At 43.2% G+C, this 144,179-nt stretch overlaps 7 protein-coding genes across 8 annotated transcripts in view; 5 read left to right on the top strand and 2 right to left on the bottom strand.

Annotated features, from left to right (window-relative positions):
• LOC120034537 (cathepsin D-like) overlaps positions 1 to 4,590 on the bottom strand; it is an 8,019-nt gene extending 3,429 nt beyond the window's left edge. The window contains exons 1-3 of the mRNA XM_038981137.1: positions 4,389 to 4,590; positions 3,771 to 3,951; positions 3,329 to 3,452 (exon numbers count right to left, since the gene is read on the bottom strand). Coding sequence (XP_038837065.1) covers positions 3,329 to 3,452; positions 3,771 to 3,951; positions 4,389 to 4,480 — 397 coding nt within the window. The 5' untranslated portion in view covers positions 4,481 to 4,590. The remainder of the gene's footprint in view (positions 1 to 3,328; positions 3,453 to 3,770; positions 3,952 to 4,388) is intronic.
• A 29,656-nt stretch (positions 4,591 to 34,246) lies between these two features.
• atf4b (activating transcription factor 4b) lies at positions 34,247 to 37,201 on the top strand. Of its 2 annotated transcripts, none has more exons than XM_038981126.1 (3): positions 34,247 to 34,409; positions 35,224 to 35,637; positions 35,840 to 37,201. In XM_038981126.1, exons 2-3 carry the CDS (start codon positions 35,334 to 35,336, stop codon positions 36,808 to 36,810), a joined length of 1,275 nt encoding a protein of 424 aa, XP_038837054.1. In that variant the 5' UTR covers positions 34,247 to 34,409; positions 35,224 to 35,333; the 3' UTR covers positions 36,811 to 37,201. The 2 variants fall into 2 exon arrangements, with proteins under 2 accessions (XP_038837054.1, XP_038837045.1); XM_038981117.1 differs by having other exon boundaries at positions 35,837 to 37,201.
• An 8,890-nt stretch (positions 37,202 to 46,091) lies between these two features.
• On the bottom strand, positions 46,092 to 52,337 carry si:dkey-110g7.8 (GTPase IMAP family member 8). The gene is made up of 3 exons (XM_038981106.1): positions 51,092 to 52,337; positions 50,149 to 50,733; positions 46,092 to 48,144 (listed from the first exon to the last, which is right to left on the bottom strand). The coding sequence occupies exons 1-3, from the start codon at positions 51,888 to 51,890 to the stop codon at positions 48,068 to 48,070; spliced, it is 1,461 nt and encodes a 486-aa protein (XP_038837034.1). The 5' UTR covers positions 51,891 to 52,337; the 3' UTR covers positions 46,092 to 48,067.
• Positions 52,338 to 61,412: 9,075 nt separating this feature from the next.
• On the top strand, positions 61,413 to 79,431 carry adsl (adenylosuccinate lyase). Its single transcript, XM_038981094.1, has 11 exons — positions 61,413 to 61,640; positions 64,602 to 64,805; positions 64,938 to 64,982; positions 65,140 to 65,219; positions 68,927 to 69,145; positions 69,292 to 69,382; positions 70,968 to 71,037; positions 71,415 to 71,653; positions 76,200 to 76,289; positions 78,700 to 78,876; positions 79,152 to 79,431. Exons 1-11 carry the CDS (start codon positions 61,506 to 61,508, stop codon positions 79,236 to 79,238), a joined length of 1,437 nt encoding a protein of 478 aa, XP_038837022.1. The 5' UTR covers positions 61,413 to 61,505; the 3' UTR covers positions 79,239 to 79,431.
• Positions 79,432 to 83,340: 3,909 nt separating this feature from the next.
• LOC120044465 (modulator of macroautophagy TMEM150B-like) lies at positions 83,341 to 90,761 on the top strand. The gene is made up of 6 exons (XM_038989117.1): positions 83,341 to 83,405; positions 85,100 to 85,159; positions 89,222 to 89,289; positions 89,456 to 89,583; positions 90,075 to 90,252; positions 90,565 to 90,761. Exons 1-6 carry the CDS (start codon positions 83,341 to 83,343, stop codon positions 90,759 to 90,761), a joined length of 696 nt encoding a protein of 231 aa, XP_038845045.1.
• A 2,215-nt stretch (positions 90,762 to 92,976) lies between these two features.
• On the top strand, positions 92,977 to 95,146 carry LOC120044464 (modulator of macroautophagy TMEM150B-like). The gene is made up of 7 exons (XM_038989116.1): positions 92,977 to 93,100; positions 93,222 to 93,305; positions 93,470 to 93,529; positions 93,783 to 93,850; positions 94,029 to 94,156; positions 94,347 to 94,524; positions 94,817 to 95,146. The coding sequence occupies exons 2-7, from the start codon at positions 93,241 to 93,243 to the stop codon at positions 95,041 to 95,043; spliced, it is 726 nt and encodes a 241-aa protein (XP_038845044.1). The 5' UTR covers positions 92,977 to 93,100; positions 93,222 to 93,240; the 3' UTR covers positions 95,044 to 95,146.
• A 33,717-nt stretch (positions 95,147 to 128,863) lies between these two features.
• On the top strand, positions 128,864 to 141,118 carry pdgfbb (platelet-derived growth factor beta polypeptide b). The gene is made up of 7 exons (XM_038981086.1): positions 128,864 to 129,738; positions 134,627 to 134,723; positions 135,672 to 135,749; positions 136,279 to 136,472; positions 136,658 to 137,708; positions 137,864 to 138,029; positions 138,264 to 141,118. Exons 1-6 carry the CDS (start codon positions 129,670 to 129,672, stop codon positions 138,007 to 138,009), a joined length of 1,635 nt encoding a protein of 544 aa, XP_038837014.1. The 5' UTR covers positions 128,864 to 129,669; the 3' UTR covers positions 138,010 to 138,029; positions 138,264 to 141,118.
• The last annotated feature ends 3,061 nt before the right edge of the window (positions 141,119 to 144,179 follow it).

The following is a 144,179-nucleotide window of genomic DNA, read 5'->3' as shown; positions in this document are numbered from 1 at the left end:
AGCCATGCGCAATCAACTCAGCCATGTCACAAACCACTTGATGTCTCAATCTACTCAAATACCGTATTGTGCATTTGTGATGGAAAGTCTACAGGTACAAACCTAAATGACCAGCCAATGTACAACGCAGTAATATTAATTTACATTAAGTTTGTAAGGGTGGTAATTAATACTGCACAAAAAGTGGTTGTTTTCCATGTTATTTGATCAAGAATATATATTTTTAAATTGCTGGATGTCTTGAGTCTTTGCCCCTTTTGATGTAAATGTTTAAGGAGAGGGTTTTGATTTTTTCTGGATTCCGTTAGAATGATCGCAGAGAAAAAGGGACAGGGCAACACCTCTTACAATTCCAACTATTGAACACCACACGATACTGTTCTTAATTATACAACTACCTTTTTGCCAAAGCTGAGATGCTGAAAAAAATGTTTTGCCCACGCTACAGATGTCTAGATTGGTCCACTAATACAGGACTACTAAAGGCCCAGTGCACTACTTGTGATAAAAATAAAAATAAATATTCCACAAAATATACAGTACCAGTCAAAAGCTTGGACACACCTAATCATTCATTTTTAGTGAAGACATTAAAAACAAATGAAATAACACGTATGGAATCATGTAACCAAAAAATATTTTGATTCCTTAAAGTCGCCACAATGACAGCTTTGCACACTCTTGGAAATCTCTCAACCAGCTTCGCCTGGAATGCTTTTCCAACAGTCTTGAAGGAGTTCCCACATATGCTGAGCACTTGTTGGTTGCTTTTCCTTCACTCTGCGGTCCAACTCATCCCAAACATCTCAATTGGGTTGAGGTCAGGTGATTGTGGAGGCCAGGTCATCTGATGAACTCCATCACTCTCCTTTTTGGTCAAATAGCCCTTACACAGCCTGGAAGTGTCGGGTCATTGTCCTGTTGAAAAACAAACGAGTCCCACTAAGCGCAAACCAGATGGAATGGCGTATCACTGCAGAATGCTGTGGTAGCCATGCTGGTTAAGTGTGCCTTGAATTATAAATCAATCAATCACCGACAGTGTCACCAGCAAAGCACCCCCACGATTCACGGTGGGAACCACACATGCAGAGATCATCCGTTCACCTACTCTGCATCTCACAAAGACACGGCAGTTAGAACCAAAAATCTCAAATTTTGACTTTTCCACCGGACTAATGTCCATTGCTCATGTTTCTTAGCCCAAGCAAGTCTCTTCTTATTATTGGGGTCCTTAAGTAGTGGTTTCTTAGCAAAAATTCTACTATGAAGGCCTGATGCACACAGTCTCCTCTGAACAGTTGATGTTGAGATGTGTCTGTTACTTGAACTCTTAAGCATTTATTTGGGCTGCAGTCTGAGGTGCAGTTACCTCTAATGAATTCATCCTCTGCAGCAGAGTTAACTCTGGGTCTTCCTTTCCTGTGCCAGTCCTCATGAGAGCCAGTTTTATCATAGCATTCAAAAGGTTTTTGCGACTACATTTTTTTTAACGGATTGACTGTCTTAAAGTAATGATGGATTGTCATTTCTCTTTGCTTATTTGAGCTGTTCTTGCCATCATATGGACTTGGTCTTTTACCAAATAGGGCTATATTTTGTATACCACCCCTACCTTGTCACAACACAACTGATTGACTCAAACGCATGAATTAAAGAAATTCCACAAATGTACTTTTAACAAGGCACACCTGTTAATTGAAATGCATTTTAGGTGACTACCTCATTAAGCTGGTTGAGAGAATGCCAAGAGTGTGCAAAGCTGTCATCAAATAAGATATTTTGGTTTGTTTAACACTTTTTTGGTTACTACATGATTCCATGTGTTATTTCATAGTTGATGTCTTCTCCAATGTAGAAAATAAAAATACAATTCTGGAATGAGTAGGTGTCCAAACTGATGACTTGTACTGTATATACACTGAACAAAAATATAAATGCAACATGTAAAATGTTGGTCCCATGTTTTATGAGCTGAAATAAAAAGATCCCATACGCTCAAAGTTTGATTTTGGGCACACATTTGTTTACATCCCTGTTAGTGAGCATTTCTCCTTTGCCAAGATAATCCATCCACCTGACAAGTGTGGCATATAAAGAAGCTTTATGTGTTGGGGACAATAAATGGCACTAAAATCTGCAGTTGTGTCAAGTTGAGGGAGCGTGCAATTGGCATGTTGACTGCAGGAATTAATGTTAATTTCTCTACCATAAGCCGCCTTCAACGTCCTTTTAGAGAATTTGGCAGTACGTCCAATCGGCTTAACAAACGCATACCACGTGTAACCACGCCAGCCCAGGACCTCCACATCCAGCTTCTTCACCTGCGGGACCGTCTGAGACCAGCCACCCAGACAACTGATGAAACGTAATTTTCACAAAGAATTTGTGCACAAATTGTCAGAAACAGTCTCTGGGAAGATCCGTGTGCTCGCCATCCTCACAAGGGTCTTGACCTGACTGCAGTTCGGCGTTGTAACCGACTTCAGTGGGCAAATGTTCACCTTCGATGGCCACTGGCATGCTGGAGAAGTGTGCTCTTCACAGATGAATCCCAGTTTCAACTGTACTGGGCAGATGGCAGATAGTGTGTTCGGCATTGTGTGGGTGAGTGGTTTGCGGGTGTCAATGTTGTGAACAGAGTGAACAGAGTGCCCCATGGTGACGGTGGGGTTATGGTCTGGGCAGGCATAAGCTACGGACAATGAACACAATTGAATTTTATCGAAGGCAGTTTGAATGCACAGTATACTGTGACAAGATCCTGAAGCCCATTGTCGTGCCATTCATCCACCGACATCACTTCATGTTTGAGCATGATAATGCACAGCCCCATGTCCCAAGGATCTGTTCACAATTCCTGGAAGTTTAAAATATCCCACTTCTTCCATGGCCTGCATACTCAGACATGTCACCCATTGAGCATGTTTGGGATGTTCTGGATCGACATGCATGACAGTGTTCCAGTTCCCGCCAACATATTTGCACACCCATTGAAGAGGAGTGTGACAACGTGCCAAAATCAATAGCCTGATCAACTCGATGCGAAGGAGATGTTTGCATGAGGCAAATTGTGGTCACACCAAATACTGACTGGTTTTCTGATCCACGCCCCTACCTTAAGGTATCGGTGACCAACAGATGCATATCTATAATCCCAGTAATGTGAAATCCATAGATTAGGGCCAAATTATTTTATTTCAATTGACTTTTATGAACTGTAACTAAACTCGTAACAATTGTTGCATCTTTTTTTTTTGCACCCTCTGCACCCCTACTTCCCGTGGCTATGGTGAAGTGCAGCAAAGGCAATAATAGACTGACTCACAGCATGCAACATCCAGGAAGGAGCAGTGAATGGAGGGCACCCACAGGTTGGAGGAGCCGGTGTCAAACAGCACAGTAAAGTCCTGGGGTGGTGTGCCTATGCTGATCACCCCATAATACTGAGCCTGTAGAGAGATTTGACATAAACACCACATTCATACGATAAATAGGCATAAGTCTATATTACAGTTCTCTTTTCCTAACTCCCGGGGAGAGAGATACTGAATGTGCAAGCTTTATTAAACCAAATAAATAAATCACACACACATCTCATGATCTTCAATCTGGGCCATGATTAGCAGATTGGGCATGTTATGAAGGGTTGGAACAAAAGCCTGCACACCCAACTCCTGGAGAACCCTGGCTTTACTTATTATTGTTTTTTTTCAGTCAACCTAGAATAAGCTAGAATTAAACCAGGCCTAGTGACAATATCCACTTACATCCATGAAGTTAGTGAGTCTCTCAACTGGCACTTTCGGGCTCTGAGTGGTTGCTGGTACGGGTGTTGGTGTGTCAGTTCCTGCACCACCAACGGTCTTGGCCATGTTCTGGAGTTGTTCAAAACTCATCCCATTGTCGTTCATCAGGCGGCGCATACTGCGCGTCTTGTGGAGGGGAATTCTAAAGGCCCATTTATATGATAACGAAGAGAATTAGTTTATCGGTCGTAATTTGTTTAACAAATAATTCATAACTCGTGCGCTCTAACGTACTTCATGTTTTATACTGATGTTCCCATACATTTACGAGCAGCTTGGTTCTATTTTACAACTTAATTGCTTCGTTATTATGTACAATCTATGTTAACTTCAATTCAAACTTTAGGAGATAGATGTCATGAACATGCCAGCGTTATAGAAACGTTCTGTGGGTGTACCAAAATGCGACCCACATGTGCCTAAACAAATATGCATGTGAAATTGGCAATAATAATTGCCTAACGTCAGGAAATTAAACTACCCCAGACATAGCCTATTCTATACTCGTCACGGGATGGCGAAATAATAATTACTTGCGTTATTCAAAAGTTAACCAAGCAACTGACGAAAATATGTTACCTTATAATAGCAGAGCTGTGCGCTATCAACAGCGCGACGGTTATAGACAATATTTTAAGACACTTCATATTCTGTCTTTGATAACTCATCATCCAGTTGGTTTTTCTCTCACTTTAGACTATCTTGGCTGGCCAAACCGTCCGTTACATAGAAGACCGAACACTATCAAATCTACGCACTAAACCCAGTTATATCAGTATGCCTTTCGGTGGTTTCCGTACACACTCGCTTTTCTTCACTCGGTCCAATCCTGATTGGAGAGAGCGCATACATTAGACGGTCTTATTGGCTTGAATAATGTCCATCGTTTTAAATTGGTCACTGCAAGCTGGTATCCTTTGGACGTCTAGAGTGCACTTTTTTTTTTATTTCTTTAACACTACACAGTTGATTGAAATGATAAAAGATTGGTGATTATTTAAATCAGGTGTGTAGTTCTTGGGCAAAAACCAAAACGTGCACCACTTGGGGTACCGATTGTGGGGAATCGCGGATAGCACGGTTCATTTTAAATCAGACACCCTACTGCGCACTTGACAAGTCGCTGTCGCAGGATCACGAGAGATGGAGAATGGTCTGATTGCGGCCCGCTATTCGGGGCGTTACTGCATCTGCAGGAACCCCTCTTAAAGAGCGACTGCCTTTAAAAAGCAAAGCATCCTTTTGAAAAAAAAAACGTATGGGCATCGATATGAGTCGTAAAAAGTTATTCTAGTGTCAACATTTACTACAAAGTGTAAATAGGATAATTTTGGTCATAAAATCAGTCTCTCTAAAACTGAGGTTGGATCATCCATGTGTCACAACTGGTAAATTAAGGTTGGGTTTTGAAGATGTCCATTTTCCCACTAACATAATAATAATATGTTTTTTTAATTTGTAAAGAATAAATCAAATGTATATATTTTTTATCCAGAACACAGACAACAATCAAAGCTATAGGTGTCGCCAGATCCAGAGAACATGACAACAGAATTAGCAGAGGTCCTTGAAAGCTGTCAACTTTCAGTAAAAACCACACTTGAAGCAAATTTAAACATTGAATTAAACCAATTTAATCAAAGGGCAGTTGAATAAGAGTGAGCAAAGTTTAGTATGAGTGGGATAAAGTAGTTGATTAGGCAGCATGGTATTGGTGCCAACAGCAAAACAACTTACCCTAATGAGAGAGAGAGAGAGAGAGAGAGAGAGAGAGAGAGAGAGAGAGAGAGAGAGAGAGAGAGAGAGAGAGAGAGAGAGAGAGAGAGAGAGAGAGAGAGCGAGAGAGAGAGCGAGAGAGAGAGCGAGAGAGAGAGCGAGAGAGAGCGCGAGAGAGAGCGGGAGAGAGAGAGAGAGAGAGAGAGAGAGACTGGGGAAGTTCAGGGATCATTTAAATTCTGTGAGATGGTAAAGGTAAAATGTAAATTGCATAATGATGTGGACAACCATTCACAGGCAAACAATTTGAAAGTGTCTAGGGGTCAACTATAGGTACTACCACACAACATGAGAGAAATGGAGAGACACGCCTTTAGAGCATCATGCCTAACAGGAAGTGTAAAGAAGGGGTTTTCCTTGAAGGATGGGGAAGGAGAGGAGGTTCTCAGCTGAAATCCAAGAATTATGATATGTTCTGTCCAGTTGTCCCTCTAACAGGCCTGCAGGTGCCATCAACCAGCCTACATACCATCTGTGAATGATGTCATGACTGTCCTGTGAGGATCCAAATAAGTCAGATCAGGTTTGCAATGAATGACTTCAACCAGACCCCCTCTCACCTGCAGAGGGGAGAGGGAACTGGTGGGGGTTAACAACTCACGCCCTGTTGTAAATAAGCTCTCCCTCTCCAAATTCACCAAAGGAATGTGCCTTTGTTGTTTCAGGAGATCTTTTCAGCCGAAACTCTAACACGTTCAAAGGCAACTACTGGAACAATGTTTCTAACATAGAATGCAGGGAATGGTCAGAGGCGATCTAGAGAACATTAATGTCGTGTTGTTTGTTGTTTTGTGATGTCATTAAAAATGTCAAAGGAAATACTGTAACTTGGAAAGTATTCCCACTACGTGTACGAAGTTTCCATCCTATGCATTATGCATGAAATATGAAAGTGTTTTTGTTTAGAGAGGGACATGATTTTAGGAGCCATAAGAGATAATTGTTTTACATAAACTTTGCACAGTGACAAGTCACACCCCTGAGTGAGGTCAGAGAGCGTGTCAGCCTGACGGAACAACCCTTTTGAACAAACTGTATAAAATGATGAGTTAAGAATTAACATATCATACCAGAGAGACGTAGAGTTACAGCTCACGTTTGCACTCTGAATCTCAACACGAGGTAGAGATGATAAACTCACCTCCCGACCAATCACTGGTACGGCTGATTAGCTGTCCTAAGTAAAGTATCTAGAAAAGCGAATTCAAGTGGAACCATTCTATTACTTTGCTCAAACATCTTATTACACTACTCTCTTCACACCACTGGGTACCAGCGACACGGCTGGCTAGCCTATCTTCAACGAAGCATCTTCCAGAGCGAATGGAAGTAGTACTGCTCGTTCCGTGTGTGATTTCCTGCAAGACAGGAATGTCAGTGTTCTGCCATGGCCAGCGAAGAGCCCGGATCTCAATCCCATTGAGCATGTCTGGGACCTGTTGGATCGGAGGGTGAGGGCTAGAGCCGTTCCCCACAGAAATGTCCGGGAACTTGCAGGTGCCTTGGTGGAAGAGTGGGGTAATATCTCACAGCAAGAACTGGCAAATCTGGTGCAGTCCATGAGGAGGAGATGCACTGCAGTACCTAATGCAGCTGGTGGCCACACCAGATACTGACTGTTACTTTTGATTTTGACCCCCAATTTGATCATGGACACATTATTGCATTTCTGTTAGTCACATGTCTCTGGAACTTGTTCAGTTTATGTGGCCAAGTAATTTGGCCAAGTGCATCTGTGCTCTCTGTTCAGTGAGCTCTCTGCTTAGCAGCGGTCTCTGCTCAGTTTGGCAGCTGCGTGAGTGGGAGAGGGAGATGCCCGTGTGCTTCTCGGTTCACCAGATCTTTTTTTCTGCAGTTTTCTTGAAGATCACTCCGCGACACACGATGCAGCGCTGTCATTCAGCAGCAGATGATGCCCTGTCAGCCACTGACTTGTCATTCCCACTCACTGCTATCATGCTAGCCACAAGTTCTGTCTGAGCTCAATTGTCATGAAACGCAAATACAGGGATGAGTTTCTCTCTCTTTCATACAAACTTTGAGAAATAACGAGGAGCGCCCACAATGTGTTTTGTGCGGGGAAGTCATTAACGTTAGTAATGAGTCTCTCAAAACGAACAAATTAACAAAACGACACGTCCTGACCAAACATACAGCATGATGGTAAACCCAGGGAGTTCTTTCAGAACAGGGCAGAATGCTTCAGGAAACAGTGCTTCGACAGTTGAAAAGTAAGTCAGCTAGCAAGGCATTGTTGTAATTTTATAACAGACGATGTGATGATAAGCATAAATAAGGGAGTACTAACTCTCATAGTAGTAGATGTGAGTTTCGCTTTCAAACAATCCTGTGGCCTACACAGCTAATAGCTAAAATTAGCCAAAGCAAGCCAGCTACTTACTGATGGTGCAACCCTTAGTAACAGTACAGATGAAGATGACAAATTATCAGGCCTACTGTACATCTTACTGTAGAAATTATTGTTGAAAAGTAGTCTACGTTGGAAATGTTGCTGTTAAAATACAAGTAATAATTTGGTTTCTGAACTGGAATAAATTGATTGATGCAAGATGCTTTTTGAGCCAAAAACACAGTTCTGGGTTGCTCATCTACAGCAGGAAGCGGCCCCCTGCCTGACTGAGAAAGCAGTAGATGTTCTGATCCAGTTTGGTACCACATACCTATGCGAGTCATTGTTCTCAACTCTGACATACCTCTAACGAGTCACAACCCCGGATCCGGGATCCCCCCATCAAAAAAGCTGACTAGCATAGCCTAGCCTAAAGCGACAGGGATATCATATAATAAAATGTTCATGAAATCACAAGTCCAAGACACCAAATGAAAGATAAACATCTTGTGAATCCAGCCAATATATCCGATTTTTTAAGTGTTTTACAGCGAAAACGCAATATAGCATTATATTAGCTTACTACAATAGCCTACCACACAGCCCCATTCATTCAACATAACGTTAGCGTTAGCGAATAAACCAGCAAAAGATATTAATTTTTTCACTAACCTTCTCAAACTTCTTCAGATGACAGTCCTATAACATCATATTACACAATACATATAGAGTTTGTTCGAAAATGTGCATATTTAGCGGCACAAATCGTGGTTATACAATGTGAATAGTAGCCAAACTTCAAACAAAATGTCGGGAGAAATCTTGGGAGAGGCACCTAATCTAATCAATAACTAATCATAAACTTGACTAAAAAATACAGGTTGGACAGCAAATTAAAGATACATTAGTTCTTAATGCAACCGCTGTGTTAGATTTTTAAAATTAACTTTACTACGACATACAGCGTGCGTTACAGCGAGACCGTGCCGAAATTAATGGCGGAATTATAGTTTAACATTTTTCAACAGAAATACGAATTAACAGCATAAATAGTTCTTACCATTTGATGAGCTTCCATCAGAATCTTGTGCAAGTTGTCCTTTGTCCAGAATCATCGTTGCTCGGTTGTAGATTGTCGTCTTCAACTTTGGAATTAGCAGCAAACATTAGCTATGTGGCGCAGACGTGTCCAACTCTTCATAACGCAGCACAAAGAAAATTCCGAAAATCGCAATATACTGATATAAACTGATATAACTCGGTTTAAAATAACTACATTATGATGTTTTTAACACCTATATCGAATAAAATCAGAGCCGGATATATCTAACGCCTTTAACGAGAGCTTTTCAGAATGCCATCCTGAGGTCTGTCTCGCGTCATGACGAACGTTGAAAAGACTGCACCCCCCGTTCCAAGAGCTTTTATACGGCCTCAGATCTACCTAGCAACCCCATTCCAATTCTCACTGCTTACTGACATCTAGGGGAAATCGTATGCAGTGCATGTCGACCCATAGATTACATGCAAATTAATAAACTGACCCTGGAACAGAGTGCCCGATTTCAGATTTCTCACTTCCTGACAGGAAGTTTGCTGCAACTTGAGTTCTGTTTTACTCACAGATATAATTCAAACGGTTTTAGAAACTAGAGAGTGTTTTCTATCCAATAATAATAATAATATGCATATTGTACGAGCAAGAATTGAGTACGAGGCAGTTTAATTTGGGAACGAATTTTTACAAAGTGAAAACAGCGCCCCCATATTGACAAGAAGAACAAGTACAGAAACAGTCTCATTGCTGAGTATGACCTCAATGTTGCACTGTCAAAAACTGAGCCAAGAATAGACATGCTTGTTGAAAATTTCAACCAGCCACACACCTCTCATTAGGACTGTGTGTGTGTATTCTGGTCTACATCTGTCTGATGTGTTCAATCAGTTTATTCTAGTTCAGAATAAAAAATATGTATTGAATTTTAAACAGCAACAGTTCCAACCTAGATTTTCTTTTAACAATAATTTCTACAGTAAGAAGTACAGTAAGCCTGATAAATTTTCATCTGTACTGTTACTTAGGGTTGCACTATCAAAAAGCCTGTGTGTGGATTCTGTTACTAATCTGTGTGATGTGATCAATCAGTTTATTCCAGTTCAGAATTAAAATTATTTATTGTATTTTAACAGCAACAGTTCTAACCTAGACAGATATGTAAGAGTGTTTTTAATGGTGGAAAATAAACATGAATGAATATTTAATTTAATTGTTATTTGTTTTTGTCTATATTGCATTTGTTTTCAGCATAAGGGCAATGAAATGTACCTTAAACTGCAGAAATTGAGATAAACACCCTCCAAAATAAACCATCAGGCACAGGCCTTGTAAAGGTTCTCTCCAGTTTAGCCCTGAAGTATGGGCGCCAGCAGAGATTGACATTGGTTCAGTACCGCAGTAGAGACCCCAAAAAGGATACTGCTGGCCGAGGAACTGCGTTTGAGAACGGAACAATTACTCTTGAACAAAATCGTCTTCTACAGGAACTACTCAATTTAGCCAAAAATAAATAGGACACGATCAAGTTGGAACGACAAAACTCCTATGCAGCAGAATACCACCCTTAGATACAACCTGAAGGAACTCCAGAACAGTCATGCGCTACAGCGTGACTAACCAACAAAGAAACCAAGCTCGCAACCGGAGCTCGGTACACAAAAGAGTGAAGACGACAGAAGGTTTCAGACCTTGCCTATCTCAGGTGTCCTTCAGTCTTTTCCTCTTGGCCATGCGGCACAGAGTAATATGGCGCCTCCACGCCAACAAAGCCAAAGATTGGCTTCTCTTGGCCTTTCGGCCCAAAATCTCCCACAGGATGAATCCAACCCTCTTCACGCACTTGACACGAAACGCCTTGACAAAATCGTCAAATACTTCTGCACCTTTGACCCCTTTCCAGGGAAGCCAAACAACACAGACGTTCTTAGCAGACATAGAGGACGCATTGGATGGCTACCCTGACGCTATGGGTACTGACAGGCTTTACCTGTTGAAGCGAACGTCGAATAGACATGTGACAAGGTTAATCCGTCTACAACAGCAACACGTGCAAAACGACTCCGTGAAACTTGCCACGGCTTTGAAAATAGAATTCAGTGGTTCTGTGACTCGCAAACACGACAGCTCGCTGACTAACACTGTCAAACAAGCTCGGATTGAACACCCACAAGCATACTATCATAGGCTTTGTTCAGCTTACTTTGGCCTACTCACTGAAATAGGAATGGAAGAGCTATTACCATTCAAACAACATTTTTCTGTCGAACTTGTATCCCAACTTCATTGACTATTTGGGCCCTACGGCCCACTTTGGTTTGCCAATCTCAGAACTCAGAGAGCGTGCGAATACAGCTTTTGAGACATCAAAAGTGAGCCGCCCTAAGAGCCCTGACATCTTGGTTTTCAATATTGAACAGGAGCACTAACTCCAGTTAGATGGTGCTTTATCAGGGATAGGAGTGTTGAGAGATGACTGCACAACAACGGTATCTACCACAAAACCAATAACCATCGCGGTCCAAATAACTATAAAGAACGTCGCCAGCGAAACGACTACCGCTACAATCAACCTGATCGCTACGTTCCTGCACCCAACCCCCCACACAAAGTGTCAGGGCACAAGGGTAACAAAGGGTTCAATGATGATCAAAAACGTAGAATATCTTCTAAGAGAAGTACAAAAGCATCAAGAATTTGAGAAAGAGGAAAAAACTATGTCACCATGACTAGTCATGGAATTGCCTGAGAAAAAGTCAGATGAAATGAACACCATTAGCGAGGACGTAAAAAGATCAAATTACCCCTGCTCTCACTCAAAACCCTATCCAGGGCCCGCTCGATCAAGAAACAAGCCCATGGGCTTTGACTATAGACTCATAAAGAAATGTTGTGACACAAACAAGGCAAACAACATCGCAATAGCCAATTCCACTCAAACTCCGATAAGGCGATCTGTTTTCACCATGAACACAAATGACACATCACGCTGTTGCCAACAATTACTCCACTTTGTGGGGAATGTGACCACAGAGTGCAACTCTGAGGGTCGCTGCCTGGAAACAGTCCTGGAGGACTGCTTAAACTGTGATGTGGTAATTGATTCGGGCTCGACAAACTCGCTCATCTCTCAAACATTGTTCAATGATCTCAAAAGGGCTTTGAACCCAGCTAAATGTTGGTTAAAAATGGAACGATGCGACACTAAACCTCGAGGTTTCACTCAGACTACCTCGCCTCTCACAATGGGTCTCATGCTGAAACTACACTTCCAAGACGTATCGCTTGTTCACCCTGTGTATGTTACCAGCCTCGACACTGAACACCTGCTACTTGGAGCAGACTTGATGGATCGTTTGAACCCGCTAATGGATTGGAAAAACAACCAAGTATGGTCACAAGTAACTGTGCCGTCTCCACTTATCACACTGTCTTCTCCTAATGCTGGCTGTAAACACAGTCACCCACAAGGAGTATCTGTCGACAGGACCCCTTGGGGAAAATATGTTTCGACACCTCTTGGTGCGGAATTTGACTCAAGCAGATATTACGATATCTCGTCACATTCAATCAGCAAACCTAATAAACTCTTATTTTCATGATTTCGAACCAGCAGTCTCTGTGAGTGAGCCACTTCCCTCCTCCTTGGAGTCATGCGATGCTGTGGCTAAGATGAACTTCTCTTGTCCTTCAGGTCACAACAGCCACTGAGCATTTTGAAGCACGACCACCAGGACTTTTGTTAGAAAGGTTACAGCCAATCTACTAACTACGCGGCTACTGACAACTCGTACAAAGGGCACAAACTTTTCGTTTGGGGTGGGGCTACATGTAACACTGTATGAGGCCGTCCGATCAGGAAACATATCAAGTTGTAAACTTCCCCATGAAAACAGAGAGGAGCGGACAAGCCCCTCGACGAGGATAACCTTAGAATACATCTGAGATACCACAGTGGTCGTAAAAGAAGTCCAGTGGACTTTCCACCTCCCCAAAAAAATGTTAACAATAATCACTTCTTGCCATGTGTAGTCTCAACTACAATGCAACTAGTAAAATGCTCTAATCATGTGTTCCGGTAGGATAACATTTTGGGATAAATTGGTAGGGTAGCTGGCCCCCTTTGGTACCAGTACCAATGCCAGCAACAGTCAGTCCAGCCACAGTCCGTAAGAAGGTTAGAGACCTAACAATTTGAATTGCCCTTGATAACAGCGACAGATGAGGTAGTAGTCGCTCAGATTGCAACACGTGGAAGATAATTTCCAAAACACTCTTCTGATGGTTAACACACATGCCACTAATAAATAAAACCTTCCATTCAGGAGGAAAGTTATTAGAAGTCATGAACCATGATCAAACCGCGTACGACTGGCTCAGTGCTTATAGAGTACTTCCGTTGTGAGGTTAGCTCCTTAGTGGATAACATAGCTATGAAATAGACTCCTTCATACCTATCGCCACTACAATGGTGTAAGACACATTGACTTGTAGTAAAACCACTACAGGTCCCCTTGGCATATGGCTTGAGGTCGGCACCGATTCTTACTGATACACGGTCATTGACATGGACATTAAATGATGACATCAGACTCACTCTACCCAGGTTGCAGCCTACCATGATACTTGGTTTTCTTGCCCTTGGCATGTGTACTTGTGCAAGCAGAAACGCACATGCACAACAAAACAATTAGTCAGGACTTATACTAGGATCACTTAAGGGTCCGAGCAAAATACCAGTCTTGGTAAAGTTGAAAATAGACACTGAAGCCCCTTTGACTCTACAGCTACATTAATCACCAGTTTCTCCCCAGAGGTTCATAGATCATCCCTATAGACTGTCCGAAGCTAGTGCCTTGTAGCTGTAGACTTATCATGTAGTAATCAACTTAGGATAGTGCCCAAAGCAACACACCACTAAGTAGGATCGCCCCCTAGATATGACGAGACAAAATGTCATGATAGAGTAATTTAGACAAGACCGTGGACGTATATAGAATCGAGTCCAATTAGATTATTAAGGTGTGGTAACTATATTTTGTATATCTTTTTGTTCGTGTTTTTATTCTTAATTATTTTATTTTTTTGACACATAGGAAGTGATACTGTCACAAACAAGTTCCCCATACGACCACCAGTTGGTGCCACAACGACGCTCATTTGGGGAAGAAATGTAATGATGTATTGCGTGAGTGTTATTTGGGGTAATTCGCTTAATTAACATGTAAAATACATTAAAAAAATACGGTGAGATGCTTTTCAAATTATGGCATACAAACATAAAGAAATAAAACATTGTCCTAAATATAACCCATCCAATTAGTGAATATCATAGATAAGTTAAAGCTGTTTAATATGAACAGCATGAAATAATGCAGAAAATGCTAAATAATCTATTCCACTCAGTAGTGGCTACTGTATTATTCCTTATTATGTTATACAGTTTATTCCCCAATTGGTTTTGGGACATTGTGGAGAACAAAGCTCCAAGCTCTAAAAACAATTACAATAATCACCAAACCGTTTTTTAATGAGATTGTGAAACCCCTAAAACACATTTCCTACACATTTTTAATATTCAAACAAAACCCTTTGTAACATAACCTTTGTGTAACATTTGCGTATCATACTAAATACTAAAGGTAGAGTGGAATTCCACTCTGCATAAAAGTTATGAGAAGTTTATTAATTCAGGAGTTAAATTCACACTCTGCTATAAAATATGTAGTAAAACATTCTAACACTCAAAACCACACCGCCATCATTATCATATTTCTAGGCATGCTTTATTGCAGGTAGATTTTTAGAATTGTTTGTTTCAATATCTTTTTTTTTTTCATGCACATTGATTGATTAATCTAATTCTGATAAACACACTATATACTAAAGTATGTGGACAGCCCTTCAAATGAGTGGATTTGTCTATCTCGGGTGTATTAAATCGAGCACACAGCCATGCAGTCTCCGTAGACAAATATTGGCAGTGGAATGACCTTACTGAAGAGCTTAGTGACTTTCAACGTGTCACAGTCCTAGGATGCCACCTTTCCAATAAGCCAGTTCGTCAAATTTCTGCCTTGCTAGAGGAGTTGGAGTGGTGTAAAGCTTGCTGCCATTGGACTCTGGAGCAGTGGAAACATGTTTTCTGGAGTGATGAATCACGCTTCACTGTCTGGCATTCCAACAGACGAATCTGGGTTTGGCGGATGCCAGGAGAATGCTACCTGCCCAAATGCATAGTGTAAAGTTTGGTGGGGGAGGAATGGTGGTCTGGGGCTGTTTCTCATGGATCGGGCTTGGCTCCTTAGTTCCAGTGAAGGGAAATCCTAAATTTACAGCATACAATGACATTCTAGACGTTTCTGTGCTTCCAACTTTGTGGCAGCAGTTTGGGGAAGGCCCTTTCCTGTTTCAGCATGACAATGATCCCGAGCACAAAGGGAGGTCCATACAGAAATGGTTCATCGAGATCGGTGTGGAAGAACTTGACTGGTCTGTACAGAGCCCTGACCTCATCCCCATCGAACACCTTTGGGATAAATTGGAACGCCGACTGCGAGCCAGTTTTAATCGCCCAACATCCGTGCCCGACCTCACTAATACTCTTGTGGCTGAATGGAAGCAAGTCCCTGCAGCAATGTTGCAAAATCTAGTGGAAAGCCTTCCCAGAAGAGTGGAGGCTGTTATAGCAGCAAATGGGGGACCAATTCCATATTAATGCCCATGATTTTGGAATGAGATGTTCGACGAGCAGGTGTCCACATACTCTTGGTTATGTAGTGTAGATAAATAACATACAGAATACGTAATCTCAGCAGAACTTTTAGCAGCTTTGCTTTTGACTTGAAACCCTGACACCCTCTGGTGGCATTTTCTAAATGAGGCATTATATTTTATACTACCCTTTAAGTCATTTTTGGTTTCAAAACTGTAAGTCCTAAAACACATGCTTAGTACTGTTAGAAAGGTAAGAACTGTGGGATTCTGATAAAGGTATGTGTGTACTACAGAGCCTGAGATACAACAGGGGAGGGTTCCCCCAATTGTCCCCATGATAGGGAGAGATTTGAAAGGTTTCAAATAAAAAACTATGAAATAACACATATGGAATCATGTAGTAACCAAAAAAGTGTTAAACACATTTTGAGATTCTTCAAAGTAGCCACCCTTTGCCTTGATGACAGCTTTGCACACTCTTGGCATTCTCTCAACCAGCTTCATGAGGTACTCACCTGGAAGGCATTTCAATTAACAGTTGTGCCTTGTTAATTTGTGGAATTTATTTCCTTAATGCGTTTGAGTCAATCAGTTGTGTTGTGACAAGGTAGAGGTGGAATACAGAATATAGCCCTATTTGGTAAAAGGCTTTTAGAAATATTTCAAATAAAAACCTGAAATACGACATTTACATAAGTATTCAGACCCTTTACTCAGTACTTTGTTGAAGCACCTTTGGCAGCGATTACATCCTCGAGTCTTCTTGGGTATGACGCTACAAGCTTGGCACACCTGTATTTGGGGAGTTTCTCCCATTCTTCTCTGCAGATCCTATCAAGCTCTGTCAGATTGGAGGGGGAGCGTCACTGCACAGCTATTTTCAGGTCTCTCTAGAGATGTTAGATCGGTTTCAAGTCCGGGCTCTGGCTGGGCCTCTCAAGGATATTCAGAGACTTGCCCTGAAGCCACTCCTGTGTGCTTAGGTTCATTGTCCTGTTGTAAGGTGAACCTTCGCCCCAGTCTGAGGTCCTGAGCACTCTGGAGCAGGTTTTCATCACGGATCTCTCTGTACTTTGCTCCGTAAATTTTAGCCTCGATCCTGGCTAGTCTCCCAGTCCCTGCCGCTGAAAAACATCCCCACAGCATGATTCTGCCACCACCATGCTTCACCGTAGGGATGGTGCCAGGTTTCCTCCAGACGTGACGCTTGGCATTCAGGCCAAAGAGTTCAATCTTGGTTTCATCAGACCAGAAAATCTTGTGTCTCATGGTCAGAGAGTCTTTTAGGTGCCTTTTGGCAAACTCCAAGTGGGCTGTCATGTGCCTTTTACTGAGGAGTGGCTTTTGTCTGGCCACTCTACCATAAAGGCCTAATTGGTGGAGTGCTGCAGAGATGGTTGTCCTTCTGAAAGGTTCTCCCATCTCCACAGAGGAACTCTAGAGCTCTGTCAGAGTGGCCATCGGGTTCCTGGTCCCCTCCCTGACCAAGGCCCTTCTCTCCCGATTGCTCAGTTTGGCCGGGTGGCCAGCTCTAGGAAGAGTCTTGGTGGTTCCTGGCAGGCCCTGACCTTAGAGTTCCTTTTATTTCTCTATTTGGTTAGGTCAGGGTGTGATTAGGGTGGGCATTCTAGTTTTTCGTTTCTATGTTGGCCTGGTATGGTTCCCAATCAGAGGCAGCTGTCTATCGGTGTCTCTGATTGTGGATCATATTTAGGCAGCCTTTTCCCACCTGTTTGTGGGATCTTGTTTTTGTGTAGTGCCTGTGAGCACACCATTACTTCATGTTTCGTTTGTTTCTGTATTTGTTTTGGTGAGTTTCATTTATTAAAACATGTGGAACTCTACGCACTCTGCGCCTTGGTCCATTTCTAACAACGATCGTGACAGTTCCAAACTTCTTCCATTTAAGAATGATGGAGGCCACTGTGTTCTTGGGGACCTTCAATGCTGCAGACTTTTGTTGGTACACTTCCCCAGATCTGTGCCTTGACACAATCCTGTCTCGGATATCTACCTTTCCAAATCATGTCCAATCAATTGAATTTACAACAGGTGGACTCCAATCAAGTTGTAGAAACATCTCAAGGATGATCAATGGCAACAGGATGCACCTGAGCTCAATAATTTCGATTCTCATAGCAAAGGGTCTGAATACTTATGTTAAAAAAATATTGTGGTTTCTAATTTTTTATAAATTTGCAAAAATGTATAAAAACCTGTTTTCACTGTCATTATGGGGTATTGTGTGTAGACTGATGAGACATTTAAAAATATATATTTTAGAATGAGGCTGTAACGTAACAAACTGTGGAAAAAGTAAAGGCGTCTGAATACTTTCCGAATGCATTGTATCCATTGATGCAAATACATCCGCTGTCTGATTCTCAGTTTGTTCACTAGATAGCAGTAGGAGATCACATGATGTCTCTTGGGAAGTTCTTACTTGCAGGTGTCTGAGAGGATAGAACGGGGTCAGGTCAGTCGGTGTTGAGCAACTGGGAAAAGGCTGCAGACACAATGGGGGAACCACAGGAACTTCTGTCATGAGTGTGGGGATGCACTGACTAACTAAGCTGGGGGACACATCCTTCTGTTTTGAATGTGTGGAATGGAAGAGGAAAAAGAAGGTGTTGAAGAGGTTGAGTTTGAATTTGATGAAGATGGAGATAAAAAGAGAGATGAGGTGTCAAAGAAGACTGGTGGCAAGTATAGAGTAAGAAGTACCCCAAACCTAGTCCTGGAAATGAATGAGGGCGAATTAATGGAGATGGAAAGTGTGTCAAAGAGCTCTGAGTCTGAGCCTTGCATTGATGGACATGATAAAGAAGAATCTGGTCCAATAAGAGTCACATTTTCTTTTTTTATGGATTCTTGCCTTTTGGCAGATCCATTTATGGTTTCAGAATGGGTGGGTAAGGAGTTGGGTGCAGCTGAATCAGTGAGGGTAACTCGTAGTGGACTTGTGATATTTGTTTGTGTTTCTTCTGCCCAGAAGGAGCTGGCGCTCCATGTCACCTAAATTGGGTCAAGATCTGTTTCTTGCTTTGCTTTTTAGGAACAGAGTGCCAGTGAAAAGAGTGATCTCTGGGGTGGCGTTAAGTGCAGCGGTGGAGCAATTGAAGTTGAAGATTCCCTGTGTGTGTGACGCCCACCATTTGGTGCGACGCAGACCTGGTGGTGAGCATGGTGAAACAGAGGAGTCACTGTCAGGCCTTTTGAGTTTTGAGTCAGTCTTTACCTGACAAAGTCATGATAGGATATATCAGTTATCCTGTTAGAGCTTTTGTGTCGAACCCACTGCAGTGTTTCAGATGCCATGTTTATGGTCCTGTTGCAGTAGTGTGTAGGAGGGAGATTCCAAGATGTGGGAAGTGTGCAGGAGGGCATGGGACAGAGGAGTGTGTAGTGTAGTGGTCGCAGTAGCAGAGAAGTGCTTGGGTGTACAAAATGTGACTTCAGAAGAGTTACAGGGTGTGTTGAGTGGTGTTCTGTCCTTCCAGGCCGTAGGGTTAAATAGTGGAATGGGGTAGTGGGTTTTAAATGAGTGTATGGTTAGTCCCTTTTTCACATTTTGTATCAAAGTATGATGGATATATACCCCAGTCTAGTTGGTGGCGGTAATGCAACATATATTGGATGCCAACCGCCATTAAACCTCACCGAAGAAGACGTCTCTTGGCCACTTGAAACCAGTTGCATCTGGTTTGGACAGTGAGTCACAACGGATTTTCAAGCCTGGCATCTTAAATTGATCTTAGCAATCAAGTTATGGAGTACAAAATAAAAGACATAGACAGGTGAGGACACTTCAAACTCCCATTCACTTTTCCTATTGTAAATGATGAGCTAGATCAACGGCACATGTGGAGGATGCATACAAGGGAATGTGGATGGAGAAGGAAATGCTTGATTTACAATACAGTATACCTTTTCCATGCATGCTAAATGTTTGCACTTACATTGCATACTCTATGAAAATGACCATAGCATATGATGTATGGTCTTTATGGGGGGGGGGGGGTACATTTGTGCACAGACAAACAAGCTAACAAACACATTGTTGGCACGCAACGAACTGAACCTGAACTCTCCATCTTTATCAATCAAACTTCATGTTCATACTGTTTATTTAACCTGTGGGTATCTGTTTCTTGTGTTTATCTGTTATGCGTTTCAGACACAAAGAGAGGGCACTTACAGGCTATTGGGTGCATTCAAAGAGAAGGATTGTATGCAGCCACATTGTTTGTGAGGCCCTGCTGATACGGTTGAAATGCAAGGTCAAGCACACTTTCTGCGGATCATTGTGATGTGTTTCTAGGAGGATGGCTAAAAACAGAGGTTAACAAAGGTGCACATGGGTAACAGTGAGTAAGGTCATACAAGGGCAAATGGCACGCCATTCCCTATATAGTGCACTACTTTTGACCAGAGCCCTATGAGAAATAGAGTGCCATATGGGACACAGTACACAGCCTAAGACTGCAGAGTCATAAGAGGGGGAATACACAGGGGAAGGGCTAAAAAGGAATGAGGAAATTATTATCTGAGGAGAAACAGGATGCATCCCAAATGGCACACTTTTCCCTATATGGTGCACTACTTTTGACCAGAGTAGTGCACCAAATAGGGAGCCATTTGGGTCAAAGAAAAGTCTGTCTGAGAGAAGTGGTGCAAAGAGATCCATGTGTTTTCTGTTCCCAAGCAGCAGTGAGAGCACACCTATTTGACATCACAAAGGCATAGGTGACAGAGACAGAGGCACAGACATCATTATCATCCATGCCACAACAGGTGTAAGAGCATGAACATGCATGAGAGAGGTGTAAGGGGAGAGACTCAAAGAGAGGGAAAGACTGAAGGTGAGACGAGGCTGAAAGCATGACAACGGTAAGGTCCTACATTGACTTTGGGGAAAACATTCTGTTTTAATGGGGCAACATACAAATTAGCATTAAGGATACATCTAATTGAGGGTGCAATCCATAACATAACCCTAACTAGAGTGACCATTTTCTCTGGCCTTGTAAATAACAGTGGCTTTTAGAGGATAATATGAAATTAAAATCTAATGTAACAATAAAAGGATTGTAAAATCATGTAAAATGGTTTAGATTATGAAGACGTAAGCCACTACAATATGTCAACCTCATGTACAGCCAAAACCTGCAGTGCCAAAATACCTATGACTTACAGAGTTGCATAATCGAAATGCCATAGACACAAAAGAAGAGGATAGTCCCGTGAAGGCGAAAGAAAGAAACCGGTCAAACCAGTGATATTCTTACGCTCGTCGAAATGATCGGACCAAGGTGCAGCGTGGTAGGCGTACATTTTGTCTTTATTAAAAATGAACACCTAAAAACAACAAAAGGAAAACGAAAGTAACGTTCGGTTGGCTACATAGAGCTGTACAAAAACAACATCCCACAAAACTAAGCAAACTGGCAAAACAGGCTGCCTAAGTATGATTCCCAATCAGAGACAACGATAGACAGCTGTCCCTGATTGAGAACCATACCCGGCCAAAAATGGAAATAAAGAACATAGAGTTTCCCACCCGAGTCACACCCTGACCAACCAAACATAGAGAATAAAAAGATCTCTACCGTCAGTGCGTGACAGTACCCCCCCTAAAGGTGCGGACTCCGACCGCAAACCTGACACTATAGGGGAGGGTCCGGGTGGGCATCTATTCTGGTGGTGGCTCTGGTGCGGGACGCAGACCCCGCTCCACTTCTGGCTCCCCCCACTTTGGTGACGCCTCTGGTGCTGGGACCCTCGCCGCAGGCCCCGGACTGGGGACCCTCGCCGCAGGCCCCGGACTGGGGACCGTCGCCGGAGGCACCGGACTGGGGACCGTCGCCGGAGGCACCGGACTGGGGACCGTCGCCGGAGGCCCCAGACTGGAGACCGTGGGGGGAGCCAGAAGTGGAGCGGGGTCTGCGTCCCGCACCGGAGCCGCCACCAGAATAGATGCCCACCCGGACCCTCCCCTATAGTGTCAGGTTTGCGGTGGCCCCGGACTGGAGACCGTCGCCACAGGCTCCGGACTGGAGACCGTCGCCACAGGCTCCGGACTGACCCGTGGAGCAGGCACAGGATGAACCGGGCTGTGGGGGAGCACTGGAGATCTGGTGCTTCTCCTTGGCACCACTCTTCCAGTCTGAATGCCCACTTTAGCACGGCACCTCCAGAGCGCAGGCACAGCGAACCGGGCTGTGGGGGACCACTGGAGATCTGGTGCTTAGAATTTGCACCGCTCCTCGTGGCTGAAGGCCCACTTTAGCCCGGCACGTGCGGAGCACAGGCACAGGACACACTGAGCTGTCACAGCGCACCGGAGACACAGTGCGCAGAGCCAGCGCAGGATACCCTGGGCCGAAACGGCGCACAGGAGACCAAGAGCGCTGAGCTGGCACAATCCGCCCTGTCAACCTCATGTACAGCAAAAACCTGCAGTGCCAAAATACCTATGACTTACAGAGTTGCATAATCGAAATGCCATAGACACAAAAGAAGAGGATAGTCCCGTGAAGGCGAAAGAAAGAAACCGGTCAAACCAGTGATATTCTTACGCTCGTCGAAATGATCGGACCAAGGTGCAGCGTGGTAGGCGTACATTTTGTCTTTATTAAAAATGAACACCTAAAAACAACAAAAGGAAAATGAAAGTAACGTTCGGTTGGCTACATAGAGCTGTACAAAAACAACATCCCACAAAACTAAGCAAACTGGCAAAACAGGCTGCCTAAGTATGATTCCCAATCAGAGACAACGATAGACAGCTGTCCCAGCTGTCCCCGCTGAGCTGGCACAATCCGCCCTGGCTGGATGCCCACTCTAGCGTGGCACTTGCGGAGAGCTGGCTCCGAGAGCACCGGGCTGTGCACGCGCACTGGAGACATCGTGCGCTTTACCGCATAACACGGTGCCTGCCCGGTCACTCGCTCCGAGTGCGGGGAGTTGGCTCAGGCACGGGGAGTTGGCTCAGGCACGGAGAGTTGGCTCAGGTCTATAACCTGACTCCGCCAATCTCCCCGTGTGCCACCCCCCCCCCCCCCCCCCCCCCCCCTTTTTGGGGGCTGCCTCTCGTGCCTCTGTCGATCCTCCTCCTTCGTGCCTCTGTCGATCCTCTATCTCCCTCCTTGGACGGCGATATTCCCCAGCCTGCGTCCAGGGTCCTTTACCGTCCAGGATCTCTTCCCACGTCCACTCGTCCTGTCCACCCTGCTTGGTCCTTCTTTGGTGGGATGTTCTGTTACGCTCGTCGAAATGATCGGACCCAGGTGCAGTGTGGTAGGCGTACATTTTGTCTTTATTAAAAATGAACACCTAAAAACAACAAAAGGAAAACGAACGTCACGTTCGGTAGGCTACATAGAGCTGTACAAAAACAACATCCCACAAAACTAAGGTGGCAAAACAGGCTGCCTAAGTATGATTCCCAATCAGAGACAACGATAGACAGATGTCCCTGATTGAGAACCATACCCGACCAAAACATAGAAATAAAGAACATAGAGTTTCCCACCCGAGTCACACTCTGACCAACCAAACATAGAGAATAAAAAGATCTCTACGGTCAGGGCGTGAAAGATATATTCATTATCTGAACTTAGCACATGTCAAAGCAATTTGATGGCTTTGACATATTTGACAATTTGCACATTAAAAGCAGGCTTTTCAACATAATATGCAGTCAGAGAGACAGTAGTAGTTAGTTATGGAAAACAAACAATCTTTCTATCTAAAAGACCAGTCAGTAACATAAATGTTTAGCAAGGTTTGTTTTGGGTGTCATGTTACTGATAGTCTGACTGTCACGCCCTGGCCTTAGTTTTCTTTGTTTTCTGTATTATTTTAGTTAGGTCAGGGTGTGACATGGGGGATGTTTGTGTGTATTTGTCTCGTCTTGGGTGGTTGTATTGTATAGGGGGTTTTGTAGAGTGTATGGGGTTGTGTTCAGTGTAGGTGTTTAGGAAAGTCTATGGTTGCCTGGTTTGGTTCTCAATCAGAGACAGCTGTCTATTGATGTCTCTGATTGGGAGCCATATTTAAGGCAGCCATAGGCATTAGGCTGTTGTGGGTAATTGTCTATGTCTATGTTGCATGTTAGCACTTAGTCTGTATAGCTTCACGTGCGTCAGGTTGTTGTTGTGTTAGTTTGTATTAAGTGTTTCGTTTCGTGTTCATCTTCGTCAATAAATAAGATGTATCATTATCACTCTGCGCCTTGGTCCACTCTTTCACCTCAAGACGATCGTGACAGAATTACCCACCATAACGGGACCAAGCAGCGTGATAAGCGGCAGCAGGAGCAGCGCAAGGAGGAATGGCAAGGGGAGCAAAATCTGGACTACACTACGTGGGAGGAGATCGACAGGTGGGCGATCGACCCAGGGAGAATGCCGGAGCCCGCCTGGGATTCTCTGGCGCAGTGTGAGGAGGGATACCGGCGAATGGAGGCAGCACGACGACGCGGTAGGAAGCCTGTGAGTCAGCCCCAAAAAATTATTGGGGGGGGGCTACAACGGAGTGTGGCGAAGTCAGGTAGGAGACCTGCGCCAACTCTCCATGCTTACCGTGGGAAGCGAGAGTACGGGCAGACACCGTGTTATGCGGTAGAGCGCATGGTGTCTCCTGTACGTGTGCATAGCCCGGTGCGGGTTATTCCACCTCCCCGCACTGGCAGGGCTAGATTGAGCATTGAGCCAGGTGCCATGAAGCCGGCTCAACGCGTCTGGTCACCAGTGCGTCTCCTCGGGCCGGCATACATGGCACCAGCCTTACGCATGTTGTCCCCGGTTCGCCAACACAGCCCAGTGCGGGTTATTCCACCTCCCCGCACTGGTCGGGCTACGGGGAGCATTCAACCAGGTAAGGTTGGGCAGGCTCAGTGCTCAAGGGAGCCAGTACGCCTGCACGGTCCGGTATATCCGGCGCCACCTCCCCGCCCCAGCCCAGTACCACCAGTGCCTACACCACGCACTAGGCTTCCAGTGCGTCTCCAGAGCCCTGTTCCTCCTCCACGCACTCGCCCTATGGTGCGTGTCTCCAGCCCGGTACCACCAGTTCCGGCACCACGCACCAAGCCTCCTGTGCTCCTCCAGAGTCCTGTGCGTCCTGTTGCTGCTCCCCGCACTAGCCTTGAGGTGCGTGTCCTTAGCCCGGTACCACCAGTTCCGGCACCACGCACCAGGCCTACTGTGCGCCTCAGCCGGCCAGAGTCTGCCGTCTGCCCAGCGCCGTCTGCGCTGTCCGTCTGCCCAACGTCGCCTGCACTGCCCGTCTGCCCAACGCCGTCTGAGCTGTCCGTCTGCCAAGCGCCGCCTGCGCTGCCCGTCTGTCCTGAGCCTTCAAAGCCGCCCGTCTGTCCTGAGCCTTCAAAGCCGCCCGTCTGTCCTGAGCCTTCAGAGCCGCCCGTCTGTCCTGAGCCTTCAGAGCCGTCCGCCAGTCAGGAGCAGCCAGAGCCGTCCGCCAGTCAGGAGCAGCCAGAGCCGTCCGCCAGTCAGGAGCAGCCAGAGCCGTCCGCCAGTCAGGAGCAGCCAGAGCCGTCCGCCAGTCAGGAGCAGCCAGAGCCGTCCGCCAGTCAGGAGCAGCCAGAGCCGTCCACCAGTCAGGAGCAGCCAGAGCCGTCCGCCAGCCATGACCAGCCAGAGCCGTCCGCCAGCCATGACCAGCCAGAGCCGTCCGCCAGCCATGACCAGCCAGAGCCGTCCGCCAGCCATGACCAGCCAGAGCCGTCCGCCAGCCATGACCAGCCAGAGCCGTCCACCAGCCATGACCAGCCAGAGCCGTCCGCCAGCCATGACCAGCCAGAGCCGTCCGCCAGCCATGACCAGCCAGAGCCGTCCGCCAGCCATGACCAGCCAGAGCCGTCAGCCAGCCATGACCAGCCAGAGCCGTCAGCCAGCCAGAGCCGTCAGCCAGCCATGACCAGCCAGAGCCGTCAGCCAGCCATGACCAGCCAGAGCCGTCAGCCAGCCATGACCAGCCAGAGCCGCCCGCCAGCCAGCCACTCTTTCACCTCAAGACGATCGTGACACTGACAGTGGTGATGGCCAAAGTCAAGTGCTTTTGAGAGACATGAACTCTCAGGGCCGGTTTCCCAGACCCATAGAACTTGCTTTTAATATCCTTCTTAGTCCATGAGTAGGCTTAATGTGGGTCAGCCAGGAAAACAGCCCTCAGTTACTCTCGACAAACTATCTGCCAACAATAAAAATATATCGCCCTACCATTTCCAAAAAGGAATGTTGTGAAAATGATATGGTCGGATATCCTATTCATTGGTTGGCTGTTGTGTCATCATTAAAACAGCGCCAACTTTCAGTGTGAAACTAAAGCCTTAACCCAACACTATGGCTAAAGGTATTTGTCATTGCTCATAGTTACATGTATCTTGTATTTATGAGTCTTGGATGTTCCTCACACAGTAGACTTGATATCAGGGGGAAAGTGCAACATTTCAAAGCAAAGCTCTCACTGAAGATTTGTCATGTAAAAAGACAAGCGAGAGTTTGCAGTGATTTGATGTTGTGGTTTCCCATCATTCTGCCCCCAGCCTCCTATACCCCCCAGGAAGTCATTCTTGGTGAAGTCATCCACGGTCATCGGGTCCTATGACCTCCCATCCTTACAGGAGGATTCAGACAACCAAGAGGAAAACGCATCAACGGTAAGGATGATGCCAGAAGGAACGTTTTTCAAATGCTTCTTTGAGACAGTGTTACATTTTTGAATTGCGTTTGATAGAATTATACGGACAATGTAGGGCCCTGGGAATAGCCAGACACCAGGGGCTGCAAGGTCAAGAAGCCAATCTCCCTTTCGGCCAAACTTTGTGACTGCTAGATGTCAGAGCCCCAGATGAGCAGTAGCCAAGTGAGATCAAATACAGCACAGCACTAACCTTTTCCCCAGGCTAAATTGCTATGACAGCATTACAAAGGTATGATTCAAAGACATGAAGAAATGCACCTTATACTGTTGTATGCAGGAGACCTGGGTTTCAAAACTCTGGTTGGTCACAATAGCTACATTATCATTTCATTCATCCTAATTGGCTATAACAGTAAAGTACTTATTATTCATATAATAATAATAATACTTTTTGGGGGGTGCTTATATTTGTCCTGTTACCCAAAAGTACGTAATGGAAATGTTTAAACGTTTTTGTTGCATGTCCCAACTTCCTCTGAGACACCCGCAGGGAGTAGGGTCACCATTGTACAAAGCCCCTGCAGCAATTAGAGTTAAGGGCAGTACTACGGATTTAAAAAAAAAACCTTTCAGTTACTGGCCCAACGCTCTATGACACCACAACAGTCTATATACCGTTTAACTGCACATAATTATGACTTTGTGATTTGTATCTCAGCCAAGTCTAACAGGAAGAAGCCAATCTGTGTACAAAATCAAGACTCAGCCGGCATTACCCCGGTGTATGTCCCACTCAGAGCCCCTGGACAAGAGGCCTCTCCCCCAGCTATGGCAATGTGATGGATACCCAGCTGAGTCAACAACACTCTCTCTTCTCTTGTTTCATTATATCTAGGTTCTTCTCATCCGTTTTCCTGTCAGAACCAGCATAGGAGATGCACGCACTGCTGTGCAGCGGCCCGGGGACCTCTTCTTATTTTTCCCCTCTCATTCTACCCTTTCTAGTCTGGCTGTGTTTCACTGTGTTTCGCAGTTAATGTTCCAATTATTGTTGCTAAATGATTGATTAACTGTTTTGACAGACCTCCAATCAGACTGGCTCCCTAACGGACTATCAGAGCCCCGGTTTGAGCCCCCGTCCTGTTCGCCGCCCTCCAGTTCCTCCCAAGACCTATGGCACTCTTCTGAGCCCCTCTCCAACTGCAAGCAGGGACTATAACACTGTTGATAGATCTAAACTTGGAATGACTGAGAAGGTAAACCAAGAGGACCACTGAATAAGCCAGTATATATATAGTGTATACAGTAAGATAGGTTGAATAAAACAAATCAATCCACTACTCTTCTATTGGTTTAACACAGGCCTTAGACGTGTATGGCAAAAATAAGCCCTCCCCTCCTCCTCTCCCATGGCCTGTGAGACCCCCTCGGTCCCCCATGATGTCCCGCTCCTCTTCAGAGTATGAGAGGACTCTACCTGAAATGCACCTATTACAACCTCAGGTGAGAGAGAGTACTTCATATTCATTGCAAAGAAGAAAACTGTCAATAAGATATCTTTGCTTCCTATGTATTGGTATAGGAATCCATAGAACGAAAGCACAGTCAGTCCCCTCGCCCTGTTCGACCCTCAGCTCGACCCAAATCTGAAACCATGTCCTTGTATGGGGGCTATGACGTCAATAGATCCCAGAGTCCGAGGGTAAGCACCACTCATTATTAGCATCACTCAAGTAACTTTTTAGGCCCTTATATCAATTCACAACTAACATCGCCTCTGGGGGTTTTTCATGTTCAATAGCCCTCAAACACAGACAATAAGAGGTCGCCTCACCCTTCACGGCCCCCACCACGGCCAGGAGGGCCCCCCTCCCACACCCTGTCCCGTTCCCCCTCAGGGTTTGAAACAACGACCACACAACTCCAACCCCTGCTGCAGGTGAGAGCAGTACATGTCCCTGTCTCCAGCTGGTGCTGACAGAAGCACAAACACATACACACATGGTCCAGTGCAAAGGATATAGTACAACATTTATTTACTGTGATATGCTTTCATTGCTTTCATCTGAGGTGAAACAGATACTCTACGTGTGTGACAGAGAAGTGTTCACAATGAAATGTGTGAAATCTCTATGTTCCTTCCTGAAACTCAAAAAGTGCCCTTATGGTTATGAAATGTACTTGTGTCTTGTTGATTTGTTTTCACATGTGAACAAGAACAACATGTGTTTTTGGAACACTTCACCTGTGACATTTCATAAGTGAAATCATATGCAAGTGAAATTTCAACTGTGAAATCATTTGCAAACATGTTTTTGGAACATTTCACGAGACCACGTTTACACATGTTGTCACGTGTTTAGTTTCATGTTATTACATGTTGTCACATTAACTTAACTTAAACACGTAGAATTCTGATCGTTTTTCCGTGAGGGTGAGGACCATGTTAGGATGTTTGTAAGATGTTCTCAAGACATTTGTTTTACCAGTCGTCAGGATGTCATGATGATCCCAGATGGCCCCAAACGGTCCCAAACCATTATAAAAAAGTAATGACACGGTGGTTTCAAAGTAAGTGGTACGCTGTTCAGCTGAAACATAACCTCACCTGGGATTTGAACTCACAACCTCTGGATTTGAAGTGCGCTGATCTTTCTGCTGCACCATAATGTCTGTAGCATTGCCCTTCACATTAATTACTTATAAGTCTCTGCACTTAGCAAAAGAGTGCCATTTGACCTGCTATTTTAGTTAATCTGACTATTGTTTCATCATTGATTACATTTATTTCTCTCAACAATTCGAGGTTTTACTAATGTTCGTGGGGCATATTATTGTGTTTAATGTTACTCCGGAATCACTATGCTAAATATAATAGTTTATATTGAGTGTATTATACAAAGCTGAGATTTACTTTGAAATCCAAAATGTAGTAATGCAGGTGAAATCAGTTATTGACACAGACGTGGAGTAGCAGAAAGATCGGAATGCCGTGAACCAAGAGGTTGTGAGTTCAAATCCCAGGGGAGGACATGCTGAATAATAATTACAGAAAAATACGAAAATGGATGCACTCACTACTGTAAGTTATTCTGCATAAAAGTGACTGCTAAATTACTAAAATATAAATCAACATACACAATGTGTGTCAAATAAGTAAGTTGAAAATCACTGGGTGTGTATCATAATGACTAATTTTGGTTTTCACACAAAGGAGATCTTCCACATGTGAAATCATGTGGTTTTTCCGTAAGGGAAGGCTATGATAATATGATGAAGTTGCAGCAATAGAGTTGCTTGTGTCTGTAAAACAAAACTAAATTCATTCCATAGCCCACCAACACAAAAGGAGGATCTCTGCCTGCTCGTCCTCAACTCCCGCCCCCACCCTCGTTCACCCCCCCACCACCACCTGTAAATAAATCATCCCTGTCGTATCGACCTACCACCATCTTCCACTCAGAGTCAGTCTACAGCGAGATCAGCGAGGTTCAGGACCAATTATCTTATCTAGAAGTACTGCCTGATGAGAACACATTCCAGGTGAGACACACACACACACACTCACGTGCCACACCGTACCTGACAATAAGTGGATATAATCCTACCTACATTGTATTCAATAAAAATAATTACCTATGGTTTTTGTATCTCTGTTATTTCAGTTCAACCCATCTAGCAGCGTCTACAAAACACAGGCAGCACCACAGTTCCAACCTGGTCAACGTTATCAGAACTATCAATTCAATAAGGAAGCAGAGGTACAGAGTGAAGTCTAAAATGATTGATTTGCATTGTAATGATTGGGGGAATTTTGTATCCTTCTTTTGTACCAATGTATGTAGTACGTCCTATTCTCAGTGTCTAAGCCAGAGCCAGGCTTCACATGAGGTTTTCCCTATTTCTGTTGCTGTTCACCTGCATTATTAGATTATCCATCAATTCAATTTGACCTAAAAACCTATTTGTAACTATTTTTGTTTTTCAGCAGGAATTTGAAAATCTAATGAGGTGGATGAAGACAGTGGGATGTGAGTTAAACATTATTGCGACAGATGTACAGTACCAGTCAAAAGTTAGGAGACACCTACTCATTCGAGGGCTTCTCTTTACTTTTACTATTTTCTGCATTGTAGAAAAATAGTGAAGACAGCAAAACTATGAAATAACACATACGGAATCATGTAGTATCCAAAAAAGTGTTAAACAAATCAAAATATAATATATTTGAGATTCTTCAAAGTAGCCACCGTTTTACATGTATTTTTTATTTAACTAGGGAAGTCAGTTAAGAACACATTTTTGATGACAGCTTTGCACACTCTTGCCATTCTCTCAACCAGCTTCATGAGGTAGTCACCTGGAATGCATTTCAATTAACAGGTGTGCATTGTAAAAAGTTAATTTGTGGAATTTCTTTCCGTCTTAATGCATATGAGCCAATCACCTGTGTTGTGACAAGGTAGGGGTGGTATACAGAAGATGGCCCTATTTGGTAAAAGACCAATGCATATTATGGCAAGAACAGCTCAAATAAGCAAAGAGAAATGACAGTCCACCATTACTTTAAGACATGAAGGTCTCCGTATGTGTGGTTCCCACCATGGAGCATGGAGGAGGAGGTGTGATGGTGCTTTGCTGGTGACACTGTAAGTGATTTATTTAAAATTCAAGGCACACTTAAGCAGCATGGCTACCACAGCATTCTGCAGCGATACGCCATACCATCTGGTTTGCGCTTAGTGGGACTATCATTTGTTTTTCAACAGGACAATGACCCAACATACCTCTAGGTGTAAGGGCAATTTGAGCAAGAAGGAGAGTGATGGAGTGCTGGATCAGATGAACTGGCCTCCACAATCACCCTGACCTCAACCCAATTGAGATGGTTTGGGATAAGTTGGACCGCAGAGGGAAGGAAAAGCAGCCAACAAGTGCTCAGCATATATGGGAACTCCTTCAATAAATCAAATTTATTTATAAAGCCCTTTTTACATCAGCAGATGTCAGTGCTATACAGAAATCCAGCCTAAAACCCGAAGCAGAAAGCAATGCAAATGTAGAAGCACAGTCGCTAGGAAAAGACTGTTGGAAAAGCATTCCAGGTGAAGCTGGTTGAGAGAATGCCAAGAGTGTGCAAAGCTGTCATCAAAGCAAAGGGTGGCTACTTTGAAGAATCTAAAATCTAAAATATATTTTGATTTAACACTTTCTTTGTTACTACAGTATTCCATATGTGTTATTTCATAGTTTTGATGTCTTCACTATTATTTTACAATGAAGAAAATAGTACAAATAAAGAAAATCCCTGGAATGAGTAGTTGTGTCCTAACTTTTGACTGGTACTGTATTTTGTATTATTTTATAATACATTACATTGTATTTAATTCATTTTTAAGGATGAAAGAACATGCAACTGTTCTTCTGTAATTGTTGTACTGTTCTCAGCTGTCTATGATTCAATAAGATGACCATTTATTACTGAGGGATAATACATTTGGTTTGTAATTGTGTATGTGTTTCTCTTTCAGGCTGGGAAAACATGCCTCCTTCATTTCATGGCCTCAGTCTAGAGGATGAAACCAGGTGAGGCCAGACTAAACTCTTACTGTACCGATGTGGTTAATACACCATTTCAAGGATAGAGGTTTGATCTTACATCTAATACAGGTAGGCATACCATTTAATCAGCACGTCTTTTATTAAATCCATCTTTTTAAATCCATCCCACCAGGGAGTTCAGCCAGAGGTGCCTCTATGTGAAAAATGGCCTCCGTCTGTTCAACTGCCTGCTAATGAAGCATAACGATACCCTGCGAGGCCACATCACAGAGCTCAACGACCTTGCCGAGAAGCTGGACAAAGTGCAGAAGAAAACCAAAACCATGAGCATCGCAGGGGGCACCACGGGCGCAATTGGAGGGGTGGTGGCCGTTGTGGGCATTGCCCTCGCCCCCATAACCATGGGTGCCTCCCTCATAGGCACGGCAATTGGGGTGGGCATGGTGGCTTCGGGTACTGGGTTGGGCATCAAAGCGGCCATGGACAACAACCAAATCAACTCTGTGGACAGAAAGAGGCTGGAGGAGGTGGTGCAGAAGTACAAAGCTGAGATAGCAGACGTGGAGTTGTGTCTTTGCTTCATCCACAGTGGGATGGCGGAGCTGAGGCGGTATAACTTACACAGGCTCCAGCATGCTGATCCTGAGGCCCTGCGGATAGCCAGGGTAGCGGAGGCAGTGCATCCTGGGTGTAATAAGTCCCAACAGTTGGGCATGAAGTCTGAGATGATCCTGCAAGGATTTGCCAGAGACATGGACCTGCATTATACCGACAAGGATGGCCAGAGGCTGAAAAAGGGCTCTGAGACTAAGTTTGCCACCAGGATCCGTGGTGTGACCCAAGAGCTACAGGAGGAGCTCAATGAACTGCACCAAGTGTGGCAGACTTTCTTTCTAGCAGCCAGTAGATTTTGAGGTGTGTGTGTTCTGTCGTTAATGCAGTAAAGGTCCGGCAATGTTTTGGACACATGCAAGATATAGTTTTTTTGGGGGGGGAGGCCGTAGGGAAGTGCTCATTTTTGAAGTGGGTTGCCCTATTGAAGCCTACATGAAGCCAGTCTTTGCTGACAAGTTGCTGAAATTTCACCCCCTGTGAACAGCCTTGGTTATCAGTGCAAACTTGCAGTGCTAATATTTGGGAGTCTCAGCCATGTACATAGTACGTGGCTTTCAGATTGCAGGCCTGCATAGGACAAAGGCAAAGCAGCGGTACTGCTCTGTGTCAGCTGTTTTGGGCAGCTTTGCTGTATGGAGAAGAAGGTGCTTTCTTTATCCACAAGTCTCCATATATCCATGAACTTTGAAATGTTTTAATCCTCTTGACTGTCATGCGATTTGTGGATTCAAATAAAGTATTTAAAATGTAAGAGTATGAATGTGAAATGTTTTATTATGCAGTGTGTACTGCTGAGAATATCCATGGGACATTTTATCTATATCCTATTTGTGAATTATCTGAATACTAAAAATGACGTGCAATAAACTTTATTGAAAAGTTGTTGGCTCACATAAATGTGATTAGTTTAAGACATCACAGGATGATTTCTAAAACTGGCCCCTGTTAACCCCCAATGTCCCGAATGATACGGTTCCCACTAGCTTCTATAGCCACAAAGTCAGATTCCACAGCCACCAAGTCAAAATTGGCAAACAAAAATTGATTTTGGTCTTAATTCAAATTTAGGGGTTAGGCATAAGGTTAGCAGTGTGGTTAGGCTAGGTTTAATATCACATTTTAAGAAGATAATTTGTAGAAATGGGTGGGGTTTATGACTGGTTATAGAAGCTAGCGAGAACCTGTGGAAGGATATCCTAGGTCTACATCAACGATGTATATAAACCCTTGACTGCTTATGCTATGTAGTGGCCATTTAGAGGCTTTGAAGCCACCGGTCGGCCATATTGGTAATCACCAGTAGGCTCAGTCCGCCATAGGACTGAATGGAATTCTATTTCAATTAAATAAATTACATATTTAAGTATTTTTTTGCTGTAGTTGGGGACAGTAACATTAGTAACCTCTAAAAATGTGACTAAGGAAAATGTTATGTATTTTTCACTTTTTATTTGTATGTTTATCTCACATAATATAATTTAAAAGTATGCATTAAGGTGTCTGTAATAGAATAAACGTGACAAAAATGAATGTGGACATTAATAAATGCTTTTCTATAAGTTCCAAAATATGTTTTACAATGGCAGGGGTACCACGATGGAGGCACGGAGGCTTCAACACAGCGACTCCTATAAGTCTTCTAGTGTGTATATATAAATCATTGGTCTTTTGGGAGTTGTATATTACGTCGCGCTCTCAAAATGCGCCATTTTCTACCAGCGCCCAACAATATCAACATTTAAGTGACACCGCTCTCTTGAGCGAAATGGCAGTTTAACGGCTTGCGGCGGTCCTAGCAGCAGCAAATCCAACAGTGCATCAACCCAGTGCACTGCTTCAACTTCATATTTGTCAAAATGACGTAAGTATATATTTAAGGATTTTATTTGTAAGCAATTTGCTAACAGCCCAATGACGTCAATGAGCTCTAACCTCAATTTGTGAAGCTATTAGCCTGCTTCTGTTGTGTAGCTAAGTATTTTCTAAATACATATAGTAATGTTATAACTTGCCGTAAGGTCGCCAGACAAATCCTTGGAATGACATTGGATACAAACGTCACGAGTCAGATCAGAGAATGTTACATTGTATTTCTTTCGGGCAAAAGGGTCAGTGAGTTGTTTCATAATTACAGCTCTAGACATTGTCACCAATTGTTTAAAAATAGGTGGTACGATTTTATGGAATTTTCCAGGAATGCCAACGTGGCAAACAAAATGGTTCGTGATTTGTCTTGGGAACAAAATGGCGATATAATCAGTGTTTAAGGCGGGAGGGTGTACACAAGTGTGGCTGTTGGCTATGGAGGCGGAAGCAGCCATCTCATTCGCTAGACACACTTCCATTCTGACGATGGTTGCTGTGGAAACTGACCTCATTTGGCGCGTTTGCGAGTCACAAGACAAAGGCAGGGAGGGTATTCAGTGCCAGCGTTGTAAAATGGTAGGGGCAGTGTTGTGCACAAAACGCATTACATATATAAACATAAGTTCAGACTTAATGTTTTTCCCACCCAATTCAAAATGTGCAGCCAAATATTACATTACACAAAATAACACTGCCGACCATGACATAATATAAAAATCAACAAAGGAGAAAAAGCTAATTTGCCTACATTATGAGTTACTGTTTACATTATTTCATGCTCACCCTGTCTAATCCTGTCTCTTTCCCAGGTCCCTTGTGGAAACCCTCAGCACTGCTGTAGTTGACAGCATAAAAGAATCGCTCAACCTCTTACTGCCGTACCTACCGTCTCAGATCCTAGTGACTGAACAACAGAGCTATGACCATGATGAGTTCACAGTTTGGCCTGGACGATATGGAGGCCCTACTCTGGGGGCCTTCCTCTCTCATGGCTGACCCCATGGGGTCGCTGCGCCACCAAGATGAAGTTACCTCGATAGAGGGGGGGGCTTCACCCCTCTCGTCATCTTCCTCTTCTCCACTTCTCCTTCTATCCCCTCCTCCCACTCCGCCGTCACTGCTCCTCCAGGAAGAGAAGGCTGGGGCAGACTTGCTGTCCTTCCCTTGGCTATCTGCTGACCAGCTAGGCCACACCCATTACATTGGTGCAGATGATGGGAAAGGTGAGGACCACAACATCCTAAGTCCTCCACACGTATGTTCATACTGGTCAACAGTGTGTAGAAATCCATAGCAATTTATATTTTATTCCCATTCTGTTTTTTGCCGTATAGAAAAGGTAATGACTTATCACAAATTTGAATTCCAGTATATTACTTTAGCTATTGAGCAGCTGATTAACCCTCTCTTTGTCCTCCACAGAAGATGCCTTTTCTGGCATGGACTGGATGGCCGAGAGGGTAGACCTGAGTGAGTTTGATTTGGACTCCTTTATTGGTTCCTGCAGCCCAGACGGTTCCCCCAGCTCCCCTGAAGACCTCATCACTTCCTTAGAGTGTCCCATGGAGCTGGACTTACTCCCCCTCCCCACTCTCCCTACTCCCACGGACCTCCCCACCACCACTGATCCACTTCTCCCCCCGACCGTGTCACAGCCCCAGGAAAACCCTCAGGAGGTGTTTCATTCACCTCCCCCCTGCGTCCCTGATGCCCAGGAGGAGCTGGAGATCAAGTCGGAGCCCCAGTCCCCAGCCCCCTCTCCTCCTCCATCACCCACCTTCACCTTAGAGTTGGGCAGTGAGGTGTATGTCTCCGCGAGTGTCAGCGAGAAGCCGCTTCACCTGGAGGTTCCCCAGCCGGTCCCCAGCATTGTGCTGTCTCTCTCCCCAACCCGCATCGTCGTCCTCCTGGCCCCTAAACAGGAGGTCGGCGTGACAACCACCACTATCACCATCCCAGAGATCCTCTCTGACAGTGACAGCAGCTTCAGCTCCTCTGGTCAGCTCAACCAGCCCTCCATCGCCACAACTCAGTCAAGTTTCCAAAACGAGAGCAAACCGTACCCAAAAACCCCCAAGTCTAGGCCACAACATCCAGACCAGCCCACCACCACATCGAGTGGGACAATGAAGTCCTCCACTGGAGGACCCCCAAAGGAGAAGAAGCTCAAGAAAATGGCACAGAACAAGACGGCGGCCACGCGCTACCGCCAGAAAAAGAAGACTGAGCAGGAGGCCTTGAGCGCGGAGTGCGATGAGCTCGAGCAAAGGAACCACAAGCTTGCGGAGAAAGCGGACTCCATCGCCAATGAGATCCAGTATCTCAAGGAGCTCATGGAGGAGGTGCGCCAAGCGAAGAGCAAGAAGGGCCTTGTGACCTCTAACTGTATTGTGTAACCCCCAAGTATCCCACTATCTAAAATCTATATGCTTTTTAAATGCGTGTATTGTATTGAGACTCCCAAAACCCAAGTTCTATTGACATTTGACCTTCCTGCCTGTCTCTTCCTTTAAGAGTGAGACTATTCTTGTAGCTTGAGTTTGATGTAGTCGCTGATCTCTTGTATGAAAACCTTAAGTATTTTCCAGACAGAAACAGTATATTGACTTATGTAATTAGTCTGATCTTTTGTAGTCTTTGTCATCGTTTATTATCAATAGACGTGTCTATTGTTGTAGATGCATGTCTTAAATAGGCTTTGAAGGCTCTTATTCATATGTACTTTTACTGTAGTCTGAATCATATCTAATTGTATTCCTTTTTTTATCTATTAAAAAGTCAAATCCATTTGGTTTTGTGCTTTTCATTTAGCAAACAAACTGGGAGTGGGAATATACAGTGATCATGATAAAGTATATTATTGGGACCAATTTTGCCATTTCCATATAGTCGTTTCAAAATAGGGCCCTTGGCCTGCCTTGTCATTTGGCAAATACAGGTGTGAATGTTTGTGTTCGTAAGTGTGGAGGCAAGTTGTTTTAAATATAGCCCAGATTTGACCCGCTCCAGTGCTCTCCTGAGTCATGTGAAAACCTGTTTCGTGTAGGAACATTTAACAGTGTGTTCTGGCCAAACATAAAACCCTTTACCCAGATAAGGGTCTGGTTAAACAACCATTGTGTGCGCTCCAACCCTATCAGAAAGGTCTACACCTGAGACATTACAATAAGCATGTGATGCTTCTTTCTAGAGAGAAAACAAGGACTGGGTTCTAAATTGCACCGTATCACCTACATAGTTAATTTACTTAGTTCATTGTGGGATACTACAGGAGCCAGGGTACATCCAAGTTCATTGTGGGATACTACAGGAGCCAGGGTACATCCAAGTTCATTGTGGGATACTACAGGAGCCAGGGTACATCCATGTTCCAACTCCTTAATTTGTATGTTCTGATCATCCTGTGTTGGACACAGTTTACAGTTACCTCACTGACCTGCTCTGAACAGTGCTGTGCGTTTGTGTGCTGACTTAAGCACTGCTGACAATAATGGAGGTTGACCACAGTGACTGCCCTGTATTCAACCTAAAACTGGGACACCGGTTCTAAAACTGTTTTTGCTCTAGGCCTTTTGTCCAGATAGCTTGGGGGAAATTATATTTGGCCTGTACCAAACATTTAGTGCTGAGGCACAATGTATGTCTCTCTGAAAACACTCACAAGCTCCCCAAAGAAGCTGTGGGCAGTGAGAAGCACAACCAGTTCTATAGGACAATTAAACCCAATTTACCACAACTTCTGCTAACTCTTGATGTTACAACTGGTCTCTCTGAAAGCAACCTTTTAATTCCAACCCTTTTGTTGCACAATTTAATAATGGATAATAACCCCCTCCGCAAAGCAGGAAGTCCCCTGGCTCCAGGTGTGTCATGCGATTCAGTCTTTCTTGGGAATCTCATCATGTGAGATCTATTAACAGTGGTGGGCCGTCAGGGCCAGCAAGGCCTTCTCTGCTGGCCTAAACATCATCAGAATATAATTATTTTTAAAATATATTTTCCCACAAATATGTATTAAATTATTCCCCAGAGTAAGAGTTATACTCTTCATTTCATAGCTTTCCTCTTGGTTGCACTGCTTCCAGCCCCAGGTTGAGATTTGGAGGGCTGGTCTTTATGTTAGATCTTTTATCCAATCATTTTCAGCCATCATGTGTTGCCAGGGGTCTAAAATCTGCCCTCAGGCCTTCAGAATCAACAGTGCGGGCGCTTGTAGCTTAAAGTGAATGGAAAGGAAAATTTAGTGTCAACCAATCAGCTTTAGAGTTGGCTATTGTACGCCTGCTGGCTGGCTCCAGTGTTACACAGGAGCCAGCTAGCAGGCGTAGTGCGTGCACGTCTTTTGATTGGATTACCAATATTGAGAGGCAGGTCCTATGGGCAGGTCTATGCAGATCTAGGAAACTGAATTTGATAAACAAATTAATTTGCGTACTACTAAGCTGTTTTTTCAACCCACAATGGCGGAAGGAGGAGAAGATATCGATTTGGTCGAGGATATAATTATAACGCCATTCTCAAGACGAACTTTTCAAGAAAAGTTAGACATTGTAAGGAGAGGTCGCCCGACGCCACAAAGCCTGTCACAGGCGGGAAAGGGGTTCGTTCGCTCGCCACTTTCAAAGTTCAAACTACGAGAGCTATCAATGGCTCACAGGCTCCGAGAAGCACTGCAAACTGTACTACTGGGAATGCCTATTATTTGCAAGTGATCGATTTGGTGTTTGGAGCCACACTGGCTTTGCAAACTTGAGTTGTCTAACCAAGGAGACACCAAAGTACGGCTGGGCACTTACAAGCAATGGTGCTTTTGAAAACTTTTGGGGACACCCAGAGTGGATCTACAGCTCAACGAACAAGCGCGCAGGACAACGGAGCTGCACAATGAAAAGGTGAAGAAAAATAGGGAAATATTGAAAAGACTCATTGATTGTGTCATGTTTTTGGGTAAACACTGTTTACCCAAAAATGTAAATTTTTGTCAATTTCAAGGTGACGCAACGCCTGGTTATACTGCGTTTCTGTCTAAGTGTATAGTGTCTAGAGCCATGGCATCATAATGATGGTAATAAGAGGTGGATTAATTCGGGTGGGACTGTGTAGGACCTCACTGAAGGCCCAGGCCCCAGGCCCACGGCACGCCACTGGATTTATAATGGACATGTGACTGACCAAACTTGGCCTATCCGTTCTTGGCCCGTGACTGACAGTAGGCTTTCACAAGTTGTGGGTTCTGTTGATTACTCAGTTGCAGTTGGTGTCAGCAACACAGTTGAAGTTTGTATGTTCAGTTCACAGACATCTTTTAAATATGGGAAGACATGCAATAGACCTACATTGGACATATAGACCTACAAATTATCTTGGGATGGTATTGCAAAACAACTTTCTTAATCACAGTTCAGTGGGATAAGCTCTTCAAAAAAGTCCATTATTTCCTTGAATAATTCCTAATAATTGTTAATTATTAGTAATTGTTCATTTGACTGGACCTCCAGGACCAAGTCCTCCTCAAAAACAAAGCAGGATCCACAGAGAAGGTCCCCATCAGAGGCCTAGCAGCTACAGGCCCCATGAATATCATCAACACCTCCATACTCTGGTGCCTCTCCAGAGAGACAGAATCATCTCAAAAATGTGAATCTTGTTTCTCATGATCTGATGAGCTTTAGATGCCTTTTGGCAAACTCCAAGTGGGCTGTCGTGCTTTTTCCTGAGGAGTGGCTTCCGTCTGGCCACTCTACCATAAAGGCCTAATTGGTGGAGTGCTGCAGAGATGGTTGTCTTTCTGGAAGGTTCTTCCATCTCCACAGAGGAACTTTAGAGCTCTGTCAGAGTGACCATTGGGTTCTTTGTCACCTCCCTGACCAAGGCCCTTCTCCCCCGATTGCTCAGTTTGGCCGGGTGGCCTGCTCTAGGAAGAGTCTCGGTGGTTCTAAACTTCTTCCATTTAAGAATGATGGAGGCCACTGTGTTCTTGGGGACCTTCAATGCTGCAGAAATGTTTTGGTACCCTTCCCCAGATCTCTGCCTTGACTCAATCCTGTCGCAAAGATCTACAGACAGTTCCTTCGACCTCATGGTTTGGTTTTTTTGCACTGCATGCACTGTCAACTTATATAGACAGCTGTGTGCCTTTCCAAATCATGTCCAATCAATTGAATTTACCACAGGTGGACTCCAATCAAGTTGTAGAAACATCTCAAGGATGATCAATGGAAGCAGGCTGCACAAGATTCTTCAAAGTAGCCACCCTTTGCCTTAATGACAACTTTGCACACTCTTGGCATTCTCTCAACCAGCTTCACATGGAATGCTTTTCCAACAGTCTTGAAGGAGTTCCCACATATGCTGAGCACTTGTTGGCTGATTTTCCTTCACTCTTCAGTCCAACTCATCCCAAGTTATCTCAGTTGGGTTGAGGTCAGGGTATTGTGGAGGCCAGGTCATCTGATGCAGCACTCCATCACTCTGCTTCTTGCTCAAATAGTCCTTACAGAGCCTGGAGGTGTGTTGGGTCATTGTCCTGTTAAAAAACAAATGATAGTCCCACTAAGCGCAAACAAGATGGGATGGCGTATCGCTGCAGAATGCTATGGTAGCCATGCTGGTTAAGTGCGCTTTGAATTCTAAATAAATCACTTAGTGTCACTAGCAAGCACCCCTACACCATCACACCTCCATGGTGGAAACCGCACATGCAGAGATCATCTGTTCACCTACTCCGTGTCTCACAAAAGACAAGGCGGTTGGAACCAAAAATCTCAAATTGGGACTCAAAGGACAGATTTCCACCGGTCTAATGTCCATTGCTCGTGTTTCTTGGCCCAAGCATGTCTCTTCTTATTGGTGTCCTTTAGTGATTTTTTTGCAGAAATTTGACCATGGAGGCCTGATTCACAGAGTCTCCTCAGAACAGTTGATGTTGAGATGTGTCTGTTATTTAAACTCTGAAGCATTTATTTGGGCTGCAATTTCTAAGGCTGGTAACTCAAATGAACTTAGCCTCTGCAGCAGCGGTAACTCTGGGTCTTCCTTTCCTGTGACGGTCCTCATGAGAGCCAGTGTCATCATAGCACTTGATGGTTTTTGCGACTGCATTTGAAGAAACTTTAAAAGTTCTTGAAATTTTCCATATTGACTGACCTTCATGTCTTAATGTAATGATGGACTATCATTTCGCTTATTTGAGCTGTTCTTGCCCTAATATGGACTTAGTCTTTTACCAAATAGGGCTATATTCCACCCCTACCTTGTCACAAAACTGATTCCTTAATGAATTTGAGCCAAAGAAATTACACAAATTAACAATGCACACCTGTTAATTGAAATGCATTCAAGGTGACTACCTCACTGGCTGAGAGAATACCAAGGGTGTGCAAAGCTATCATCAAGAAAAATGGTGGCTACTTTGGAAAATCTCAAATATATTTTGATTTGTTTAACACTATTTTGGTTACTACATGATTCCATATTTCTGATGTCATCACTGTTATTCTACAATGTAGAAAATATTTTAAAAATAAAAGCAGAGAGTAGGTGTGTCCGAAGTTGACTGGGACTCATTTATTATATCTCCTAGATATAGGACAAACTCTTCAAAACCTTGTTCATGATACTTTTGCCATTTATGAATGTGTTATTCAATGCGTTTCTCTGGGCTATAGTAGTAAAGGCCAAATTCTATATTTTATAAACAAAAAAAGTATATATATTTTTTAATCTAAAAGGGTCTTAAAATTCTAAATTAAATAGCTAAATAATCCATAGTGTGACCATCTTAAAACAATTCCATATGTCAGAACTGTCTCTCCAGCTGCAGTAGGATTCAACAACACACGGATGTTCTGTCGATGTGCCTTTGATCAAGGCACTTAACCCTCATATGCTCCAGGAGTGCTGTTCTACTATGGCTGACCCTGTAAAAAAAAAAAAAAAAAACATTTCACTGCACCCATCTGGTGTATGTGACAATAAAACATTTTATCATCAATTTAAAATATAAAGTCTAGTAAAATGATTGCAAAACCAATCTACAAATGAAACTACAGCCAGTTGCACTGCAGCAGTGTTTGTCCACAAAGCCAGTGCAGTCGTCCTCTGTTAAACACAAAAGAATCCTATCAGGCAGAGCATACTGATGACCTCATGCAAACGTTAGGGTGGTGGTGGGGGAGGTTGAGGTATAGAGACCACATCAACACAAAGACAGAAAGGGTAAGGTATAGTGGGTGTTCGGAACTAAATTTCAACCACAAATATTGGCTAAAACATTGGATCAGAACAATCATGTTATCAGTTCAATAATGCTGAGCCATAGACAAAGGAGAGCAGTTCAGTATCCTCTACTCACCATAATCTGTGTACGGGCAAGAAGGCCTCATCACCATTCAGTCTGAATTTCCTCTATTTTGTCCAGCAGATCCAAACTGCGGAGCTCAAGCCCTCCCCTCTGAATGTGCTCCTCAACAGCTGTGTGGCTCAGCCAAGCCCCACAGGTGAACAGCACCATGGTGTGGAACCATGCCTCTTGAGTTCAGTGACCAAGTGCAGCACCAGGATGATGGTGTGAAGGTGCCTCTATTTGAGTAATTACGGTTGTCATGTGAATTGTATATGCTTTCCTATTGGTCTGTCTGAATTCATTGTTTGAGTGTTCTGATTGGTGGCAGAAGTGGCTCAGCAGAAAGCACCTCCACCTGTTCCTACAAAATGGTGGCGCATTTCCTGGAGAGGCAAAAAGGAAAGACAGGGATGGAGCTGTTGCACACTAGACCTATGGTAGCTTGTGAACGTCCCTTCATGGAGGACATCTTCTATATACAGTCTCTGTGTTAGCTGTAAGTATCCGGAACACACTTGTGTTTGGCTGTGTATACAGCCAGCGAGGTCATCGTTGTGTTTTGTGTCTATTGTTACATTTAAGGGGCTTGCCTATTTATTGTGTGTGCCCTTTAGTCTGAAGACCTTTTGATATTTAATCCTTATTGATTACAGTGTGTGCTTTGCTGTGCTGACTAGGATACTTTCAAGACTTGAACATTGCATGTAACCACAAAATTATTGCAGTAGCCATTTTGTGCTTTAGACTGAGACACTAACTTTCCTTTTAGGTGTGATTCCAAGCCCACCCAGTACAGCCCTGTTTGTACATGATCTTTGTAATATTTTTTATTTTATTTATCCTGTGTTGTGTGTTTTCCATACCGTTACCCAGTTCAGGTCTCTGACCCTGCCCTATCCTAGAACCTGTGGTGGTTATATGGCGGCTGGGCTGGAGGAGGGCGGCCCCTTGCTTCATTGTGTGCCTCACAGAAACCCAGTCCCAGTTGGGGGTGTCTACTATGGGGACCTTGCGTCCGACCACATCAGCTTGCCTCCTCAGGTTCTGCTCCATCTCTGTCCTCGACTAAAAAGGCCCTCTGACCTAAGATGGTGTTCCTGACAACTTTTTTTCACTCCTTTCCAGCCCGGCAAAGCGCAAAGATCATCCGGACACTCTGCGCCTTCTCCCTCACCCTCCTCAACCGCCTTCCTTGCCTGCTCTTACTCCAGCTGCAAAATACCAGCCGTGGTTGTCTTTATCCAGCTCTTCTGCCTTCTCCAGAAGCTCCTGAACCTGTGTCTTCACCAAATTGTCATCCTCACTCTGCTGTGTGTTACTATCCAGGCCATGGTATCTGTTACCACACCTCTCCACCAGCCACTGAAGGGGCTCCCCAGCTGTGATGAACTCATCCACAAATGTTCCTTCAGGTAGCTTGTCCACCCCAGTGAAGAGCACCTCCAGGCCCCTCCTCCTAGATGACCCATCTGCTTCTCTGCAGCCTTCTTGTGGCCCTCTGAAGGGCTGTGACACGGGGACCCCCAGTAGAAGCGTGTGGGGCCCTGAGGGGCAGAGTGTGGCACTGACACACAGTCCCTCCTCGCTTGCCCGCTCTGGTGGGACCCGGTAGCATTATCTGCTGAGTCACGGGGTGTAATTCAGGGTGGGTTGTCAACTATGGTGATCCGCCTTCCACAGACCTCCCTGTGGCCAACGGTGCTGTGGACAGTCTCTGTCCCAGTCTGGAAGACCTCCTCACCTAGGATGGCCTTCCCTGTACTTCTATTCTCAGCTTCCGGCCCCGCCAGCAACTGGAGCTCCAGGAGATGACAGATGGGTTCTATTGTCGGAAACGACAACAACAACCACTGACGGCTGTTTTGACTCTTCATTTGTGCTCTCCACAGCAGCAAGGTAGTCATGCAAAAGGGACAGTTAGTTTCCGGCCTCATCACCTTTCAGTCTGAGTTTCCTCTATTAAGTTGACAGCAGATGTTGGGATTGTGCGAGAAGGAGTGCGGATGGATGCCTGACATTCAGAAACTAAACTCAATTACGGGTACCAGATTCAGAGCCAGAGAAGACTGAGCCATTTTGACTCCTGCCTCTTGTTTTCTTTCTCACTCCCCACCTCCCTTCTCCTCCCAGTTATGTCTGTTAGACTGTGTAAACAGAGAGAGAGAGCTCCACAAGATGCTGGCAGTCTTCTTCTTGGCTCTCACATTCTATCCCATCTCTCTGACTCCTCCCCTCTCACTCTCCCTTTCTCTTTCTTCCTCCCTCTCTAATGGTCTATCCCTCACATTCCCGGAACTCTCTTGTATCTCCTGTCATATTAAGCCTTAAAGAGAACAGATTGTACACAATGCAGATGGGAAGTCAACACAGTGCAGCTCTTCTCTGGAAAGTGACTTGTTATTCAGATGACGCATATTAGGGAGCTGCTCCCACACAGAAAACAACATGTTGCTGAAGACTGTGGGGGCTGGCTGGAGCATGACTGGACTGAAATTACAATGGTTTTCTGTTAGTCCTGGTATATTTTACAGATTTTTCATTGAGCATGCAATAGTCCCAAGTACTAGGCTTAATCTGTGTCTGGGAAACCAGCCCCTAATGTTTTAAGACTACACACTCATTACACACATCACTACACAAGAGATGTTATGATACCAGCTAGCTACCCTACTGATATTGTTGCACACGCTATGTCTAGGTGTCCTAGGCCTAGCTACATGGGCTGTAACCTGATTTTTGAATGTGCATTTATGTGAGAAGTTAGAGTATGTGGACCGTGTTGTATACATGTGCCCAGGACACAAACTTACCGGGGTCCAGAGCCAGCTCCGTTTTGACCCCTTAGTTGGCCACAGATTATCAACTTGTTCAGTTCATGGTGACAAAATAAATATATACAAAAGTACAAAGAGTGCATACCCCGAAACTAAAGCTAACACAAAACAAACACTGCCAGGCCGAGAGGCTTGTGGCCACCTTTCTCTGATTGACGATAATCTTAATTGCCCGCACCTGTGTGCTTATCAAGGCTTCCTGGCAGAGCACAGAACCTGACCCGGTTGGGGATGGAGCGTGGAAGTGGTAGTATGCTGTCCACCTACTATGTCAGGGTTAAGCAACCGGGGTCCTGTTTTTGATTTAACCGACCTAGAGGACCAGGTATGTTGAATTTAGGCATTCACTAAATTGATCAATTGACTAAGTAGCTCAGTGTGGTGCCCAGTTGGGATAAAATCCGGCAGTACCTGAGGCACTCCAGGAACAGGGTGGCCCACCCCTGTACTATGTGCTAACACGAAACAACCACCCCATATTGTAACAATATACAGTACATACAGTGCAAAATGTTTTAATGTACATGTTTCCATGAATTTCAGTGCAATTGAACATTCACATCACATCATGTGCATGTATTTTTTAAATATGTGTACTGCAATGCGCTACTAGATAAAACAGTCAGTAAAGAATTTATAAGTGTCAGAGTTGAGATATTTAAAATAAGAAGTTAATGTTAGATTTCAATAATACACGGCAGTGCTCTCACAGGACCTCCATTACTCCATTCCAGTTTAGTATTGTTCTGACGACACGAACCAAAGCCTGATCAAATGATAAGATTGATGTGATTATTTTAAGAGTGCCGTTTATCTTTAGGATGCTCACCACACGTGCATTTATTCGACAATGTATTCATAATGCGTAGTTGCATTTTTCAATTACCATAACTCCTTGAGGGAAACGATGACAACTGGGTCGCTCTTGAATCGCAGTGGCATTTAGTGATTTTGGAAACGTCCATTCTCTAGATTTTAAATATTAAAAATGTATTTGGGTACATCTTCCCTTTTCAAATCAACTAAAAGGGCAGCTTAATGACTTTAAATCATTTCTAACGTTATGATAGAATTGTGCCACAGTAGGAGTAGTAACACCAATGATGGTAACACCAATGACACATTTTAGGTAAATTAGGATTTTCTTAAATGGAGGCCATAGAAGGTCAAATATTACGTCTTTAACCCTTTAAAAATTATTTACTAAAGTGATATGATGAATAATTTTGCTCACAGTCTAATTGCCCTTCATTTACATTTCAATTGAGGCAACCACATCAGGTGAGGCAACCCCATGTCATAGTAAGTACGCCACATTATATGCCAAACAGCCAACATGTATGGAAGTATATATGGAAGTTTAGTTTCTAATTGATTACATAAAAATGTATCTTGAATGTTGGCTGTATGGTATATATGAGGGAGGTGTGACCCTTTCTGTCCAATGAGGTCATTAACGGGAGAAAAAATCAGCAAGTCAAAATATAGTCACACTTCAGAATAGGGAACACGTATTGAGGTGCTATGCCCTTATTAGTCCCAGCTTGAGAGTTTCTTGTGTAACTTGATATTTATTAACAATAAATATGACTATTACAGCTAATAACGATATTATAATTACATGCCTTATGTTTGAATAACAAATAACTTAAGGCCTAATAAATGGCTAATAACACATAATAAAGGCCTTATAAGCTACTTATATACATACTTATAAACTAGAAATTAGTGGCTCATATGTGTACCTTCAAATAAAGTGTCACCCTTGTTTGAATTGCAGTTATTAATTGGTCCAAGGCTGCATCATTCGTGCGGGACGACATGTTTACTGTTGCCTTGTATATCTTTGTAATGAGTAATGAGATCAGCTTTAATATTGCAGAGAGATTGTGACTTCTATCAATGTAATTATAAGCATAATTTCCAATCCCCCATATCTTTTTTTGGTGAATATTTATTTTTTATTATATACATTTTCCTTCTTAATAGCCTTTATTTGTTTTCATTGAACTATACGATATTTTGTTACTTTCTAGCATTCAAAATAGTAGATAGATATCTCTTAATGCCCAAAATATGTCACTACAATGTGCTTGCATTAAGTACTGCATACAGTTTTGCAGTATAAAGGACTTGCATGATGTTTTATCATTGATAAACAGTTCAATATAAACAAAAACATGAATGATGTGCAATTATTTGTCCTTTTAAAGTGTTTTTCATGGTTGCAAAGGCGAGGGACGCAAATGCCACAGCAATTCAAGAATGACCCAACTACTTTGAATACATGTACAGTCCCTTCAGAAAGTATTCACACAATAGTTTCTGAAGGCATTGTATGTGTTATTTCATTTCATTTCCAGTGTAATTCTACACCAGCCTACTTTGAAATGTGAATGTTTTGCCTTGGGGTGTGAGAGCGTGTCCACCTTACAGTGTGTAAGCATGTGCTCTTGGCTACTCTCTCCCTTGTCACTACTGGAGCTGGCATCCTCTGCTGCAGTCCTCTTCAGGGCTGTTGTTCTCAGATGACTCAGGGCTTTCTTCATCCACTGTCAAACACAAAAGAACCCAATTATCTCAAAACTTATTCTCCAATGGGGGGGGTTTAGAATGTTAAAATAATTTGATAAAATATTGAATTTGGCCTTTACTACAATAGCCCATAGAAACACATTGAATAACACATGAGTTAATGGCAAAAAAGACTGGCAGAAAAAACAAATCATAAGGAATAACGTTTTGAAGTGTCTGTCATATATCTAGGATATATAAGAAACCTCAGGAAATATGTGATTTTTTTTGGGACATATATTTACCCTTTTATCTTTGTTGGCACAAAGCTGCCTCCATACTTCCCTTTGTTTGTATGGGTTACCTTCAGATGAGTCCCGTGACACTTGTGGGGGTCGTAGAGCAAAACGGAGAACACCATCAACCCGATGGTGAGTTTCCCCCTTCCATACAGGGGTCATAATAGTTAGGCCAAACCGTTCGGATGCCACAGACGTTTTCGTGAGAAGAACGATTTTTGGGATGTCTCATGGTCTGACAAACACAGCTGTGGCTCGGCAACCTTCCACCGCAGATGTGGAAGGCCGACATAGGCGTAAGCGGTGGATTGAGACACATCCCATGCAAAAACTGATATTCCTAGCTTAAACTGAACGGTATTGTTGTTCCGAGACAGGATTCTGTCGAGGCACAGATCTGGGTAAGGATACCAAAAAATGTCTGCAGCATTGAAGGTCCCCAAGAACACAGTGGCCTCCAACATTCTAAAATGGAAAAAGTTTGGAACCACCAAGACTCTTCCTAGAACTGGCCACCCAGCAAAACTGAGCAATCGGGGGAGAATCGGGGGAGAAGGGCCTTGGTCAGGGAGGGGACCAAGAATCCGATAGTCACTCTGCCAGAGCTCCAGGGTTCCTCTGTGGAGCTGGTTGTCCTTCTGGAAGGTTCTCCCATCTCTGCAGCACTCCATCAATCAGGCCTTGGGTAGAGTGGCCAGACAGAAGCCACTCCTCAGTAAAAGGCACATGACAGCCCGCTTGTATTTTGCCAAAAGGCACCTAAAATACTCTCAGTCCATGAGAAACAAGATTCTCTGGTCTGATGAAACCAAGATTGAACTCTTTGACCTGAATGCCAAGCGTCACGTCTGGAGGAAACCTGGCAACATCCCTACGGTGAAGCATGATGGTGGAAGCATCATGCTGTGGGGATGTTTTTCAGCAGCAGGGACCAAGAGGCGAGTCGGGATCAAGGGAAAGATGAACGGAGAATAGTACAGAGAGATTCTTGATGACAACCTGCTCCAGAGCGCTCAGGACCTCAGACTGGGGCAATGGTTCACCTTCCAAAAGGACAATGGTTCACCTTCCAAAAGGACAATGGTTCACCTTCCAAAAGGACATTGACCCTAAGCACACAGCCAAGACAACGCAGGAATAGCTTCGGGACAAGTCTCTGAGTTTCCTTGAGTGGCTCAGCCAGAGCCCGGACTTGAACCCAATCGAACATCTCTGGAGAGACCTGAAAATAGCTGTGCAACAACGCTCCCCATCTAACCTGACAGAGCTTGAGAGGATCTGCAGAGAAGAATGGGAGAAACTCCCCAAATACAGGTTTGCCAAGCTTGTAGCGTCAAACCCAAGAAGACTTGAGGCTGTAATCACTGCCAAAGGTGCTTCAACAAAGCACTGAGTAAAGGGTCTGAATACTTTTGTAAATTTGATATTTCATTTTTTTTATACATTTGTTAAAATTTCTAAAAACCTGTTTTTTCTTTGTCATGGGGTATTGTGTGTAGATTGATGGGAAAAAACAATTTAATCAATTTTAGAATAAAGAAGGAAAAAAACAATTGAATAAATTTCAGAATAAGGCTGTAACATAAGAAAATGTGAAAAAAGTCAAGGGGCCTTAACTTTACTGTATAACAAAAAATGCATGACAAAAACAATCATAACAACATATATGAACTTCATCCAGAAGTGAATTAATGGCAGCAGAGAAAGAAGAGAGCGGTTCAGTATCATCTACTGTCTACTCACTCTGTATTGGCAAGAAGGCCTCATCACCATTCTCTCTGATCATTTCCTCTATTTTGTCCAGCAGATCTGAGATGTTCCTTGTGTCCTTCCCCGGCATCTTGCTGTCCACCACGTGATAATAGTTCCCACAGTATTCCAACAACCTGTGGAGCTCCCGCCCTCCCTTCTGAATGTGCTCCTCGACGGGTGTTCGGCCTAGCCAATCCCCGCAGCTGAACAGCACCATGGTGTGGAGACACGCCCTATCACCAAACAGGCCCTCCAGGTGGGCCTCCAGGGTCCGCCTCTTGCGTGAAGTGAGGGTGGAGATGATGGGCAGCACCAGGAGAAGGGTGTGGGGGCCAGGCCGGAGGAGGGTGGCACCTCGCTTCGACTCCTGTCTGACGTGTTTGGGGGTGCGTCTGACGGAGAACCAGTCCCAGCCAGGGGTGTCAACGATAGTGACCCTGCGTCCGGCCACCTCAGCCTGCCTCCTAAGGCTCTGCTCCGTCTCTGTTCCAGACTCAAAGTCCCGCCGGCCCAGGATGGTGTTCCCTACAGAACTTTTTCCCACTCCTTTCCAGCCCAACAAGAGGACCCTCAGCTCTGGAAGAGACAGGGAGAGATAGAAAGCTTTATAACATGTATGCTATTTATTAAAACCTTTGAACTTTTAGGAACTATTATGCCAAGTATACAAAACTCTTAGAAAATAAGGTTATATTTAAAAAGGTTTTTCAGGTGTCCCCAATGGAGAACCATGTAACAACATTAACCGGTGTTATTACATTAACCGTTGTTAAAAACCCTTTGAAGAACCCTTTTAGGTTCCATGTAGAACCCTTTCCACCGAGGGTTCTACATGGAATCTAAAAGGGTTCTTCAAATGGTTCTCCCGTGGAGACAGCCGAAGAACCCTTTTAAAACCCTTTCTTTTAACAGTGAAGCAATAAGAGCTGGTCACCTCTGGGAGGCCCTCCGACCATCCGCAGTCTCTGCCTCTCCCTTTCCTCCCGCTCCTCTCTCACCCGCCTCTCTTCCACCGCCTTCCTTGCCTGCTCCTCCTCTAGCAGAATCAGTTCGTTTACTGCAAAATACCAGCCATGGTTTTCCTTAACCTGCTCCTCTACCTTCTCCAGCAGCTCCTGAACTTGTGTGTTCACCGTGTTGTCATCCCCACTCTGCTGTGTGTTACTATCCAGGCCATGGTATCTGTTACTACACCTCTCCACCAGCCACTGAAGGTGCTCCCCAGCTGCAATGAACTCTTCTACGAACGTCCCCTCAGGTAGCTTGTCGACCCCAGTGAAGAGCACCATGGTGGACCTCCAGGCCCCTCCTCCTAGATGACCCAGCTGCTTCTCTGCAGCCTTCCTGTGGCCCTCTGTGAAGGGCTGTGACACGGGGACCACCAGCAGGAGCGCGTGGGGCCCTGGGGGACAGAGGGTGGCACCGACACAGGGTCCCTCCTTGCTAGCCCGCTCTGGCGGGGCCCCGGTGTTATCATCCGCTGAGTCATGGGGTATAATCCAGCCTGGGGTGTCAACCACAGTGATACGCCTCCTGCAGACCCCCCCGTGGCCAACGGTGCTGTGGACAGTCTCTGTCCCAGTCTGGAAGACCTCCTCACCTAGGATGGCATTCCCTGTGGTGCTCTTCCCAGCTCCTGGTCCCCCCAGCAACAGAAGCCTACGCTCCGGGAGATGACAGATGGGTTCAACTGTCGGAGACGACAACGACTGGCAGATATTTGGACTCTCCATTTGAGCTCTCCAAGGCAGGAAGGTAGTGAGTGATAGATATTGTCCTGTTTTAATGTCTATGCTGTCAGATGGCCAGAGAAGAGAGAGCTATAACTGACAGTAGCTACCGTTGGGATTGTCCATGGAAGCGTGCACATGAATATCTGTAGCGAAACATAAAGGAGCAGCGCTCCAGAAGTAAACTCACCTACCGGTACCAAATTCAGAAGCAGTGGAGACTGTAGCCATTTTGTCTCTAGCCTCTTGTTTTCTTACTCACCCCTCCACCTCCATGTTTTTTGCCTCCTGCTCCTTCAGGGGACACCAGTAATCTGTTATATGGTGTATCCTGACCGGTCCACAAAATACTGGCAGTCAAAAAGGTTTCCTCTTCTACTCTCTCTTCCTCTCATTCTCACTCTCCTTCAATCGCAGAACATTTCACTCTATCCCACCCCCTCTCTCTCTCTCTCGCTCTGTTTCCCCTTTCTCTCTTTGTCACTCCTCCTCTCTCTTCCTCTCATTCTCCCCTTTTCTTTCTCCCTTTCTCTCTGTAGGTCTTTCTGTCTTGCCCCCTCTTCCCTGGAACTCATTTTTTCTCTTTTTTTATTTATCTTCTCAAGAGCGAATATTGTGCAGACAGGAAGTTAACACCATGCAGCTTCAGGGAAATGACTGGTCATATTGAGGGGAAGCAGGCAAGGGAGCTGCTCCCACACCGAACACGACATACTGCTGCAGACAGAGACAAAGTGGGGAGCAACGTTGGAGAGAATTTGCCGTGGTTACAGCTGTGGGAAGTATTCCCCCAATGCTGAACACTATTTATAATACAGACATTGGAGGAACAGGTGTGAGAGAGGGAGAATATGAGGGAGGAGGGAAAGAGATGATGATCATATTGAAATACGGTATTAACAAGAAAAGACTATTTGAAATGCAGACCAGAAATGTGTGGTTTTGTACATTTTGGCTACTTATAAGTCATGACTCTTATGAATCATTTCAGTTTAGCATGTGAGCATCTTGTGCCAGTCTTACAAACGGAACCACACAAAGCACAGCAAATAAGCTTTGCAACAGCTTTACGAGGAGGAAAAATGCATCTATGCAGCCTAGCGCGAGAGCCACTGTAGAGCGAGAGCACATGAAGCAACCACTAGATTGAGTGGCTCCCTCTGCAGGCTGAAACAAGCACAACACCCCTTGACTTTAAATAACAATAAACACAAAAAAATCATCATTACAAAATGTCAAAGATAGGGATACCATAGCTATATCTCACATTCTCCCACATTTCTGGTTGGCAACACAGGGAACCCAAACATAAGTAAAAAAAATGGTACAGAAAGTATTACCCCTTTTTCACATCAACTGTTTCCCTTTTTCTTTGATGTTGGACAAACCAGGAACAACAATAGTAGCCTAATGCCTCTGACTTTATCAGAAACTTGTCCATAATGGTATATAAATGCATCATAATACCAACCAACCAACCTCTTTTGACCTTGGTGGGTTTATTTATTTCATGTATTATACTGCTATTGTACCATTTATCATAATTATGCGTTACCATGGTAGAATGTGACCCATGGTAGAGTGCAGGTTAAAAGCATGGTATTTCCATGATCCATATCTATACCATGGTATAAATGATGCAATAACATGGTAATATTTGAATTGTCCAAATAGTATAGGGCCTACCTAACTGAGATTTGTAAATAGATGTTAGCCTAACAGAAAAATCCCCATAACAATCTGTCTAAGCTCCAGATATGTTTTTTTTCTTCCATGGGCTGCGTCTCAATCCACCACATTGGCCGGTGTCGGACTTCCGCATCTGCGGTTGGAGGTGGCAGAGCTAAAGACCTGGAATCAGAAGACACCCGAAAAATTGGTCTTCTCACGAAAACGTCTGCAGCGTCCCAATGGTTTGGGCTACATCACGGGAAGTCTTGTCTGTAGCTACACACTATGACCCCTCTATGCATAGCTGTGGAAGTAGGGGTGCTGAGGATGCTGCAGCCTGATTGTATTTTGGTGCTATTCAGTAACAACATCTCCATGTATATGTTTGCTACTTCCTATTTAAGAATGTCCTCTGACATGTTGACTGTGATGTAGACTACTTGAATAGTCACATCAAGGCTGTTTTTGAAGTAATCTAAATGGAATAATTCTACACCATCAGCTACCTACCATTAGCCACACTATATGAGTACAATATGATTTGCATAACTTAGATTCTACATAAGTCATAAAGTGTGGAATTGCTCTTCAATCCGTTCAATTGGAGTTGAGACAAGATGGATCTACCTTTTTTTTTGCGACATGGGCAATGGACATATTTACATAACATTGATTTTAAAAGTAGGTGCTTTGGGGTGGCAAGTAGCCTAGTGGTTAGAGCGTTGGGTCAGTAACCAAAAGGTTGCTAGATCAAATCCCCAAGTCGACAAGATAAAAATCTGTCGTTCTGCCACTGAACAAGGCAGTTAACCCACTGGTCTTAGGCCGTCATTGTAAATAAGAATTTGTTCTTAACTGACTTGCCTAGTTAAATAAAGGTTAAAAGGAAAACAAGCTGAACCAACAAGTATGACAATGAACAAAAATGTTATTCACTGAAAAAAGTACATGAATGATAAGAGAGAGCTCTTAAGCAGCTTGAAGAACTACAAAAAAATATAGAATATTTTTTCTACTACTCATATAAGTAGTAGAAGAAGAAAATTAACTACTTCAAAATGGAGATTGCCTCAATGGCGTTGCCAATGCGCTCACAGATACCATAATTGGAATGATATAGGGAGGCTTTCTTTATCATTGTCTATGTGCTGCCCATGCTAAAACAGGCTTTTGGCCACTAGAGGCCTTAATCATTCTTTATGCGTGAGTCCACTGAGGTATCTCTGGTGAGTCTCATCTTCTACCATACATCGCTCTGAAGTGTTGCAAAAAAACAGTTGTTCTCCATGTGACATTTTTGGACAGCAGCTGCACCATGACATATTTGGTAAATCTTCAAGGACATAAAGTTACATATCCTACAGAAAAGGTGATCGTAGAGTGCTGGGAGCATGAACGAGAAGTTTTGGGTGGATGGGTAATTGCATGGAGAGAGAGATAGGACTGATTGGAAAGAGTTCAGCCCCTCTGTGGTTCTTTCTGTTATCACACCTTGGTTGCTGTCACGACTTCTGCCGAAGTCGATGCCTCTCCTTGTTCGGGCGGTGCTCGGCGGTCGACGTCACCGGTCTTCTAGCCATCATTGATCTATGTTTCATTTTCCATTGGTTTTGTCTTGTCTTCCTACACACCTGGTTCCAATCCCATTCATTATATGTTGTGTATTTAACCCTCTGTTTCCCGTCATGTTCTTGTCAGAGATTGTTTATTGTTATGCTCGTGTTTTATGGATTGGTGTGTGACGGGTTCTTGTACCCACGTTTATTTTTATTATGGACTTCGGTTTTTGTTTTAAGTTATTAAACTACTCCATTATACCAAGTTTGATTCTCCTGCGCCTGACTTCCCTGCCACCTACACACACGTCATGACAGTTGCTCCCTCAGCCAAGACCTAGGGTGGCTTGAGAGGGTCAGCGCTAATGAGGAAGGAGTAGATCCAGTAAGTGAGTGAACATTTAAGAACCCAGTACTATGCTGTCCTGAATATATTCACTGATAATTGATCTAAGGACCTCTAAATTCTAATCAATAATGAGGAGAGACAAGGTCAATCACCAATCAGGATATTACTTTATTCAAAACTTAATAAGGAAAGCATAGAGCAATTGCTTCTATAATGATGAGGCTGGTCGGCTCAACACTTCCAAGTGTTGTGTCGAGTAGATCTGACATACGAAGAATACAAATATGTTTTATAGAAAAGATACGCCCTTTTAGTCTTCATGACAAACAACAGATTTATGGAATGGGTCACAAGGTGAAACTTGATATATGAGGAAGGAGTATCCCGCAGCCAGATAGCATTTGCTATGAATACTGTTCTTGTTGTTTAGTCTGGCCCCTAAGACGAGGCTCCGATCTCGTTCCTGGTACTTCATAGCACAGAAACACCAATTCATTCTATGGCGTAAATCAATTGTCAACTCCAGATACTCCCATCTCAAGTAAAACCCCTTCTTGACCACACGCCTGGACAAGTTCACTGGGGGGAGTGAGCCTCTAGGTCATACACTACCCCAGGATAGGTGCAACATCAGAGATTACATACAATGGCTCTACTGTAGACACCACCCCACACATCTTTTCTCAGACCTTATCTCCCCCAAGGCCAAAGGAGGGAGTGACTGGCACACAGACATTGTGGAGACAAGTAATTGGTTCCCCATGAATCACACCATCCCTTCACATGGGTTAGAATAGGTAAAGACACATTCACATATGAAGACAATGTTCCCTCCTGTCCTCTTCTCTTTCTGATATTCTGCATAGCACCAGATACATGTGAAAAACAAGCCTGTCTTCTCCCCTCTCTGGGCCCCAGGTGACTGAGCCCCAGCTGAGGGAAGAAGTGCCACTGCCAACACCAGAGTCTGACACCAAAAGCATGTCATATAAGCATATTATGCAGATAAGTCATCTTAATTATCTAAACTCAGCAAAAAAATAAACGTCCCATTTTCAGGACCCTGTCTTTCAAAGATAATTCGTAAAAATCCAAATAACTTCACAGATCTTCATTGTAAAAGGTTTAAACACTGTTTCCCATGCTTGTTCAATGAACCATACATAATTAATGAACATGCACCTGTGGAACAGTAGTTAAGACACTAACAGCTTACAGACAGTAGGCAATTAACGTCACAGTTATGAAAACCTAGGACACTAAAGAGGCCTTTCTACTGACTCTGAAAAACACCAAGAAAGATGTTCAGGGTCCCTGCTCATCTGCGTGAATGTGCCTTAGGCATGCTGCAAGGAGGCATGAGGACTGCAGATGTGGCCAGTGCAATAAATTGCAATGTCCGTACTGTGAGATGCCTAAGACAGCGCTACAGGGAGACAGGATGGACAGCTGATCGTCCTCGCAGTGGCAGACCACATGTAACAACACCTGCACAGGATCGATATATCCGAACATCACACCTGTGAGAGAGGTACAGGATGGCAACAACAACTGCCCGAGTTACACCAGGAACGTACAATCACCTCCATCAGTGCTCAGACTGTCCGCAATAGGCTGAGAGAGGCTGGACTGAGGGCTTATAGGCCTGTTGTAAGGCAGGTCCTCACCAGACATCACCGGCAACAACGTTGCCTATGGGCACAAACCCACCGTCACTGGACCAGACAGGACTGGCAAAAAGTGCTCTTCACTGACAAGTCACGGTTTTGTCTCACCGGGGGTGATGGTCAGATTCGTGTTTATCGTCGAAGGAATGAGGGTTATACCGAGGCCTGTACACTGGAGCGGGATCGATTTGGAGGTGGAGGGTCCTTCATGGTCTGGGGCAGTGTGTCACAGCATCATCGGACTGAGCTTGTTGTCATTGAAGGCAATCTCAACGCTGTGTGTTACAGGGAAGACACCCTCCTCCCTCATGTGGTACCCTTCCTGCAGGCTCATCCTGACATGGTGGACGTGTGGGGTAACATCTCACAGCAAGCACTGGCAAATCTGGTGCAGTCCATGAGGAGGAGATGCACTGCAGTACTTAATGCAGCTGGTGGCCACACCAGATACTGACTGTTACTTTTGATTTTGACCCCCCCTTTGTTCAGGGACACATTATTCCCTTTCTGTTGATAACATGTCTGTGGAACTTGTTTAGTTTATGTCTCAGTTGTTGAATCTTGTTATACAAATATTTACACATGTTCTGAAAATAAACGCAGTTGACAGTGAGAGGACATTTCTTTTTTTGCTGAGTTCATGTTACCTAACTAATTCTGATTCTTATGCCACAGACCCTAAAACAGGGAGGCCAGGTGCAGCTTTTAGTGTTCCTGAGTTGAAGGTAGCAGTGACAAAAAGAGCAATGGATAATTTATCCATATACACAATGGAGTTGCTGGCCATACTGGGTAGAGGAGGTGAGACCAGAGAGGGTAGTCATCTGCTCTGACTCATGTGCTGCACTGATGAGCTTAAAATCATTTGTATCACAGAGCAAACAATATGTATTGTATGAGAATTGCAGTTTAGGGTGAGACAGATGGGGGCATTTGTGAGGTTCGTCTGGGTACCAGCTCATGTGGGAGTAAAGAGGAATGAGTAGGTGGATGTTCTTGCCAAGCAGGCTCTCAAACATCCTGGTGTTGAAATGGAATTCTCAATCAGTAAAGCAGAAGCCAAGGGGTTAATAAAAAGAGTGGTTAAAAAACTAATGGCAAGAGTTGTGGAACAGGGAGGGAAAGGGAAAACACCCATATAGGATCCAGGAAAAGGTGGGGGCAGGTAGGTCCTCAGGTCAAGAAAGAAGGGAGGAAAGTGTAATCACAAGGCTGAGACTGGGACACACAAGGCTCAACAGTACATTAAAATTGCTAGGAAAACATCAGACTGGTATGTGTGATCACTGTCAGGGGGAGATGGAGACAGTGGAACGTGTTACTCAGTTCCAGCAATATGGGAGGGTAAGGAAGAGATTGTTATCAGATTTAAGGAGTAATGGTGTTGACAAACCAAGCATAAGCGAATTGCTGAGAAAATCTTCAGGGGATGTAGTATTTAATGATCTATTTAGTTTCCTTAAGGAGATGAGAATAATGGGTAGGATTTAGACCCTCCCTGTCTCTGGTCCACACTCTAGTCCAGTTGGTGGCGGTAATGCACATTGAAGTTGGTTGCCAACCACCATTTAAAAACCAAAGAAGAAGAAGAAGAAGAAGAAGACGAGCAGCTTCTGGTTAATTGTTTGCAGTGGCCATTGAAGATTAGCTTCACACATAGCCGTGGGAAGTAGAAGTGCTGAGGGTGCTGCAACCCCTGAAAAATATGAATAAAAAAATATATATAAATAAAAAAAATAGGAAAAACAATAATGTACTGGACCTTTAATAGTGTAGTATTAGCGGACCGATCTAGCATCTGTATCGCAGGCAACAACAAAAAAACAGCACCCTAACCCTTAAACTACTTCCCGCGGAGGAGCGAAGTAGAGGGATAACTGGGCCAAAAATCCATCTTCTCCAGCAGGTGGCGTTGTTTTGTTTCTTTCGCTCAACAAGCGAGGCGTTTTTGTTTGGAGGTCAATGAGAGAGTGTCGAATTTGCTCAACAAAACATGTAATTGCTTATTTGAGGTTTATTTAATTGAATAGAAGTTTCGTAATGCTTAGGTTGTTACGAGTGTACTGATATAAGTAGGACATGTGACATCCTGGCAACTTTGAGAGAAAACACTATATATCGGCTATGCACATTCATGACATGAGGCTAGTAGCCTAGCATCTCTCTCCAGTAAATACAGGCAGTTGATGTCAACATCCAATATTCAAAAAAGTGTTACAATAATGAGATGTATCCACCAATACAAATAGAGGAATGGACGGGAGCTTGACAGCAAAAGCAAAGGCGGTAGTTGAGTTTCTTGAGAAGTGTAACATTAAAAAAGAGAATCTTCAGTGTATTGGCACTGATAATGCGTCCGTGATGACTGGGGTGCACAACGGGGTGCACATGATTTTAAAGGAAGAATGTGCATTGCCCAATTTGGTACTCATCTGCTGTGTGTGCCAGTCTTTACAATTGGCTGTCTGTTCAGCATCCAAAGAGACCATTCCTAGGAGTGTTGAGTACTTAATCTTAAACTGGTTTTCGATTTCCCCAAAACGGCGCGAGGCGTACAACGCAGTGTATACCACTATTAATTGTGGCCAGAAACCCCTGCAGATCACCAAAGTGTGTGCCACACGTTGGCTATCGATTGAGCCTGCGGTAACTCATATATTGAGCCAGTGGGATGAACTGAAACTCCACTTTGAGTTGACCAAGGCCAGTGAGCGTTGCTACATGACGGATGTGCTACACGCCATGTACATGGACAAGACCAACTATGTCTACCTGACATTCTTGAAATCAATCCTGTCCGACGTACAAGTTGCAGTGAAGTCATTTGAGGGAGAGCAAACAGATCCTGTCAAGCTTTTGGACAATCTGGTACACCTCTTAACATCAATTTGCAGCAAAGTAGTCAACACTATGGCAAAAATTGATGTCCTGAAGGATGCCATTGATGGACATCTCAGTCCATCACCATACCTTCGGTACCTTTTCGAGAGCACGGTGTACCAACTCAGTCTTGCGCCAGAGGACAAAATGGTCATTCGGAGACAGTGCATAAACTACATTGTTGCTTTAAGCAAGGAGCTGCAAGCAAGGCTCGAAGACAACCTTGAAGCCTTGCGAAACACGGCCTTGTTCAGTGTTAAGGAAACGCTAAAGCACAATAAAAGTACCACTGAAATTATTAAAGTAGCTGAGCTACTGGGATACCAGCCCCAAACAATTGATAACAATTGTTTCCCAATGGAGAAATTCCATCTGTTTAGGTGGGACTCAACTGAAAATACAGTCGAGTTTTGGAGTGAAGTCAATAACTACATGGACTCTTCCGGGTCAAATCCATTTGAAGAACTGTGCAACGCTGCCCTCTCCTTGCCACACTCAAATGCAGAGGTCGAACAGCTGTTCAGCCAAATGAGTGTGGTCAAGTCAAAGTTAAGAAATAGAATGTCATTGCACACTCTCAACTTCATACTCCTGGTGCGGTATGGACTGAAGCTGGCTGGTGATACCTGTTACCAGCATAAACTACCAAGTGAAGTTCTGCAGCAGTTTGGCACCACAGCAGCATACAGATTTAAGGCCACTCCATCCTCTACTGCTGGTTCCAGCTCCGTGACAATGCAGCTGGACAGTGAAGATGAAGAGGATTTCCTTGCCAACCTATGATTCATCATATTTACAGTACGTATTCAAGGAGTGGACTTTCTGGAACTGGTGGAGACACACAGCTGATGGTGGCAGTGTGTACTGCAGTGTGTGCAAAAACAGTGGCAATATCTGGAGGAAACCATTGAGCAGCTAGCCAGCCAAGCAGCACAACAACCTGGAGAGAGCTGGAGAGAGATGCCTAGCGCATACATCATTATTTGACGTAAGTTGCTTGATCAATAAGATAGCATATAGACCTTGTTATTAGCCTGTACCTATAATTGTTGAGCAGTTAGGTAGCATGTTAACTAACTACCAATACACTGCTTAAAACTATAATTGTTCAGAATGTGTAGGTTTAGTAGTTAAAAAGAAAATAAATAAAATGTAATTGTTCAATAATGTGTAATTGGTCAATAATTCAATGTGTTTTAAAATTAAAAATGTGATCATATAAAATGTGTTGTGTTTATATTACTATTACAAATATATGATAATAAACAAACAAATCTAAACTAACAAATGTCAAATCATATTTCCTGCCGAGATGGCCAGTCAATTTGAGTAACGTTATTGTGTATTCTACGTAATGACACAGTTTTACGTAATTACGCAATGACATCACAACGTCATTTAGCAACTTTTAGCAACAAATCGACCTGCCTCTAGCGATTCCCCTGAAAATTAGTTGGTAACACTAGACGCATGCTGGTGATAAGCGCGTTTAGTTATGGACGAATTTAGTAAGTATCGTTCGCCGCTGGTGTCTCGATATGCCAGCAAGGAAATGGCCTACAACTTCAGTGACAGGAAGAAATTCACAACGTGGAGAAAACTGTGGATCTACCTGGCCAAAGCGGAAAAGGTGTTAGGTATTTTTAGTAATTTAGCTAGCCATCATGGATGAACATGTATGCATGCCCTCGTCTGTATTTCAGTAGCTAACGTTAGCTAGCTATAGTTTTCCAAATATATTTGAAGTCTATTGTAAAAGTTACGACTTTGAGAGACTTCAAGTTCCCTGCTCTAAATATGAGGACCTTAGAGTAAATGAACAGGTTCAGAATATGTTTGCCTTCCAAGAGAGAAGATGCAAACCATAATAGGCAGCAGCTAAACAAGTTAGTTTAGCTAGTAGGATGCAGTGTCTTGTGATAGTCATTGCATGGGTGTGGATTAGGGCTGTAACAATGCATGTAGTTATTCCTCAACAGTACCCAGTTGTTGGCCTATGTCAGGAAAATGACTGGTCAGGTTGGTAAAGTAAGTTACACTAGTCCAGTGTTAACCAATCCTGGTCCTCGAGTACCCCCAGCAGTACACTTTAAAAAACATTTATTTTATTTTATTTTTGTAACCCAGGACAAGCACACCTGATTCAACTAATCATCAAGCCCTCAATGAGTTGAATGAGGTGTGTTTGTCAAGGGCTACAACAAAACTGTGTACTGTTGGGGTACTCGAGGACCAGGATTGGGAAACACTGCACTAGTCAATCAACTCTAGTAGTCCTTCAGATTTAACGTTATCCCCTTAAATGAATCTAGCCTCTCTAACTTAATGTCTGGGTTCCATATCTTTTTTAGCCTCGTGACAACACTGCAAATTCCAATATTCCACTGCTGTTGGGCTAAACTATTTGGAAACTGGATATATATGTCTAGCTAGTCCACATGAATAAAAGTGCAGACTTTGAAACCTAAATAAGTGTTGCACAGCAAAGACCTTTAAGAGAAAAACACTAGGCAATTTTTTTTAATCTAATCTTTTTTTTTTTTACTAGGCAAGTCAATTAAATACAAATTCTTATTTACAATGACAACCTACTCCGGCCAAACCCGGAGGACGCTAGGCCAGTTGTGCGCCACCCTATAGGACTCCCAATCACAGCCGGATGTGAGCAATTTTTTTTTGATTAGTTTAAAGACAAAAATGACTTCCACAACCCTTCTAATTTACAGGGAAGCTGTGTGTGTGTAATTAACGTTACTATCAGACCCTCTGTCAAATGCATCAGCTCATCTGATCTGTTAGTGGAGGGGAAATGGACTACACAAAAGTAAGGATATAGGCAGGGATGGCCAAAAATGACAAAATACAGATACAAAATATCATAAAGATCAATGTATCAAAATAAATGACAAAATACGTGTGCAAATAAACACTACATGGCCAAAAGTATGTGGACATCTACGTAGACAAACATTGGCAGTAGAATGGCCCATACTGTAGAGTTCATGGACTTTCAACTTCATAGAATGCCACCTTTCCAACAAGTCAGTTTGTCAAATTTCTGCCCTGGTCAAGTGTTTCTCGTTACTACATGAGTAGGTGTCAACTTTTTGACTGATATTGTACATTTATATTTAATTCATTTAGCAGATGCTTTTATCACACCATAGTGCCATCATTCTGATACCAATGTAGGGTGAAAGGGGAGCCACAAAATGTGAACAACTATACAAAATTATATAGTAAAGTATTTTGCATTTTGGAAATATAAAGTACATTGGAGTTTAGTTCAGCCCGGTGTAATTCAAAATACTCTGAAGTAATTAAAATATGTCTTTTCAATATATATAACATAAATTGGGCAGGTAGCCTAGTGGTTAGAGCATTGGGCCAGTATTGAATCCCCGAGCTGAAAAGGTTTGTCGTTCTGCCCCTGAGCAAGGCACTTAACCCACTGTTCCCCGAGCGCTGAAGATGTTGATGTCGTTTTAAGGCAGCCCCCCCGCACCGCTCTGATTCAGAGGGGTTGGGTTAAATGCAGAAGACACATTTCAGTTGAATACATTCAGTTGGACAACTGACTAGGTATTCCCCTTTCCCTAAATACTGGTCATCACTGCCTATGGAGCCTTTTACCAGCTCAGCTGACACGCACGCACAGGGCCATGGGGGTGTTGGAAATCTCTCTTCTCGCACTCGCTAGTTGATACTTTAAACTTGAATGTACATTGTGTTCCCATACAAAACATTGTTTCGTCAGATGTCAAGTAGCAAGTTGGGCTACAGTGTCTTTCTGTTGGGGTGGGGTTGTCTAAAATAGCCAGGCCAAAATGGCAGGGTAATAGGACACCCCCTGAGAGTTAGCCTCTTTACTCTCCCTTCTCCTTGGCCCTAAGTAACCCTTCTATGTTTTCAGATATGTAAGTTGTATACAATATGGTGGAAACTCCACCACTGCACTGCCTATAGCCTACCTATCCAGAGCCAAGTAAAAACCATTGATGTGTTACTTACGGCTAAGGAGAGGGGTAGGGAGGGAGTTGAGACACTGCCCAGTAATGTCACTCGCTATTCTCATAAACACAGGGCCAACCTCCTGATCTCCTACTCAAACACCACATTCTATTTCTCAATGGTTTTAAATAGACCTACCGTGATGAAGATTGTGCTTGAATAGTTTTCCTAATTACTGTGTGAGATATGGAGCAAAACAACAACACATCTAGCTATCTGTTTGAAAGTGATCGGAAAATGTTGACCCACTTTCTGAACCGTTCCACCTCACGTCCCATTGACCCAATCGGCTTACTTTTTATTACATAGGAGCCTAAAATGTGCAACTACTACAAGTTGCAATGTTGCAACGATGTTTCGGCTTAATAAAAGCCAGGGAACACTTGATAAAGTAGCTAGCGCTTACACTGGATGCATATCCCAGAGTATCAGCTACAATGACCAGCTGCAGTGCTTTCCCTACACCCCTAGGGTACCATCTCTAACTATCTCTGCTCCTCTTGCCCCCCCCCCCCTCTGACCTCCAGGATCTTGGTCTGCTCCTTCTAACTCTCTCCTCTTCTTATCCTCCCTTCTCCAGGCTCTTGGCCTGCCCGTCACCGACGCCCAGGTGACCGAGATGGAAAGCCACGCTGAGGACATCGACTTTGCCATGGCGGCGGAGGAGGAGAGCAAGCTGAGGCATGATGTCATGGCCCACGTGCACACCTTTGCCCACTGCTGCCCCACCGCTGCTCCCATCATCCACCTGGGCGCCACTTCCTGTTACGTGGGAGACAACACGGTAAGAGAAGCCCGAGGACCACGTTATTTTAGGATGAGTGTGCTTAATGGTCATGTTTGTTTCTCATGGGTATATGTACAACTGAGATTTTTATGCATAATGACTGATACACCTGCTGTTTCTTTCTCCCAGGATTTGATCCTGCTTCGTGACGGTTTTGACATTCTCCTGCCGAAGGTAAATTAGAGTTGTTATAGACCAGGATGGATTAATACTACTACCCCCAGGGCAGCACTATATACTGATAGTATAGTGTAAAGTTATCTGTAACTTTTGTTGAAAATGTCTGAGAAAGTCAACCAAGTAAACTAAAAACAATATTCTGTCTCTATAGTTGGCCAGAGTGATCGACAGACTATCAAACTTTGCTGAAAAATACGCTGGTCTCCCCACCCTGGGTTTCACACATTACCAGTAAGTATGAACACCTCAGGAGGTTCGAACTTCTATATTAGTCCATGAGCGTGACCCTCAAATTTGGGCTGTCGGGCTCACTTGGGCCGACGATGTCTCAGTGGTTTTCCTCAAGGTTTGTGTCTCCAGAGTTGGAAAATGTGTGATAGCAGTGCAGCAATGGTAGCGTTCTCTGTGTTATCAATCTTTATTTCATCCCTCCATCCCATTTATTTTCCTCATAGGGATTTTACCCTATGACAAACAATGTCAGTTTTGAACAAGGCATTGCTCACGTATAGCCTTTTCTCATATATCATTGGAAAGCTTAGCTTCACAGCTATCCATCCGACATATTTTCAGAATTTTCAGGTCAACAGAACTTTGACCTTTGACCCCTAGGGTACATATAATAATTACCTGTGTAAGTCACTTAAAGGAAACCTTGACACATTTTAATCTTTGTTTGACAAGTGGTTCTGAAAGGTCATGAATTTACCTTTCAAATTATATATAATGTAACCAACTTTTGAAAGCACCAGCTACAACTATAGTTTTTTTTTTTAAATAGCCCATATTGTGCCATTGACATTAGAATGTTAGAAGCTTAGCCACAGAATTCCTGATGATGGAGGCACCACATTTCACACACACTGCTAGAACAGGCTTTTAAAAAGATTTGTAGATATAGGGCCATCACAGGATTCACGTATTAACTCAACAGAAACCCTTTTCCTATATGGCCGCCAAACAACTCAATAGGGTCTTATTGTATCAACTTCACACGATCATACCTGTATGAAATGTAACCGTAGCATGCCCAATAATATCATGAAATGCTCATAGTCATGTAGAATACACAACCAAATGAGCCAGCTGTGCAGATATAAAGATTATTTACAGAACTGTAAGGATGTGCCTGAAAATCTGTCTGAATTGCTGATTTCTGAAGATGGCATGATCAATTGCAATATTTTCTCTTCAAACATGTAAAATGGATATGTACAAGTGAAGAGTCATGGATGTGAGCTGATTAAAATTCTATACAATGTTATCCTATTAACTGTTGGGAGTACCCTTTCAGAACCACTTGTCAAACAAAGATAAAAATGTATCAGGGTTTCTTTTTTTAGCAATTTATTCAGGTAATAATGATATGTACCCTAGAAGTCAAAGGTCAAGGTTATGTTGACCTGAAAATAAAAAATGTTTTGACTGATTGGTATCTGTGAATCTAAGCTTTCCAGTGATATATAATTAAAGGGTATACGTGAGCATATAACTTGTTGCATACTGACACATTTCTAACTCTAGTGACATAGACTTGAGTGAGCCCGACCAATCCCCTCATGGCTCATGGACTATATGTGCCATTGTGGATACAGGTGAAGCCGGAAGTTTACATACACTTAGGTTGGAGTCATTAAAACTCATTTTTCAACCACTCCACAAATTTCTTGTTAACGAACTATAGTTTTGGCAAGTCGGTTAGGACATCTACTTTGTGCATGACACAAGTCATTTTTCCAACAGTCGTTTACAGACAGATTATTTCACTTATAATTCACTGTATCACAATTCCAGTGGGTCAGAAGTTTACATACATTAAGTTGACAGTGCCTTTAAACAGCTTGGAAAATTCCAGAAAATGATGTAATGGCTTTAGAAGCTTCTGATAGGCTAATTGACATAATTTGAGTCAATTGGAGATGTACCTGTGGTTGTATTTCAAGGCCTACCTTCAAACGCAGTGCCTTTTTTGTTTGACATCATGGGAAAATCAAAATAAATGATTTTAGGTCAGCCAAGACCTCAGAAAAATAATTGTAGACCCCCACAAGTCTGGTTCATCCTTGGGAGCAATTTACAAACGCCTGAAGATAACATGTTCATCTGTACAAACAATAGGACGCAAGTATAAACACCATGGGACCACGCAGCCGTCATACCTCTCAGGAAGGATATGCGTTCTTTCTCCTAGAGATGAATGTACTTTGGTGCGAAAAGTGCAAATCAATCCCAGAACAACAGCAAAGGACCTTGTGAAGATGCTGGAGGACACATGTACAAAGTATCTATATCCACAGTAAAACGAGTCCTAGTCGACATAACCTGAAAGGCCGCTCAGCAAGGAAGAAGCCACTGCTCCAAAACCGCCATAAAAAAGCCAAACTACGGTTTGCAACTACACATGGGGACAAAGATCATACTTTCTGGAGAAATGTCCTCTGGTCTTATGAAACAAAAATAGAACTGTTTGGCCATAATGACCATCGTTATGTTTGGAGGAAAAAGGGGGATCCTTGCAAGCCGATAACACCATCCCAACCGTGAAGCACGGGGGTGGCAGCCTCATGTTGTGGGGGTGCTTTGCTGCAGGAGGGACTGGTGCACTTAACAAAATAGATGGCATCTTGAGGAAGGAAAATTATGTGGATATATTGAAGCAACATCTCAAGACCTCAGTCAGGAAGTTAAAGCTTGTTCGCAAATGGGTCTTCCAAATGGACAATGACCCCAAGCATACTTGTGGCAAAATAGCTTAAGGACAAGAAAGTCAAGGTATTGGAGTGGCCATCAAAAAGCTCTGACCTCAATCCTATAGAAAAGTTGTGGGTAGAACTGAAAAAGCATGTGCGAGCAAGGAGGCCTACAAACCTGACTCTGTCAGGAGGAATGGGCCAAAATTCACCCAACTTATTGTGGGATGCTTGTGGAAGTCTACCCAAAACATTTGACCCAAGTAAATTGTTTAAAAGGCAATGCTACCAAATATTAATTGAGTGTACGTAAACTTCTGACCCACTGGGAATGTGATGAAAGAAATAAAAGCTGAAATAAATCATTCTCTACTATTATTCTGACATTTCACATTCTTAAAATAAAGTGGGGATCCTAACTGACCTAAGACAGGGAATTTTTACGAGGGTAAAATTTTATGAATTGTGAAACTGAGTTTAAATGTATTTGGCTATGGTGTATGTAAACTTCCGACTTCAACTGTATATCCCATTTGTCTATGAACACTCATGTTCCTGTTAGCAGTTGATGTTATTCTTCAATAACACAAACCCCAAAGCAAATCGGGGGGAGAAAAATGTATTTATTTGAAAAGGACAAATCATAGCTGTTATGCTGGGAGGTAGATGTTCATTCCCCCTGTCCTCAACTTTTCTCCACAGAACAAAGGAACACGATGCCATTTATATCCCCCCCACCCTAGCCTGGGGTTGACCAATCAGAAGTCCTTGCAGTACAACTGGGCCAATGGCCAAATAACAAGTATCCTGTTCCAGACTCAATGTACAGATCAATGAAAACGTGGCACATGTAGCTCTGAGTCTGACATTCCATAGATTCTGAACAGCTGTTGAACTGAAGACAAATTATTTCCATTGACAATTCCCTATTGACCATTGGTACTCTATTTACTTTTTAGTTCTCCTGTCCTCTCATCCTCTACGTTGTGTATCTTCAAAATATTCTGATATTCCTCTAGGATTAAAGTGATATATTCAGTGCTTCTGAGTCCACTTTATTCTCTGGCTTATTTCTCAGTCTTCATCTTTCAGTTTTTATTTAATTCTTTATTTTTTTCTCTCCACATTTTATTGGAACTTTTCTCACCTTTCTGTATTTTTTTTGTCTTCCACCTCTCGTTTTTTCATTTTTATCTTTCTCCTCCACCCCTCTCTCTCTCTGCCCCTCTTGCTCGCTCTCACTACCAGGCCGGCCCAGTTGACCACAGTGGGTAAGAGAGCATGTCTGTGGCTCCAGGACCTGGCCATGGACATGCGGAACCTTCAGCGTGCCCGGGAAGACCTGCGTTTCCGGGGGGTGAAGGGTACTACGGGCACCCAGGCCAGCTTCCTGCAGCTCTTCCAGGGGGACCATGATAAGGTGGAGGATCTGGACAGAATGGTCACAGAGATGGCAGGCTTCAAAAAGTGAGTTAAATTTATACTTTTATGTCAACAGTCTCTTGAGTTTCCTATGGACCACAAGTTTTGTAATTGGAGCCTAGTACAAACACATCCCTCAAATCTTTTTTTTTATGTTTATGTTCTCCAATCTTGTTAATTTTTCCTCCCAGGGCCTACATGGTGACCGGACAGACGTACAGTCGTAAGGTGGACATCGACTCCCTCTCTCACCTGGCCAGCATGGGAGCCACCATCCACAAGGTCGAAATGAGATTTTACTTTTGTGGAAATCAGTTTGTCATCCTTACAGCCCAAAGTCACAAGTCTATATACGGAGAAACAATGCCTCCTGGTGGTCTTTAACCTCTCTAGGGTACGTGGGACGGTAGCGTCCCACCTCTTCAACAGCCAGTGAAACTGCAGGGCGCCAAATTCAAAACAACAGAAATCCCATAATTAAAATTCCTCAAACATACATGTATTTTACACCATTTTAAAGATACACTTGTTGTAAATCCAGCCACAGTGTCTGATTTCAAAAAGGCTTTACGACGAAAGCAAACCAAACGATTATGTTAGGTCAGTGCCTATTCACAGAATAACACAGCCATTTTTCCAGCCAAAGAGTGGATTCACAAAAAGCAGAAATATAGATAAAATTAATCACTAATCTTTGATGATCTTCATCAGATGACACTCATAGGACTTCATGTTACACAATACATGTATGTTTTGTTCGGTAAAGTTCATATTTATATCCAAAAATCTGAGTTTACATTGGCGTGTTACGTTCAGTAGTTCCAAAACATCCGGTGATTTTGCAGAGAGCCACATCAATTTACAGAAATACTCATTATAAATGTTGATGAAAATACAAGTGTTATGCATGGAATTTTAGATGCACTTCTCCTTAATGCAACCGCTGTGTCAGATTTCAAAAAAGCTTTACGGAAAAAGCAAACCATGCAATAATCTGAGGTCGGCGCTCGGAGCCCAATCAAGACAAAAATATATCCGCCATATTGTGCAGTCAACAGAAGTCAGAAATAACATAAACATTCACTTACCTTTGATCTTCATCAGAATGCACTCCCAGGAATCACAGTTCCACAAATGTTTGTTTTGTCCATAATTTATGTCCAAAATCCTCCTTGTTGTTCTAGCTTTCAGTACACTTTCCAAACTCACGACGCGCGGGCAAGTCCAGCAGAAACTACGGACGAAAAGTTAAAGTTATATTACAGTCCGTAAAAACATGACAAACGAAGTATTGAATCAATCTTTAGGATGTTTTTAACATAATTCTTCAATAATGTTCCAACCGGAGAATTCCTTTGTCTTCAGAAGTGCGATGGAACAGAGCTCGCTCTCACATGAACGCGCATGGTCAGCCCATGTTCAGCTCATGGTAGACCTAACTCAATCCCCCCTCAGTCGGCCCCACTTCACAGTAGAAGCATCAGACAAGGTTCTAAAGACTGTTGCCATCTAGTGGAAGCCTTAGGAAGTGCAACATTACCAATATCCCACTGTATCTTCAATAGGAGCTGAGTTGAAAATCGACCAACCTCAGATTTCCCTCTTCCTGGTTGAATTTTTTCTCCGGTTTTTGCCTGCCATATGAGTTCTGTTATACTCACAGACATCATTCAAACAGTTTTAGAAACTTCAGAGTATTTTCTATCCAAAATATACTAATAATATGCATATTCTAGCTTTTATGGCTGAGTAGCAGGCAGTTTACTCTGGGCACGCTTTTCATCCGGACGTGAAAATACTGCCCCCTACCCCAAAGAAGTTAACAGTAGTGGAATGACCCACAGGTAATAAATTATACTCTCCTCAGATCTGCACTGACATCCGCCTGCTGGCTAACCTTAAAGAGATTGAGGAGCCTTTTGAGAAGGAGCAGATCGGTGAGTTATAAGAAGGAAATTGGTCCACTTCCTACCCAGGTATAGGGGAATCTAATCCCAAAACTAGGTTGAATCTCGATTCCTCGCGTCCTCTCCTTGCATCTTTCTCAAAGCGGATTGGAGCAAAAGATCAGAAGATCCTTCCCCTCTGATCTTCTGCTCCAATGTGCTTTGACAAGGAGCTGTGGAGGAAGGATGTGAGGAATCAATAATATACAATTGAGTTTCGGCCCTAGATTTCACTTTGATTAAGGCACCAACCAGTAAAACATCCTGATGGCTCTGAGTAAACGGCTAGTTTAAGATCTTTCCTAAATGCCAACCCATTGTTACTTGTCTGGGTCTCACTGACAGTCTCTCCCCCTCTCCCCCACCAGGCTCCAGTGCCATGGCCTACAAGAGGAACCCAATGCGTTGTGAGCGTTGCTGTAGTCTGGCCCGCCACCTGATAGCGCTGCTTGCTGACCCCCTCCAGACCGCCTCTGTCCAGTGGCTGGAAAGAACACTAGATGACAGTGCCAACAGGAGAATCTCTCTCCCTGAGTCTTTCCTTACCGCTGACATCATCCTCAGCACCCTGCAGAACATCACTGAAGGCCTGGTGGTCTACCCCAAGGTAGATTCATTGAGGTTTATTAGATAAGTAGAAGTAGTAAGCTTCTCCAGACAGAAATTGAGGATAAAAACACAATAAACCCGGAGGCTTTTTTCCATTGTCCTCATAAGGCATTATCACCACCGTTTTAAACCTTGTCATTTCATGAGTAATGCACACAACTGCATCTCTGCACACAGAGGAACAACATTCAACTCACACTGTCTTGCAGGACATCAGACTGTTACAGCCATCACAAACAGAGGCTGCTGCCAACATACAGACATTGGCTACTTTAATAAATTGATCACTAGTCACTTTAATAATGCCACTTTAATAATGTTTACATATATTGCATTACTCATCTCATATGTACATACTGTGTTTTATTCCATCTATGCATCTTGCCTATGCCGCTCTGTCATTGCTCATCCATATATTTATATATTCTTATTCCATGCCTTTACTTAGATTGTGTGTATTAGGTAGTTATTGGGGAGTTGTTAGATATTGCTGCACTGTCAGAACTAGAAGCACAAGCTTTTCGCTACACTCACATTAACATCTGCTAACCGTGTGTATGTGACCAATAAAATGTGATTTGATGTTATGTAGGGGTGTAACGGTACACACATTCGTACCCGAACCATTCGGTACAGGGACCTCTGTTTGGTCAGCACTGTGAGTGAATATAGCACACAGTTGAAGTTTACATACACTTAGGTTGGAGTCAATAAAACTCGCTTTTCAATCACTCCCCAAATTTCTTGTTAACAAACTATAGATTTGGCAAGTCGGTTAGGACATCTACTTTGTGCATGACACGTAATTTTTCCAACAATTGTTTACAGACAGATTTATTTCACTTAATTCACTGTATCACAATTCCAGTGGGTCAGAAGTTTACATGCACTAAGTTGACTGTGCCTTTAAACAGCTTGGAAAATTCCAGAAAATAATGTCATGGCTTTAGAAGCTTCTGATAGGCTAATTGACATAATGAGTCAATTGGAGGTGTACCTGTGGATGTATTTCATGGCCTACCTTCAAACTCGGTGCCTTTTTTGTTTGACATCATGGGAAAATCCAAAGAAATCAGCCAAGACCTCAGAAAGAAAATTGTAGACCTCCACAAGACTGGTTCATCCTTGGGAGCAGTTTCCAAATGCCTGAAGGTACCACATTCATCTGTACAAACAATAGGACGCAAGTATAAACACCATGGGACACGCAGCCGTCATACCGCTCAGGAAGGACACGCGTTCTGTCTCCTAGAGATGAACGTATTTTGGTGCAAAAAGTGCAAATCAATCCCAGAACAACAGCAAACGACCTTGTGAAGAGACCTATATCGACATAACCTTAAAGGCCGCTCAGCAAGGAAGAAGCCACTGCTCCAAAACCGCCATTAAAAAAGCCAGACTACGGTTTGCAACCGCATATGGGGACAAAGATCGTACTTTTTGGAGAAATGTCCTCTGGTCTGATGAAACAAAAATAGAACTGTTTGGCCATAATGGCCATCGTTATGTTTGGAGGAAAAAGGGGGAGGCTTGCAAGCCAAAGAACACCATCCCAACTGTGAAGCACAGGGGTGGCAGCATCATGTTGTGGGGGTGCTTTGCTGCAGGAGGGATTGGTGCACTTCACAAAATAGATGGCATCATGAAGCAGAAAAATTATGTGGATATATTGAAGCAACATCTCAAGACATCAGTCAGGAAGTTAAATCCTGGTCGCAAATGGGTCTTCCAAATTGACAATGACCCCAAGCATACTTCCAAAGTTGTGGCAAAATGGCTTAAGGACAACAAAGTCAATGTATTGGAGTGGCGTCACAATGCCCTGACCTCAATCCTATAGAAAATTTGTGGGCAGAACTGAAAAAGCGTGTGTGCAAGCCAGGAGGCCTACAATCCTGACTCAGTTACACCAGCTCTGTCAGGAGGAATGGGCCAAAATTCACTCAACTTATTGTGGGATGCTTGTGGAAGGCTACCTGAAATGTTTGACCTAAGTTAAACAATTTAAAGGCAATACACTCAATTGGTATTTGGTAGCATGTAAACTTCTGACCCACTGGGAATGTGATGAAAGAAATGAAAGCTGAAGTAAATCATTCTCTACTATTATTCTGACATTTCACATTCTTAAAATAAAGTGGTGTGATCCTAACTGCCCTAAGACAGGGACATTTTTACTAGGATTAAATGTCAGGAATTGTGAAACTGATTTTAAATGTATTTGGCTAAGGTGTATGTAAACTTCCGACGTCAACTGTGTGTATATCTATCTCAGAATGGGAGGATCCTCCATCATTGTTTAAATCTCCAGTTAGGGAACATTTCGGTTTCCTAGTAGAAGCAAAAATGTATTGAACTTTATTAGAGCATTAATTTGCCCAAGATGATAAGATATGAAGAAAATGGCCAAGTCATTAGTGTATTCCTTCAACTTTCTGAAGAGGCAATGGCGCGGGATGCCCCTGTCTGTGTATGGCTGTACACGATGATACTAATGACAGCTGTCTTCTGGTAGTCTTTCCCTAAAACCTTCTCAATGAAATGTTAACTACAAAGTAAAGTATTCAGACCCTTTGACTTTTTCCTTATTTTGCTATGTTACAGCCTAAATCAATTTTAGAATAAATTATAATTAACATCTACACACAATAACCCATAATGACAAAGCGAAAACAGGTTTTTAGAAATGTTTGCAAATTTATAAAAAATAAGAAAACACCTTATTTAGACAAGTATTCAGACCCTTTGCTATTGAATTCAGGTGTATCCTGTTTCCATTGATCATCCTTGAAATGTTGCTACAACTTGATTGGGGTCCATCTGTGGTAAATGCAATTGATTGAACATGATTTGGAAAGGCACACACCTGTCAATACAAGGTCCCATAGTTGACAGTGCATGTCAGAGAGAACCAAGCCATGAGGTCGAAGGAATTGTCTGCAGAGGTTTGAGACAGGATTGTGTCGAGCCACAGATCTGGGGAAGGGTACCAAAACATTTCTGCAGCACTGAATGTCTCCAAGAACACAGTGGCCTCCATCATTCTTAAATTTAAGAAATTTGGCCAAACTGAGAATTTGGGGGAGAAGGGCCTTGGTCAGGGAGGTGACCAAGAACCTGATGGTCACTCTGACAGAGCTCTAGAGTTCCTGTATGGAGATGGGAGAACCTTCCAGAAGGACAATCTTCTCTGAAGCACTCCACCAATCAGGCCTTTATGGTAGAGTGGCCAGACGGAAGCCACTCCTCAGTAAAAAGGCACATGACAGTCAGCTTGGAGTTTGCCAAAAGGCACCTAAAGAGAGAAACAAGATTCTCTGGTCTGATGAAACCAAGACTGAACTCTGCCCTGAATGTCAAGCGTCATGTCTGGAGGAAACCTGGCACCATCCCTACGGTGAAGCATGATGGTGGCAGAATCATGCCGTGGGGATGTTTTTCCACAGCAGGGACTGGGAGACTAGTCAGGATCGAGGGAAAGATGGAGCAAAGTACAGAGCGATCCTTGATGAAAGCCTGCTCCGGAGCTCAGACTGGGGCAAAGATTCACATTCCAACAGGGCAACGACCCTAAGCACACAGCCAAGATAACGCAGGAGTGGCTTTGGGAGTCTCTGAATGTCCTTGAGGGGCCCAGCCAGAGCCCGAACTTAAACCTGATCGAACATCTCTGGAGAGACTCTCCATCCAACCTGATAGAGCTTGAGATGATCTGCAGAAAAGAATGGGAGAAACTCCCCAAATACAGGTGTGCCAAGCTTGTAGCGTCATACCCAAGAAGACTTGAGGCTTTAATCACTGCCAAAGGTGCTTCAACAAAGTACTGAGTAAAGGGTTTGAATACTTATATTAATTTAATATTTCAGTAAAAAAATAAATATATAAATTAGCAAACATTTATAAACCATTTTTTTGCTTTGTCATTATAGGTTATTGTGTGTTGATTTGATGATAAAAAATAAAAAAATCAATTTTACAATACGGCTGTAACCTAACAAAATGTGCAAAAGGTCAAGGCGTCTGAATACTTTCCGAAGTCACTGTTTACCTGGCAGAATGATCTCATGATTATTTGCATCAATCCAGTAGTGTTTTGTTCAGCAAACTCTGCAATCACATGTGCTACAGAAACACTTAACCAAGCAAGGCTCTTGCTGGAGTGCACCTAAATGAAAGGGTATCTACACCCAAAGATGAAATGTATTTGGTTTTTGCCAGACCTATAATGTCTGGTGCATTGTTGTTTTTCTTTTAAAGTGATTTTGAAAACTATTTTTATTGTGCCCTACATTTATATGGCTCATGATCTGTTCCTGGGTTAGTTTGACATATTTTGCCAAATCTAAAATCAACTACATTAACTGTTGCCTTTTTAAAATGTTCCTGCTGTACCGAAACTAAACCAGGACCCCAAAACCGCAATACGTACCGAACCCTGGGTTTGGTGAACCGTTACACCCTTAATGTTATGTATCCCTTTCTCATCATAATTTTCATCTATCTTTCCCTCTCGCTTTCTCTCATCCTCTCTCGCTTTCTCTCAGGTGATAGAGAGACACATCCGTCATGAGCTTCCCTTCATGGCTACAGAGAACATCATCATGGCTATGGTGAAGGCTGGCGGCAACAGACAGGTACACACCCTTCTAGTACCGCATGACGCCCCAACTTTTTAGAACAGAACATATTTCTCAGACTCCACGTTGCATAATTAGTCCTGGATTGTATACCTTTCCGTTACTCTTTTTCCTAGCTTCACTTGAGTCCAGTGCATCCAGTGCATCTTCCTCCATCAGTTTAAAATATAATTTAGCTGTGATGGTGAGTGGGGATGCAGAGCCTGATGAGTCTTCTGTTACGTGTGCATTTTATACATCGGCGCAGCGACCAAAGTTGATACATTGCGTCTTTTTCATTGCCTGGTATAATACGCAAGAGCACGTGCCAGTCTGAGTAGGCTTTTCAGCTGCAAGTTTGCTGTCACGCAGCCTCTGAGTGACATAGAGGAACAAGGAAGCACCGTTTTGCGACCGGTATGCTTGCAGCTTTACAGGAAAGAAAATAGCGTGTCTATAGCTTAAAAGGTGAATAAAATATTACCCATATTACTGGAGCTACCCTTTTCTTCAGGCGTGATTTCGCGCACGTTTTAGATAATGTCACAATGTTCCGTCCCTTTTTAAACTAATCCCGGGTTGCTAATTATTAGTTTGATAACATGACATGACTGATAACAATGTTGTTCAGTCATGTCATGTTAACTAGCTAGCTAACAACCTGGTAACTTGACTGTAGGTCTAGACAAATTTGATTGGCACGAGCAGAAAGGAAAAGGGGTCTGCTACTTATGATATTTGCTTCAAAGGCAAGATTCATACAGGCCTAATGTGAGCGTAAACTATACCACAAGTCAATCTCTTTCTGGTGCTCCTTAAATTCTGTTTGGCACCTAAGTTGGGAACTGTGTCTGTGAGAGAACTGAAGAGTTAAAGTTTAATACAGTGGTTTCCCCTTACTGCTACAATGACTGCTATTTTCCTCCAGCCAAATCAGATAGGCCTTTGCAAATATCAGCCATTCTATGCAATATTCTAATATACAGTGTGAAGTTAATTCAATATGTCTTGTATTGAGTGTGTAAATATTAGTGATATGTTTTTTGCGTAGCACATGCGCAAAATGTTTAGGAAACGGGAACAAGCGTCCGGAGGGCATACAGGATACTGTATATTGATCAGAAATATAAACCCAACAGGTGTTGGTCCCATCTTTCATGAGCTGAAGTAAAATATCCCAGAAATGTTCCATACGGTTATTTCTCTATACTTTTGTGCACAAATTAGTTTACATCCCTATTTAGTGAGCATTTCTCCATTGCCAAGATAATCCATCCACCGAACAGGTGTGGCATATCAAGAAGCTGATTAAACAGCATGATCCATTCACAGGTGCACCTTGTTCTGCTAGACAATAAAAGACCACTCTAAAATGTGTAGTTTTGTCACACAACACAATGCCACAGATGTCTCAAGTTTTGAAGGAGCGTGCAATTGGCATGCTGACTGCAGGAATGTCCACCAGAGCTGTTGCCAGAGAACTAAATGTTAATTTCTCTACCATAAGCCGCCTCCAACGTTGTTTTAGAGAATTTGGTAGTATGTCCAACAGGCCTCAACCGCAGACCACGTGTAACCACGCCAGCCCAGGATCTCCACATCCGGCTTCACCTGCTGGATCGTCTGGGTTTGCGCAACCAAATAATTTATGTACAAACTGTCAAATACAGTCTCAGGGAAGCTCATCTGCATGCTTGTCGTCCTCACCAGGGTCTTGACCTGACTGCAGTTCGGCGTCGTAACCAACTTCAGTGGGTAAATGCTCACCTTCAATGGCCACTGGCACGCTGGAGAAGTGCGCAATTTACAGATGAATCCCGGTTTCAACTGTACCGTGCAGATGGCGTGTGGGGGATGTCAACGATGCTGATGTCAACGTTGTGAACAGAGTGCCCCATGGTGGCAGTGTGGTTATGGTATGGGCAGGCATAAGCTCCGGACAACGAACACAACTGCATTTTATCGATGTGAATTTAAATGCACAGAGAAACCGTGATGAGATCCTGAGTCCCATTGTCGTGTCCTTCATCCACCGCCATCACCTCATGTTTCAGCATGATAATAGACGGCCCCATGTCGCAAGGATCTATACACAATTCCTGGAAGCTGAAAATATCCGTTCTTCCATGGCCTGCATACTCACCAGACATGTCAGCCGTTAAGTGTGTTCCAGTTCCTGCCAACATCCAGCAACTTCGTACAGCCATTGAAGAGGAGTGGAACAACGTTCTACGGCCACAATCAACAGCCTGATCAACTCTATGCGAAGGAGATGTCTGCTGCATGAGTCAAACTTTTTTTAAAGATATCTGTAACCAACAGATGCATATCTATATTCCCAGTCAATACCTTTTGAAATTGTTGCGTTTTTATATTTTTGTGTAATCACACAGTAACAGTTTCTCTCGTGCCTGTGTTCTTGCTCCAGGACTGCCATGAGAAGATCCGTGTGTTGTCCCAGCAGGCTGCAAACGTGGTGAAACAGGAGGGGGGGGACAATGACCTTTTGGCCAGGGTCCAGGCTGACCCCTACTTCGCCCCTATCCTGGGCCATCTTGACAACATCCTGGACCCCAAGACCTTCATCGGCCGCGCCCCCCAACAGGTACTATACAGAACACCCCACTACCCGTTATCTTTGTTTTTCACAACTTGGCCTCAGATTATTGTCAGATCTTTTTAATATACCTTTAGTTCAACAGAATATAATCTCCAGCACACTGGGGGTCTTGGTACAGATTTCATGGTGGCAAAATATCCATTCAATCTGAGCATCAATATCATCATCAGTGTGCTCTTTGGTATTTTGTACAGTATACAGATTTTCTCCATGCGCTTATAGTTGACGCACCCTAACTCATCATTCTGTCTCCCGCTCAGGTGGCGAGGTTTCTCTCTGAGGAGGTACGCCCTCTGCTGGAACCTTACAAGGCCGAGATTGACGTCAAGATCGAGCTGGAGCTCTAAAACAGGGGACACTGACCTGTACAACTACTAATTTAACACTTACTTAGTTTTAACCAATTCTGAAATGATGATATTGTTTTGCAGGTCAGGAGTGGCCTTTTCACTAAAACACATACTGTTACACACCAAAATAAACCTCATGACTGACTAATTGCGTGCTGTATTGTAAGACAATAAAATACTGAAATCAAAAGTCGGTGAGTTTGTAATGTAATGCTAAACTAGCAGGGTTACAACGTATACATACAGTTGAAGTCGGAAGTTTTCATACACCTTAGCCAAATACATTAAACTCAGTTTCACAATTCCTGACATTTAATCCTAGTAAAAATTCCCTGTCTTAGGATCACCACTTTATTTTAAGAATGTGAAATCTCAGAATAATAGAATGATTTATTACAGCTTTTATTTTTTTCATCACATTCCCAGTGGGTCAGAAGTTTACATACACTCAATTAGTATTTGCTAGCATTGCCTTTAAATTGTTTAACTTGGGTCAAACACTTCAGGTAGCCTTCCACAAGCTTCCCACAATAAGTTGGGTGAATTTTGGCCCATTCCTCCTGACAGAGCTGGTGTAACTGAGTCAGGTTTGTAGGCCTCCTTGCTCGCACAAGCTTTTTCAGTTCTGCCCACAAATTTTCTATTGGATTGAGGTCAGAGCTTTGCGATGGCCACTCCAATACCTTGACTTTCTTGTCCTTAAGCCATTTTGCCACAACTTTGGAGTCATTGTCCATTTGGAAGACCCATTTGCGACCAAGCTTTAACTTACTGACTGATGTCTGGAGTTGTTGCTTCAATATATCCACATAATTTTCCTGCCACATGATGCCATCTATTTTGTGAAGTGCACCAGTTCCTCCTGCAGCAAAGCACCCCCACAACATGATGCTGCCACCCCCGTGCTTCACGGTTGGGATGGTGTTCTTCGGCTTGCAAGCCTCCCCCTTTTTCCTCCAAACATAACGATGGTCATTATGGCCAAACAGTTCTATTTTTGTTTTCATCAGACCAGAGGATATTTCTCCAGAAAGTATGATCGTTGTCCCCATGTGCAGTTGCAAACCATAGTTTGGCTTTGTTATGGCGGTTTTGGAGCAGTGGCTTCTTCCTTGCTGAGCGGCCTTTCAGGTTATGTCGACTAGGACTCGTTTTACTGTGGCAGTAGATACTTCTGTACCTGTTTCCTCCAGCATCTTCGCATGGTCCTTTGCTGTTGTTCTGGGATTGATTTGCACTTTTCTCACAAGTACATTCATGTCTAGGAGACAGAACGCGTCTCCTTCCTGAGCGGCATGACGGCTGCGTGGTCCCATGGTGTTCATTCTTGCGTCCTATTTGTACAGATGAATGTGGTAACTTCAAGCGTTTGGAAATTGCTCCCAAGGATGAACCAGACTTGTGGAGGTCTACAATTATTATTTTTCAGTCTTGGCTGATTTCTTTTGAATTTCCCATGATGTCAAGCAAAGAGGCACTAAGTTTGAAGGTAGGCCTTGAAATACATTCACAGGTACACCTCCAATTGACCAAATGATGTCAATTAGCCTATCAGAAGCTTTTAAAGCCATGACAATTTTCTGGAATTTTCCTAGCTGTTTAAAGGCACAGTCAACTTAGTGTATGTAAACTTCTGACCGACTGGAATTGTGATAAAGTGAATTGTAAGTGAAATCTGTCTGTAAACAATTGTTGGAAAAATTACTTGTCATGCACAAAGTAGATATCCTAACTGACTTGCCAAAACTATAGTTTGTTAACAAGAAATGTGTGGAATCTGAAATTTTAGGGCCTACGTCTGAATTCCATACTGTTCCAACACATTTTCCTAAATGAATGTATGATTCACCAAGTAAAACATCAACATGGTGGTTAATGAAATAACTTGTTAGCTATTTGAGGCACAGTAAACCTATGGAGACTAAAGGACCCAGCTTCCTCTTCAAATGGTTGGGGTCAAAGGTCCTTTGTCCCACCAATCTTTATTACCAAGAGGGTCATCATAGGAAGCTGATAATATTGGTGCAGTGGGACCATTATTCCACTCATTTATTCCTTTGTGTTTGACTTATCAAATGCTGAACAGTAGATGCCCTGTTACAGCTTTCAGTCTAGAGAAAAAGAAGGGTATATCAAGTCCTTCTGAAATATTTTTGGTTTCACAATAATTTATGGTAATGTGGTTGTGTGTGTGAGAGAGAGCGAGGCGTGCAGAGGAAGCCCACAGCTTGTACAGTATGTTACTGGGAGGAACTAGTGCAAGCAAGTAGTTGTAAATCAAGACATTGTTGGCCAGACTGTTACCGTAATGTCTTGCATAGCAAACCCCTTCAAAAATGTACTTTCAAAAAATGAATGCTTCTACGTAGAATAGTTACACAATCTAAAAATAATAGATTTATTGTATATTGTGCTTTTCATTACAAAGAGAATTTCAAATACGCTTTAAAAACAATAATCCATTCCGGGTTCTGGCATTGGCAAGTGCTGGTGTTCCACAGCTGACCGGGTGTTGAGGCAGTTCAGAAAGGCAGTGGAGGGAGTGTTGCTGGTACAGGAAGGGAGAAGTGTCAATCAGATACTGTAGATGGGCCTGGAGCTCTTCCTCGGGCACCTTTGCCGTATCCTCCACAATGTGTTTAAAAAAAATCTAGGATATACACTTAACACACATGAACAGAAATAATCCCATTAAGTACAGTATTAACAAGGAAAGTCACATATGTGTCTAAGTTCCCCAGTTCCACTCACAATGGGCATGATCCGATGCTCAGACATGAGCTATGTCCTGACCTGTTTCTTCATGGTGATACGTGGCAACTTTATTTGAATTAATCAAATTATAACACTGTCATGGTCAAAATCGCTATCGGATCACATCGTCACACTTCAATCAATACTGCCATCCTCATACCAATCTTCATTAGCACCATTATAATAAAATAAAATATCTAAGCCCCACGGCGTATTATTTCTTAATCCAGCCCTGACCCAATGTAATAATTGTACCATACAACCTTCTCTCTGGTAAAGCGAGTGAGAAACAACTTTCTTCTGGTGTTATTACGGTATATTTGACGGTGATGGCCAAGGGGGGAGATGCATTTCCTCTATAGAGGAGAAAAAGTCAAGAGGTTGTTTCAGCTTTACCTCCCATCTGTACATACAAGAAAACTGTGAGTTTAAACATTTTTTTTTTTTACTTAACTTCTCTTTCTCTGACAGTTAAATATTATTTTCTTCTAGGTTACCATGTCATAGAGCTAGCAGGAAAGGCATTTCACTGTACCTGTGCATGTGACATTAACTTGAAATATGACACTTGTCAATATATCTTATTTGTGTAAATTGTGTCTATGACATTATTGCTCTTTCTGTATCTTGCTTTCTTCTCTTTCCTTTTAAGTAACGATTTTTCTGGGTGTCATTTGATGAGGTTTTAACAGTCTGGAAGAGCAGGGAGCTTATTTAAACTAGACAGTTATTTTTCTCTTCCTATCACTCAAAATGATTTCTCAATTGAGTAAGCCTATAGCTTCAAATGTTCCTTTTCACCTCATCAGCTTTGATCCTGTAAGATGTGTACGAACAGATATCAACAGATACTCATCTTTACCGGACCTGGGTTCAAATACTATTTCAGTTATTTCAATTACGTTCACATCCATTTCAAATGAAGTATTCAGATGTTTTTTTTTATTTGAAAGTAGTTGAATATTGGAATGTATTTGGAAGTATACTTGGAAAGTATTGACATATATTAAAATATTTTCAAATACAACTAAATACTCAGATGCATTTGAAATAATGAATTTGAAAATATTTTCAAAGTATCCTTTTTATATTTTTTTGCTATCTTTTTTTATATGAAATGATTTGACAATAAATTCAAATACTTCCAATAGAAGTAGTTGATTTTGGCCACGTTATTTGAAAGTACTCAAATACACAGAAAATGTGTATTTCATAATTTGTTATTTAAATACTTGTGTATTTAAACTCGGGTCAGGATTCTACATGTCATTGAAAGCAACTACTGTACACAACTACTGTACACAGGAGTAATTGTGTCTGTCCCAGGTGACCTAAGTGGACCATTATGTGGCTCTGGGCACTGCTTCCGATCTGCTTGGCGGTGTTTGGCACTGTGGGCATATGGGTTGTGTAAGTATTTTTCTGACGTCCGTGTGTGCTCTCCTCTTCAACCACTTCTTTATTAGCCATAGGCAGAAGAAAACATGTGGTCAATTATGCTACAACGATATTGCAATGATGATGATGATGAAGAAAATGTTAATGTTTACTTACTTTCAGTACAAGTAACAAAAATAGAACACTTGTGCTCTGAGTCACCCTCCACAGGGTTTGGTCTGGAAGATATAGTGTGCCTTTGAAAAGTATTCAGACCCCTTGACTTTTTCCACATTTTGTTATGTTACAGCCTTATTCTAAAATGGAATGAATAAATGTTTTTTAAAAACTCAGCAATCTACTCACAATACCCCATAATGACAAAGTGAAAACAGGTTTTTAGAAATGTTTGCAAATGTATTAAAAATAAAAAACAGAAATACCTTATTTACTTAAGTATTCAGACCCTTTGCTATGACACTCAAAGTGGAGGTCAGGTGCATCCTGTTTCCATTGATCATCCATGAGATGTTTCTACAACTTGATTGGAGTTCACCTGTGGTAAATTAAATTGATTGGACATGATTTGGAAAGGCACACACCTGTCTATATAAGGTCCCACAGTTGACAGTGCATGTAAGAGCAAAAACCAAGCCATGAGGTCGAAGGAATTGTCCGTAGAGCTCCAAGACAGGATTGTGTCAAAGCACAGATCTGGGGAAGGGTACCAAAACATTTCTGCAGCACTGAAGGTCCCCAAGAACACAGTGGCTTCCATCATTCTTAAATGGAAGAAGTTTGGAAACACCAAGACCTTTCCTAGAGCTGGCCGTCCGGACAAACTGAGCAATCGGGGGAGAAGGGCCTTGGTCAGGGAGGTGGTCACTCTGACAGATCTGTGGAGATGGGAGAACCTTTCAGAAGGACAACCATCTCTGCAGCACTCCACTAATCAGGCCTTTATGGTAGAGTGGCCAGACGGAAGCCACTCCTCAGTAAAAGGCACATGACAGCCCACTTGGAGTTTGCCAATAGGCACCTAGACTTTCAGACCAAGAGAAATAAGATTCTCTGGTCTGATGAAACCAAGATTGAACTCTTTGGCCTGAATGACAAATGTCACTTCTGGAGGAAACCTGGCACCATCCCTACGGTGAACCATGGTGGTGGCAGCATCATGCTGTTTGGATGTTTTTCAGCGGCAGGGACTGGGAGACTAGTCAGGATCGAGCGAAATATGAACGGAGCAAAGTACAGAGAGATCCTTGATGAAAACCTGCTCCAGAGCGCTCAGGACCTCAGCCTGGAGCGAAGGTTCACCTTCCAACAGGACAACAACTCTAAGCACACAGCCAAGACAACACGGGAGTGGCTTTGGGACAAGTCTGGGACAAGCTTGTAGTGTCATACCCAAGAAGACTTGAGGCTGTAATCGTTGCCAAAGGTGCTTCAACAAAGTACTGAGTAAAGGGTCTGAATACTTATGTGAATTTGTATTTTTTATTTTTGATAAATTAGCAAAGATTTCTAAAATCCTGTATTTGCTTTGTCATTCTGGGGTATTGTGTGTAGATTGATGACGGAAACAAACAATTTAATGCATTTTAGAATAAGGCTGTAACTAAACAAAATGTGGAAAAAGTAAAAGGGTCTGAATACTTGCCGAAGGCACTGTATGTTGTAATGGGAGGTATTCAAATACTAACTACAGTTCTTGTTCTTGCCAGGTTTGGTATCGCTGTATCGAATGAGACTGTTAACATCACAGACAGATTCCCCTACATCAGGTAGGAGTCACACTGGTCTTGCAATCAAGTCAATGTCTCACAGTACTCCATAAATATTCCCAATGGCATGGATCAAAATGAAAAGTGAATCATTGAGGAATCAACACTCTCAGCTATACTTTTCGTGGCTGTTTATTTACCACCACTGACAGATGCCGGCACTAAGACCGCACTCAGCCAGCTGTATAAGGAAATAAGCAAACAGGAAACCACTCACACAGAGGCGGTGCTCCTTGTGGCCGGAGACTTTAATGCAGGGAAACTTAAATCAGTTTTACCAAATCTCTATCAACATGTTAAATGTGCAACCAGAGGGAAAAAAATTCTAGATCACCTGTACTCCACACACAGAGATAAGTACAGAGCTCTCCCTCGCCCTCCATTTGGTAAATCCGACCACAACTCTATCCTCCTGATTCCTGCTTACAAGCAAAAATGAAAGCATCAAGCACCAGTGACTCGGCAGGGCTTGCAAACTATTACAGAGTACAAAGGGAAGCACAGCCGCGAGCTGCCCAGTGACACTTCTATGCTCGCTTCGAGGCAAGCAACACTGAGGCATGCATGAGAGCATTGGCTGTTCCAGACGACTGTGTGATCACGCTCTCCGTAGCCGACGTGAGTAAGACCTTCAAGCAGGTCAACATTCACAAGGCTGCGGGGCCAGATGGATTACCAGGACGTGTGCTCCGGGCATGTGCTGACCAACTGGCAGGTGTCTTCACTGACATTTTCAACATGTCCCTGATTGAGTCTGTAATACCAACATGCTTCAAGCAGACCACCATAGTCCCTGTGCCCAAGAACACAAAGGCAACCTGCCTAAATGACTACAGACCCGTGGCACTCACGTCCGTAGCCATGAAGTGCTTTGAAAGGCTGGTAATGGCTCACATCAACACCATTATCCCAGAAACCCTAGACCCACTCCAATTTGCATACCGCCCAAACAGATCCATAGATGATGCAATCTCTATTGCACTCCACACTGCCCTTTCCCACCTGGACAAAAGGAACACCTATATGAGAATGCTATTCATTGACTACAGCTCAGCGTTCAACACCATAGTACCCTCAAAGCTCATCACTAAGCTAAGGAACCTGGGACTAAACACCTCCCTCTGCAACTGGATCCTGGACTTCCTGACGGGCCACCCCCCAGGTGGTGAGGGTAGGTAGCAACACATCTGCCACGCTGATCCTCAACACTGGAGCTCCCCAGGGGTGCGTGCTCAGTCCCCTCCTGTACTCCCTGTTCACCCACGACTGCATGGCCAGGCACGACTCCAACACCATCATTAAGTTTGCTGACGACACAACAGTGGTAGGCCTGATCACCGACCGACGAGACAGCCTATTGTAACCAAGACTAAGGCGATGATTGTAGACCACAGGAAAAGGAGCACCGAGCACGTCCCCATTCTCATCGACGGGGCTGTAAGGAGCAGGTTGAGGAGCTTCAAATTCCTTGGTGTCCACACACACCAAACTAGAATGGTCCAAACACACCAAGACAGTCGTGAAGAGGGCACGACAAAGCCTATTCCCCCTCAGGAAACTAAAAAAGATTTGGCATGGGTACTGAGATCCTCAAAAGGTTCTACAGCTGCAACATCGAGAGCATCCTGACCGGTTGCATCACTGCCTGGTACGGCAATTGCTCGGCCTCCGACCACAAGGCACTTCATAGGGTAGTGCGTACGGCCCAGTACATCACTGGGGCAAAACTGCCTGTCATCCAGGACTTCTACACCAGGCGGTGTCAGAGGAAGGCCCTGAAAATTGTCAAAGACCCCAGCCACCCCAGTCATAGACTGTTCTCTCTACTACCGCATGGCAAACGGTACTGGAGTGCCAAGTCTAGGACAAAAAGGCTTCTCAACAGTTTTTACCCCCAAGCCATAAGACTCCTGAACAGGTAACCAAATTGTTACCCGGACTATTTGCATTGTGTGCCCCCCCCAACCCCTCTTGTACACTGCTGCTACTCTCTGTTTATCTTATATGCATAGTCACTTTGACTATACATTCATGTACATACTACCTCAATTGGCCCGACCAACCAGTGCTCCCGCACATTGGCTAACCGGGCTATCTGCATTGTGTCCCACCACCCGCCAACCCCTCTTTTTACGCTACTACTACTCTCTGTTCATCATATATGCATAGTCACTTTAACCATACCCACATGTACATACTACCTCAATAAGCCTGACTAACAGGTGTCTGTATATAGCCTTGCTACTCTTATTTTCAAATGTCTTTTTACTGTTGTTTTATTTATTTACTTACCTACACACACACACACACACACACACACTTTTTTTTCTCCGCACTATTGGTTAGAGCCTGTAAGTAAGCATTTCACTGTAAGGTCTACACCTGTTGTATTCTGCGCACGTGACAAATAAACTTTGATTTGATTTGATCACTTTAATATTAAAGTTATAACATTATTCAAATTGTATTAGTCGTATGTACGGGACACGCACGGTATACATCGTCCAATTAAAAACATGCTTGCAGGTTACTTCTCGACAATGCAACAACAATAATAAATAATCAATATAAGAATACGAACATAACGTAAATGGAAGAAAATAAAATAAACATTTTAGCATACACAGAACAGCCTCAATTCGTCAGGGCATGGACTTTGCAATGTCAAGTTGGCTGGATGTGTTTTGGGGGACCATTATTGATACACAGGAAACTGTTGAGCATGAAAAACCCAGCAGCAGCATTGTAGTTCTTTACACACTGAAATTGGTGAGCCTGGTAACTACTACCATACCCCGTTCAAAGGCACTTGAGGTCTTGCCCATTGGCACATATACACAATCCATGTCTCAAGGCTTAAAAATCCGTCTTTAACCTGTCTCCTCCCTTTCATCTACACTGATTGAAGTGGATTTAACAGGTGACATCAATAAGGGTTCATAGGTTTCACCTGGTGAAACCTATGTCGTGGAAAGAGCAAGTGTTCTTAAGGTTTTGTACACTCCGTGTAAGTATAATACAGGAAAGCACAATTTATTGTCCAATATTTACACGTGTATTGGAGAGGGGTGCACGTGTATAAATTGAGCAGTATAATACGAGTCTGGTAGCAGCAGTTGTGATGTGTGTGTAATGAATTAATTTATGTGTGTGTGTGTGTGTATAATGAATGTATGAGTGGGTGTGTGCGTGAGTGCACGTGTGCTAAGGTGTGGAGAATCAGAGCAGGTGGTCAGTTCAAGTGTTCAGCAGTATGATGGCTTGTGGATAGAAACTGTCTCTGAGCCCGTTGGTATCAGACCTCATGCTCCGATACCATCTTCCGGTGGAACACTTGAACTGGACTGACCACCTGCTCTGATTCTCCACACTCACTCACACAGACATACACAGTCCCAGGCCCAGATGCAACCGGTCAGGACGCGCTCAATGGTGCAGCGGCACTATTTGGAGAGGACCCGGGGCGGCATGCCGATAGCTAGCATGGAGTATTAAAGTTCATCCAAATTATAAAATGACATTGGTTTCCTTACCCTGTAAGCAGTCTATGGACAATGTATGACTCCAGAGTGGCGCAGCGGTCTAAGGAACTGCATCTCAGTGCAAGAGGAGTCCCTGGTTTGAATCCAGGCTGCATCACATCCGGCCGTGATTGGGAGTCCCATAGGGCGGCGCACAATTGGCCCAGCGTCGGCCGGGGGAAAGGCCGTCATTGTAAATAAGAATTTGTTCTTAACTGACTCGCCTAGTTAAAAAAAAGGTTACATTTAAAAAATGACAGCAATCCATGCTTTGGTTGTGTTTACCGGTCTGCAAGTCAATGGTACTTATATTAGCTTTTTTGCGCCTCATGTCCAAATCATCTATAAGCAACTTCATTGAGTTACACACTCATCTTTTAGATACTATAGGATGATTTGAAGCAAAAACTAAGATACATTTTTTACATAATGTATGAGAGGGAAACAATAAGGTGTGTATTGTGAAATCAACGAATACACATTTTGATGTTATTTGTTTATAATCGTAGAGAATTGAAATGTGAATATTTGTGTTCCATAGTGAATGTGGCACCTATAATCCTCAGAGCTGCATCTTTGCTCAGATCTGCAATGTCTGTGCTATCCTCGGTAAGTGAATAGATACACACACACACACACACACACACACACACACACACACACACACACACACACACACACACACACACACACACACACACACACACACACACACACACACACACACACACACACACACACACTCTGAATACCCCCTTCTCTCTCTGTGTGTCAGCCCTGTGGGTTGTGGTGATCCGGTTTCAGCAGGTCAGGGACTATGGTCAGAACAGCAAGGTGAACATTGCCAGTATCGTACTGGGCTTCATCTCCTGTGTGGGCATCTCCATCATCGGAAACTTCCAGGTATCGTTTAGAATCTCGCTTCAGTGTAAACTATTGTGATTAAGGGCAGTTATCGCAATACTATTATAATATCTTTGTATTATTGTGATACAAGTCCTATTATAAACTGGGTGGTTCGAGCCCTGAATGCTAATTGGCTGACAGCTGTGGTATATCAGACCGTGTACCACAGGTATGACAAAACATACACTTTTACTGCTCTAATTACGTTGGTAACCAGTTTATAATAGCAATAAGGCACCTCGGTGGTTTGTGGTATATGGCCAATATACCACGGCTAAAGGCTATTTCATGCTTAAGAACAGCCCTTAGCTGTGGTATATTGGCCATATACCACACCTCCTCGGGCCTTATTGCTTAAATATCCTCCGCCCTCGCATGTACACATAGCAAGTTGACATATTGTTAAACCTTGACAATTGCTGACAATATCTCCTTCGTTCCATCTTCTCTCCCATCCCTCCCTCCCTCTCTTCATCCCTCTCCTTCAGCAATCTGTAGTGATAGGGATCCACTTGTTGGGAGCGTTTTTGACCTTCTTCGTGGGCTTGGCCTACTTCTGGCTGCAGGTGTGGCTCTGCTACAAAGCCCACCCCTTTAAAGACCGGCACTTGGTTGGACCTCTTCGAGCTACCTTCTGTAGCATCTGCAGCGTCCTGGTCATCACCAGTATCCTTACAGACCATACCGCTGGGGGCGCTCGCCGTTCTCAGAGAATGTCTCTTCATGTAGGAAGATAAAACACATCTATTACTCACTGTTGATGCATGCTTAACAGTGTTTATGCAAAATATAGCAACTTGAATATCAGTGAGAATATGACACATAAACAATGGACTGTAGTATATATTCCCTGACCAGAATGGCAGTACAGTGGTACACTACACTTAGCTGGGAATGAGGTATACAAACTGTATAGTTTCGACATTGACAGGTCATCTGCTTGTGTTGTTGCTCCTTGCCTGGCTTTTCCCTCCCCAGTGGTTATACTTCATACTACCAGCTACAAATCTGGAGCGGCCGTTTGTGAGTGGGCCTTGGTCATGTCCTTCTTTGTCCTTTTTGGCCTCTTTGGGTCCGAGTTCCGTCACATCGACTTCCACCAGCTCACCGTGCAGAAACAAGGTCTGAAGACACAGAACACCAACGGAGTGGTCAGAATGAATTATGTTTCATAGTACAGCCAATGAGACCGTGACAATGACCATGCATTGATACACTGTTCATCGCTTAGCATCTAAAAACACACACACACACATACACGCTGGGTTATTTTGACCCAGCTAGTTGGGTTGCGTGAATACCCAAACATGGGTTAATTTAACCATCATTAGTTGTTTTTTTACCAGCAGCTGTGTCTTTTTTTAATGTAATCCATAGGTTATTTTCATGAGGCGTGGCCTATTAGGGGCGTGGCTTTCAAATAATGATTTTTGGCCACCTGTAACAGTAAAGGTCATTCCTGTTAATCATGTTAAGTTTGTAAACTGCAAATTTCAATTTTCTTTGAATATTTTTGCACATTACATATTTGAATATAATTATTCATAACATTCATAACATTATTATTTACATATCCCAACATTGAGATATCCCATATTTGGGGATATGTATTAGCATAAGCTCTTGGGGAACTCACATACTTGTGTAAGCCTCATTAAAGCTTCAAAAGTGTCAGTGTTTAACCTTAACATGTGACAACAGAACACATGAACCAGAATGACATTTAGCTTACGGGTGGCCAAAAATAACTATCTGAAAGCCACGCCCCTACAAAGCCATGACTCCAGTCTTCTGAGCTGACCCGCTGGGTCATATCTCAATAACCCAGCATCAATAACCCAGCATCAATAACCCAGCAGTTTTTTAAAGAAAACAACCCAACTAAGTGGCCCAATACCTGCAACCCAGCAGTTGGGTCAAACAACCCAGCATTTTGTTGTACACGCACAAACAACTTTTGTATTACTGTTATTTATTTACTTATTGAATATTATGTTATGAAAGTATTGAAAGAATGCATAAAGTTAGATAAAAAAAAAAAAATCACAATTCTAATTGTCTTGTACTGTTATTCAGTCAAACGGATCTAAGATTTTCTCCCCTTTGGTTTTATTTTTGTACCAACAGATTTTATTTCAATGGCACATCAAGACATGAACACTGGAAACATATCTACAGTATTTATCTAGAGGAAGATGAATTAACTGATTATTGCCATGGAAATTGAAATCAACTTTAATGTGATGTGATACAGGAATTGATACTTCGACAAAGTTTTTTTTAAAGTCATGTGTCTGATGAGGGTTTACGTAACTGTAAGTGTTTTTATTTGACTAATGTTTAATAAAATGTAACTTTAAACATACTGTACAGAGAGTATCGAGCCTTCCATCAGTGTCTGTCATGTAAAAAAAAAAAAAATCATTACATTTGTTCTCTCAGTGCAAACACATGTAATTTAAAAAATATATATATATTTTTAATGTTTTTTTTTTTTTACAAACATTTAAACAATCAATGTTTTTGCATCCAAGGTCCATATTGTTGATATGTATTGTACCAAATCTGTTTTTAGTGCTATTAGTGTTTTTGATTAAATAGGCATATAGCACTGTGTGTCCAAGCCTTTGCTCTAGGTGAGTGCTGTGTGCAGGGGGTGGCTGTCATCAGCTGTGGTGCCCTTCATTTTCTTCAGAACTACCCTCTCACACAAACAACCAGAGGTGTATTCAGAGAGGTTAAAGCATTAAGAACGTTGTAGATAGAAATACAATTTATAGACGTGGCATGACACCTAATTCTATGTGACATATAAGGATAGCTGTTCTACGTAACGCATTTATATCTGAATGTTTTTTAACGTTGCACCCTCCTGAACACACCCGGTACTCCGCGGTTGCACCGGCACAGACAGATTGGCTGCCCGCCAAGGAGAATGCTGCAGTTTTTTCAGGCTCTGTTTTGTCAGTCCGTTTAGCCAGGCTATCGAGCTGAAGGTGAAGACTGACTGTTTCACATTGAATTAGAAAGACAGCATGCTACATGATGTCTCAGTCAACCCTGAGCGTTATTGCAGAAAATACAGGTCAAGATTTGTTTCGCGTTAAGTAGTCTACAGCATCTATTTACCTAGAGCCTATATATTTGTTTCTGTTGAAAGGGTAGAATATGTCCTCAATGTTTCGACTGCAGCAGTGGTGGATGCTATGTTTCGTCCCTCTACCTGTTCGTCAAATGGTATTGCTTTCACTGTTACAGGAATATCTGTGTGATGGTGATGCAGAGGCGCTGTACTGCACTAAGTCAATGCTACCACATGGTGGCACCATTAAGCCTATACTCACTTCAACATACACTGATTAACCTTAGTTTTGTTTGACTGTTCTTGGGTCTCTCCGTTACCAGGTTATAGGTGCCTCTGACAGTTTCCTGTCTAAGGCTCTGAGGAAGGTGATCATCAAAGATCATCGCAGAAATCTTTTTCTGGGATAGTCACCATGTGAAATGTCGTGGGGTAAGATATTTTTATTTTTATGGATTCCTGAGTTCCTTAGTTGAGGGCCTTTGTCCCTTTTTATTGAAATGAGGCTAAAGTGTATCTGGGTGTCTCAGTTGTCTCGTTTCATATTTCCCAGGGGACGTAAGTAAACAATAATGTGGCTCTGGGCACTCCTTCCAATCTGCTTGGCGGTGTTTGGCACTGTGGGAATATGGGTGGTGTGAGTATCTAACAGACTGGTCTGCTCTCTCCAGCTACTTGTCTAGATATAATAACAGTGTGGTCTTATGCTATGGTACAATGAGATGGTGTTGATGATAATAAATAACAAACAGAAAACCACTGAAGTATTGATATGCTAACAACAGTTGTTGTTCTTCCCAGGTTTGGTATCGCTGTATCAAATGAGACTGTTAATATCACAGCGAGATTCCCCTACATCAGGTAAGATGGACTTTACAACACTGTAAAGGGTTTACCCTGAATTCCACTCTGTATCTGGACTATGTCAATAGAGGCACTCCCACAGACCAGTTAAACTGGTATAACCACTAACAAAACATGCTGGGAAATGTTTCTGAGCCCACAATGGCACAATACCATTGATACACTGGTGGCTATTTGTTTTAAAGTCAATATTTGATTACCAAGTCATTTTCAAATGTGTAAATAATTCAAATGTGAATTTGTCTTCCAGTGAATGTGGCACCTATGATCCACAGAGCTGTATCTTTTCCCAGGTCTGCAACATATGTGCTGTCTTGAGTAAGTGAATTTATTCAGCACTTTCACGTTGGTTCATACCACTTTATTATTCTTTCTTGTCTTTTGTATGTCACCTCAACCTTCTTCTCCCTTCTATCCTCCCCACTCTACCCTCCTCTACACCTCCTCTCTCTCTTTTCTCTCTCTCTTTCTCTCTCCCTCTCCCTATCTCTGTCAGTTCTGTGGGTTGTGGTGATCCGGTTTCAGCAGGTCAGGGACTATGGTCAGAACAGCAAGGTGAACATCGCCAGTATCGTACTGGGCTTCATCTCATCTCTGGGCATCTCCATCCTCGGCAGCTTTCGGGTATCGCTTTACGATTACAATAGGATACTATATCTACAGTATTATCGTCATACGAATCTTAATATCGTCCCAATCCTAGCATGTTCCCTTAAAAAGATTCCATATTGACATACCCTGATATACGGTTGACAATATCCTGCCTGGCTCTTTCCCTCTCACCGCCATTCCTCTCTCCGTCCATCTCTTTCAGCAATCCGTGTTGTTTGGCATCCATGTGTTCGGGGCTTTTCTGGCCTTCTTTGTGGGCCTGGCCTACTTCTGGTTGCAGGTGTGGCTCACCTACAAAGTCCAGCCCTCTACAGACCGTGGCTGGATGGGGCCTCTCAGAGCTGCCCTCTCTAGCATCTGCACCATCTTGGTCATCACCAGTATCCTTTAACATCAGATCGATCAGCTGAGATAAATCAGAGTGAGGGAGAGCACAAGGGGAGTGCTCGACGATCCAAGATCAACACAGCTGAATGGTGACCCAGGGTCAACACAGCTAATTGTAAATGATAAAAAAATAATCCCAAATCATGCTTCTTTACCTGAATTTACAGTGAAAACATTGCACATAAAACTAATATCATAAAACTGTATGTCCTCCCTACAAACCGCTATATTTTAGACATTGTCACCTGTTTGGGTTATGCTCCTTGACTCCCCTTTCCTCCTCAGTGGCCATAGGTCTACTCTTTGATACTGGCTACCGCTCAATGGCGTCCATTTCTGAGTGGGCTCTGGTCATGTGCTTCTTTGTCCTATTTGGCCTCTTTGCATCCGAGTTCCGTCACGTCGACTGTCACCTGCTCACCGGGCAGAATCAAGGCCTCAGCAAGACTCAGAGCATCAACAGTGGTGGGATCATAATGTACAATAGTACAGCCAACGGAACAGTAATGTAATAATTACATAACATTTGAACATTCAACTCTGACTGATGAAGCTCCACTTAACTGTACATATTTGAAACCTATTGTTGAATAAAATCCTACTCTTTTTCTTTGATAAAATACTACTGTCTTTGATGCGGCGTCTCCTTAGCTAAACCTCTTTTTGTTTGGTTTCTGTTGAGTTTATGGGAAATAGAGAGTGATTTTTTTCAGGTCTTTGTTCATCTTTTTACTACAGCAGTGGTGGTTGCTATGTTTTCCCTCTCTGTAGGTTGTCTCATGGTATTGCTTTCACTGTTACAAGAATCTGTAGGGTGAGGGTGAGGCGCTCTACTGTAGTTAGTCCATTCTACCACATGGTGGCACCATCAGGCCATGTAAGTCAGCCTGGCCTCAGAGCCATACGAAACATACTTTATGTATTTCTTAGCACCTCCAAGACGTATGATACCTACTAAGACAGAAACAAAAGGAGGGAGTTCGGTTAGTTGGGCAGTTGGGTGGGGTGTGTAAGCCATGACCTTCTAGCAATCCAAAAGTTGCGTGTTCGAGTTGAGTAGGGGACAACGGATACATTTTTAGTTAACCCGTCCCCTAACCCTTATTCAAAACTTTAAGGAAAACTCCACACAAAAACTATGTTTTGGTATTTGTTTCATTAGTTCATTGTAAACATATTCCCACAATGTTTTCCTTGTCAGCAATCACATTTTCAAGATCTTTAACTTTCAAAGTACAGAAATCATCCCCAATTGGTATGCTATTGTACGACCGGGTAAGATATATGATATTATGGCTCCTATAATTCGGATGATATTGTACGAGCGTTTTTCCATTAATAATGGAACCTAATCTAAAAATGGAACCTAAATATATCATACTAAATGGAGTTTCACATTTCCGTACAGAATCATACCAACTGAGTGGCAAATATCTTTCAGCTTACAATTTTGAACTTTTAAAGTACATTATACTGCATCTCTGTGTTCCAAAACAGAGTAGAGAACATACGACATATTTAGTCCATAGCTTGTGTCTATATGTGATTAGCTAATCATTAGAAGAGCAAAGAGGATCATTTAATGGCCCCGTGGTGTCTAGTTTCATCTATCCCAGGTGACCTACGTGGATCATAAGGTGGTCCTGTGCGCTACTTCCGATCGGCTTGGCGGTGTTTGGCACTGTGGGCGTATGGACGGTGCGAGTATCTGACCGGCTGGTTTGCTGTGGTCACTGAGACCTCAAGCTGATGTACAATGAAATGGTGTCTATAATAAAAAAAGTACTATTGGTGCAAGTAACAGACACAGAAAACGTATTTTCTGAGCGCGAGAAACAAAATACATTAACTGAATAGCTCAATTTTGTTAGTGTCAAACTCCACGGTGTGTTCTGAAAAGGGTTTCAGTTTCACTGAAGTGTTGAAATACTAAACACAGTTCTTGTTCTTGCCAGGTATCGCTGAGACTTTTAATATCACGGAGAGATTCCACTACATCAGGTAGGAGTCACACTGGTCTTTACAACACTGTGAAGGGTTTAACGATTCCAGAGTAATGCGGACCTACAGTACGCAAATCATGGAGCCACAAATATATCCAACTGAAGTGGAGATTAAGTTTAGGAATTCTATGACTGAGCATAGAGAGGAAAAGTCCAATGGCAATACTTATATTTTTTCTCTTGTTACCAAGTAGTGATTCCTCAGATAGAACAAACTTTTGCGGTCGTTTGTCGCTGTGTGTCATCATGAAATTAAATGATGGCTGGGAAGTTATTAAATCGGCAGTGTGACAGGTAGCCTAGCGTTTAGAGAGGCGTGCCAGCAACCGGATGGTTGCCAATTTGAATCCAGGTCTGATGGGAAGTGAGCTGGAAACCGGAGGGTTGCTACTATCCAATCCTAGATGACATTGCCTGCCGTTGTGCACTTGAGCAAGGCATGTAAGCCCCACAACAACTGTTCCATAGGCGCCCAGTGTGGCAGCCCCCTGCTCCAACCTGTATACGTATGTCTGTGTTTTGGAGGGGTTGGGATACAGCAGAAGTTACATTTTGGTTGGACGTTTTGGACAATTGGTGAATTAAGTCATCTTATTCAATCAGCATCTTGGATCAGCACCACCACAGACCAGTTAAACTGCTGCAGTATTTTCCCTAACAGATGCAACTACTATTTCCTCAGTTCTCCCACTGCAGTGTAATGTACAGTCTGCTCCTAATGCTTTCTCAGTATCTGTAGAGAATTGAAATTTGAATTTGTCTTCCAGTGAATGTGGCACCTATGATCCACAGAGCTGTATCTTTTCCCAGGTCTGCAACATCTGTGCTGTCTTGGCTGAGTGGATTTATTCAGCACTTTCGAGGTTAGTTCAAACCACTGTACTCAGCATTATTTTCTGTCTTTGGCATGCGACAGCCTTCTCTCTTCTATCCTCTCTCTGTCTGTCTGTCTGTGTCTGTCTGTCTGTCTGTCTGTCTGTTTCTGTCTGTCTGTGTCTCCCCCCCCCCCGGCCCAGTCTGTAATACCTACATGTTTTAAGCAGACCACAATAGTCCCTTTGCCCAAGAACGGCAAGGTAACCTGCCTAAATATCTACCAACCTGTAGCACTCACATCTGTAGTCATGAATTGCTGTGAAAGGCTGGACATGGCTCACATCAACACCATCATCCCCGAAACCCTAGACCCACTCCAATTTGCATACTGCCCCAACAGATCCACAGATTACGCAATCTCGATTGCACTCCACACTGACCTTTCCCACCTAGACAAAAATAACACCTATGTGAGAATGCTGTTCATTGACTACTTCTCAGCATCCAACACCATAGTGCCCTCAAAGCTCATCACTAAGCTAAGGACCCTGGGACTAAACATCTCCCTCTGCAACTGGATCTTGGACTTCCTGATCGCCCCCAGGTGCTAAGGGTAGGCAACAACACATCTGCCACGCTGATCCTCAACACCGAGGCCCCTCAGCGGTGAGTGCTTAGTCCCCTCCTGTACTCCTTATTCACCCATGGTTGCGTGGCCAAGCAGTACTCCCACACCATCGTTAAGTTTGCCGACGACAAAACGGTGGTAGGCCTGATCACTGACAACGATGAGACAGCCTATAGGGAGGAGCTTACAACTTCTCCTTCAACATGATCAAGACAAAGGAGATGATCATGGACTACAGAAAAAGGAGGGCCGAGCATGCCCCCATTCTCATCGGGCTGTGGTGGAGCAGGTTGAGAGCTTCAAGTTCCTTGGTGTCCACATCACCAACAAACTATCATGGTCAAAACACACCAAGACAGTCGTGAAGAGGGCACGACAACGCCTATTCTCCCTCAGGAGACTGAAACGATTTGTCATGGGTCCTGAGATCCTCAAAAAGTTCTACAGCTGCACCATTGAGAGCATCCTGACTGGTTGCATCACCACCTGGTATGGCAGGTGCTCAGCCTCCGACCGTAAGGCGCTACAGAGGGTAGTGCGAACGGCCCAGTACATCACTGGGGCCAAGCTTCCTGCCATCTAGGACCTCTATACCAGGCGGTGTCAGAAGAAGACCCTAAAAATTGCCAAAGACTCCAGCCACCCTAGTCATAGACTGTTCTCTCTGCTACCACACCGCAAGCGGTACCGGAGTGCCAAGTCTAGGTCCAAAAGGCTTCTTAACAGCTTTTCCCCCCAAGCCATAAGACTACTGAACAGCTAATCAAATGACTAACCGGACTATTTGCATTGAACCCTCACTTTACCCCTACCTACATGTACATATTACCTCAATTACCTCGACTAACCTGTGTCCCCGCACATTGACTCAGTACCGGTACACCCTGTATATAGACTCGTTATTGTTATTTTATTGTTGCTCTTTTATTTTATTTTTTTCTTTCGTTTATTTAGTAAATATTTTCTTAACTCTTATTTTTCTTAACTGCTTTGTTGGTTAATTAAGGGCTTGTAAGTAAGCATTTCACGGTAAGGTTTACACCTGTTGCATTCAGTGCATGTGACCAATAACATTTGATTTGTTTCGATTTTTGACCCCCTTGTTTTGGCAGTCTGGCTAAGTGCCATATGGTTTCTCAAATGTTTACTTTGTTGAGTTAAATATGCTGTTGCCTAGCTATGTTGTATGGTGAAGTGTGTTTGATTCCATGGCAGAACCATCAAATCAGAGTCTGTCTCTACAGAATGAGGAAGATTATGTAGCTGTACTGTCTGCGCGGAAACCAATGTATTTTCCTTGACTGTCTTTTCCCTCCTTAGTGTCTATAGGCATACTCTCTCATTTGCGCTTCCGCTCTGGAAGTGGCCATTTCTGAGTGGGCTCTGGTCATGTCCTTCTTTGGCCTGTTTGACCTGTTTTTGGTCTGAGTTCCGTCACATCGACTGTCACCAGCTCACTGTGCAGAAGCAAGGTCTCAGCGAGACCCAGAGCACCAACGGTCTCATCGAAATCGCAGGCGGCCGGTTGCACCTTAATTGGGGAGGACGGGCCCATAGTAATGGCTGGAATGGAATAAATGGAATGTTATCAAACACATGGTTTCACAACGTCCTCTCACTGTGTTTATTTTCAGAAAACTTAACATGTGTAAATATTTGTATAACAAGATTCAAGAACTGAGACATAAACTGAACAAGTTCCACAGACATGTGACTAACATAAATTGAATAATGTGTCCCTGAACAAAGGGGGGGTCAAAATCAAAAGTAACAGTGAGTATCTGGTGTGGCCACCAGCTGCATTAAGTACTGCAGTGCATCTCCTCCTCATGGACTGCACCAGATTTGCCAGTTCTTGCTGTGAGATGTTACCCCACACTTCCACCAAGGCACCTGCAAGTTCCCTGACATTTCTGGGGGGAATGGCCCTAGCCCTCACCCTCTGATCCAACAGGTCCCAGACGTGCTCAAATGGATTGAGATCTTGGCTCTTCGCTGGCCATGGCAGAACACTGACATTCCTGTCTTGCAGGAAATCACGCACAGAACGAGCAGTATGGCTGGTGGCATTGTCATGTTGGAGGGTCATGTCAGGATGAGCCTGCAGGAAGGGTACCGCATGAGGGAGGAGGATGTCTTCACTGTATTTGAGATTGCCTGCAATGACAACAAGCTCAGTCCGATGATGCTGTGACACACCGCCCCAAACCATGACGGACCCTCCACCTCCAAATCGATCCTGCACCAGAGTACATGCCTCGGTGTAACGCTCAATCATTCGACGATAAACGCAAATCCGACCATCACCCCTGGTGAGATAAATCCGCGACTCATCAGTGAAGAACACTTTTTGCCAGTCCTCTCTGGTCCAGCGACGGTGGGTTTGAGCCCATAGGTGACGTTGTTGCCGGTGATGTCTGGTGAGGACCTGCCTTACAACAGGCCTACAAGCCCTCAGTCCAGCCTCTCTCAGCCTATTGCGGACAGTCTGAGCACTGAGGGAGTGATTGTGCTTTCCTGGTGTAACTCAGGAAGTTGTTGTTGCCATCCTGTACCTGTCCTGCAGGTGTGATGTTCAGATGTACCGATCCTGTGTAGGTGTTGTTACACGTGGTCTGCCACTGCGAGGATGATCAGCTGTCTGTCCTGTTTCCCTGTAGCGCTATCATCTGCAGTCCTCATGCCTCCTTGCAGCATGCCTAAGGCAAGTTCACGCAGATGAGCAGGAACCCTGGGCATCAGTAGAAAGGCCTCTTTAGTGTCCTAAGTTTTCATAACTGTGACCTTAATTGCCTACCGTCTGTACGCTGTTAGAGTCTTAACGACCGTTCCACAGGTGCATGTTCATCAATTGTTTATGGTTCATTGAACAAGCATGGGAAACAGTGTTCAAACCCTTTACAAGGAAAGTCTGTGAAGTTATTTGGATTTTTACGAATTATATTTGAAAGATGGGGTCTATTTAATTATGTTGTCAGAATGTTGCAGGGTGAGGATGACCTAGAGGTGCTGGACTGTATTTAGTTAATTCTACCACATGGTTGCCCCATCCGTCTACCCGTCTACTGACCTATACTCATTTCAGCATACTGAATAGTTTTTAATCTTTACACTATACAACATATCTTTTAATCACAAAACAAAAGTAAATTCATTAAATATATTCAATATATGTCTTACAGACTGGGTAGTTTTGCCATGTTTTGAAACCTTATTTATGGACTAGTAGTGTGTTTATCTAATGGTGTGTTACGTGTGAATTGAACACTTGGCAGTAGCATTTTGTCACCATATCAGGAAAAGTCTGGCCTTTGTCTATCTCTCCACCTGTCAGCTGGCTAACAATGAATGAGAGAGAGAGAGAGAGGATGGAGGGCGACTAGAGGGAGGCTTCAGCCAGCAGGAAAGGAAAAGTTCACAATGATATCATGTGAATGTCACTGTTATATAAATGTCACATTTTCTTTAGCAGCAATTTTGTCATAATGTAGAAATGCAGAATGTTGCGTTTATATCAGGTATTAAAAACATTCAAAGGTTAATACAACACTGAGTTGTGGTCTTATCTCCCATGTCCTTTATAGCCCGACTATGCCACACAGCTTACTTCTGTGGGTACAATATATTCCGTGAGCTATTTCAAACAGCTAAGACAACACAACGTTTTTAATTGTGAGAAAGATTTGCGCCTATCCCCTTCAAATGCTCTCGTGATTTTAGGCTCGTCTAACGTTAGTTTGGCGCCTTCTACTCCACTCCATAGATGTTCTCTGTGTAGGAACAGACATGGACATGTAGGAACAGACATGGCCACCGGAGACACTATGGAGCAACATGGAGCTACATCGCATTATCATACTGATGGGAAAATGTCGTTCTGGTGACATGCCAAAACATTTTGGAAGATACCCCTGATCGGGCCAGACATTTTGCATTCACAACAATTTGTTAGGGGTATTTTAAGATGAACTGAGTAACTTGGCTGCTTATAGGGCCAGCCATAGTGATGGGAGGGGTCCTTGGCTCATCTCAACTTTTATCCAATTCAGTCTGTATGGACAAGATGTTGATATTAAATTACCTTTGATTCTACTTCTTTGTATTTCCTAACTTTTACTGCCGCTATAAAATATCTGTGGCGCCCGTTTTAGTACGGAGTAATGGGTTTTAGATGGGAATCTCAAGCCCCCTAGCTCCTTTCCCCCGTCCCCTTAGCATTCTTTCACATACTCCGCGCTGTGTGATCTCTAGAGGGGGCCTTTGACGAGAGGCGAGGGGATCAGACATGCTGGAATTCTATGGGAATTTTCCCCAAGTACCCGTTTTTTTTGGTTTCGTTTCAAACTTAGTTTTTTGTTTTATAGTGTTCTCAGTAAGACATTGGAGCAATGCAGGCCTAATACTGTGAAACATTGTAAGTAGAGTGGGAACATAACTTGGATTAAGTATCATAGATTACTACATATCTTCACTAGATGGGATTGAAATTGCGTACGGTGCATCTAATGAGGAGGAATTCCTAAACTAGTCCAGGTGTTTTCATTAAATGGCAAAGGAGGCCCCTGATAAAGCAAATAAACCTATTTAAAAAAAAAAATGAGAGTCAAATACAGAGAGGTCATTGATGTACATCTTTTAACGGTTGAGAGTGAGACATTCTCTTCCAGTAAACGGTTGACGAAACGCCTGATTTGTTAGTCTTGACTTTGATTCAAAAGGACGCCGTGCTGCAGCCTACTGTGATCTCAATAAACACCTGCCTCGGCTCAAATTGTTCTTATCCCACTAACAGCTCTTGACCAGCAACAATAGCTCTGCTCCACTATCGCAGAACAGAGCACTCGCCCCAGGCCCTCGGACCATGGTCTCACAGTGTGCCCTAACCCTTATCTTCTGATTCCCCAAATCCTGTTCAAGACCCAGCGAAAGGCCACGTCTGTCCAAGAGCAGCGGCACGAACCTGGATTTCTCCGGGACAGATAGAGGGATATATTGTATATATAAAGAGAGAATGAGAGAGAAAAAGGAATGGGGGGGGGGGGGGGGGGTTGGAGAGGAAAAGAGTAAGAGAGAGAGAGAGATACAGAGTGGGCACCACCAGCTGTGATCTCACCCTCCTCTCCTTGGCACAAGGTTCCAGAAAGCTGCCCTTTGCAGAAAAATGCCAAGCGCACCACATTCCATCCACCGGCACACAAAAGCCCTCGTCTCTTTCTTCCCCCCCGCGCGCGACAATCACATAATTATATAATTGCACTAGTGTGCAGACCCAGCCACTCAGAAACGGTATATTTGTGTATGTGACAATGGAGGAAGTCTGGCTCAAAAGACAGTGGGCTGTGCAGTTAGGGAGGGAGATTGTCGTGTCGGAGCATGAGGGCGAATGAGTGACCTTCTGTCTGGTCTGTCCCCCACTGTAATGCGGTGCATTGTGATTCTATGTAACGCGGGTGGGGACTTTTTTGGGTCAGCGGCCCAATCGGCACTAGCTGCTGGACACGGGGACCCATGAAATGTACAAAAACAGAGAAAGGGAGGGATTGAGTGCGAGAGAGAGAGAGACCAAGTCACTTCACAGTGAGACAATAACCCAGAGTAGACAAAAATGCCCCATGCTATAAGATGTACTGGGCTGATATGAACAGACTGAAACATAACAATGACACACACACACACACATTCTGTCTGTCTGTCTGTCTGTCTGTCTGTCTGTCTGTCTGTCTGTCTGTCTGTCTGTCTGTCTGTCTGTCTGTCTGTCTGTCTGTCTGTCTGTCTGTCTGTCTGTCTGTCTGTCTGTCTGTCTGTCTGTCTGTCTGTCTGTGTCTCACTCACTCACTCACTCACTCACTCACTCACTCACTCACTCACTCACTCACTCACTCACTCACATACCATGACAATTAGCATGGGACAGTTAAGACAGACCCCCCCCCCTGTCCACGATCCCAGATGAGAATCAAGCCACTGTCCCTGATGACTGGCCACCTCCCAAATTTCTCTCCCTGCAGCCCGGCCTTGGGTTGGGTGTGTCCCTTCTTGCACGGGATGCCACAGAATATACTATTGTTAATATGCACTAGACAGGGAGTGAGGGGAAAGGGGGTAGCCTGATGATGGTGGTGGAGAGCTGACTGAATGGAGAACTTAGACAATGCAGAACTTCCCCCTTCTTGTAGTGTGTTTTAACACATAGATACACACACAAACACACACACACGGGGCACACTGACGCATTAGGAGGAGAGTGGAAGGCGAGAGTAATGGAGAGACAATGAACGTGCTTGTTCCTTTACATTGGCCTGACTCTCTTCTCCTACACTGCTATTCACATGTCCATCCCTGAGTCCTGTATTGAAGTCCACGTTCTGTGTCATTCACTCCTTCACTGCCTTGTCTTCTTGCTATTTGGACAATGTACCTCTCCCATCCATCTCTCTGCCTTCTGTCCCCTCTCCTTGTCATCCCACAACCCACTGCCAATGTGCGGGTTTGAGAGGCACAGATATTTTGCAGGCGTAAATAGATCAACAAATCTTTCCAATACCTGGGGAAGTTTTTAACCCAGTTTGTTAGTCCTGGTGGTTTTTTAGTTTTTGCCTTAGTACTACACACCTGATTCCACTAATCAACTCATCATCCAACCTTTGATTAGTGGAATCAGGTGTGTAGTGCCGGGGGAATAATAAAGGACCAGGATTAAGAAACATCGACAATTTAACCTATCAATTAGCAATAATAATTCTAAAATTCTGTGCAAACCTTCATGCACACTTTGTGTATCTCAAACACACGTTGAATCAACGTTGTTTCCAGGTCATTTCAATGAAATGACATTGTACCACAGTGCAATAGACATTGAATTGACGTGCCCAGTGGCTATCGTCTTTGCTCTGGTCAGCTAACATACTGCATCAGTTTCTCCCGAGCATATGTTCTCCTTGTCTTCTCATTTCGTCAAATCAGCCCTCTCTCCGTCTCGGTCTTGATTTAGCTCTGTTGTGACAAGCTGACAGTTGGCTGAATTCCACACCTCACAGTCGCTCACACAACAACAGTCGTTTGATCTAGATGAGATACTTGGTGAGACGGACATTTGAGAGTGTGTGAGTGAGTGTGTGAGAGAGAGAGAAAGACAGCGAGAGAGAGAAGGAAAGAGTAGAGATGAGAAAGAGTGGAGCTAACACTTTATCTCCTCCACGGTTCTTCCTTAATTTCTCTGGCAATGTGTCATTGTTGTCGTCTTCTCACCATGTAATTACAACTAAAGAGGCTCCAAGACTGAGCGTCTCTGCCTTTAGGTCGGGTTTCTCTGAGTGCCAGCCTCCCAGTAGCAGCAGGAGTGAGAGTCTAGGATCCGTCGTTTTCCGAAGCTCATCAAACGGTTACTTTAAAGAAACGAAACGATGACGAACTCATAACCAACAGTTATAGTTGGGGTTATATTTGTTCTTCTGACGTTTTTATTGTGATGCACTGCACACTGTCTTTGTGTGCAGTATGAAATTGCAGCCGTTCTAAAGGATACTGTCTTCATGGACCTGGAACGTTTCAAACTAACATGGAGGGTAGTTTTACAAATTCTATTGCAGGTGTCCTATATCCCTGTGGCGCTAGGCTAGGCTATGCTAGTCAGCGTTTCTGATGAGAATGATCCCGGATCCGGGATCGGTAGTCCAGAAAGGTTAATTACAGATAACTGATGATTGAGATGTAAGGGTCAACAATGGCCTTATGTCCATACGGTTCAGGTTCAAGTTTAACCTGTATAATGGTATTGATAAATGAGTGCAATCCATTCACTGCGGATAAAACATCATTCATGAATCACAGACATGACATCAGGCGGGTAAACAGCGTCCAAAAATGCACCCAAAGTCATCATCTCTCCATGCTAACCTTTGCATGATGCCATCTGTCATGACCGGGACCTTTCCGCCGCGTTGGGAGTGTTCCGGATGGAGAATGTTCGTGGTATAGGTGTCATACTGGAGAATAGAACACAGTGCTGGCTTATGTAACAGCCGGGGATGACATTTGGGTGGGCTGACCTGCTCCTGCTCCCCTCTCCTTTGAGGATAGATCAGACAGATGCTGCTACATAGCCACTGTTGTTGGGAAGAAATGCTGTCTTTCTTGATCCGGTCTTACTGAAGTTAAGACGGGTCCTGTCTCTGTGTTCTGTCTATAGGGTGATTCATGACTAACCTAAAGGGAAAGTTTCACTCCGTAGTCAACGTTTGTCTCTCTTTCGGCGCCCATTTTCGGCTCAAGATCACCACCGGAGGGAAACGCTCAATATAGTATCTTTAAATAAGCCTTGGGAAAAAAAGTGGGATTTTGTAATAAACTGTAGCTACTCTAAAACATCTGAGGGGAAAATATGGACACAATTCATTACCTTCTCCTGACATTCAGCATCTCCACACGAGACATTCTACTGTGCTCTATTCAGTCTGAATACTGGAAAACTCACAAGACACAACCCAAACCTCCAAAACTGCCCCATGCATTGTCCAGTGATGGGCATTGTTCCATTAGCTGCCCAGACAAAGACAAAAGGACTAAGGGCTGTTAACCTGGCAGCTCACCAGCGATCCCAGCAGCAGCAGCCACAGAGCTGAAAAACTCCCAGGCCATGGGAAGCTTGACGTCAAACACATTCGCCTTCTCTTTTTTTTCTGGCCTGCATTTTCATATTTCATCGGTATTTCCGGATGGTTCCACATTTTGCAAAATAAAGACCATCAGAGTAGTCATTACAACGTTAACCATAAGAACGGCGGGAACCGAATGAAAGCCTGGAGAGGTTTGTTGACCTTTCAGAGCTAAACTGGTCCTGGCTCTGTGTGAGCTCTGCTGGACCCATTGTGTTCTGAGTCCTTATCATTGTGTTGCAGTTTCCTCTCCCTGCCGTGTCGCGAGTGTGTCTTGGTGTGTGTGTGTGTGTGTGTGTATGTGTAAGCGCGTGCGTGCTGGCATGCGTTCGTGTGTGTGTATGCACATGCGTGTGGATGTGTGTGTGTGTGTGTTTAAGGGAACACAGGACAGGGCTAGTGTGAAGGCAGAGAGGGCACTCACACTCACTTAACACGTGTTCCAGACGAGACCAGAGGTCTACCTTTTGACAAGACGACCCGTCGTTCTCACAACTCAGTAAACACTCTGCTTCCTGTATAAGGACCCAGACGGTGGTGCTGAGGGATGACGTCATTGCCTAACAGACGTGTTACGCATGGCAAAAAATAACAAAACAACAAGTAGGCGCATAGTAACACATAGTAACACATAGTAACACATAGTAACAAATAGCAACACATAGTAACACATAGTAACACATAGTAACACATAGTAACAAATAGCAACACATAGTAACACATAGTAACACATAGTAACAAATAGCAACACATAGTAACACATAGTAACACATAGTAACACATAGTAACACATAGGAACAAATAGCAACACATAGTAACACATAGTAACACATAGTAACACATAGTAACACATAGTAACAAATAGCAACACATAGTAACACATAGTAACACATGAAAAGGATAATAGTCATTCAATCATGATTATGACGTCGTCAAGACATGCAGCCGCATCACAGAACAGCAGGTTGTTTAACCAGTCTGATTTCAAAGGCGATTGCTACAGTAGTGGCCTCGCACTCCTCAATGTGTACCGGCTGTCAGAGTATTATACAGTATATATCCATCAATGCTGTGCACTGTTAATCCTGCTAAATACTCATGGAATGAAACAATGGAGGGCATTGATCGAGTAACCGTAGCTTATCGCCATGGGCACAGTGGAAAGATAGAACAACACTCTAGTATCCACCTGTGCCCCGACCCCCGCCCCACCCTCCTCCACATAAACCAAAGAGGTGAGTGGGAGAGATCCTGTTATGTGATGTCATGTCTGCACTCCACTCTCTAGAGACAATACACCCACGCCACGGGGTTTCCCCTGCCCATCAACAGGGGGTGCTGTTGTGCCCCGCAGGGTGGTATGTGGCATGAGTCATCGCCTTCCTCTCTAACCTTCCCACACACCCCTCGAAACCACCACGCCCTCCGTCCGTCCGCTGTATGTGTGGACAAAAGGGACAGGGACTTGGTGTGGAGGCGTGATGATCAAATTGTTGCCACGGGCAACTCTGAATCCTAACACAAGGATGACCCCGGGAGGACTCGGGCCTAATCGAATAAATGGAGGCATTGATAGATGGAGAGAATGAGACAGAGGAAGAGGAGGGAGAGAGAGAGAGAGAGAGAGGGAGGGAAGGAAAGATGTTTATGACTGACACATCAGAGAGGCTCTGTGAGTGAACTCAGTCCGCTGGCTGTCCAGGAGCTGCGGCCGAAATGGCACCCGGTTCCCTATATAGTGCACTACTTTTTATCACGGCCCATAGGGCTCTGTACAAAAGTGGTGCACTATATAGGGAATAGGGTGCCATTTCAGACATACATAGCTGTTTTATTAGGTAAAGTCCAGGAGAGGTAATGTCCAGGCTCTTTGTGCTAGTGGGACTGAAGGCTGGAGGCAGGGGGCAGGGGACTGAAGGCACCATATGGCAGAGGGAGAGAGCTGATGCTGTATTCAGTGTTTACACAGTAGTCTCCTGATGCATTTAATAATGACTACCTGTGCCCTCTGCAGCACCTGTCCAGCTGCTGTCTGTGTCATAACACATACACCTCTTTCCACTTCGCTGGGGTTTGTATCATAACACATACACAACTAATCTGTACAGCTGTTGTTAGGGCACAGTTTGTTGGGTCAGTCGTGGGTTTCATCCCTTATATACGGAATATACGTGTTGACTGAATATACTGTAAGTGTCTGCTACAGTAAAAGGACCACACCATATGAAAAAAACGATTTATTTCAAGGATATTAAGAACTTAAAGAACAACCAAGATTCAGTTTGACTCCAGATCTATGACTCAGGTTGTGATTTCAATGTTGATAAGCCAGCACCTACAGTGCAACAACCTACCGCACGCCATCAAAGCTATCCTACTATTGTTCCCCGTTCAGACAGGAAGTGGAGTTTGTTGTGTTATTGTTGGATGCCGGAGAAAGAGGGAGGGAGCCGGGAGCAGGATCCCGGGTCGGGAGGTGTAGGACCACGGCGGTAAAAGGAGGAGAAGAGGAGCGAGGGAGAGGGAGGGAAACCACTGGTACCTGAGTCAGAGCGGATGACCAACTCTTTCCGCTACAGAACGCAGATCCTGAGCCAGGGGAGGAAAACACCTGGGACCTGAACGGAGGACAAACAAACACAGGAGAGGAAGCTGAAGGAGGAGAGGCGAGAGGAGAGGAAGAGGCGAGAGGAGAGCTGATGTGAAAGCCATGTGGTGCTAGTAGCAAGGAAGGGCGGGGCAGGATATGGCTGCTCTGTACTGTATGAAAGCAGACCAACGATGGAAAGAGTTCTTGTCTCATAACCTTTAGTTCAAACGTGCTGATTTGACTATCATCCAGGGATCAAAGGTCAATTTGGAATCAAGCCCACCATGCCTGTGTTGATTCATGAACCCATAACACCAACCCGAAAATGTAGACTTCACAAATGTTTCTGTTTGTACGGGCTAGCAAAGTGCACAAGGTGAATTTGCCATGGTGTTGCATTGACAGCTAACGTCATGGTGAGGTGCTACCAGTGTGAATGAAGAAACTTTCAGATCCGAGGTTAAATAGTAAGGCCACACGTTATAAAATGTTGTCAGTCCCCTGCTCTGTTGTGCATGCAGTCAGGCATCACATCCTTGACACAGTTCTCTGCTACCCTGTCAAAGTAGGCCACTCCAAACCTTTCTTTCCACTGCGCCGAGAGCTTGCATTGTTTCCCGACACAAATGTAATTGTATTTGGAGTACCAGGAGGGGACAACCCAATGAAAAGCCCTGCAGGAGAGGAGAGCAGCAGACTAGGAATGTAGTCAAGCCTTTTGGCTTCACACCTAACAGGCGGCGCACCCTCTCCCTCTCATCCTTAGAGAGGTGAAATGTGGATTTTCCCTACTTCTCTCTCTCTTTCCCTCTCTCCCTCTTTAACCGCTAACGCTCACTCCTATCCTCTCATTTCCTACCCTCGCTGGTAAAGCATTATGTGTTTTATTTGATGGGGTTCTTCCTCCTCTTGCTTCTTTACCACTCCTCTGCTCTAGGCAGGGAGGTCACAGTTTTACAGTGTAGACACCTGTGTTATGTGTAAGTGTTTGCTTTCAACTACTTAAGATGCCCTTGATTGATCTCAGTGCAATGGGACCAATGGAATAGCTCCACAAGTCCAAACACAGGGACTCTGTGGCATCTGCACTCCAGGCAGGCTCAACCAAAATACAAAGTATTTGAACGATTTTGAGTACTATTTCAACCCAGGTCTGGCTTGCCCATGGACCTCACTCAATGATCATCATCATTCTTTACCGGCAGCTGTCTTCTCAAAACTATTTAATAAATGATCATTTCACTTATATACAGTTGAAGTCGGAAGTTAACATACACTTAGGTTAGGTTCAACCACTCCCCAAATTTCCTGTTAACAAACTATAGTTTTGGTAAGTCGGTTAGGACATCTACTTTGTGCGTGACACAAGTAATGTTTCCAACAATTGTTTACAGACAGATTATTTCACTTCTAATTCACTGTATCACAATTCCAGTGGGTCAGAAGTTTACATACATTAAGTTGACTGTGCCTTTAAACAGCTTGGAAAATGCCCGAAAATGTGTCATGGCTTTAGAAGCTTCTAATAGGCTAATTGACATAATTTGAGTCAATTGGAGGAGTACATGTGGATGTATTTCAAGGCCTACCTTCAACCTCAGTGCCTCTTTGCTTGACATCATGGGTAAATCAAAAGAAATCAGCCAAGACCTCAGAAAAACATTTTAAAACCTCCACAAGTCTGGTTCATCCTTGGGAACAATTTCCAAATGCCTGAAGGTACCATGTTCATCTGTACAAACAATAGGACGCAAGTATAAACACCATGGCACCATGGCACCATGGCAGCCGTCATACCGCTCAGGAGTGAGACGTGTTCTGTCTCTTAGAGATGAACGTACAATTTGTGCGAATAGTGCAAATCAATCCCAGAACAACAGCAAAGGACCGTGTGAAGATGCTGGAGGAAACAGGCACAAAAGTATCTATTTCCACAGTAAAACGAGTCCTATATCGACATAACCTTAAAGGCCGCTCAGCAAGGAAGAAGCCACCGGTTCAAAACCACCATAAAAAAACCAGACTACGGTTTGCAACTGCACATGGTGTCACACCCTGACCTTAGAGATCATTTTTATGTCTCTATTTTGGTTTGGTCAGGGCGTGAGTTGGGGTGGGCATTCTATGTTTGGTGTTTCTATGATTTTCTATTTCTATGTTTTGGCCAGGTATGGTTCTCAATCAGGGACAGCTATCTGTCGTTGTCTCTGATTGGGAACCATACTTAGGTAGCCCTTTTTTTCACCTGTCTTGGTGGGAATTTGACTTTGTTTAGGGCACATAGCCTTTGAGCTTCACGGTTTGTTTGTAGTGTTTATTGTTTTGTTCGGCGTCTTGTTTAATAAAGGAACATGTACACTCACCACGCTGCACCTTGGTCCTCTTTTTTCAACGGCCGTGACACATGGGGACAAAGATCGTACTTTTTGGAGAAATGTTCTCTGATCTGATGAAACAAAAATAGGACTGTTTGGCCATAATGACCATCGTTATGTTTGGAGGAAATAGGGGGAGGCTTGCAAGCCGAAGAACACCATCCCAACCGTGAAGCACGGGGGTGTAAGCATCATGTTGTGGGGTGCTTTGCTGCAGGAGGGACTGGTGCACTTCACAAAATAGATGGCATCATGAGGGGGAAAATTATGTGGATATATTGAAGCAACATCTCCAGACATCAGTCAGGAAGTTAATGCTTGGTCGCAAATGGGTCTTCCAAATGGACAATGACCCCAAGCATACTTCCAAAGTTGTGGCAATATGGCTTAAGGACAACAAAGTCAAGGTATTGGAGTGGCCATCACAAAGCCCTGACCTCAATCCTATAGAAAATGTGTGGGCAGAACTGAAAAAGCGCATACGAGCAAGGTGGCCTACAAACCTGATTCAGTTACACCAGTTCTGTCAGGAGGAATGGGCCAAATTTCACCCAACTTATTGTGGGAAGCTTGTGGAAGGCTACCCGAAACATTTGACCCAAGTTAAACAATTTAAAGGCAATGCTACCAAATACTAATTGAGTGTATACAAACTTCTGACCCTCTGGGAATGTGATGAAAGAAATAAAAGCTGAAATAAATAATTCTCTACTATTATTCTGAGATTTCACATTCTTAAAATAAAGTGGTGATCCTAACTGACACAAGACAGGGAATTGTTACTGGAATTAAATGTCTGGAATTGTGAAACCTGAGTTTAAATGTATTTGGCTAAGGTGTATGTAAACTTCCGTCTTCAACTGTATACTGAGGAGGTGTATATAGACACAGGGATATAAATGTGGTAGATATTCGGATGTGGTTACTGCTTTTTGTCTTTTGTGATTATTCCGCAGTGGCTCAGTGCTGTCTGGGCCTGTCTGAATATTTGCTTTGATTGTTGGGTCCTGAGGTGAACCAGTCAGCACCTACTCCTCCACTGTGTGTTTGCATGGTGTGTGTATACACAGTACGTGTGCGTGTGTTGACGTAAGTGCAGATGTGATTTGCTGTGTATAAATGTCTTCCAAGAATCCCAGTTGATCTGACGTCTTTAATTTATGAGTTCCTATAAGGATTTTCACTTTGGTTGTGCAGCTGCATGGCAACACTATAAAGGTTTTGGGTTAGGCATTGGGACAAATGAATTATCTCTGTTTTTCAACCTTCTACGTCTTGTGTTCCTTACTCTCTTAATTTGTCCATGTTACTTGTTTCTCACCTGAACTTGACCAGGCACTATAATAAATGGAACCTTTATTTAACTACGCAAGTCAGTTAAGAACAAATTGTTATTTACAATGACGGCCTACCACGGACGACGCTGGGCCATTTGTGCACCGCCCTATGGGACTCTCAATCTCGGCCAGATGTGATACAGACTGGATTCGAACCAGGGACTGTAGTGATGCCTCTTGCACTGAGATGCCGTGCCTTAGGCCACTGCGCCAACTGGGAGGCTTAGTTGTAAATGCATACAACCATGTAACAACCAATAAAGTGCTTTGGACTTGAACAATAAAAACAATAAAACCCCACTTTTCAGCGAGAAATAAAAACACAACATTCCTCTTGTCCTGTGAGAATGTGTAACGGATGTGAAATGGCTAGCTAGTTAGCGGTGTTGCGCGCTAATAGCGTTTCAATCGGTTACATCACTCGCTTTGAGACATTGAAGTAGTGGTTCCCCTTGCTCTGCAAGGGCCGCGGCTTTTGTGGAGCGATGGGTAACGATGCTTCGTGGGTGACTGTTGTTGATGTGTGCAGAGGGTCTCTGGTTCGAGCCCGGGTATGGGCGAGGGGACGGACGTAAAGTTAAACTGTTACATTGATGCTGTTGACCCGGATCACTGGTTGCTGCGGAAAAGGAGGAGGTCAAAAGGGGGGTGAGTGTAACCGATGTGAAATGGCAAGCTAGTTAGCGGTGGTGCGCGCTAATAGCGTTTCAATCGGTGACGTCACTCGCTTTGAGACCTTGAAGTAGTGGTTCCCCTTGCTCGTCCTTTGTGGAGCGATGGGTAACGACGCTTCGTGGGTGTCAGTTGTTGATGTGTGCAGAGGGTCCCTGGTTCGCATCGGGGCGAGGGGACGGACTAAATATCGGTTACAAATGCATATGATTATAATGCTAAATGAAAATGAACAATTTGTTGAAACTTGGTAGGCTTTCAGTTTGATATTGGTTTGAATGTAATCACAGACCCAGCCTCCAGGAATCTAGACCAATAGAAATAGTATTACCGCTACAGCACAGAACATTGACTCAAGTGAGAATGTCCGTTCTAATAATCATATTTCTGTGCCTAGACCTCCTGTCTTACAGTGATCTCTCATCTGAGAGCAATACCAGATGAGGGAATATGACACTCTGACAGCGTCATCAGGAAACTGCACTCTAAACAGGAAGGACAGCGGTGGGGGGAAGGGAAGAGCCTTCAGACTGACCAGTAGAGTACACACCTGTGACCCTCCCCGTTTCTATTTCTGTGGTGGATGTGGCGGTCCCTCCCAGTCTGGCTGTCTCCTGGTCTCCTCTCCGGCTGTCTCCTGCTCTCCTCTCCACACTCTCTCCCTTGTTCTGTTTGGCTAGTTTTTATGTACATTTACATTTACTGAGGTTTGTGCTTCTCTCTGACAACGCCTGTATGTTGCTCAGACCTGGGAGGTGGGGTGAAGGTTGATCGTAATTTGGGAGAAGGTTGGGAGGAGGTTGATGGGAAGTTGAGTGGAGATTTAGGGAATATTGATGGTGGGTTGAAATAATGTTGGAGGGATTTTGTTTGAGAAATGGGAGGGGGGTTGTGTAGTGAGGTAATGGGTTTCCTGTCAAAGGAAAAGTCTCAGGCAGATACCTGTATAGGATATTAATATACCCTATATTAAGCCCCCCTCTCAACCAGGATAGGGAGAATAGGCAGTCAGAGAATATACTGTATACAAGTGCAAGTACTGAGGACAGGCAGTCAAAGGAGGGCTGATATGTGTACAACACAACATATTTTGATTGTTGTGGTTCTCTATTTCTGTATAATTCTGTATTTAGAGACCCTAATGCCTGTCCCTATGGCACAGGTTCAATGACAGCCCTTAGTAAAGCATGATCTGATCTCAAACCAGTGTTGACATCAGTATAGAGAGAAAAGTAGACACCATGAGCAAACAGAGCATGTTGACATCCCGAGACAGGCATGATCTGATCTCAGACCAGTGTTGACATCAGTATAGAGAGAAAAGTAGACACCATTAGCAAACAGAGCATGTTGACATCCCGAGACAGGCATGCCTGGCATTTACCCTGCAGATCATTGAGGCTTAATATGTTGAGCAGGCAAATGTGTGCCAAAACACAGTCAGGGCATGTTTTTGGCAAAGTGGATAACAAGTATTGGCATCATTTCCTCATAAATTACCTAAGGATCCAATAATCAGTTTAATGGATGGTGGGTAGGTGGGTAGGGTGTTGGCACGTGCAAAACTACAGGACCATAGTGCAGACATACACGTAGCTTGGAAAAATGTAATTTACATTAGCCAGCGTACAGGGAGGCATGAAGATAGAAAAACATTCAGGAGATGATAAAGTTGTAAATTACTTTGGGCAACTAAGCCTGCAAATGTTAGAGGAGCTTGATTCTTGGCTCGTAGCCAGAATAACGCCTTTGGAAAGGGGAGACTTCGACTATGTGTTGAAACAGCATGCATACCTTCAGGTCTGTGAACATCTGTGTGAGTTTGTGTCTCATTTCTCCAAATATATCCTTTGCTGTCTCTCTCTTCGTCTGTATCATCCCTCTCTTTTAGCATGTTCTGTTTGTCCTTCACTCCTTCTCCTTGTCAATCCTTCACTCCTTCTCCTCTATGTATTACTACAGACACAGTACGTTCTAGTAATGCCTCTCTGTCGCTCATTCACTCGCTCCCTCTCTTGCTCTCTCTCTCTCTCTCTCTCTCTCTCGCTCTCTCTCTCTCCCTCCCTTCCCCCCTCTCTCTCTCTCTCTCTCTCTCGCTCTCTCTCTCTCCCTCCATTCCCCTCTCTCTCTCGCTCTCTCCCTCCCCCCCTCTCTCTCTCTTGCTCTCTTTCTTTCTCACTCTCTCTTTCTCCCTCTATCTCGCACTCCCTCTCCTAGACTCAGTCGTTCTCTTGGCACTACTTTACAGTGTTCTGCTGAAACATGACTACCTGGACCGTCAAGAATGTAATGTGTGCCACATTAACTCTGTAGTCTACCTGCTCCGTCACACTCTTCACATCAGCACAGACAGCAACTTCACCTCTCTATCGCTGACCAGGAGAACATACTCAGTCAAATGAATGACTGGCAGACACCGTTAAATCATTTACGGACAATTGTAGACAAATAGTATCTGAGTGTTTTGCTATTTACTGTAATAATGCAAAATATTTCTGAACTCCAGTACTTTTAGGTGCATCCATGTTGAATGTACATTTAAGAATGTAAACGGACAAATCATGGACAATTGAAGTCACCATAATGTAAAGTTCAGTTTGCCAAGGCCTCTGTAGAGATGGAAAACATCTACAGCGCCTTCAGAAAGTATTCACACCCCTTGACTTTTCCACATTTTGTTGTGTTAGAGCATGAATTTAAAATGGATAACATTTTGATGTTGTGTCACTTGCCTACATACAATACCCCATAATGTCAAAGTGGAATAATGTTTTGAGACATTTTGACAAATTAATAGAACCCCTTTGTTATGGCAAGCCTAAGTAAGTTCAGAAGTAAAAATGTACTTAACAAGTCACATAATAATAACAACACACTGTGTGTAATAATAGTGTTTAACATGATTTTTGAGTGACTAACTCATCTCTGTACCCCAATTATCTGTAAGGTTCCTCAGTCGAACAGTGAATTTCAAACACAGATTCAACCACAAAGACCAGGAAGGTTTTCCAATGCCTCGCAAAGAAGGGCACCTATAAGTAGATGGATAAACATTTCAAAAGCAGACACTGAATATCCCTTTGAGCATGGTGAAGTTATTAATTACACTTTGGGTGCTGTATCAACAAACATAGTCTCTACAAAGATACAGGCGTCCTTCCTTACTCAGTTGCCGGATAGGAAGGAAACCGCTCAGGGATTTCATCATGAGACCAAAGGTGACTTTAAAACAGTTACAGAGATCAATGGCTGTGATAGGAGAAAACTGAGGATGGATCAACAACATTGTAGTTACTCCACAATGCTAACCTAAATGACCACAATACTAACCTAAATGACCACAATACTAACCTAAATGACAAAGTGAAAGAAAAGAAGGAAGCCTATACAAAATTAATCCTGTTTGCAATAAGGCACTAAATTAAAGCTGCAAAAAATGTGGCAAACAAATTACCTTCATGTCCTGAAGACAAAGCATTATGTTTGGGGCAAATTCAACGCAACACATCACTGAGTACCACTTTTCACATTTTCAGGCAAATTGGTGGCTTAATCATGTTATGGGAATGCTTGTCATCGGCAAGGACTAGGGAGTTGTTTAAGATAAAAAGGAACGGAAGAGAGCAAGTGCATTGACAAAATCCTAGAGGAAAAACTGGTTCAGTCTGCTTTCCAACAGACACTGGGAGACAAATTCACCTTTCAGCAGGACAATAACCTAAAATACAAGGCCATACACTGGAGTTGCTTATCAAGACAACATTGAATGTTCTTGAGTGGCCTTATTACAGCTTTGACTTAAAATCGTCTTAAAAATCTACAGTTGAAGTTGGAAGTTTACATACACCTCAGCCAAATACATTTAAACTCAGTTTTTCACAATTCCTGACATTTAATCAGAGTAAAAATTCACTGTCTTAGGTCAGTTAGGATCACCACTTTATTTTAAGAATGTGAAATGTCAGAATAATAGTAGAGAGAATGATTTACTTCAGCTTTCATTTCTTTCATCACATTCCCAGTGGGTCAGAAGTTCACATACACTCAATTTGTATTTGGTAGCATTGCCTTTAAATTGTTAAACTTGGGTTAAATGTTTTGGGTAGCCTTCCACAAGCTTCCCACAATATGTTGGGTGAATTTTGGCCTATTCCTCCTGACAGAGCTGGTGTAACTGAGTCAGGTTTGTAGGCCTTCTTGCTCGCACAAGCGTTTTCAGTTCTGCCCACAAATTTTCTATGGGATTGAGGTCAGGGCTTTGTGATGGCCACTCCAATACCTTGACTTTGTTGTCCTTAAGCCATTTTGCCACAACTTTGGAAGTATGCTTGGGGTCATTGTCCATTTGGAAGACCCATTTGCGACCAAGCTTTAATTTCCTGACTGATGTCTGGAGATGTTGCTTCAATATATCCACACAATTTCCCCCCCTCATGATGCCATCTATTTTGTGAAGTACACCAGTCCCTCCTGCAGCAAAGCACCCCCACAACATGATGCTGCCACCCCCGTGCTTCACGGTTGAGATGGTGTTCTTCGGCTTGCAAGCCTCCCCCTTTTTCCTCCAAACATAACGATGGTCATTATGGCCAAACAGTTCTATTTTTGTTTCAACAGACCAGAGAACATTTCTCCAAAAAGTATGATCTTTGTCCCCCATGTGCTGTTGCAAACCGTAGTCTGTGCATGTAAACTTCTGACCCACTGGAATTGTGATACAGTGAATTATAAGTGAAATAATCTGTTTGTAAACAATTGTTGGAAAAATTACTTGTGTCATGCACAAAGTAGATGTCCTAACCGACTTGCCAAAGCTATAGTTTGTTAACAAGACATTTCTGGAGTTGTTGAAAAATGAGTTTTAATGACTCAAACCTAAGTGTATGTAAACTTCCGACTTCAACTGTATGTCAAGACTTGAAAATGGCTGTCTAGCAATGATCAACAAACAACTTGACAATTTTTAAAGAATAATGTGCAAATATTGTACAATCCAGGTGTGCAAAGCTCTTAGAGACTCACCCAGAACGACTTACAGCTGTAATCGCTGCCAAAGGTGATACTAACATGTATTGACTACATTTTTCCACATTTGGTTACGTTACAGCCTTATTCAAAAAAACATTTTTTTAAATTTCCTCATCAATCTACACACAATACCCCATAATGACAAAGCAAAAACAGGTTCACAATTTTCTGCTAATTTATACAAATTATTCAGACCCTTTACTCAGTACTTTGTTGAAGCAACTTTGACAGCAATTACAGCCTCAAGACTTCTTAGGTATGATGCTACAAACGTGGCACACCTGTATTTGGGGAGTTTCTCCCATTCTTCTCTGCTGATCATCTCAAGTTCTGTCAGGTTGGATGGGAGCGTTGCGGCACAGCTATTTTCAGGTCTCTCCAGAGATGTTCGATCGGGTTCAAGTCCGGGCTCTGGCTGGGCCACTCAACGACATTCAGAGACTTGTCCCAAAGTTACTCCTGCGTTGTCTTGGTTGTGTGCTTAGGGTCATTGTCCTGTTGGAAATTGAACCTTCGTCCCAGTCTGAGGTCCTGAGCGCTCTGGAGCATGTTTTCATCAAGGAACTCTCTGTACTTTGCTCCGTTCATCTTTGGCTCGATCCTGACTAGTCTTCCAGTCCCTGCCGCTGAAAAACATCCCCACAGCATGATGCTGCCACCACCATGCTTCACCGTAGGGATGGTGCCAGGTTTCCTCCAGACGTGATGCTTGGCTTTCAGGCCAAAGAGTTCAATCTTGGTTTTATCACACCAGAGAATCTTGTTTCTCATGGTCTGAGAGTCTTTAGGTGCCTTTTGGCAAACTCCAAGCTGACTGTCATGTGCCTTTTACTGAGGAGTGGGTTCTGTCTGGCCACTCTACCATAAAGGCCTGATTGATGGAGTTCTGCAGAGATGGTTGTCCTTCTGGAAGGTTCTCCCATCTCCACAGAGAAATTCTAGAGATCTGTCAGAGTGACCATCGTGTTCTTGGTCACCTCCCTGACCAAAGCCCTTCTCCCCCGATTGCTCAGTTTGACCGGGCAGCCAGCTCTAGGAAAAGTCTTGGTGGTTCCAAACTTCTTCCATTTAAGAATGATGGAGGCCACTGTGTTCCTGGGGACCTTCAATGCTGCTTTTTTGGTACCCTTCCCCAGATCTGTGCCGTGACACAATCCTGTCTCGGAGTTCTTCGGACAATTCCTTCGACCTCACGGCTTGGTTTTTCTCTGACATGCACTGTCAACTGTGGGACCTTATATCGTCAGGTGTGTGCCTTTCCAAATCATGTCCAATTAATTGAATTTACCACAGGTGGACTCCAATCAAGTTGTAGAAACATCTCAAGGATGAAAAAACCGGAAACAGGATGCACCTGAGCTCAATTTCGAGTCTCAGAGCAAAGGGTCTGAATACTGATGTAAATAAGTTATTTCTGTTTTAGTTTTTTAAATAAATGTGCCAAAATGTCTACAAACCTGTTTTCACTTTGTCAATATGGGGCATTGTGTGTAGATTGCTGAGGAAATGTTTTTATTCAATCCATTTTAGAATAAGGCTGTAACGTAACAAAATGTGGAAAAAGTCAAGGGGTCTGAATACTTTCCAAAGGTACTGTATTTCTGTATTTCATTTTCAATAAATTTGCAAAAAATTATAAAAACCTGTTTTCACTTTGTCATTATGGGGTATTGTGTGTAGATGGGTACGAAAAAAAATCTAGTTAATCCATTTTGAATTCAGGCTGTAACACAACAAAATGTAGAATAAGTCAAGGGGTCTAAATACTTTCTGAAGAAACTATAGTTCTGCTGTTGTCTGCTTACTGCTGCCGTGCAGTAATACTTAATCACATGAGCATTTTGTCTATTTCATAAGAATCATGCATGTAGACCACATTCATTTATTGCATTAGTTAACTTAGGGTCACCTGGGGGCGAGATGCAGACTTTTGCCTGCCAAAGTAATCTGTGCACTATCCTAAAGAGCTTTAGACTGTCCTTGAATATTTCTGCTTGGATGCAAATAAGGCTTTGGCTTGGGTTCAATTGACAACCTGCCCATCTTCTCTCATCTTATACAGAAAACATCTTACACAACATCTTAATATCGGTTTTTCTTGATAAATAATCATGCATTGTGGTCTTTTATTATGTGGAAACTTACACTATCAAAATTCAGTGTGAGTCAATGAACCAAGATGGGTCCTTGGTTTGCTTTGCATTGTCTCCACATAAGAATTGGTTTTGTTTCTAGCCAAATATTTTTTTAATATTTAAAAAAAAAATCAAGATAGCCACATTCCTCTACCCAGCAAGGGAACCTGAGCCATGTGAATGGTAATGGTGGTGCTAGCATAAAGGTGGAGCTAATGATTCCCTGCCGTCCATTTGGTGTATTTGATACTCTGTTATCAGCAGGCTAGGCACTAATGGAAGATCGGTCTGTGGAGTTCCACAAGGCTCCCTACTGAGACATTCTGTCAGTTGGAGCTGGACTGGTCATGGATCAAGGGCAAGGTGGAACAGCATAAGCATGGAATAGGCCAGATATCACCTAGAATGAACTGATATGGCCTGTAATAGGCATGGAATAGGCCAGATATCACCTAGAATGAAATTATATGGCCTGTAATAGGCATGGAATAGGCCAGATATCACCTAGAATGAAATGATATGGCCTGTAATAGGCATGGAATAGGCCAGATACCACCTAGAATGAAATGATATGGCCTGTAATAGGCATGGAATAGGCCAGATATCACCTAGAATGAAGTGATATGGCCTGTAATAGGCATGGAATAGACAAGATATAATGTTTTCCATGTGGATATAGGTAACACATGGAACGAGGCGATATCCCGAAGTGGGATTGCAGTCCACATTTATGAATATATTTAAGGGGTCAGGTGCTGCTGATAACTCCAGTGTTGGAGTTAATAACAAGTGTTAAACCAATATAAATCATTATCACTTTTCCCAGCATGGTCTATTGCAGGTAGATTTTTAGAATTGTTTGTTTCAATATCTATGTTTTTGCATGTACATTGATTGATTGATTAATTAATTGTATGCTACTCAAATATAAATAACATACATTTTTCTAAACTAATCCAATCTGTTACTTGGACTTATTTGAAATGCTTTAGGTAGTCTCATATATTCAGTCATTCTGAATGCAGGTAGCGGGTGAATACAAATTGCAAATGTTGGATATCCCCACTCTGGCTGGATTCCAATAGGAATTACACATCACTTTGCCAGCCAGCATAATATGACTTGCGGGCCTGATATTGCCTATAAACTGTGAGTTTCAGGCAACTATATTAGGGTAAAACTAGGCCCTCAAATTAAGGCCTAATTAAATATGTGTTTTATTGTATTAAATAATACCATTTCAATGATAACATATTCACTTAGGACATCACTTGGTGAAGGACACAGGACTAAAAAGGGATGAATGCAACCATCATGTCTTTGTAACTAACAAATACAGTCATGGGTGTTAAATGTACAACTCACTCGAAAGGCCAGGCACTATGGGAAATATGCAAATGAGCTTTACACTAAGCAGTGTGTTCATTTAACAATAAAAAGTGTGGACCCATATAGACACTGGACCAGTGTTAAATTTAACACTCAGTTTTGATTTAACACTGGACCATTTGCTGTGTGTGCAGGTGTAGCTTTAACCTCTCAAGAGGGGAACATTGTAGATGAGGGGGAGTAGATAAACTGTAGACCAGGGTTTAGTAGAATACTTAGTAGATGACTCCAATGCTGGCAATACAGAGAAGAATCATACTGTACAATCCTGATGAGCCAGCTCAAAACTGCACACACACACAAAAAGATTAATAATGACTTCTGTGTCAATCCTCCTTCACTTGCTATACAAAGTAACCGTTAAAAAAAAATCTTAAACTATAGCCTCTCGTCTTGCAGCTTGAGTGGAGTGTGTACCTGTATTTGGTTTCCAGGGAGAGATAGAAATGGAAAGGGAGGAGCAGGTACAGTATGCATCTGATGAGAGAGGGATTTCCCCACAGATAAGACCAGCACTCAGATCAAACAGATGATCCTACATCTGCCCGCGTCCCAGAGACACCTGCGACCATAACAACTCACATCAAAACCATGAAGTGGAGAGAGAGGCATAAATCACCCTCTACAGAAGTGACAACTTAATAACCACATCACATTCATACTGTGTGGATCATGGACACACATATTCCTACAAAACACACACACACACACGTTCATACCAACATACATGTACAGTACATTCTTAGACCTCTTGCCACATACAGATACATAATGTACTCGTATAAGATATAAAACAGAAAGGTGAACATTTCATGCACGCATACACACAACGTTTTATAAGATGGAACGTTTTATACACAGGCAGATCATTGAACAGCATTCAGCTACATTAAATGCGCAATGATGTACACCCTCGCACATTCGCACACTCACACACACTGGCCTTGTCTAACCCCCATTTCCTCCAAACAGAGAGAGCTTTATCGGCCATTGAGAAATGACAGCACTCACTAAAATATTTGAGGGCTTTTTCACAGATCCAACAGGGGTCAAGGGTTCCAGATCTAATTTTCCATTGCTCTTGGTATTTACTTTTATTCCGTTTTTCCCATCATGGCCTAGAGCGGTTAAATAGCTAGCGCACTGTATTAAAACGCTTCAATATAAATGTCCTTCATATAAACACAAATATGAAGCTGTTTACATATAAATGATGTTTCTAAGCATTACAAGCTATCCTGTTTTGGGTTTGTTTACTTTTTTCCGTCAGAGTGGGGAGGTTGGTGTAGATTGGTGTTGGCACTCAGATCCAGAGTGGGGAGGTTGGTGTAGATTGGTGTTGGCACTCAGATCCAGAGTGGGGAGGTTGGTGTAGATTGGTGTTGGCATTGGAGCCTCGGGCCAGTTCAGAGTTGAGTTAAGGTCAGTCCTGCTGCCTAATTCTGGTCCATTAACCTTTGGTGTTGCGCTTACCTCCAGCCCTAACATAGGCCTCGACCCTTACTCCACTTCAGTCCCCCCAAGCCCCTCTTAAACTGCTACTCTGACCCCCCCCCCCCCCCCCCCCCCCCCCCCCCCACTAGAACCAAAATACTACTTCTTCCCTGATTGAGACTTTTGAGGGTCAAAGGATCATGTCCTCCCTCTCAGACGAGATGGTCTATACAAACAGATGTTAACAGATGTTGCAGCTGTTACTGTATGATATGATTGAATTACTATCGTTGTTATCTTGTCTCTTCTTCTTTCTCTCCCTCTCTCTCTCTCTCTCTCTCTCTTCTCTCTCTCTCTCTCTCTCTCGCGTTCATTCCGTCATTATCATGACTAATACTTCCACCAGTGACTTGACTCATGATGGATATGCCGTACAGCCAGTGGCCTTGGATAGATGTGTGAACGTTACGTACACAGGACTAAATATATATATAGCTCAACAGCTCAGTTTCCTCCGTTGACTGCAGTCCGAACAGAAACAATGGCATCCTATTATTCGTCAGGCTCTAATTAGGCACGTTCTGGCTGCAGCCCTACTGGTGGTCATGTGTGGTCAACAGGGACTATGGAACTAGTCTTAATTCTTTTAACGCAACCTCCAAAGGAAATTGAGATTTTTGCCGTAACTGCAGGCAACACATATTATGGAGTGTGTTTCCATTGTAATTATGGAGTGTGTTTCCATTGTAATTATGGAGTGTGTTTCCATTGTAATTATGGAGTGTGTTTCCATTGTAATTATAGAGTGTGTTTCCATTGTAATTATAGAGTGTGTTTCCATTGTAATTATGGAGTGTGTTTCCATTGTAATTATGGAGTGTGTTTCCATTGTAATTATGGAGTGTGTTTCCATTGTAAATATGGAGTGTGTTTCCATTTTAATTATGGAGTGTGTTGCTGTCTGGAGTTTGGCATGCTTTCTTTCTCAGGAAGTGTAAGGTGACTCCCTACTTACTGTATGAAACGGAATTTGAATATAGCATAATTATATAATAAAGCTCATATAAATTTGGCCTGAGCACATGTTTAAGGTCAACGATCATGATGCGATAAGAGGGCAAATGTCCATAAAGGCAGAGAGCCTGAAAGAGGCTGGACAGGGGAATAGAGTTCAGCCTTGACACATTTTAGTAGCTCATCCAAACGTGACCTCTGGTCCTCTCTTTAAAACCACAATGTTTCACTGAACGGTTTCACTGACCGATTCTTCTGACACCCACACAGCTTCTATGAGCCTCAGTGTAAAATGCCAAACACAGTCACTTCTCTGTCTGTGAGCAATGAACATTTCCTCCCTGACCGGTATGCGGTTTACAGCAAAGCACTACATTATTTTCCTATTACATTGATGACATACTTATCTGCTAACAAGTGCTGTGGTGTTTCTCAACACCGTTGCTGACGCTCACTCGGGGAGCTAGTTCTTTTGGCTGTTACTTCTTCTCCTCTCTCTTTTCTCCTTCTTCTTTTTCCTCCCCTCTTTTTTCTTTCCCTTTCTACAGACAAAAACAAAAACTATAAAAATAAGTGACACATGTTTTAACTTGTAGTAATGGAGACATATCAACAAATCTGATCAACTTGTACGCATTACATCCAGTCCATAATGTTGGCTCACTATTTTTGGGTTCAAGTCTAAGTGAGTTTAAGATTGACGAGTCACAGGCAGTATTGTCCAGAAATGTTCCATAAACATGAGCAGATAGGAAAGGTCATAATATCTGAGAATAGCTCTGGTGGTATTTAGATACACCTCTTAGGCCTACTTTCTCACTAGGGGCGATGTGGGTAAAGGACACAGGGACCACGATCACGACCTCTCATGTGAGATGGAGGAAGAAAGGGCACTGCGTTACGATGCTGTAGCCTATTCATCTCTGTTCTGTTCGGAAGTCAGTGTGGGTTATTCATGACACGGTCATTGTAAATTCAGCATCTATTTCGTGAATATGTAATGAATGAATAAATGGGTGGATTAATCAATTCATGAATTCATTGAGGTTTAAGGCATTTGTCTTTACAAACCCCAACTTTGTATGTCATTATTTTCCATATGCCTGCTGCTACTGGGACATTTTTGAGATTCCAGGAAAGCATATCTACTATACTTGTTTATGTAATGAATGTTACACTGTAAAAAATGTCCTGTTGATTTTACAGTAACTTACTGGCAGCAAGTTACTTGTAAGTTACTGTAAAAAAAGGAACAGTATGTTACTGTACAGTATTTTATGGTATACTGTTACTATTTTTACGGTATACTATTTTACAGAATACCAATACCGTTACTGTAATATATTTAAAGTGCCAATACTTCTACTTTAGTCATTTTACAGTAACAAATACTCTTTCTGTAAGGGCTTATTTGCTTATTTCCCAGAATGCCTTGCCTTTCAAGTGAATTGTAGAGTTACCATCCTTGGTTACAGATTTTTTTATTCCTTCATTTTCTGTCCTGTGGCTTTCACCAAGTGAGTTCCTAGGCGAATGTTATCATTCAAATTAAACTCTTTACGAGAACATATTTACATGCAGTGCCTTCAGAAAGTTTTAAAACCCCTTGACTTTTTCCACATTTTGTTGTGTTACAGCCTGAATTTAAAATTGATTAAATGTAGATTTTGTGTCACTGGCCTACACACCACATAATTTAGCCCATAATGTCAAAGTGGAGTTTTGTTTTGACAAATTAATTCAAAATGAAAAGCTGAAATGTCTTCAGTCAATAAGTATTCAACCCCTTTGTTATAGCAAGCTTAAATACGTTCAGGAGTAAAACTGTGCTTAACAAGTCACATAATAATAATAGTGTTTTTCGGATACTATTTAATGAAGCTGCCAGTTGAGGACTTGTGAGGCGTCTGATTCTCAAACTAGACACTCTAATGTGCTTGTCCTCTTGCTCAGTTGTGCACCGGGGCCTCCCACTCCTCTTTCTATTCTGGTTAGTGCCAGTTTGCACTGTTCTGTGAAGGGAGTAGTACACAGCGGTGTACGAGATTTTCAGGTTCTTGGCAATTTCTCGCAAGGAATAGCCTTCATTTCTCAGAACAAGAATAGACTGAGTTTCAGAAGAAAGGTCTTTGTTTCTGGCTATTTTGAGCCTGTAATCGAACCCACAAATGCTGATGCTCCATTTACTCAACTAGTCTAAAGCCAGACAGTTTTATTGCTTCTTTAATCAGAACAATGGTTTTAAGCTGTTCTAACATAATTGCAAAAGGGTTTTCTAATGATCAATTAGCCTTTTAAAATGATAAACTTGGATTAGCTAACACAACGTGCCATTGGAACACAGGAGTAATGGTTGCTGATAATGGGCCTGTTACGTTCGTCGATGGAAGGATCGGACCAAGGTGCAGCGTGGTAGGCGTACATTTTTATTTATTAAATGAATACCGAAAAAACAACAAATACAAAACTATATGTAACGTCTAGTAGGGCTAAACAGCACAGTACCAAAAACAAGATCCCACAAACTACAGGTGGAAAAAGGCTGCCTAAGTATGATCCCCAATCAGAGACAACGATAGACAGCTGCCTCTGATTGGGAACCATACCCGGCCAACAAAGAAATAGAAAACATAGATTGCCCACCCTAGTCACACCCTGACCTAACCAAATAGAGAATTAAAAGGATCTCTAAGGTCAGGGCGTGAGAGGGCCTCTGTACGCTTCTGTAGATATTCCATTAAAAATCAGCCGTTTCCAGCTACTATAGTCATTTACAACATTAACAATGTCTACACTGTATTGCTGATCAATTTTATGTTATTTTAATCGACAAAAAAACAGCTTTTCTTTCAAAAACAAGGACATTTCTAAGTGACCCCAAACTTTTGAACAGTAGTGTCCCCATGAAACTGACTGAGATAAAATAATTGGTATGCAGATTCTGCAGGGATGTTTCATGGTAAAACTTGAAGAATTATCTTTCACGATTGAATGAGGTGGTGTTTTTGTCTTACAGTAATCTTATACTATGCTATTATATTTGGTTCTGTTATGTAGAATACTATCATTATGTGATCTTGCAGACATTGATTCAGCTTTGATCTGACTTTATTAAACAAGCATTATTCTCCTCAGTAGCTTGTTCTCTCCGCATAAAGTAGAGAATATACACATGCGCAGAACATGATCTGCATATGTGCAGAAGCTTCAGGATATTTAGTATGCCGGACTTGTACCAATTAACTAAGAATAAATATTGCATTTATAATAAAAATTTGCAAAAACGTTTTATGTCTTGCTTCAGAGGATTTGCTTTGATTTTGTTGCCTGTATGCTAAGTGTGGCATTTTTATTGGAATATTCACAAATACAGTAAGTGAACTGCTACTGTGTTTGCAGCATTTTTACAGTGATATTCCAAAATACAACAAATATTTCCCTGACATATACCTTTTTCCCACAATGCAATGTAATTTACTGTAATCTACTGTATTCAGTTTATAAGTATGTTACTGCTGATTATACAGTAATTCACTGTGCCAATTACAGGATTTGTTTTACAGTGTACTGTACTTTCAAACATCTGTGCTAATGGGCTATTAAAAATATGTAGAAATCGCTCTGCCATTTTCTGGTTGCTAAAATTCTAATAGTTTCAGTTTACAGTTCTAATAGTTTCATTTTTTAGTTTATGTGACAAAAAAAGCAAGTGTAAAGAAGTGTAGATAATCTTTGTACCATCTAAACCGCTGTGAAATATATTTTCCATAACAAAAAGGATTGTATTTTCAGCAGTTTGTAGCTGGTGTACAAAACCGAAAGTAAAAGATGCAAAAACTAAATTTAAGAAGAACAGCTTAGAAATAGGGCACATAGAACAGATGTATAGCTTCTTAGACTTGCTTTCAATGAGAATGACAGATCTATGACACACATTTCGGTGTGAATTTGCAGCTTTTAATACAAGGTTGCAGACATAAACCCTTGCAATAACTCACACGAGACTTCTCCTTTAACTTAAGACCTTTCCCTCAATAGGCAGTAGCCCAGTCAGTCCTTTTTCATGTAGATGATGGCCCTGCCTTCAGGGGGCGGGAGAGATACTGTACAAACTCTTGGAAATCTGCTCTCCCGTCAAGTGCGGTTAAGGCGTAATCAGGAGGGAACAGGGCTGACGCGCACTGTGCCACAGAGAGCTTCGGATATTGATAAGCCTGTGACGAAGCAGCGGACAGCAAACTCCCATTGTAGGCTACGTACCACACTTGTGTTGCGCTTCATATAGAGAGAGGCGCACCGTGCGTTATAAGGAGAGAATAACCTCGTGTAGGCTACAACGCGTGGAAAAGGAAAATAAAAAGGGATTTGAATCAACTTGAAGAGTTTTGATGTCTCGAGGGATAACCTAGCATTAGCCTGTATTAATGTGTAGTATAAATAACATTTTACTAATCTAGTCTAGAATATTGTTTGTTTGTAAACTTTGTCTGATATATACAAGTAACTTAAATTGTTTGAAGATTTTTTTTCTCCTTATATTGATAATTTTTTAGGATAATGTAAGATGTTTATTTTAAAGCCATAGGCGATAACATTGGGCGTTTTAATTTCGCACCTGGACTTTTAATGACTCGACTGGTGCCTTAAAAACATTTTTAAATTGTGTGATACCAAACTATCAGAGACTATCATCCCGACTGCAGGAGATTATTGTGTTTGGAACACACCACAAACAGTTCCTTTGGGATTTAAACACATCAATTGAAGATGGACCAAATCATCTTTAAAAAAGTCGCCTTACTCCCCTAGTCCCCTGACAGTGGAATTTCGAACTGGGTTGGGTGGACGTTTTGTGTGGCAAGCGTATCATTGAGTAGGCTACAATTGCTAATTCACTGGATACTTTGCTGAGACGGCAAGTGTGGGTGTCCGTCCACTCGCAAGGCAAGGAGTTCCAATTCCACAGAGCGAGCCGCTGTCCCCACGCCTAGTGCTGAGGGAGAGACTCGTGCTGTTTCCATAAATGCTTGGTCTATCGCGGAGAATCCAGCCTGGGCAGCAAGATGAGCTCGTGGGTTTGGGTTCAGCTGCTCGCGTTGCTTGCGTCATGTCTGCGGTCGGGCAGCGCAGAGGTATGTGACAGAGTCAATGAATTCAAATATAGGCCTAATTGCCCAAAGTCCGTTGCCAAATATATGTTTTTCTGTTTAGCTCATTTGAAAGGCAACGTTTATTTTCTTTGTTTAATTTCACTGTGAATGGTCAAATTAGGGACCATTGTTGAGTATATTTGACACCATGCCCCAATTATAGACCATTGTTGAATTTCAGGGTCATTGTATTTTAACAATGTGTGCACTAGGCCTTGTGTGCTCTCCAAACAAAAGGCACCAACTTGTTACATTCAATAATGTTTTGTACAAAATAAATGTGAACCAGGCCCCTCACCCCTCCACTTAGTGTATGTTTGTGGCGTACAACCACATGTGCACTTGTTATTATTGATTAATCAGGAAGTAGTAATTAAGCTGTGTCTTGTAAGTTAAACTGCTCATCATCTGAACCACACCTTATGACAGCTCACCTCATGGCTTTAATGCTTCTATATACAATGTATTTTAAACAGTCCTAAGTTTCACTTCAGGCTGTGAGGGCCTCATGGTGAGGACATCCGATTGGGCCCTGCTTGGCAAGGTAACCATAGAACAATTACAGCACATGGCAGACCCGTCTACAGAACCTAAACTTCTTATAGTCCAGAATCCCTAAGTGAAAATAACAATCTTTCTCCATGAACATACATTTTTGGGGTATGCTTGGGGCACATGCTCTGATGATGCGCTCATTCGTTGGGCCCCATAACTCCCCAATGCTTGTCCACATGCTCATGCTCATCATGGGCCCCTCTCCAGATGTCTAAACTCATAAACCTGTTGATAAACATCATATGAGTGGAATGTGAAGGCCATCTAAAATCTCACCAGACCCATCATGAAACATGCCTGGGAGCTAAGCAAGGTCAAATGTGTATGTGTGTGTGTGTGTGTGTGTGTGTGTGTGTGTGTGTGTGTGTGTGTGTGTGTGTGTGTGTGTGTGTGTGTGTGTGTGTGTGTGTGTGTGTGTGTGTGTGTGTCCACAGGATATTTGACAGGCTAGCAATAGGATGAGCGCTTGTCACAGAAACACAACTATAAATCATTCTAATTATGCTATGGCTGACCATTGTCTTGAATCATGGTGTTGAGGGCCTTAAGACACATGATGGCAGTTACAAAGAATAGGAAAAATAGGTTTAACTCAAGGAGAGAGGGCTCTCGTCTTGACTGCTGGAGCCGATTCTATGTACTTTGTATCGTAGCATACACAGCAAGTATCCTAAAAGTTCCTTCCCCAGGATACGTGCTGCATATGACACACATGTTAAGTGCATGGTGAATTATACCATGGTGAGTCCTGTCCCCTTATGGTTTCTATCTTTAAGAGAGGAGATATAATTCAAGTTTGAGGGTCTCATTTTGATAGACTTGAGAAGAGGCCAAAGTGGCCCTAACTTTAATATAATACTAATATAGACAGAGTGTACAAAACAGTAAGGACACCTGCTCTTTCCATGACATAGACTGACCAGGTGAATCCAGGTGAAAGCTGTAATCTCTTATTGATGTCACTTGTTAAATTGATTTCAATCAGTGTAGATGAAGGGGAGGAAACAGGTTAAAGAATAATTTTTAAGCCTTGAGACAATTGCGACCTGGATTGTGTATATGTTCCATTCAGAGGGTGAACGGGCAATACTAAATATTTAAGGGCCTTTGAACGGGGTATGTTAGTAGGCACTGGTTTGTTTCAAGAACTGCAATGCTGCTGGGTTTTCCACAAGTTTGTGTATCAAGAATGGTCCACCACCCAAGGACATCCAGCCAACTTGACACAGCTGTGGGAAGCATTGGAGTCAACATGGGCCAGCATCCCTGTGGAACGCTTTCGACACCTTGTAGAGTCCATGCCCCGCTGAATTGAGGCTGTTCTGAGGTCAAAAGGGAGGGGGGGTGCAACTCAATGTTAGGAAGGTGTTCTTAATGTTTTCTACACTAAGTTTTTATATGCCAGTTAGCAGACACTTTTATCCAAAACAACTTACAGTCATGCATTTTACATACTAGTGGTCCCAAGAATTTAACCGACTATCCTGGCATTGCAAGCACCATACTCTACCAACTGAGCTACATCGGGCCATCTTTGGGAAATTCACAGGATTAGGCAGTAGCGGCTGTGGGAAGAGTCTGTAGTGAAACAAAGTTCTGACTATGTGGGTCATAACAACATACACACACACAGTCTTCAGTTATGGGAAATGAATGTTGAAACAGGGCGAAAAGCGGCGCACCCCTTCTTTGCTGGGTGTCCTCGAATGCCATTCAGTTGCTTTCATGCTATCAGATCTATGACTTCCTTTTCATTTATTTTTATTTATTCAACCTTTATTTAGCTAGGCAAGTCAGTCCTCCAGTGTGTCTCTTTCCCAGAGCTGCCAGCGGTGTGTGTTCCCCACCACATTTGTCATGTCAAAGACTGGGCTTTTGGAGGCAGCCTTGGAGGGACGCAAATAAACGTCCCAAATCATACGAATTGCCCTGAGGACAGGTTGTTGGAGGTGGCAGTAAGGATGGGTTTGACAGTATTGTTAAGTATAGTTGAACTAGTTCTCTGTCATCTGTACATCCTCCCATCCAGTGATGTATTGGTGTACGTGCCTGTAGCTAGTGATCACATGAGGTGTCTTTGAGGTATACCATCAGGGAATTCCCTCAGTCAACTATATCCCACAGAATGGAGTCTAGCTGTATAATGTAATGTCTGAATGTGTTTGTTCCTATAAACGTATGCATAAACCATGTGCTCATAGGCATGGTTTTAGGGATTGCATGTGAGAACGTGCACATGTTCAGCCGTATGTGCATTTGTGTGTGTGTGTGTGTGTGTACTCGCATGCCGGCAGGCAGCAAAACTAGACCCATAATCATGTATCCTTATTCCTCACCTCTCTACTCCTATAGCCTGTACCTGGCATTCCTCAGCTCAACCCACTTCCCATGAAACATCACTAGGGCAATGTATTCCCTGTTAAGTGCACTATGTATGAAATACGGTGCCTGTTGAAATGCAGCCTGGGTCTGTCTCTGTTTCCATCTCTATTCAGAGAGATGGAGGTCCACTGCGTGATGGCTCTAAAATAAGTGCCTGTCTCAGTCTATGTGATCAGAAGAATGACGGTAGCTTTTAGAAGACACTGACTGTTCCAGAACTTCCAGATGTGACTCAGTCAGATGGTGATTTGTGTGCGTGTGTGTGATTTTAAAGTTCTCGTTTAGAGTTCACCAATTAGGACCAGAGTAACTCCTGGATTCCTACAGTATTATAGGGTGAAGGTTATGATTTTCTGTTTACGTCAGTTGCAGGGGGTGAAGTGTTTATTTAATTTTTCCCGCTCAGACACAAATCGCCATGACAGCGGCCACTCTATGAACAAAGGCCCAGACCATAATGCGCAGCCAGCACAATTAGTGTGCGTCCCACATGACATTGCTCTGGTCAAAAGTAGTGCACTAAATACAGAATAGGGTGCCATTGGAGCCTCAGACTTAGACTGGGGCCAAGGAGAGGAAATAACTGGGATGACTCCTCAGGGGCATCGCTACACAAATAGAGATGTTAATTTAACTCGTGGCATTTTCCTTTTGTATGACTGGACATTCTTCAGTGCCCAACAACAACGGGGAAAAGTACATTGTGTACATTAATAGTGTGTGAATGCCGTTCACGCATGGCTTCTTCCTCCTCAAAGGGCTTCGTTTTATTCTCACAAGAAAATGAATGGATGAATGTAACGGACAGAGGTGGTTCGACTTGTGTTAGCTCCCTGAATGAATGCCTAGGCATTAGCTCAGAGAGTTAACCCGGTCTTGTGGTGTGCATGAGACCCGGGATTCGGGCCCAATAGATCAAACAGTGGTAGACCCAGCTAGCAAGAGTTAATATCTCCATAGATGCAACTTCCTCTCCTTTATTCATCCATCCCTCCATTATTCCCCCTGACGTCCATCTCTCTGTTCTGATCCAACTCTCCTCCTCCTCCTCTCAATCACTCCATCCCCCACTACTTCCTGAACCCTTCCTGACTCCTGTGACCCCTAAGTATTAGCAGATGAGGTGACACAAGGCCAATAGTCATTCACCCCCTCTTAGTGGCCATTGTGAATCCAAGCAGCCATTTCCTTCATCCTCTTGTTTCATTAATGATTAGGGGGGTAAGTCGGGTAACCCCCTAACCCTAACCCACACCTACCTACATGCAGTGGTGGAAAAATTGTCATACTTGAGTAAAAGTAAAGATACCTTAATAGAAAATGACTCAAGTAAAAGTGAAGGTCACCAGTAAAAGTCTAAAAGTATTTGGTTTTAAATGTACTGAAGTATCAAAAGTAAAAGTATAAATCATTTCAAATTCCTTATATTAAGCAAAGCAGACAGCACAATTTTCTTGTTTTTAAAATGTATGGATAGCCAGGGGCACACTTCAACACTCACACAACATTTACAAACAAAGCTTTTGTGTTTAGTGAGTCTGCCAGATCAGAGGCAGTAGGGATGACCAGGGATGTTCTGTTGATAAGTGTGTGAATTGGACCGTTTTCCTGTCCTGATTAGCGTTCAAAATGTAACCAGTACTTTTGGGTGTCAAGGAAAATGTATGGAGTAAAAAACACATTATTTTCTTTAGGAATGTAGTGAAGTAAAAATAAAACATTTCAGAAATAGTCAAGTAAAGTACAGATACCCCCCAAAACTACTTAAGTAGTACTTTAAAATATTTTTACTTAAGTACTTTACACCACTGCCTACATGTACCACTGCTGTTGTCTCTTTGCTTCCATGTCTACACAGAATAAATGGGGAAGCTGAGAAAATATTTGATTTGGGAGAATCTAGTTTTATTCCTGTCTCATCTTTTTCTCTCAGGGGGATCCTCTCCCTTCAGGTTTGGTGGAGCTGGTTAGGAGCAACCCTATCTCTTCCATAGAGGATCTGCAGCTGCTGCTGCTCAGTGACTCCGTAGGTAAATATCTCTAACGTTGTACTATGCTGATACTCATCAACATGCATATGCATTTGAGCAGAATCTGTTTACAAAGAAACCTACTGTCATAGGTGCATATATGTTTACGTATGGGTGGCCCTGGGATTCAAACCCACATCCTGGCTTCCGAAGCCTAATGCTCTATCAACTGAGCCTTACAGGACCACAAGCCAGCAAGACACACTGGTCACGCCAAGTGATGGAGGCTCTCTCAGACTAACTAACCCGACCAACAGAGACTGAGGGAAAGATAGTGAAAATTGTTGTCACATGATGCCCAGATTTCATTCCCAACAGGGACAGGCCAACGTCACACACAGTAAATACTATAAACAGAATCTCACAGGCTGACTAACAGACAAACCGTCAGAGCCACAGTGACACAGAGGGCAGAAAGACTTCTTAAATAGATACACATATTCCCCAGATTTTATTCCCATCATTGAATAGCGAACATCACATACAGTAAACACTATATACAAACTCAACGAGATAAGAGAAACAAAGAGGGAACTATTCAGTGTCTCAAGATACAAAAACATACAAACATGAGGTCATGACAGAAAGAAATTCCCACACAAACAGACATCTATTAAGGGGAAGCTAAACTTATAAACAATGCCTCAAACTCTCTCATAAACACACACATGCACCGTACACAGATAAACACACAGATGCACACACACACACACACACACACACACACACACACACACACACACACACACACACACACACACACACACACACACACACACACACACACACACACACACACACACACACACACACACACACACATACACACACACACACACAGAGTAAAAGTCATAACCCCCTAATTTTTTTTTTAATAATAATAAACAGTTGAAGCAACGAGCTGATTAGATCTGTAAACTAATATTGGATTGGATTGTTTTTTCTCAGATGAGGATTTCTCTGATGATTTTTTGCCGAGTGGACAACACTCCAACAACACTAGCAACCGACTGCCAAGGAGTCTGGGTGAGTTTTCACCTTCCTCATAGTCTCTGACACTAGGCTATAATTCCACATATTTCCGTCACTCATGTTGACTTGGGTGGTTTTGGACAGCTATATCTAATCCAAAATGAGTTGTGTAATGCATGTTGTGGTAAAGAAACATCTAAAGTATGTCACCATATTGCGATTCATTAGTTATTTGCTGAACAAACACCTTATGACTTGCAACTCCAAGTTACACAACTCCAAGACTCATGCGTACACTGTTTCAATAGCATGTGATTTCTTTAAACAGCATAAGTACTATACCTTCAGTAGAACTAGTGTAAACAAAATGTTTTATACATTTTGAGGCCTATGTGCTGGCTGTTTTGTATGCACTGGGCAGTGTAGTTTAACATTAAGCCTGAGGCTCCAGCACATTTCCAATTATGTGTCTGATTTGCTGATTAATGTACACTGTCCCATCTTATGAAACCTGTAAGTAATATGTGAGTTTTTAAATGGTCCGTTTGTCTGTCTGTCCGTCTGTCTGTCTTTGGTGTCTCAGACGCACAGCCGGCTCAGCAGGCACTATGTAAGGTGAGGACAGAGGTGATGGAGGTGACCCGTGCCATGTTGGACCGCAGCAACGCCAACTTCATGTTGTGGCCTCCCTGTGTGGAGGTACAGCGATGCTCCGGCTGCTGCAACACCAAGAGCCTGCAGTGTGTCCCCGTGTTGACCCACACCAGGCACCTACAGGTACATATACACCACCCCCCATCTCAACGCCTGTCCTCTACCCTGAAACGCTTGCCCAGGTTGTTTCTGTAAAAGAGAATGTTCTCAGCTGACTTAGGCCTACCTGGTCAAATAAAGGGTTAGTCATAAAAAAATAAAAAATCGATTTAGTCATTTTGAATCTCTCTCCTCCTCCTCCTCACTAGGTGATGAAGATCCAGTACGTGGACAAGCGGCCAAACTACTCCAAGGCAGTCGTCTCGGTCCACGACCACGTGGAGTGTCGCTGCCAGCCCGCCCCTCGTCCCCCGGCCGTCCCCAAGAAGAAGTCCACGCCCCGCAGACAGCAGAAAGACAACAAAGGAGAGGGCCATCCAGCCAAGGCCAGATCCAAGGAGGAGCTGCACCGCAGAGATGAGCTGAAGCACAACCAGAGGATCCAGCTGGAAGACCTGCTCGACCAGCACTGGAACCCCAAGGACACCTCCTCAGACGCAGGGGAGAGGAAAGGGGGCTATGGGCTGGACCATGACAAGATGGATCCTCAGTGGTTGCTTAATGCTACCAGACAGCTGGGGGCTAACGAGTGGACCGAACGTCGACATCACGGTGACATGGAGGAGGGGAGAGACAGTAGTAGTGTCAACGGCACTACAACCGCAATGAACATCGACATGGCACAGCTTGACCACGAGAAGAGAGACGGGGTCGAGACGCGAGGGGACTCGCTATTTAACATTACTGAGGGAAATGTCAGTAGGGGAGATAGGCAGCAGGGTAGTCTGAGCCTCAGTGAAGAGGAGGGAGACCAAGAGACACAGAGACAACCCACACAAACACAGAGTCCCTCGCTACGCACCAACACATCAAAGCAACAGCGACATGGGACCAACTCCTCCTCAGAGGAAACCAAAAGCAGAGAGGGAGCCAATCAAAGAACGGAACAGCGATTCCATCCTACGGAGGAAACCAATCAGAGGCCCGAGAGCAGATTCCCTCCCCTTGAGGAAGCTGATCAAAGACGTAAAGACAATGAGACCCCTGATTCAGAGAGGAGCCTCCAGCACGCTCTCCAACTGGAACAGGAGAAGCTGGAGGAGGAGAGGAAGGAGCTGTTGTTACTCCACAGGAGGCTGGACGATGAGAAGGAGCTCCTGAGACGCGAGCAACAGAAAAAACAACAGCAAGAAGAAGAGGAGCAGCAGTACCATCGGCCTAATCATAAACATCAAACTCAAACCACCACACAAAGAACAGGTAGATAGAGAACATAACACAGCTAGCACGTGTGTGTGGTGTGTGTCTGTGTGGCTGTGTCTGTGTGTGTATGTGTTTTGGGTGTATGTTTCTCAGTTTCATGTGTATTCCAAACTGTTAAATCATCTGAATCTAATATTCTCCTCTTCTCTCAGACACGGTGTCGCCCACTTCGACGCGAGCGCCCTCAGTCCTGGCTGGTCCCCGGCCACCTGCTCGGCCCGGCCCACCTAGGAAGAGAATGAGGAAGAACAACCGCAAGCGCATCAGCAAGGCTGCAATGAGAGCGATGCTAATGTAGAACCTACAATCTCTCTGAAGGTAAGATACTTTCATTCAAACCCATTCAAACACTTTCCAAGTACTTTCAAATACCAACACTTTCAAATACTTTTTTGGGCAAGGTATGTGCAAACAGTTTTCAAATACTTTCCTAACCCTTTCACATACTTTCCACAGAAAAGTGTATATTCATATACAACAACTATATTCTAGATGAGCCTGGTCTAGAATATAACCATTTTAACACATTTTCTGTTTCTCCTTCTCATCCAGGGAGTGATGCTCTCTGTGCTTGTTGTGGACAATCCAGTAGCGACACCGAGCAGTTCAATCCTTTCTTATGAGTTACTATTCGAGTGTCATTAACCTGCTCGTCCTGTGACCGCGAGGTATTCCCTAATAGTACTAATGATTGTCTGGTGAACCCAAAACAACCCTTGGACGGAAAGAAATTATGGGACAAGAAGAATGGGATGTAAATACATATGAGGTTGAGGTGATCCATCAACGTATCTCTGATCCATCAAAAGATGATCTCCTATTAACAACAAGATGTTCCCCCAGTCGGATCAAGAACATTGGAACGTCGGAACAGAACATTCAAACAACATTAGAACGTTGGAACAGATCATTGGAACAACATTAGAACTTTGGAAGATATCATTGGAAGAACATTGGAACGTTCACAAGGATGTTGGACTGTCGTTGGACTCAGTGCTATTGGACCTCACTCGTGACTTTTGAACAGCATAGTAAACCACTCCAGTCAGTAGAGATCAAGTCGGTTAAAAACTCTTCATATTCTCATCCAAGGCATGGTTTATTATCCCAAGAAGTGGACTGATCATGCTTGTCAAGAAGACCAAAGAGAGAGAGAGTATTTTTATGTCAGTCCAAATCTCCCATTTCCCTATGAGCACAAGATGTTGAAAATACGTGTTTTTCGTTGAAAATACTTTTAAAAAATACATATTTCCAAAATGTTGCTTACTGTGTTCTGACATGGAAGAAGAAGTTTGATTTTTCGGACTAGAAAGGTACAATGATAGAGGACCGGGAAAATACCATGGCAAGCAGATATTACAGGGACAATGGGAAAGAAATGATGACATTTATATGAGCTAGGACTGTTGGAATGACTGGTAGTCTTGACTGATGTGAGCAGTATCCCTACATTGTGCTTAAGCTGCTCTATATGTTCTAGTCTATTCCTGCACTAAGGAAGGTCAATAGAACTACACAGCAAAGATATTACACGTCTCAATAGTTACACAATGTAGAATCTCGTTTTTCGATAAACATATTTAATTGTATTTAATTTGATCTAAAACACTGGAATTCCATCAACAACAATGCACAGGTTTGCATTCTCATGTTCAGCTGAGGCTTCCGCACTTCTTTCGAAGAATGGGATTAAAACAAGATGCAAGGTGCTAAACAGGGTTGCATTACACCTTTTATGTCTGTCTTTAACATTATTTATTCCTTATATCACATGTGTCTCCTGTGTTCATTTTCAATAGGATTACTGCAAATGAAGCATTTTGGGGGTTGAATATCGATCCCTTTTCCGGTCTCAATATAATTTGAGCTGTCTGCCTTTGTGCGCACAGACCATAGCCTCGATTCAATCAGATCAAGCGTTATGTTTTGGCGGTGTCAGAGGAGGAGCCGTCAAGTTGGAGCCGTCAAATTGGCTAGAAGTTCAGAACAAGAAAGTGTAGGCTATATATAAATAATTACGCTCAGATTAAAAACGGATTCATCAAATTATGGGATTTTCATCATCCTAATGGAGGTGTAGATTACATCTCACGTTCCAGTGTTCCAACTTGTTAACAAGGCTGCATAGGATTTCTGTTCATGAGACTCTGCCAATGGCAATGTCCGCTTTAGGTATTAACGCCGGGAGCCACTTACGGATTTGACAGCTCTAACTCAATTCCACCTCTGACACCGCCAAAACAACCGCCATGGGAATGTTGGCTAAAGCGGACTCGGATCTGATCGAATTGAGCCCAATGTAACTACAAAGAAAAGCTTTGAAAAAGGTAAAAGGTGTTGCCTGCCATTCACTGTCTGTATGATAGACAGGTGATGGTAATGACTTTGTGTTGTTGTATAACTCTGTGTGTCAGTGTGGTTGTGCGTGTGTATGTGCGTGTCTGTGCTCGCGCGTGTGTACAATATGCGTGTGTATGCCCGTGTGAGTGTTAGAGTATATGGAATTATGTGAACAGAATCATATTTATGTATTTGATCACTAACACTCATGAATCCATAAATCAGATAGTCCCTTATTCTAAATGCTCACTGCTAACCAGTCCTTGTCTGCATAGGGAACCGTAGAGCATCAGACCTTCTGTATCCTGAGGCTGTGTGTTGCTTTATTTAATACAGACAGACACAGAAAGGGTACTGGAATGAGGCGCCATTGTCATTTTTAACACATACAATTATCCACTACCAAATACAGAAATTGGGGCTTCTCTCTCTCTCTCTTCTCTCTCTCTTCTCTCTCTCTCTCTCTTCTCTCTCTCTTCTCTCTCTCTCTCTCTCTCTCTCTCTCTCTCTCAGTTTGTGACAGCACACACAAACACGCCCCAGACTGATACTGCAGTTTTGCGATCCAGCTAAAGCAAGGATTGTGGAGAAATCATATAGTGTGACTGTGGGCCGGTAATCCTAGTTATAACACCCCTGCTGTATTCAAGCCTTTGCTACAAAATGTTGACATTTAATCTTGATTTACAGTAAATTGTCCTAAAAAAAAGGGTTCAAGCATTGCTTTGTAGTGTCCTATGGATTTTACAAGGCCGTTTAGTAAAACTATTTGGTGAATAACACTACAATTTGAAGAGAAGAAGTACCCCGATAAAAGTGTCAGACATTAAAAGCAGCATGGGCCAGATGTGTCAAGCAAAGAAGCTCAGTGCTTGTGTGTGGGCCACTGCTGGTCACCTGTCAGCTAATGTGTTCTCACTTCAAATAGCCTAACTACCAGCCAAATGTATTTTAAATATTGAAAATGTGGCATATGTCATAATGCCTTCTTTCAACTGTAATTAGTTATTGTCTGTTTTGTTATGAGTTATCAAAAAATGAATGTTGTGATAATGGCCACTTAATTCTATTTTGATATGATTATAAAAAAACATATGTGAGAAAGCGTACTTGTGCTGTGAGCTGTTGTCCTGCTTTTTGTGTTGTGAAGTAAGAGAAGCTAACCACTGGGCACAGACGTCAGTTCAACGTCTAGTTTTGATTTACATTTGGTTGAGTTGTCGACTGAGGTGAATTCAAGTTTCAAGTTTTAATGTCACGTGCACAAGTACAGTGAAATGCCTTTCTTGCTAGCTCCAAACCCAACAATCTATATCCATAGCTAGGTTTCCATCCAATTGGCGACAGATTTTCATTCAGTTTTAATGTACTGAATAAAAATCGAAAGTTCAATGTGTTTCCATCACATTTCAACTCTCCTGATAGTTGTCACAAAGACTGTTGTGTTAAATAGCAAATGTGCCTACTCGGGTCTTGGCACGTGCGCTCTAGCCAACAGCTCGTAGATACAGTGCGGGTAGGCTGTGAGGTCAGTGTTGCCAACTCCTCTGTAAGGAAAGTAGCTATTGGCTGTCCTAAAAGATGCTAGAAGTTGCTAAATGACGTCATCACCAAATTTGCATAATTGGCCATGTGCATGTAATTGTGATGGACGCTGTAGGAGAGAGGAATAATGTCGTGGGAGAGACAAAAAGTGAGTAAAAAACACTCTAAATATGTTTAGAACTACAAATTAACTTCTGTCGATTCTTGTTTTTTTTTATGTCACAATTCCAACCCTCCTCCTTTATCCGGGTTTGGGACCGGCACAAGTGACCCAAAAGAGACACTCTGGCGGAGTTACTTCGTTTTTTAATTTTAGTTTTAGTTTTTTAGTTTAGTTTTCTTAATTTGGTTTGGTTTTTAACCTTATGGTCCACTTAGTCCACACAGTAAAACATGAACATTTTTAACCATAACATTATTTACATTTTTTGTATACAATCTACATTAACAATCTAAATGGACCAAAAAGAGACAATAGAAAAAACTGTCAATGGCAATGTGAGAAAATTATGGTAACTAGTCTGGCCCTAATTTAGGTTCATAGTTTTTTTTATGTAAGCCAGGGTGGGATCAGCCAGCGGCGGTTTCCCGCATGCGCGATTCATTTGCAGTCTGGACGCAGAGGGGTGAACATCTCCTGCTCTGACTGCAGCTGGGAGGGACTGTTGTGCGAGGACTGTGAGTGCTTTGGGATGGGGGTGGGGCCCACGGCAGCACCGGCTGCTCATTGAGAAGAGTAAGAACGATGCGTGCTTTCACGTCAGAGTCTCCAAATGTCTCCAAGAACACCAGAAAAAGTCAATAGATTTGTCGCTAGTTGCTTTTTCAAAAATGTGTCGCTAGAGGGGTCTAAATTCTCGCTAAATATAGCGACAAAGTTGCTAAGTTGGCAACACTGTGTGAGGTTAGGCTCGTCTACATGATGAGATTATTATGGATAAGAGCGAGAGATGCTCTTATCTCGGCTTGCAGCCAAGCATCATCCCTCATGTCACCAGAATAAGACCTTCGATATTTATTGGAAAGGACCTTGTGCATTTCAGGTAAAATAACAACTCATTGTTTATATCCCAGGACAAATTAGCTAGCAACAGCAAGCTAGCTAAATAGGACAAATTAGCTAGCAAGTGCAAGCTAACTAGCTAAATTGCCATACATGTTTAATGCTTTTCGACCTGTCCCCAAATTAATGTAATTGGTTCAGAGTTTGTTTTGATATTTTAACCTGCGTGTCGTGATCGCGTTTGGTGTAGGGGGAGAAAATAAATGTATGCACGATAGCGCACGATGGCGCACGCGCGCAGCCGGTTTGGGTTCCGTGTAAGTGTCACATGATCTCAGTATATTTACACCTGTTCTGAAAGGCCTCAGAATCTGCAACACCACTAAGCAAGGGGCACCACCAAGCAAGCGGCACCATGAAGACCAAGGAGCTCTCCAAACAGGTCAGAGACAAAGTTGTGAAGAAGTACAGATCAGGGTTGGGTTAAAAAAAAATATCCAAAACTTTTAACATCCCACGGAGCACCATTAAATCTGTTATTAAAAAATTGAAAGAATATGGCACCACAACAAACCTGCCAAGAGAGGGCCGCCCACCAAAACTCACGGACCAGGCAAGGAGGGCATTAATCAGAGAGGCAACAAAGAGACCAAAGATAACCCTGAAGGAGCTGCAAAGCTCCACAGCGGAGATTGGAGTATCTGTCCATAGGACTACTTTAAGCTGTACACTCCACATAGCTGGGCTTTACGGAAGAGTGGCCAGAAAAAGTCATTGCTTAAAGAAAAAAATAAACAAACACTTTGGTGTTCGCCAAAGGGTATGTGGGAGACTCCCCAAACATCAGTCTTCTAGAGATTTGAGACTGGGACGGAGGTTCACATTCCAGCAGGACAATAACCCTAAGCATACTACTAAAGCAACACTCGAGTGGTTTAAGGGGAAACACTTAAATGTCTTGGAATGGCCTAGTCAAAGCCCAGACCTCAATCCAATTGAGAATCTGTGGTATGACTTAAATATTGCTGTACACCAGCGGAACCCATCCAACCTGAAGGAGCTGGAGCAGTTTTGGCGTGAATTATGGGCAAAAATCCCAGTGGCCAGATGTGCCAAGCTTATTGAGACATACCCCAAGAGACTTGCAGCTGTAATCGCTGCAAAAGGTGGCTCTACAAAGTATTCACTTTGGGGTGGTGAATAGTTATGCACACTCAAGTTGTCTGTTTTTTTTTCTTATTTCAAATCAAATGTATTTATATAGCCCTTCTTACATCAGCTGATATATCAAAGTGCTGTACAGAAACCCAGCCTAAAACCCCAAACAGCAAGCGATGCAGGTGTAGAAGCACGGAGGCTAGGAAAAACTCCCTAGAAAGGCCAAAACCTAGGAAGAAACCTAGAGAGGAACCAGGCAATGAGGGGTGGCCAATCCTCTTCTGGCTGTGCCGGGTGGAGATTATAACAGAACATGGCCAAGATGTTCAAATGTTCATAAATGACCAGAATGGTCAAATAATAGTAATCACAGTGAACAGGTCAGGGTTCCATAGCCGCAGGCAGAACAGTTGAAACTG

The sequence above is a fragment of the Salvelinus namaycush genome, chromosome 3 (assembly GCF_016432855.1).
Source record: "Salvelinus namaycush isolate Seneca chromosome 3, SaNama_1.0, whole genome shotgun sequence".
Taxonomy (NCBI): domain Eukaryota; kingdom Metazoa; phylum Chordata; class Actinopteri; order Salmoniformes; family Salmonidae; genus Salvelinus; species Salvelinus namaycush.
Note: the sequence above shows the minus strand (reverse complement) of the source record. Positions and strands in the feature narration are given on the sequence as shown.

Coding starts and splice junctions, on each gene's coding strand:
- atf4b (XM_038981117.1), top strand. CDS start 35,334: ATGACCATGATGAGTTCACAGTTTGGCCTGGACGATATGGAGGCCCTA. Junction 35,638..35,836: donor TGGTGCAGATGATGGGAAAG/GTGAGGACCACA, acceptor TGTCCTCCACAG/AAGATGCCTTTTCTGGCATG.
- si:dkey-110g7.8 (XM_038981106.1), bottom strand. CDS start 51,890: ATGGAGAGTCCAAATATCTGCCAGTCGTTGTCGTCTCCGACAGTTGAA. Junction 50,734..51,091: donor GGTCGGAGGGCCTCCCAGAG/GTGACCAGCTCT, acceptor TGTCTCTTCCAG/AGCTGAGGGTCCTCTTGTTG. Junction 48,145..50,148: donor GGCCTTCTTGCCAATACAGA/GTGAGTAGACAG, acceptor TGTGTTTGACAG/TGGATGAAGAAAGCCCTGAG.
- adsl (XM_038981094.1), top strand. CDS start 61,506: ATGGACGAATTTAGTAAGTATCGTTCGCCGCTGGTGTCTCGATATGCC. Junction 64,806..64,937: donor GTTACGTGGGAGACAACACG/GTAAGAGAAGCC, acceptor TCTTTCTCCCAG/GATTTGATCCTGCTTCGTGA. Junction 78,877..79,151: donor TCGGCCGCGCCCCCCAACAG/GTACTATACAGA, acceptor TCTCCCGCTCAG/GTGGCGAGGTTTCTCTCTGA.
- LOC120044465 (XM_038989117.1), top strand. CDS start 83,341: ATGTGGCTCTGGGCACTGCTTCCGATCTGCTTGGCGGTGTTTGGCACT. Junction 83,406..85,099: donor ACTGTGGGCATATGGGTTGT/GTAAGTATTTTT, acceptor TGTTCTTGCCAG/GTTTGGTATCGCTGTATCGA. Junction 89,290..89,455: donor CAATGTCTGTGCTATCCTCG/GTAAGTGAATAG, acceptor TCTGTGTGTCAG/CCCTGTGGGTTGTGGTGATC.
- LOC120044464 (XM_038989116.1), top strand. CDS start 93,241: ATGTGGCTCTGGGCACTCCTTCCAATCTGCTTGGCGGTGTTTGGCACT. Junction 93,306..93,469: donor ACTGTGGGAATATGGGTGGT/GTGAGTATCTAA, acceptor TGTTCTTCCCAG/GTTTGGTATCGCTGTATCAA. Junction 94,525..94,816: donor CACCATCTTGGTCATCACCA/GTATCCTTTAAC, acceptor TTTCCTCCTCAG/TGGCCATAGGTCTACTCTTT.
- pdgfbb (XM_038981086.1), top strand. CDS start 129,670: ATGAGCTCGTGGGTTTGGGTTCAGCTGCTCGCGTTGCTTGCGTCATGT. Junction 135,750..136,278: donor CCGACTGCCAAGGAGTCTGG/GTGAGTTTTCAC, acceptor TTGGTGTCTCAG/ACGCACAGCCGGCTCAGCAG. Junction 137,709..137,863: donor AACCACCACACAAAGAACAG/GTAGATAGAGAA, acceptor CTCTTCTCTCAG/ACACGGTGTCGCCCACTTCG.